The sequence below is a fragment of the Aedes albopictus genome, chromosome 1, assembly GCF_035046485.1.
Source record: "Aedes albopictus strain Foshan chromosome 1, AalbF5, whole genome shotgun sequence".
In the NCBI taxonomy this organism is placed as follows: Eukaryota; Metazoa; Arthropoda; class Insecta; order Diptera; family Culicidae; genus Aedes; species Aedes albopictus.
In genome coordinates this window covers 238,142,106-238,286,284 of record NC_085136.1, presented here as the reverse complement: position 1 = coordinate 238,286,284, position 144,179 = coordinate 238,142,106, and the positions used below count along the sequence as shown (strand labels likewise).

At 41.3% G+C, this 144,179-nt stretch overlaps 4 protein-coding genes across 11 annotated transcripts; 3 read left to right on the top strand and 1 right to left on the bottom strand.

Annotated features, from left to right (window-relative positions):
* The first annotated feature begins 19 nt into the window (after positions 1-19).
* LOC115261377 (uncharacterized) lies at positions 20-4,348 on the top strand. The gene is made up of 2 exons (XM_062846483.1): positions 20-2,456; positions 2,527-4,348. Exons 1-2 carry the CDS (start codon positions 2,307-2,309, stop codon positions 3,025-3,027), a joined length of 651 nt encoding a protein of 216 aa, XP_062702467.1. The 5' UTR covers positions 20-2,306; the 3' UTR covers positions 3,028-4,348.
* Positions 4,349-16,649: 12,301 nt separating this feature from the next.
* LOC109425341 (cystinosin homolog) lies at positions 16,650-27,479 on the top strand. Its single transcript, XM_019700590.3, has 5 exons — positions 16,650-17,100; positions 17,160-17,595; positions 26,566-26,974; positions 27,041-27,143; positions 27,205-27,479. The coding sequence occupies exons 1-5, from the start codon at positions 16,958-16,960 to the stop codon at positions 27,272-27,274; spliced, it is 1,161 nt and encodes a 386-aa protein (XP_019556135.3). The 5' UTR covers positions 16,650-16,957; the 3' UTR covers positions 27,275-27,479.
* Positions 27,480-28,948: 1,469 nt separating this feature from the next.
* LOC109428605 (uncharacterized) lies at positions 28,949-36,128 on the top strand. Of its 5 annotated transcripts, none has more exons than XM_062846478.1 (4): positions 28,949-29,197; positions 29,312-29,381; positions 29,445-29,512; positions 29,571-36,128. In XM_062846478.1, exon 4 carries the CDS (start codon positions 29,654-29,656, stop codon positions 35,966-35,968), a length of 6,315 nt encoding a protein of 2,104 aa, XP_062702462.1. In that variant the 5' UTR covers positions 28,949-29,197; positions 29,312-29,381; positions 29,445-29,512; positions 29,571-29,653; the 3' UTR covers positions 35,969-36,128. The 5 variants fall into 5 exon arrangements, with proteins under 5 accessions (XP_062702462.1, XP_062702463.1, XP_062702460.1 ...); XM_062846479.1 differs by having other exon boundaries at positions 28,949-29,208; XM_062846476.1 differs by having other exon boundaries at positions 29,312-29,512.
* Positions 36,129-40,027: 3,899 nt separating this feature from the next.
* Positions 40,028-143,208, bottom strand: LOC109425342 (Y+L amino acid transporter 2). 4 transcript variants are annotated; one of them, XR_009996453.1, is made up of 10 exons: positions 142,964-143,204; positions 83,119-83,478; positions 75,777-76,023; positions 64,636-64,761; positions 63,460-63,553; positions 63,166-63,380; positions 52,289-52,518; positions 51,583-51,835; positions 51,122-51,241; positions 40,028-41,802 (listed from the first exon to the last, which is right to left on the bottom strand). XR_009996453.1 is itself a non-coding variant. In XM_062846480.1 (9 exons), exons 2-9 carry the CDS (start codon positions 83,380-83,382, stop codon positions 41,735-41,737), a joined length of 1,497 nt encoding a protein of 498 aa, XP_062702464.1. In that variant the 5' UTR covers positions 83,383-83,478; positions 142,964-143,208; the 3' UTR covers positions 40,028-41,734. The 4 variants fall into 4 exon arrangements, 3 of the variants coding, with proteins under 3 accessions (XP_062702464.1, XP_062702465.1, XP_062702466.1); XM_062846480.1 differs by lacking the exon at positions 51,122-51,241 and having other exon boundaries at positions 142,964-143,208; XM_062846481.1 differs by lacking the exons at positions 51,122-51,241; positions 142,964-143,204 and adding an exon at positions 115,163-115,685.
* Between the last annotated feature and the right edge of the window lie 971 nt (positions 143,209-144,179).

The following is a 144,179-nucleotide window of genomic DNA, read 5'->3' as shown; positions in this document are numbered from 1 at the left end:
TCAGGGTCTGGTACGTTTGGCATAATGCCGTTTGGCATAATGCCGTTTGGCATAAGGACGTTTGGCATAAAGGACGTTTGGCATAAAGGACGTTTGGCATAAGGACGTTTGGCATAAAGGACGTTTGGCATAAAGGACGTTTGGCATAAAATATTTTTGTTCATTTTTTTTATATGACGCATTTCCGGGAATGCGGTTTCAGGTCATTAGGGTGCTGGATCATTAAAACGATTGACCTTAATGCTAAACACGGACACTAGGCCGCCTAGTTGAATGATTTGAACATGATATGTGCATATACATCGAAAGAACTGCCTATTTTCAAAAGAAGGAAAAATCTCTGATAGGAGAGTTAGTAGTGTGGCCGCCAATAGTACAGTATAGCATCGTAATTGAAGAGTTTGCTTATATATATGCAATGCATATACCTCGGAAGAACTGCCTATCTTTAAAAGAAGGAAAAATCTCTGATGGGAGAGTTCGCGGTGTTTGCATATATTACTCAAACAAATAAAAACAAATAGTATACTCCAGTTCAACTAGGCTGCTATACTGTACTATCTGCGGCCACACTAATAAACTCTCCCATCAGAGATTTTTCCTTCTTTTGAAAATAGGCTATTCTTTCGAGATTTATGCATATCATAATTAATCCATTCAACTACGCTGCTCATTGCCCGTCCTTAGCTGTGAAGTCATTCGCCTAACGTGCTTCGGTCTAATGATCAGCACCATTCTGGGAAATGTTACATTCCGGGAAATGTGATACCACCGTCTGAAAATTTCCGGATACAAAATTCCCTGCATGTATAAAGAACAGCCTATTCACGAAAGAAGGGAGAATACTCTCTGATATAAATGGCCATATGCAGAACAAATTATTTTGCCTATAAGAATTAAGAGAAAAATTTTCTGAGAAATTGCGTACAATCTTGAATAAACTAAATTTGAAACGCATTTATAAACTATATTCACCTTCTTGGCGCTATATCTGATTTTTTTCTGATTGGTATTTTTTTACGTATACCTAATACACGGCATGCAAGCAAATGAAGGACAAATTCTTCAGAGAAACAGTCTGCTACACTGATTGAAACTAGAAAGGATGCATTATTATTTATTTATTTTTAGAAAGAATGCATGTCATAGAGTATTCTCCTTCTTGGTTTCGCTAGCCGTTCTTTATTGCTCAAAATGAGTAGCAGAAACAGTTTATTCTAATCTGCAGTTAGGTTTGAACATCTGTTTATTTCTACTTGTGTTTATGCGGTGCATGCTTTTCTCTCCAACGCGATTAGCCCTTTTAACGGAAAATTCAAATGATAGCTGTAGTGCCAGATCAATAGTCATATTGTTGTCTAGATATGCGGGTAGGTGTCATGAAATGGAATAAAGTGATAAATTAGTTGCATTACAGTACTGTGAGTTAGCTGTTTACTTTAAAAAATTCAATAATTTAAAAATGCCTAGCATCTTAGAGTTGATGAGTCGAGTTTATAGATCCGATAATTATTCGTTGGATGATATCCTTTTTCGTGTGCAAGATGTCATAGGACCAGTGTACATGTGGCCAGCCTATATAAAAAAAATCCTGCTTTCGCAATCATTCAGGTACTCTGAAAGATTGAAGCTGATGGCATTTCTCTACTGCAACGGGTTTCGTGACGATATTAGTTGCCTCACATTTATAATTCGCATAAAAGGTGTTGCTTTCCGACGATATCATGCTCAAATTATTGATTTATTGAATTTTTTCAAACAACCACAGATAGAAAGCACATATTTTTCCTACTGTGTCTCACATAAACAATATGAGTATCTCAATGGAACTAAGAGAAATATTAATCGAATGTAATTAATGAAAAACAGACCAATAAACATTGAAAGAAATAAACGTTTTGTCATTTACATAATATTGTCGAAAAACAAATAATCATATTGAAATATTGTTATTGCTTCCTTTTACTCCCAAGTCCCAACTAACTACTCAGCACATGTTGCTTTTGAGGTTATGATATGAAGCAAAAAATACCTAGTGATAGAGCAGCGTCCGTGAATTATGTCATGTTTTTGAGGGGTACATAAGGTAGAGTGAATCGTGAAAAATGATAAAAGATGTTGTTATCTTCACTACGGGAAACGACATTGCTCATATATATTACGTGACTTCATTTATGGACTTGTTCTAGCTTGTCTAGATAAGCAACACTTCAAGCCATAAAGAAAATTTTTTCACCATTGTTCGTACGACATCAGCTCAGGCAAGACACGCTGCGATTATTAAAGTGCTTCTAAAATTAAATTCAATGACGAACATCATGTCTTCTGACGAAGAGGACTTTGCTGGATTTGACGATGGAGCTTTGGAACATCCAACCCCGGAAGTACTGAAATCGTCAAAGGGGAACGACGTTTTGGTCTACAGTGGGTATATATTTTACCAAAATCGAAAACCGGTAAGTAAACATCACGTGGTCGATGACATAACCTTAAAGTGGCAATTCATTTTTCGATTTGTTATTGTAGATTGATGGAAAGCACTATTGGGAGTGCAAAGGACGTTCACATGGCCCCAATGAATCGAAATGTGCAGCCCGGCTGGTCACCGAGAAAACATCAACTGGTCACAAAATCTTATCACAGACGGCTACGAAAAACCACAACCATGAGTTCGATCCCGGGCACGTCGTCCAGATGAAATATCGTACACAACTGAAACGACGTGCAATGGAGGACACGGCCGGGCCGGCAAAGGTCATACGACATGCATCATCACCATATCCAGATTCCGTCCACGAGCAATTCAACTCGGCGGCTCAACGGAAAGTCATCCAACGCGCGCGGTCTACTAATGTTCCGCAAGAAAAAGAGCCCGTAGACCTCCATACGTTCGAGGTTCCAGAAAAATTGCAAAAAAGCGTCAATGGCGATAAGTTTCTGCTTGCCGATGTACGTGATGGATCTGAAAGGGCCCTTATTTTCGGGACTACAGATAGCCTAACACGATTAGCCGGCGCCAAATATTGAGTGATGGACGGTACATTCGATAGCGTACCATGCTTATTTAAGCAGCTGTTTACCATCCACGGATCGTGCGCCCCTACTCATAACCACACTTTTCCATTGATTTATGTTTTGATGACCAACAAGAGTGAAGCGCTGTACCGAATGGTTTTTTCTTCTGTAATCGACACAGCGAATGATGCAGACATCGACCTGAATCCAACGACAATACTATCTGATTTCGAAAAAGCAATCATTAATGCCTGCCAATCGGAATTCCCGGAGGCAGCAGTCAATGGTTGCTTTTTTCATTTCAGCATGAATCTCTGGAAGCATATGCAAAGAATCGGCCTCAGCAAAACTTTTTCAGAAAATGAAAAATATTTTGAATTTTACAAGAGAACTCAAGCTCTAGCGTTTTTGCCAAGTGCACAAATTGCTCCAGCATTTGAGAAACTAAAAAAAGCTGCCCCGGTCCAAATGGCTGAATTTTTTTCCTACGTCGAAGAAATTTATGTGTGTGGCAGATCGAGGAAGGCAACCACAAATGGCCGTGTGACTCGCGTAGCTCCGCTGTATGCACCAGATCTCTGGTCAATTTATGACAGCATTCTCAATCGTATTCCGAAGACTACCAATCAAATTGAAGCGTGGCATCGCCGTTGGAGCACTCTGGTTGAAAGACACGTGGGGCTATTGAAGATTATTGAAGAATTCCGGCTAGAAGAGAAGTATACGCGAGGTCAGATCATGGCATATTTGGCGGCCACTTCAAGCAAGGAAAAGTCGAAGGCTAATCAACAGACCGAAGATAAGGTTTTAAAAATCGTTGAGAACTTTCTGAACTACACAACAGATGACTATCTTCAAGCTGTTGTGGCGCATATAAAGACGAAAGGTAAATAAGTAAGCGAAGAACGGAAAGATAAATGCCATATTTATGTTTTTCATATATAATGTTATATCAACTGTTAATATGTTAACTATTGTAAAAAGTACGGATTTTTTTTTATATGGTGATATATAAAATGTAAATATATTTATTTTTGTTCAAGTTAAATGTATTGTAATTTATGATTTCAGAAATACATAACAAATTAATGTTTGTATGAGTTTAAAAACAGACTGACATTCACTTTTGTGTTATTCTAGCTCATCGTTTAAAAAAAAATAAATTTGAGATACACACTGTACTAAAATCGTTTTTATGCCAAACGTCCTTTATGCCAAACGTCCTTTATGCCAAACGTCCTTATGCCAAATGTCCTTTATGCCAAACGTCCTTTATGCCAAACGTCCTTATGCCAAACGGCATTATGCCAAACGGCATTATGCCAAACGTACCAGACCCCATATTTCACGTTCGAGTTAAAAATTCGGATTTTGGTGCGTCGACTGATCTGCTTGTTTATCTATACATTTCTTAAACTCGCAAAAGCAGCCCTCGCCTTCTTGATCCGTGCTCCTATGTCGATCTTGGTGCCGCCATCGGCCGCCATTTGACTACCAAGATATTGCAAGCATTATCTTGATCCCACTAAGGCGACGTAAGACATCCTAGAGGAGACGGATGTCGCCGGTGTTTGCGGCTTTCTCGCCTTCGTCGGCTAGGGCCGCCCACACTCTTTTGTCCCGTCTACATGAGTATTCTCTTCCTTCTCGAGAACCGAATAGCGCTGACGGGCTACGGCTTTGGCTCCTCGTGTTTTCGCTCGCTCTATCGCGGCTTTGGCGTTCCTTCGCTCCTCTATCTTCCTCCAGTATCATCTGTGATCCACTGCTTTCTCCGGGTGCGTAACTCATCCAAATTATTCTCGCCTGTGGCGATGAAGGCGTTCTTGATGGCGCTTCATTGGTTTTCTACGCTTCCACCTTCAGGAATATTCGCAGCACGGTTCTCTAGCTCCTCGACGAAGGACCTTTTCACCGCAGCGTCTTCCAGTCGGCGTGTGTTGAACCGGCGCCTGATTTTCTTCTCCTGACGATGGATCCTAACAATGCGCAGTCGGATCTCGCCGATTAGAAGATGATGATCGGACGCAATGTCGGCGCTACATTTGTTCCGCACATCAAGAAGGCTCCGTCTCCATTTTCGGCTGATGCAGATGTGGTCAATTTGATTTTCCGTGACGCCATCACGGGAAACTCATGTCACTTTGTGCATTGGTCGATAGGAAAAGAGCGATCCCCCCAATCACAATGTCATTGTTGCCACAAAACTCTGCAAACAGCTCTCCGTTTTCGCTCATTTCTCCGAGACGATGGCGTCCCATGACGTGCTCATAGTCCGAGTTATCGGAACCAACCTTTGCGTTGAAGTCGTCCATGAGGATCTTGATATCACCTTTCGGAATCTTGTTCACGACAGAATTCAGTTGACTGTAGAAGTTCTCTTCATCTTGCAATTCGGCAGCATCGGTTGGCGCGTAACATTGGATCATGATGAGGTTTTGAACCCGTGTTCTGAATCTGGCTACAATTATTCTCTCATTGATAGGATAGGTTCCCACTTCATGAGCGCAGCGTGGGCGTGAGCGCTAAGCAGGAAACCAACTCCACGTGGCGAGGAGCGTGTTCACCTCGTAGGCCAGAGTATAGCAGAATTTGACCCGATGTTAATCTGTGTTCTCCGAAGGTCGGCCAACGGACTTCGCTCAGTCCTAGGATCTTAAGCTTCATACGGCATGCCTCATTTGCTAGTTGTGCCAGTTTACCCTGCTGGGCTAGGGTTAATACATTCCAAGTTCTACTTCTTGTCCGTTGTTTCGCGCTATAAGCCGTTGCCGTTGAATCGTTCGTAATCTTTCATTTTCGGTTTCAGTAACGGTTTCTTGGGTTTCGGAAACAGTAAGTTGTTGACCTAAGGTCCCCTATCCACCGTGGTGTGGCTGCCACCTTAGGTATAGCTGACGCGATACAGCGTTTCATATTCAGCCGCTGGATGCCAGAACAGACGCTGTTTAAGCCGCACCTCCTTGGTGAACAGACGCTCGGGACGTACCTCCTCAATCTAGCTGAAGTCAGAAGGACAACAGTGCCCAGGCTGCACTACCAGTTACACACACAACTCTTAGGGAACGTCCATAAATAACGTCACGCAAAAACCGATCATTTTCAACCCCCCCTCCCCCCTATGTCACACTTTTTGTATGGGACCTCTGAAATTTTTGTATGAGTCGTCACACTTTGCTGAACCCCCCCTCCCCCCTCAAAGCGTGACGTAATTTATGGACGTTCCCTTAGCTGGCGGTCTTTGTCATCGTTTGACCCGTGGATGCATGAGGTAGGAACTTGTGAGGACCAGAGCTATGTTGGACGCTCTCCTTATCGACTCACCGTTTTGCAGCGTTTTTGTAATTAGCAGTAACATTAAAACAAAAAAGGACATAACATTTTGATCTTGGAATATTCATAAATACGGTAAATATTAAGATCAAAAATTGATTTGGTAGATCTTACACCGCAACGCACCATTCTGGTGATCTACCCACGTTACAGGATAAATCCATACCACAATTGGAAGATGCGTCGAAATCCAAAACAAAATTCTTAACGCCTACCGAGAGAGCTGTCCAGCTACATCAACTAGTTTGAGCAGCGTCTCTCCATGGAAGATTTTAGCCTATACAGCAGAGGTTCCCAAACTTTTTGCTACCGCGGCGCCTTTCGAAATTTTCAAAATTGTCGCGGCGCACCAACAACTTTTTACAAAGAATTTTAATAATTTTTCCATACCTACATAATCTATATAAATAAAAATGGAATGGTGTTTGTATGTCACGAATAGGCTCGAGAACGGGTCAACAGATCGACATGGTTCTTTTACTGTTGCATTCCGCCAGGCCTCCGACGTGTTCGTACGAAAAAATAATTAGAAAAAGTGACCGGGAAGGCAAGAAAAACGGGGAAATCTGAAATTCCATTTTGAGGAGCTTTCTTCATGGAACCGGATGTTCGCACGAGAATACGGAGCCACCCTATCAACTAAGATCGAAAGTGATCTAATTATATTGAAACCGTCAGTTCTTTCTCTCTCTTTCTCGTATCTATTTAACCCATGCAAATTTTGTTTTAAAAGCCTTTCCTGAACTATGAATACAGTTAGTGTATGTTGAATTAGCAACAAGCGCGTTCTACACAAATCGTTATCCGAAATTCCTCGTTAGCTTATCCCGGTTTTTTCCACCACGGTATCGAAGTTTTTCCGGACCTCGTGCTATCATATGGTCCTTCGAGCCGGATATCGCGAAAACATCACCGCGATCCGTAGTTTCTGAAGTCATCGGTGCCCACGAATTGACCCCGTCGCAATCGAGCTCCGGTCAATCGGTGAAGGTGATAGAAGAAATAATAGTGTGACCCGGAATAAAGACTTTGGATAAAGGTGCGCGAAATCCATAAATATGGATAAACTCATCCGCGAACGTAAGTCACTCGAACCGCGTTTGAAACGAATTTCGGAAACTACCGCTAAGATAAAGCCGCTAGAGGCTGAAGAAGTGGATGTACAAATAGAGCTTGATGCTTTGTGTGAAGTGTGGGCTGCTTATGGGGCATTGTATATAAGGATTATAAGTGCATGTGAAAATGATGAAGAATACGATGAAGCAGTCCATCATCAAGCGCAATTTGAAGGGCATTACAGTTCTGTGAAGAATCGTCTGTTGAAGATAGCGAAAGCCATAAAGGACCGTGAAGGAAATACGGTTGTTCAACAGTCATCTCACGATGTCATCAAGCAACTCGCTGATCAACAGGCTGAATTCCTCCGCATTATGTCCGCCAATATGGCCATTGCCTCTACATCTTCAGCGAACAATAACGCTACTTCGTCACCGCTGTCCGATCTGAAGCTGCCCCGAATGAATCTACCGATATTCAGCGGGAACTACCTCGAATGGCAATCCTTTTTCGATTTGTTCGAGAGTTTGGTACACGCAAATCTTTCCTTAAAGGACAGTCAAAAACTGTACTTTTTGAAAACAAATCTAGATGGCGAGGCTGCGTCGTTAATTTCGCATCTGAAAATTGAGGACGCCAATTACCGAACTGCACTGGATAAGCTCAAGTCGAGATACGACAAGCCGAGAGAAATCGCTAACAAACACATACAACGCTTCTTAAGTCAGCAGGCAATGACGTCACCATCTGCGAGTGCTCTACGATCGTTACACGACGTCTCAGATGAAGTCATCCGAGCTCTTGAAGCAATGAATCGCGAGGATCGTGACACGTGGCTATTATTCATCCTCTCCGAAAAGGTGGACCCTGACACAAAACAGCTGTGGTGTCAAAGGATTGCTGAAATGGAGGAAGCGGACATCACGCTTCAATGTTTCCTCAAATTCATCGAAGCAAGAAGTTTTGCGCTTCAATCGGCACAACCTGCAAAGCAAAGGGCTGCTGTGTCATTTAAGCCGTTTACAAAATCTCAGCCCCGAGGGGCAATGACCTACGTCGCCACGAACGCTCCGTTTTGTGACGTTTGCTCGAACCAACAACATCACACCTACCAATGTGGAAAATTTCTCCACATGAACCCTGAAGAACGACTTGCTCAGATCAGCAGGATGGGTCTGTGCGTAAATTGTCTTAAAAGACATCCCGAAGAAAACTGTCGATCAGGTATGTGCAGGAAGTGTAACTTACCTCACCACACCTTGCTACATTCTGCCATATCACCAGTGGGTATGCAGCTCATCGAATCGTCCATGCCAGCAAGTACTTCAGGGCAACCATTCCAATCCTTGATATCGGCGCTGGATTCACCTGCTCATCTCGATGCTTCGAATGTTCTCCTCGCCACGGCTGCTATCAACGTTCTCGATAATCGCAGCCAACCGCACATTTGTCGTGCCGTTTTGGACAGTGCCTCTCAAGTCAGTTTTATTACCGAGAGGTGTTGCAACGAGCTTGGCATCAGAACTCAATCTGCGCATATGGATCTCGAGGGCATATCTTCGGTGCCCACTCGCGCACACAAGTGCGCTGAAATCGTTATTACCTCTTGCTGCTCAGATTTTCGAGCGGTGGTTCCTTGTATAGTATTGGAGAAGATTACAAATACGCTTCCTTGCAAACCCGTACACACTGGCAATTGGTCTATTCCGGAGTCTATACATCTCGCTGATCCGCTCTTTTATCGCCCAGGAAACGTTGACGTTCTACTTGGTAGTGAAATTTTCTTTCAACTACTACAACCCGGACAAATCTCTCTCGGTGTGAGCAGTGCCACTCCAATACTCCAAAACACTAAGCTCGGTTGGGTGATTGCGGGTCGGTATGATGATGTGAGTTTATTGCCTAGCCCTCCTGTGTCAACGTGCCTGTTGATATCTACGGAAGATGAGTTGTCCCGGCAGTTGCGTCGATTCTGGGAGCTGGAAGAGTATGAGGCGCCATCCAAACATCTCTCTGAAGAAGAGCTTCTCTGCGAACAGCATTTTGCTCGGCACACCGTTCGTGACGCATCGGGGAAATTCGTAGTCAGGCTACCATTTTCGCAGCATCCTAGTGATCTTGGGGACTCACGTCAAATTGCGGAGAGAAGATTGCATCACATTGAGCGGAAACTCGAGCGAAATCCATGGCTGAAATCTGAGTACCACACGTTCATGCGTGAATATCTTGACCTCGGACACATGTCTCCCGTAGATAATACCACAACTTGTAGAAAGTCCGTGTATCTACCGCACCACTGTGTGGTTAAAGACACAAGCTCAACTACAAAGTGCCGTGTCGTTTTTGATGCTTCGGCAAAAACCACAAGCGGACTTTCTTTGAATGACGTGCTCATGTGCGGGCCAACAATTCAAGATTCATTGATCAACATTTTACTACGATTTCGCATGCCGCCAATCGTGCTTGTCGGCGACGTCAAGCAGATGTATCGCATGATTTGGGTGAGTGAAGAAGAGCGTGACTTCCTCAAAGTTTTGTGGAGATGGAATAAGGAGGAGCCAATCCAGGAATACCGATTGAACACTGTCACATTTGGAACAAAATGCGCATCCTTTTTGGCCACTAGATGTGTGCAGGAATTGATGGAGTCCCACAGATCCCAATATCCGGTGGCTGTTGAAAAGATCGAAAAGGGAACCTACGTGGACGATGTTCTGACTGGTGCTGAAACAGAAGAAGAAGCGAAGGCATTGAGGGAACAGTTCACCGAAATGTTCAAGGCCGGCGGATTTCACCTGAGGAAGTGGGCATCAAACTGCCCTGCTGTATTGGAAGGAGTCTCTGAAGCAGACTTGGAAGTGAAATTCAGTTTCGAGGATAGTGAAAGCAACGTGATCAAGGCCCTCGGAATGCAATGGCAGCCGTGCAGTGACGAGTTCCACTTTTCGTACCAGCCAAACCAGATCCTTCAGCCCACAAAGCGCTTAATCCTGTCGCAGATCGCAAGCCTTTTCGACCCCCTAGGATTGCTTGCACCGGTCATCGTAAAGGCCAAGCTAGTGATGCAGCGCATGTGGGAGCTGAAGGTGGCCTGGGATGCAAATCCTCCTGGTGAGTTGGTCAATAATTGGTTGTCGTTGTTGCAAAGTTTCTCGCTTCTCAATTCCTTCCAGATTCCTCGCCGTGTGATCAGCGTGCAAAGCTGGAATCGTCTCTACCTGCACGGCTACTGCGATGCTTCCGATGTGGCAATGGGCGCGTGTGTCTACATTCGCGCCATGGACGACGAGGGCAATACTTCGTCACATCTACTGTGTGCCAAATCGAAGCTAGCACCCATTGGAAATGGTAAAACAACTACACCCCGGTTGGAACTATGCGCTGCGGTAATTCTTGCACGTTTGATGGCGAATGTTAGATCGGCTTTCTCAACGACGACGTTTCATGAAGTGCGGGCCTTCTCTGACTCCAAGGTTGTTCTGGCTTGGCTCGCTGCAGGGGTTTCAAGATGGAAGACATTCGTCGCAAATCGCATAGCCGAGATATGCTCTCATCTCCCAGCAGTAAACTGGTTCCATGTACCAACACACGATAACCCTGCTGATTTGATCTCACGTGGAGCGTTTCCAGAGCAGGTAAAGGCAAATCCACTGTGGTGGTACGGCCCGACGTGGACTCCGAAGGCAATCGAAACATCTGTCCCAGTGTGCTCTCTTAGCACCAATGAAGCACGGCAAATCGAGAGAGAACATCGTGCGACAGCTGTGACCCTAGTAGTTGTGTATGAAAACCGATTTTTGGACGATATGATGTCGAGATACTACCCCAACCTTCAACTGCTACTACGGACCACAGCTCGATTGCTTCGTTTTAATCACCCTCAGTTCCGTAAGAACGATCGTCTCTCTCCAGTGGAACTCAACTATGCGTTGCGAATCTATCTGCGCCACATACAACAACATTTCTGCAAAGATATCGCGCGTTTGCAACGCGGTCTTCCTGTTGAAAGCAGCAGTACACTCCATCAGCTTCGTCCATTTTTGGATGAGAGCGGTCTCGTCAGGGTGGGCGGTCGGCTGCGGCAGTCGGATTTGAGTTACGATAACAAGCATCCGATACTGTTACCCACACACTCAATCTTCACATCTCTAGTTCTTGTGGAGGAGCATCAGCAAAATCTACATTGTGGACCTCAGTTGTTGCTAGCGGCTTCAAGAAGGTAGTATTGGATTATACGCGGATGCAGCGCGGCACGTAAGGTGTACCGGAATTGTGTTACGTGCAGTCGAGTCAAGCCAGTGGAGTTAAACCAGCAAATGGGTCAGTTGCCTGCTGATCGCTTGAAGCCTCTTCCGCCATTCACGATCACTGGCGTCGACTACGCTGGTCCTGTGAACATTATTGGCCGAAGGACAAGAGCTGCGGTTCCATCGAAGGGATACATTGCCCTGTTTGTGTGCCTGGGAACTCGGGCAGTGCATATTGAAGCGGTTTCGGACTTGAGTGCATCTGCATTCCTAGCTGCTTTCACACGGTTTTGCTGCAGATATGGGGTACCAAGTAAAATGTACTCCGATAATGCAACCAATCTACGAGCGTCGGCAAGGATCCTGCGGGAACTCTACCAAGAGATTAGTACCACCGAGCACAGCGCAGAAGTAAGCGATTTTTTGGCCAACAAGAGAGTGCAATGGGTGTTTATTCCGGCTCGATCCCCGCATCAAGGAGGATTGTGGGAGGCAGCTATCAAGGTGGCCAAACGATTGTTGGGCCGACTTGGAAATGATCATAATTACACCTTCGAGGAACTAAGTACGATTTTATCGCATTGCATGAACACACGACCGATTTCGGCTATTTCGGATGATCCCACTGATCCACAACCGTTGACTCCAGCACACTTTTTGATCGGGCGTTCCCTGGACGCTCTCCCGGAAATCAGCCATCTCGAACTGCAAGTCGGATCATTGATCAGGTGGGCTTACGTACAACGTGTCTCGCAGGATTTCCGAGCAAGGTGGCAAAACGAATACGTGCTGTCTCTTCAACGATCATCGAAATGGAATAAAGCATCTCCAAATCTCATAGCGGGCGACTTCGTGCTTCTCGTCGATGATAATCAGAAGTCCTATCAGTGGCCAATCGGACGTGTATTGGAGCTGTTTCCTGGACCGGACGGACTAGTGAGAGTGGTTTCAGTGAAAACATCCAAAGGAGTATTTCGCCGAGACATCAGGAAGCTTCGACGGTTTCCCCTTGATAGTGACGAATTCGTAGCTGGTAGAAATGGATCCGAAATTACTATCCGTAATTTGGTGGGCGGATTATGTTCGCACGAGAATACGGAGCCACCCTATCAACTAAGATCGAAAGTGATCTAATTATATTGAAACCGTCAGTTCTTTCTCTCTCTTTCTCGTATCTATTTAACCCATGCAAATTTTGTTTTAAAAGCCTTTCTTGAACTATGAATACAGTTAGTGTATGTTGAATTAGCAACAAGCGCGTTCTACACAAATCGTTATCCGAAATTCCTCGTTAGCTTATCCCGGTTTTTTCCACCACGGTATCGAAGTTTTTCCGGACCTCGTGCTATCACCGGATGTCAAAAAACAGAGTAGGCAGGCAGGACGACGTTTGCAAAGACTGCTAGTTTCAAATATAAATCATTAAAAAGCCTTATATGTCATGCTTCCTTGTAATTCGAAAAAAAATTGCCTAAAGATTCGCAGAACTTAACACAAATTTCAGATTTCTGGAGGATTGCATTGCAAAAATTTAGAATTTGTTAAAAAAAAGTACGTAGATAATCAAATTTTAGGGAAAATAGCTATAAAAATTGATTGTTTAAAAGCTTTCAGAAAGGCTGACAGTGACGGTGAGGGGTCATGTTTTTGTATTCGAAAAAAAAAAACTCAACTCAACTCAACTTAGCAACTCAAAAAGGCAGTTTTCAGAATCATGCATGAAATCAACACATAAATTGTCGCAGGTTTTTTTTACGATGAGCAGCTAAATCAGCCTAGAGCTGGAAATCTCAATTATAGAGACAAACAAACAAGTTATGATAGTGATGTAAGTAAAGATGTCGTCTCGAAACGTTAGAGACAGCTCGAAGACCTGGAGATTGAAAGTAATTCTAGATGACAGTATTATGGAAAGAACTCAAAAAAGTTTCTTGTAATATTTACTCTGAATTACTAGCTATTGATTATTTATTTATTTTTAACTATAAATTTGGAAAGAGGGAAAACTAGCTATTGATAAAATCTAAAATTACTGAATTACTAGCTATTGATAAAATCTAAATCTAAAACTAAGCAGAATCATAAAAAGTCCAAATAACAATTTGAGAGTCTTTACAAAAATTTTAAAAATTCCGGAATTTTCAAAATTTTGTAAAAATATAAATGTTTCATGAGGATATTAGTAGTTCCGGGAAACATTCGTAGACTTTGAAACATTTACTTTTCAATTGAAAATTTAGAAGAGGAAAAACCTTTTCAATGACTTTCTTTTGAAGTCGAGTTTGAAGTCTTCCTCAAAATTCAAAACATTGGTATAGAATCTATAGAATACAAAAAAGGGATTGAGCCACTAAACAATGTAAAACAACTAGTAATATATTCTGCCTTCGTTAATAAGAGTTTGTTCTTTGCGTTTTGGCTCAAGACCCTGCGGCGCACCTGAGAGATGTTCACGGCGCACCAGGGCGCCGCGGCGCACAGTTTGGGAAGCGCTGAGTTTTTGGGTCACATTATGGATCACTGTTGAAAATCATATTATTCTAGTATTTGAATCCCAGAATGATACAAAACTTCTTTTAATAGATACATACAGGGGATAGAGAAAATGATCGGGACAGTCAAAATTTTCCCTTCTCAAAACATTTTCGAATGACTGTAACTTTTCGAAAAGTGCATCAAATATTCTCAAATTTTCACTGAAAGTTGATCAACTATTTGTGTATCAGTGTACAAAATTTGAAAAAGATCAAACTATTCTGCACGATTTTATAAATATTCTAAAAAAAAGCTATAATAATCCGAAAGCCAACTTTGAGCTGTTATGTCTCCGGATTCAATGAACCGAATGCAATGAAATTTTGCCCATTTATGACTTATATAATGAGCTATGAAAAACTTTTGACATAACTTAAAATTCTTAACACGGAAGAAAATGATAACGATTAGATTATTTTTCTTATAAAACACCAAATTTTCTTAAATTTCAACATCGTTTCAAAATTCAAGATACTAATTATAGTTTATTTAAATTCCCTCTGATTGTCTTGAATACAGATATGTTTTGAAAGAAAGTAACAACATAGGCGGCAATTCATTGAAAAAGTAATGGGATGCATATTAAAAATAGACCAATTTACAAAAAAATCATAAAGTTCATGAAATCGCTATAGCTTTTTTTCTCATTAATAATTTCAAGTTAAGTCAAAAAACGCAGTAGGCAAGACAAAGTTTGCCGGGTACAGCTAGTATTTAAATAATTATATAATCATATAATCATATGGGGTTGGGAGGGTGCATCAGGGCATCATTGAAGTTGTAACTGTACGACGGAGTGGATTGCCAGCCGGAGTGTGGTGAGAAGTAACTATAACATCCTTGTAGATGGGTTCTTCTATCCCAATAGTTGCAATGGATTTGACGCGCCCTTCTTGTGACAAACCATCCCGTAGAAAGCTTGACAAGTAATGTAAATTTCATTATTCACCCTTTTGGATCATATTGCTGGAAGGAGATTCTCTTAAACCCGCGGATTTCGCGTAAGTGTCTCTACTTACGGGTCCGCCACACCCCCTTTTGGCCCTTCATACAGTGGTATATTGAAGTCAGGGTGGTAATGAAATTGATCTTTACTGTTGAGTGGAACTGCATGCAGAGCAAGACTCAAGCTAGGATGGTGGCTACCTACATACATACACATACATACATTAATAATTTCAAGTTAAGTCAAACGTTTTTCAGAGCTCATTATATAAGTCATAAATAGACAAAATTTCATTGCATTCGGTTCACTGAATCCGGAGATATAACAGCTCAAAGTTGGCTATCGGATAATTCTACCTTTTTCTAAAAAGCTTATAAGTTCTCGGCAAGCCCTTCTTACCCGACGTCTCCACTAGACAGAAATGTCTTGCCATTTTGCTGGACAGATGTGTCATGACAGAAATGTTCTCTCGCTGTTTGCATGGAAAGCAGCGGTGTTGATCATTTCTGTTACGTTTTCTCTTTCTGGCAGCAAAATGGCAAGACATTTCTGTCTAGTGGAGACGTGGGGTTAGGACCTGCTGACATATCCCTTTCGTGACGGAGCTAAAAAAAGTGAAATTTCCATACAAATTGCTCAAATTTGGCTCTCCAGAACTCTCAGACTTTTTAATATATCAACACTTTTTCTTTGGTATTTGCTAGTACTACTCCTTGTCTGTCGATTCCTAGCCTTGTCCTCCTAGATAAATCGAAAATTAAAAATTTGCGACAGATTAAATTTTTCATGTTTTACCATTTTTGGTCACTTTTTGTTTAACTTGTTGTGGTAAATTTTACACAGAACATAAACAAAAGTTTGTTTGCACACATGCAAGTATTAATTATGGCTCAATCATCAAAATAATTTACATCAGGAAAACCAAAGACTAAACAGTTGAAAAAGTTACACAAAACAGTTGTTGCTCAACAGCACAATTGTGGTGGTTCGTCACGAAAGGGATATGGATCTTATCCCCCAAGGACGTGGTTGACTTTATAAATCTAGTCTCGCCAGAATGGGAGAATCACATACTGTAACTCATCATCTCTATTCATTAGTATTGATGATGTAGTCGAGTTCAGTCGATAACAAGATATCTCAGTGAACAACATGTTATTGAGATAACTTGCATACCTCACAGCAAAAGATTATATCACAATAGTCCTAAAATCTAGACGCAGTTCATTTTATTGTGGTTAGTTTGATTCCTGTTCCTATTTTAAGGATTTGGATTCAGTTGGAATACATTTTGCATATTGCTTATTGAGAACATATTTAACCCTTCATTGGACCCCAGGCGCCTTTCAGAGCTCGTCTTTGATGGAACACTCTCAGCGAGGTGACGAAACTGTGGCCATGAGGGTATCCCTTTTAGGGTTAAAGAGGCATTACATCCAATGCAAACAATGTGAGTTCAATTATTACAGCTGGGGTTAATTTCTATCATCTTACGAATGTGAAAGACAATCAAAAATACTCTACAGTAGATAACGGAGATGATTGTTCTTATCATCCCACAACCCACTCTTCTTGTCGCGCACAATTTATGACCAATCTTGGTGACATGCCACTTTCATCCAAAGCGACATATTGGCCTAGTGCACTGTATGTAATCTCGACTTTGATGGTTTTTGTTGTGAACGGCAGAGCTATACGCTTGGAATTGTTTTCCAATTGAGCCATTATTATCTGGAGGCTACCTGTTTGCAAATCTACTCTGAGCAACTGTGTCGTTTCTTCTCAGTTTATCTCAACAGTCGCGCCGTCGAGCACGTCTGCAGAAATGGCTCCGGCCAGTGCATTGCTAATTGTGTTGATTTGTACCGTATGTGCCGTTGAATCAGCCGATCCGTTGCGGGTTCGCTTTGATCCGCAGGATTACACCAGCACCTTCGGGGAGTCAGCTGATCTGTTTCTGTGGATTGAGTTCGTTGCGATGCGCATGTGATTCTTCAACGTTACCAATTTCAAAGTATTTCTTATAGCGGAGTTGTGGATCGGAATGCCACCGTGAAGTTCAACACCGTTGATGGAGTAAGTCCTGTTAGTGTAACGCCTGAACAGGTGTGGATCTACGAAAGTGTGAAATATACTGAAACGCCGATCATCGTGTCTGCAAAGGGTCTCCGCCAGGGGAGATTTATAGTAAAGGCCGATGTCGAGCCGGAAGGGATCGCTGATGATCGCAGGCTTTTCGCTCGGCTGAAGGTCGCCTTAAACCAGCCATTGATCTACATTTCACTGGTCATCGGATGGGCCTATACGGCATGTTGGTCACTGGGATACTATCCTCAGATAATTCCTAACCATCAACGTAAAAGCGTAGTCGGATTGAGTTTTGACTTTCTGCACATTAACATCATTGGACACGTATGCTACGCCTTCTTCAACTCCTTCATGTACTGGAATAACTTTATTGAGGTAATGAAAAAAAAATCCTACATTGATATAGCATAATTATGTCATAGGGAACTGCACGCCGCGGTTGCTAGGGAAAATTCTTTTAAGTCCTTGACGTTTCGTGGCCTTGTTGTTTACGATTTGGACTTAGAAAAATTTTGCTGGTTTTACTGAGGTGCACCCAGGTGGGCAGGGTGGCTTTGATTGAAATTATCAGCGCGTGGTTCGTGGGTGGCGGAATGCGCGCGTTCGGGCTCCTACTTGCAAGATTATGAAACCTGACTTGACTACAGTTATGAAGTTCAGCAATTTGTAAGGCATGATTAGCTGATGTCAGGATGAATCATTGACCACATGGTCACCACTGGCCACTCCGGGAACTTCCGGGATGACCCGAAACAACCTGGAGAACCGGTGATAGGGGTCAATTACGTTTATTTAGCAAAACATGATGAAAAACACCACGGCTCTTTTTTATGATTTTTCGTCAATTCACTTGTGACTGCATAGCAATACTGGCCATGGTTCCCATGTGCCACTTTCGAAACTTCCGGGATGCCCTGAAGAACCGACATTAGAGGATAATCATATTCTAACAGAAAAATGTGTCATGCGACGGATCTTCCTTCATGAATTTTCATAGATATGTTTGAGGTTGTATCGATGCTAGACATGGCCCCCATTATTGGCCACTTCTGGAACATCCAGGTACCCCGACGGAAACGACAACAAAAGCTAATTACGATCATACAACAAAACATGTAATGTGACCATCATGATTTTTAATTCCTATGTATGTGGTCGTATCAAAAGTGGCCACACTCTTGGTTGACCATTTCTGAAACTTTCTGGGGCGCCCTGAGGGAACCGATGGCCAGAATCAATTAGGTTCATTCAGCGACGGTTTTATCATGTTTTTCGAGAATATGCTTGTGGTTACTGCTAAAACTTAGAGAATGCCCTCAAGAGACTGATGGCATATTGAACAAACGCGTTCATATGACAAAATGTGGTGTGTAACGCATCTTGGCTAGGTCCAGAGAAATATCTGACAGGATAAAATAATGCCTGATGGAACTTCCGAAGGATTCCCTGGCGTAATTCCTGGAGGAATCCCTTTCAAAATGTTTGAAGGCATCCTCAACGGAATTTCTTGAGAAACGTCCGTCTGGGAATTCCTCCGGGTTCTCCTCCTCCAATTCCTCCAGGAGTTTCTCTAAGAGTTCATCCTAAATTGTTTCCTTAAGTAAGTATGAGAGTTTCTTCCAAAACTTCTCCGGGAATTTCTTCTGTAATTCCGCACAAAGTCCTTCCTGGAACTCCTCTGGGAGTTTCTTCTTAAGTTCTGTGAATACCGGGCAACTCACTGGAACAATCTGTTCCCAGCCATCTTAGCAAACTGCAGTAGAATCACTTGGCATAATACGGAACCTCACGGTGATGGCGATTGGCGACTTGCTCCGCCAACAGTCCACTCGTCAATGAGGCAGCATCACACTGACGACGACCCCGTCATGGTGCTGGCTGTCACTGATGCTTGCTAGGGGAAATACACGCATGGGAAATGCTACTCAGCTTTGTTCATACCCCACATTCTCCCTCTTCTCCGAAAAAAAAAGTTTTCTTACTCGCAGGCTTGTTATTTTTACGCTCAAACCCTCAATTTCGTTCTCTTCATCCTTATGGCACCAATGCAACAAGATACACTTCAAGATACAAGAATTAAGACGAATGGCCACATTTACTTTTTTGTTTAGTAAACGCACTTTTGTTAATATCGAACCTATATCATTTGATTGATAACTTGCAATGCTAACCAATCATCTATGGGGTTTTGCCGAGCTCCAATAAAAATAACTACAACACACGCAGTTGGGTGATGCGTCTTCTGTCCTTCAAGCGCACGACTCGTTATGTAGCCGGCCCTGTTTTTCTCTCACTCAAATCAATCATTATTCACGATTGCGAAAATTCGACGCATTCAACGAAAACGAACACATTTTGTAAGAATTATTTGTCAAAAAAGAAAAAAAATACAAAAGATTAACGAATTTGAGATTTATCAGACTAAAGATTCCGTATATCACACAACTCCATTTTCAATGCTTCAATGTGATGGTACAGATGGACCATATATAACACACAAATGTCCTTCATTATACGAAAATAGATTCTACAAAACGAGTTCGAAAGAGGTTCTACAACATATTTTCAGTAGATAAGTTTTCATTGCGTACTTCGAATTTTAAACTGTTTTACGATATGCAATTTTTATGGGCGGTTTTCATTACACGTCCCTGCATTTTCCTCACGCACAGCTTTCGGCAGTTATCATGCAATGCCAATTCCTTAGACGGGTTTCTTTACACATCGCTGCATTTTCCTGATGCAAACAATTTTCGGCAGTTTTTCAATAACGACGTTTCCTTGGACGGATTTCATTTCACGTCCCTGTATTTTCCTTATGCAGAAAAATTTTCGGCGGTTATCCAACAACGCCTTTATCTTGGACGGTTTTCACTACACGTCCCTGCATTTTCTTTATGCAGAATAATTTTCGGCGGTTATCCAAAAATGCCGTTTCCTTGGACGGTTTTCATTACACGTCCCTGCATTTTCCTTATGCAGAAAAATTGTCGGCGGTTATCCAACAACGCCTTTACCTTGGACGGTTTTCACTACACGTCCCTGCATTTTCTTTATGCAGAATAATTTTCGGCGGTTATCCAAAAATGCCGTTTCCTTGGACGGTTTTCATTACACGTCCCTGCATTTTCCTTATGCAGAAAAATTTTCGGCGGTTCGACACGCCATTAATTTGCCCAACCAAAAACCCGAGCAAAAACCAATTCAACCAACCAACGCCGCGAGTATTTTACGGCAACATTCACAATAGTCAAACACCTCTACCATCATGCACATCAACCTGTTTGCATTTACCGTTCAACCGAGCGACAACACGACCATCCATGCCGAGCAAGAACATGAAGAAACATGCATGCAATCATCGACCGACCACCTATCCACAGCGTGCTACCAGTCGACAACAAAAATCAACCACGTCACCGCGCCTTTTTTCATGTGTTTGTGCTAGAACCAAGGCTAAAACAGAACGCGGTTGGAATGACAAAAACTTTCCGCGCTCTAGCTTTCGTCAGGAACCGCAGAATTGCAACACCCACTTCACTGTGTTTGCAGCACCACCACACACTTCACACACCAAAACGATTTGTTTTCTCTCTCTGTTTTTATGCCAAGTGATTCTACCTATTTTATGATTAACTTGTTATTGATTATGATGTACTCCTGGCAGGATCGCCAATGTGAATACCGGGCAACTCACTGGAACAATCTGTTCCCAGCCATCTTAGCAAACTGCAGTAGAATCACTTGGCATAATACGGAACCTCACGGTGATGGCGATTGGCGACTTGCTCCGCCAACAGTCCACTCGTCAATGAGGCAGCATCACACTGACGACGACCCCGTCATGGTGCTGGCTGTCACTGATGCTTGCTAGGGGAAATACACGCATGGGAAATGCTACTCAGCTTTGTTCATACCCCACAAGTTCCTCTGGAATTCCCCCCGGCAGTCCCTTTTAAATTACACCAGGAGTTTCACGTAGAATTTCACTGTGAGTTTGTCATAATTTCCCCCGAGAGTTTATGCTGAAATTCTTCCACAGGCAGTTTCTCATGAAATTCCTCCGGGAATTTCCCCAGGAATTCCTACGGAAGATGCTTGTACAATTTCTTTAGTTCATTCTAGAATATCTCTGGAAGTTCCTTCTGAAATTCCTCCGAGAGTTCATCCTGGAATTCTTCCGGGAGTTCACTCTGAAGTTCACGCGGAAACTCCAACGGTAGTTCGACCTAGAATTTATCTGTGAGTTCGCCATAGTATTCCTTCAGAGTACCATCCGGGAGTTTCCTCCTAGAATTCCTCTTGAAATTCCTCATGGAACTTCCTGGATCCCAAAAATGCTTCAGGAGTTTATCACAGAATTGCTCGGATGTTCCTCTTGAAAAACGTTCGGGAGTTCCTTCAGGAAATCTTCCGGAAGTTCCTCTGGAAGTTCGCCCTGCAATTTCTCCTAAAGTTGTTTCTGGAATCCTTCTAGGAGTATCTCTGGAGTTAATCTGAGAATTCCTCCAAAAATTCCTCCTTTCTTACCGAAATTTCTCTGAAGGGTCACTTTGAAACACCTTCTGAAATTCCCACAGGAGTTGCTCGTGAAATTTCTCATTAAATTTCACAGGGGACTCTACTTTTATTTCTTAGGGGGGTTTGCCTTAGAATATCTCTAGGAGTTTCTCCTAAAACTCTGGGACTTCCTATTGAAATTCCTTCTGGAGTTCCTCCTCCTCTGAGAGTTCACGCTGGAGCCCCTACGAGAGTTCATCCTAAAATCCTCCGGGAGTAAGTCATAGTATTACTTCGGATTCTCCACTTGAATACTCTCCACGAGTATCCTCCTGGTACCTCTATGAGAGTTCCTCGAAGATCCTGGAATTTCTCTATGAGTTCGTTATATTATGTCTTCGGATGTTCCTCTTGAATACCCTCCTGGAATTCCTTCGAGAGTTCCTCATGAAATGTTACCAGGAGTCCCTTCTGAAATTTCTCTAGGAATTCCTTCTGGCAGATCCTCCTGGAAATCATCAGATAGTTCCTCCTAGAATTCCTGCGGAAATCCTTTCGGTAGTTCCTCCTGAAACTACTTCGTGAGTTCATCCTAGAATTTCACAGGGAGTTTCTCATGATATTCCTGCGAGAGTTCATGCTGGAATTTCTTCGGAAGTTCCTTCTTGAGTTTCTTAGGTTATTTTTTTGAAATTCCTTCAGGATTTCCTCGAGGAATTCCTGCGGGAGCTGCTCGTGGAATTTCTCCTAGAAAGTCAACGGAAGTTTCTCCTGAAATTCCCACGGGAGTTTGACCTGGAATTTCCGTAGAAGTTCCCCTGGGATTTCCTCCCAAAATTCCTATGGCGATTTCTCCTAGAATTCCTTCGGTAGTCCTTCCTGTAATACCATCGAGAGTTCGTAAGAGTATTTCTTCAAATGTTCCTCTGATTGTTCGGATCCTGGTGGCCGCTCTAGCTACACCAAAGTTAAGGAACTTCTTGGAGGTTCCCTGGTCTTGTTCCTGGAGAAATCCCTATCAAAAGTCGTTAAAAATAATTTGTGGCGCTAGTGATTTCTGACAGATGCTGTGCCAGTTATTTTTCCAGAAGCTCCACCATGTATCATTCCATGAGTTTCGTAAAGGATTGTGCGTAGTGTTTCACCAGGGATTTTTCTGAAGATTCACTAGTAATTTATCTTGAATTCCACCACTGACTGCTCCAGAAGTTCAGCTAGAAGTTCTTCCACAAATTTCTCCAACAGTTCCGGAGGGTATTCTTCGTGGTGTTTATCAGGGATTTTTCCTGGAAATCCATCAGGGGTTGCTCTTAGAGTGCTGCTTCATTCCCCCAACAGCGGGGGTAAAAAAAAGAGTACTGCAGGTGATTACTGCTGCAATTCCTCTCAAAATTTCTTTAGAAATTCCGCCATACAGGAACTCCTCTAAGAAATTCATACAGGAACTCCGCTAAGGACTCCTCTAAAATTTACGCAAATTACTGCTCTTGAATTCCATCTGGGTTTTTTTTTAAAGAGATTCATCTAGGAGTTCCGCAAGGGCAATGCACTGCATCTGGATTATCTCTGCCAGATATTTATTCAACAATTCCAACAGAGATTTCCTCAATATATTAGTCAGAGATTCCTCAAACATTTTGCCAGACGTTTCTCAAGAAATTCCGTTGAGGATGCCTTCAAACATTTTGAAAGGGATTCCTCCAGGAATTACGCCAGGGAATCCTCCGGAAGTTCCATCAGGCATTTCAAAGGAATGAAGGAATTTCAAAAGGATAACCTAAGAAACTCAAGAAGGAACTCCCGAAGAAATTCCAGCATAAACTCTCGCAGGAATATCATGAGAAACTCCCTGTGAAATTCTAGGATGAACTCACGAAGTAGTTTCAGGAGGAACTACCGAAAGGATTTCCGCAGGAATTCTAGGAGGAACTATCTGATGATTTCCAGGAGGATCTGCCAGAAGGAATTCCTAGAGAAATTTCAGAAGGGACTCCTGGTAACATTTCATGAGGAACTCTCGAAGGAATTCCAGGAGGGTATTCAAGAGGAACATCCGAAGACATAATATAACGAACTCATAGAGAAATTCCAGGATCTTCGAAGAACTCTCATAGAGGTACCAGGAGGATACTCGTGGAGAGTATTCAAGTGGAGAATCCAAAGTAATACTATGACTTACTCCCGGAGGATTTCAGGATGAACTCTCGTAGTTCCGGAAGTTCCATCAGGCATTTCAAAGGAATGAAGGAATTTCAAAAGGATAACCTAAGAAACTCAAGAAGGAACTCCCGAAGAAATTCCAGCATAAACTCTCGCAGGAATATCATGAGAAACTCCCTGTGAAATTCTAGGATGAACTCACGAAGTAGTTTCAGGAGGAACTACCGAAAGGATTTCCGCAGGAATTCTAGGAGGAACTATCTGATGATTTCCAGGAGGATCTGCCAGAAGGAATTCCTAGAGAAATTTCAGAAGGGACTCCTGGTAACATTTCATGAGGAACTCTCGAAGGAATTCCAGGAGGGTATTCAAGAGGAACATCCGAAGACATAATATAACGAACTCATAGAGAAATTCCAGGATCTTCGAAGAACTCTCATAGAGGTACCAGGAGGATACTCGTGGAGAGTATTCAAGTGGAGAATCCAAAGTAATACTATGACTTACTCCCGGAGGATTTCAGGATGAACTCTCGTAGGGGCTCCAGCGTGAACTCTCAGAGGAGGAGGAACTCCAGAAGGAATTTCAATAGGAAGTCCCAGAGTTTTAGGAGAAACTCCTAGAGATATTCTAAGGCAAACCCTCCTAAGAAATAAAAGTAGAGTCCCCTGTGAAATTTAATGAGAAATTTCACGAGCAACTCCTGTGGGAATTTCAGAAGGTGTTTCAAAGTGACCCTTCAGAGAAATTTCGGTAAGAAAGGAGGAATTTTGGGAGGAATTCTCAGATTAACTCCAGAGATACTCCTAGAAGGATTCCAGAAGAATTTCCAGAAAGAATTCTAGAAACAACTTTAGGAGAAATTGCAGGACGAACTTCCAGAGGAACTTCCGGAAGATTTCCTGAAGGAACTCCCGGACGTTTTTCAAGAGGAACATCCGAGCAATTCTGTGATAAACTCCTGAAGCATTTTTGGGATCCAGGAAATTCCATGAGGAATTTCAAGAGGAATTCTAGGAGGAAACTCCCGGATGGTACTCTGAAGGAATACTATGGCGAACTCACAGATAAATTCTAGGTCGAACTACCGTTGGAGTTTCCGCGTGAACTTCAGAGTGAACTCCCGGAAGAATTCCAGGATGAACTCTCGGAGGAATTTCAGAAGGAACTTCCAGAGATATTCTAGAATGAACTAAAGAAATTGTACAAGCATCTTCCGTAGGAATTCCTGGGGAAATTCCCGGAGGAATTTCATGAGAAACTGCCTGTGGAAGAATTTCAGCATAAACTCTCGGGGGAAATTATGACAAACTCACAGTGAAATTCTACGTGAAACTCCTGGTGTAATTTAAAAGGGACTGCCGGGGGGAATTCCAGAGGAACTTAAGAAGAAACTCCCAGAGGAGTTCCAGGAAGGACTTTGTGCGGAATTACAGAAGAAATTCCCGGAGAAGTTTTGGAAGAAACTCTCATACTTACTTAAGGAAACAATTTAGGATGAACTCTTAGAGAAACTCCTGGAGGAATTGGAGGAGGAGAACCCGGAGGAATTCCCAGACGGACGTTTTTCAAGAAATTCCGTTGAGGATGCCTTCAAACATTTTGAAAGGGATTCCTCCAGGAATTACGCCAGGGAATCCTTCGGAAGTTCCATCAGGCATTATTTTATCCTGTCAGATATTTCTCTGGACCTAGCCAAGATGCGTTACACACCACATTTTGTCATATGAACGCGTTTGTTCAATATGCCATCAGTCTCTTGAGGGCATTCTCTAAGTTTTAGCAGTAACCACAAGCATATTCTCGAAAAACATGATAAAACCGTCGCTGAATGAACCTAATTGATTCTGGCCATCGGTTCCCTCAGGGCGCCCCAGAAAGTTTCAGAAATGGTCAACCAAGAGTGTGGCCACTTTTGATACGACCACATACATAGGAATTAAAAATCATGATGGTCACATTACATGTTTTGTTGTATGATCGTAATTAGCTTTTGTTGTCGTTTCCGTCGGGGTACCTGGATGTTCCAGAAGTGGCCAATAATGGGGGCCATGTCTAGCATCGATACAACCTCAAACATATCTATGAAAATTCATGAAGGAAGATCCGTCGCATGACACATTTTTCTGTTAGAATATGATTATCCTCTAATGTCGGTTCTTCAGGGCATCCCGGAAGTTTCGAAAGTGGCACATGGGAACCATGGCCAGTATTGCTATGCAGTCACAAGTGAATTGACGAAAAATCATAAAAAAGAGCCGTGGTGTTTTTCATCATGTTTTGCTAAATAAACGTAATTGACCCCTATCACCGGTTCTCCAGGTTGTTTCGGGTCATCCCGGAAGTTCCCGGAGTGGCCAGTGGTGACCATGTGGTCAATGATTCATCCTGACATCAGCTAATCATGCCTTACAAATTGCTGAACTTCATAACTGTAGTCAAGTCAGGTTTCATAATCTTGCAAGTAGGAGCCCGAACGCGCGCATTCCGCCACCCACGAACCACGCGCTGATAATTTCAATCAAAGCCACCCTGCCCACCTGGGTGCACCTCAGTAAAACCAGCAAAATTTTTCTAAGTCCAAATCGTAAACAACAAGGCCACGAAACGTCAAGGACTTAAAAGAATTTTCCCTAGCAACCGCGGCGTGCAGTTCCCTATTGCTGTTGTTTTTTTTTTTTTCAGCAAGAATACTTCGATCGTCATCCACATGGTCTAAATCCAGTGATTGGTAACGACGTTGGATTCGCAGTACACGCATCGGTTGCCACTGGGTACACAATTCTGCAGTGTTACATCTATCAGAACAACGGGAATACGGTTTCTCCCACCGCCAAGGTAATCATTGGGACGTACCTGGTGATCATAGCGATATCGGCTAGTCAGGCGGTGTTTGGAGCTATCCATTGGTTAGACTTTCTGTACATCTTGAGCTATATTAAACTGTCGACGACACTGGTGAAGTATTTTCCGCAAGCCTATATGAACTTCAAGCGGAAGAGCACCGAAGGTTTCTCTATTCTGAATCGTCTGCTGGACATTGCTGGTGGGCTACTTGGAATTATTCAGATGGTGATAAACGCGTGGAATTTTGGTGGGAGTCTTATGAAATTGTTAATCAATATAGCGTCAAACTATGGTGTATGTTTGTCTGTTTCAGATGATTGGCAATCTATTTGGGGAGATCCTGTCAAGTTTGGATTGGGACTATTTTCAATACTGTTCGACGTAGTTTTCATAGTGCAACACTATGTTTTATACAGGTTTGTAGTAGAGTTTATACATCATTTCTGTGTTTAGGTCAACATTTGTTTATGATTGCAGGAAACCAGTCGTGGAGGAGCCAGTATACCAAAGTGGAAAACAAATAACCCAACAGACGACCAAACTTTGAATGTTATTGTATTTTGACAAATAGTACATTATGTCTCGTAATTTCAAGAGGATGATTTCCGGTACAACTATTTCATTGACATGTTTATATGTCTTTGAGAACCAAATAGCTGGAACTGGTATAGTACTGTATATTACTAGATGATAATTTGATTAGGAATTTTAACTAAGAAATATATTCAAATGTTTTATAAGGCCTTTTCAATACAACTGTTTGTTGACACACATGCAAACCCTTGTTTTTTGTATGAACGAGTTGCAGCTCTTGATAAAATCAGAGAAATGGCGATTTCGACTGTAATGATTACTTTCAATGAACTTGGCTGGATTGCAATCTCGAATTTATTATCTTGGCTCCAACGTTTCGATCCTTATTTAGATCTTCACCTAGAAGGAAGGATTCGAAGTAATAGATTACCAAACCAACTTGGCAACGACGAAACATAGGCAGGCTGAATGTTTTGGACAGCTACGAATAATTCTGTATCCTTGATGAAAATCCATGTATGGGATTGTAACGTTGGATACAGATAATAAATTCGTAGGCCTGCTTATTAACACTGCAAGTCCAAGTTCATTCAGAGCTCGCAGTCGCACTTAAGCAGCAGTTCGAGGTAGATGCACCAAGTGCATCGATCCGCCTACGAAAATAGGCCTACGGCACGCACGTAGATCGCCATGAACAAGCTTTCTTCAGGTAGGAGCCTAGAATTCTTTTCTAAGCGAACCAGTGCGACACATCAGTGTGGTGTGGACTTACAACTTTTGACACCAAGAGATGACCGAGCACCGGAGCATGCTCAAACGGGGGGTAGCATTGGGCTCTGATGGGTCACTTCAGAAATTCCACACATCCACACTCTGTACGAGTGATACGACACCACTTCCAAGGTAGCACAGTCCAGCTAGGAGTGCCCCGAGCACATCAGGAACGACGCCAGTAAAGTTCCTGATTACGACATACTGGCATACGGCAAACCTTGGCGTGACCTTAAAGTACGTTCCTTACCTGTCTTCTCTGTGACTGTATCCAGTTTATGCAACCACCTGGGTGGAAGTAGGTTCAGGCGAACACTCCTGTTTAGCGCTGATCCGGCTCTGAGCTCAGTCCCCATCATGACCTGTGCCAACCCTCGGGTGCTCTCCCTGCTTGCATAGATAACCACCAGGATCATGTGCGATTACTTCAATGGTAATGCAGGATAGCGGCTCCAAAAGGAACCTAAGAGCAATGAGTACTAAATCCCAAAACCAAGTGATCGAAAACGGAACGACAGAGTGAACGGCGTTAAAATCCTTAGCGCGAGGAGATCTGGAGGTCTCGCCATTACGAGGGGCTGGTGTTCCCACTGGCGAACAAACTGCAAGAAGCTTATTGGAGGAGCACGAGGTGGTGCAGCGCCGGTCGAGGAAGCGCAGATGACCGGCGCGATCCTCACGCGGGCGCTGAACCGCAAAAGGAGCGGGCTACCAAAGATGTTGGTAGTTGTCGAGCAGCTGGACTAACATCAGCAAGGACCTGAAACGCAGGTCTGGCATCGCAACGATGGCGCATGAGATCAAGCAGCTAGCCGGGGCCGTAGCAGAGAGGTCGTACCGCCCTACGGCTCGAGCTGCATGGCCGAAACCTGCCGAGGAGGAAGAAAGGGATGGCCAACGCGAGCAACCAGGCTGTTGCGGAATACGAACGATAGGCCCTTTGGATCTACTCTGCATAAAGGCGGCGTGACGTAGCGTTGAACGTCAACCGTGACTTATCGATGACAGCTCTTCAACCACGACAGCAAAAAGCAAATGAAAACATACCCAGAAGAACGTGAAGTTGATGGAAAACTTAATATCTCGATTATTGCTATTATTTCTATTATAAATTAGTTCATTTAACTAACTACAGCAAAATAACGTGAATTATTCATAGTTTGAGGTCGGTATAAGGTGAATAATTTGATCTATTCTATGAAATATCCATGCAACTTAAATCTATCAACAAACATGCACATGCCTTATGATGAACTTACATTTATTCCTAAAATTACAGTAAAACTATAGTTAGTCTTTGGTGCGAAGTTATCGTATAATCTAAATACCGATCTGATTTATATTGATAAGTAAGTACGGACAACTGAATTAGTTGGATCTGAGTTTAATTAAGATTTTGTTTTGCGTATTAGCTCACCTAACCTCAGAATCTGCCACTGGAACCGTAATTGGAGTTTTTGGATATTAAGGAAACTAATTTGTGAGTAATTATTGAATTTATTGGATCGATGAATGTTAAATAAAGTCGTTCTTTCCAGTCGAGTAGCGGGAATAACCGTACTGCGAAGCCGTTTTTTAACATCCTCGAAAATTACTGCATCCAATCAGGTTCCAGCCAGTAATGAGCAGTGCAGCGATGCAGTCTGTCAACCACTGCAAGGCATGCAATCGGCCGGACCATGCCGACGATATGGTTGCATGCGATATTTGTGGAACTTGGTTCCACTACACTTGTGCAGGACTTCAAGCCTCTATTTGCAACAAGCCATGGCATTGTGGATATTGCTCCAGCCGGGACGACGGCACTAACAGCTCAGCGATTTCGGTCAGCTCCGGAAGCTCGAATGCCCGTTTGCGGTTGAGGCAGCTAGAAGAATCTATGGCGCTGGAAGATCGCCTTCTACTGCAGCAAGCTGAACGCGAGCGAGCTTTTCTAGCCGAGAAGCATCAGCTGGAGGCTGAGATTCAGTCGGACAGGCAGCTTAGAGGCAGCACTTCTAGCTTTAGGAGCCGACACAGTGCTAGGAGCCGGCAAAGTTATAGAAGCGAGGTAAGAGCGTGGATCAATCAATCGGTAGATACTCCAGCGAAGACGGTGGATCATCAACCAGGGGCGTCAACATCGACACCTATTGTTTCCACTGGGAACGTGGTTCTAGCGGTACCAGAACAACAAACGGTATCAGCTCAGCCGGTTTCTTCTCTCGATCATCCGATGGCAACCCAGGGTCTTGCCAATCAACCTCCATTCGTGCACCCCAACGTTGGCCAGGTCACATCGATTCTCCCACCAAGTGATTTGCCGTCAGTCATCGCACCCGTCGTGTCAGTAGCTAACAGTGACCCAGCGAGAACAATGACAAACTGCACAACTATTCATCCTCCTGAGCAGTCGTGTTCAGTTCCGCTTAGCAACGTCGTCCACCAAGAACAGCAGAAACAACACCCACTGCATCAGCCTAACCGGCAACTTCCACCGACCGTTCTGTCAGGTCCGAAGCAGCCAGTGCTTTCAGGTTCGAATCCTTTGGGAAGTCACGTTTCTGCCCGTGTACGCTGTGGAAGTCAAGCTCAGCTGCCAGATGCTCAGCTACCCAGGATGCAGCACCAAATTCATCAACGATTCCAGCCGTGTGGTCAACAAACTGGTCAGCCCTTTCCTCCAACACTGAACCAGAACGCCTCTTCGTTTCCAGCACAGTGGCCGCGAAACGCAAATGTGACCTTTGTCGACAACCAGCAGCATTTTCCAGCTGCAAACCAGATTCCCGTTGTGCAGCCGATCGGCGCTTTCCACCCGATGAATGTCTACCAACCGTCGTACCCTCGATGGTCAACAGAATCGGTGCCGTTTCAGCAATCGAGTACCACTGTGGGAAATGTAGCAAGAACCTACGCATCGGAACCGCAACCGGATCCAACAGGACATTCTGATCAGCAGACACTTTCAGGTCAAGCTTCGAGCTTCCACCGAGCACAAGCTGCTGAAGGAATATTGAGCGCACAGCAGTTGGCTGCACGACAAGTGGTATCGCGTGAATTGCCTAAATTCTCAGGTGATCCTCTTGAGTGGCCAATGTTTATAAACGCGTTTGAGTCCACGACGGCCATGTGTGGGATTCAACCAGACGAGAACCTGGCCAGGCTACAAAAAAGCTTGGTTGGCGCTGCTAGGGAGAAAGTCCAGAGCATACTGACTCTGCCGACGGCGATCCCAGAGATCATTGAAACTCTTCGCGACGAATGTGGCCGACCGGAACAGCTAGTTCATTGTCTGCTGGTCAAGATTCGACACGCACCTCCGCCCAATGTCAACAAGCTTGAGACGTTAATCAGTTTCGGAAGGGAAGTAAGAAACCTGGTGACCTTCATTGACGGGGCGAATCTGCAAGACCACTTGTCGAACCCCATGCTGCTGTCAGAGTTGGTAGGGAAACTACCTCCTAGTCTTCGCCTCGATTGGGGTCTTCATACGCAAAGGGTACCGCAGGTCTCGCTGAGGATCTTCAGTGATTACGTCACATCCATCAAAACTGCTGCGTGCAAAGTGTCGCTGCCTACTGATTCGCATGTGGACGAGAACCGAAGAAGTAAGAAGGAGAAAGGGGGGTTCGTTAACGCGCACACCGTGGAGGAGAAGAGGAGCTCCCCGGTATCGAGCCCGAAAAAGGAATATCATCCAAAATCCGAATCGTATGTTCCTAAACCGTGCCCTGCGTGTAATAATAGTGACCATAAGCTCCGAACCTGCGATAAATTCATTGGCTTCGGTATGGATCAAAGGAAGCGTCTCGTTGATCAGCTTAAACTATGCCAACGTTGCCTGGGAAGCCACGGAAAGTGGCCGTGCAGATCGAAGCAAATCTGTGAAACCAACGGATGTAAGGAAGCTCATCATAGACTGCTCCATCCTGCGAACACCAAACCAAACAATGCTGAGCATGCAGGCCCGTCAGGAATTATCTCGGCTCACTGTTCTCGCCAAGCCGGCGTGTTATTCAAGGTGATTCCTGTCACCCTCTCCAGCAATGGCAAGTCCGTCTCAACCTTCGCATTCCTGGACGATGGATCGAATGTCACGCTGATGGAAGAAGCTATTGCTGATGAACTTGGGCTGAACGGGAATATCAGTTCGCTATGCATCCAGTGGACAGGGAGCGTTACCAGGAAGGAACCGTCATCTAGGCAAGTGGAGTTGCGCATTTCCGGTGTCAACGGTGGACCAGATTACGCCATATCAGGGGTCCAAACAATACCGCACCTGGACCTACCGCAACAAAGCCTGGATTATGAAGAACTCTCCAAATTATTTCCGCATTTGAAAGGTCTTCCTGTTCGAAGTTTTTCGAATGCAGTTCCTCGTATTCTCATAGGTCTGGATAACGCCGCGCTGAAGTTAACGTTGGACAAACGCGAGAGGCGTAGCAGAGAACCGATAGCAGCCAAAACGCGACTTGGGTGGACAATATTCGGAGGTGGACACCGAGGAATGCCACATACCGATCACGTGATGTTCCACATGTGCAACTGTAGCGCAGACGAGTCTCTCCACAAGCTTGTGAACGACTACTTCGCAGTGGAGTCGCTCGGTGTGAACCCTTTGCCACCTTTAGAGTCTTCCGAAGATCAACGAGCTCGGCAGATTTTGATGCAGTCCACTAAGCGGACCGAGTCTGGCAGGTTCGAATGCGGCCTCCTATGGAAGAGCGACGATTTCGAGTTCCCTTCTAGCTACAGAATGGCTGAACGTCGCTTAATCTGTTTGGAAAAGAAATTTGCCAAAAATCCAGCGCTGAAAATGAAGGTTGCAGAGCAGATCGACGAGTATCTGCAGCGCGGTTATGCTCATATTGCTACCGAGGACGAGTTACAGCAGTCTGATCCACGTCACGTCTGGTACCTTCCCCTAGGTATCGTCCAGAATCCTCGCAAACCTGAGAAACTTCGCATCGTGTGGGACGCAGCGGCCCGTGTAGGAGATGTGTCACTCAACTCCATGTTACTGGTCGGGCCAGATCTTCTAACCCCACTGCTCAAGGTCATCTGTGGATTTCGTCAACGGCAGTACGTTGCAGTTGGTGATGTCCGCCAAATGTTTCACCAACTGCTGGTCAAGGAAAGCGACCGCCAAGCCCAAAGATTCTTATTTCGAATCGATCCCGAGCAAGCGCCAACGGTGTACGTCATGGATGTCGTTATCTTCGGCGCATCGTGCTCCCCGTGTTTGGCGCAGCATGTTAAAAACACCAACGCCAAGGACTTTGAGGAAACGTTTCCAGAAGCGGCGGCGGCGATCATCAACTGTACATACGTTGACGACTTTCTGGACAGCAGAGATACGGTAGATGAAACTGTGCGGATCGTGAAAGAAGTGCGCTTGATCTTCGATAAAGCTGGATTCGAGATTCGCAACTGGCAGTCTAATTCTGATGAGGTACTTCGACGGGTTGGGGTCGACAGCAACGATACTGCAAGATGCTTTTCAGTTGAGAAGTCTACGGTTGCCGAACGTGTTTTGGGGATGACATGGGATCCCAAGGATGACATGTTCGAATTTGAAACCCAGTTCCGTGAAGATCTTCATCCGTTATTATCCGGAAGCATCGTCCCCACAAAAAGACAAGTTCTCCGGGTCGTGATGAGCCATTTTGACCCCATCGGGATCGTAGCTACGTATACAGTGCACGGAAAAATTTTGATTCAGGATGTTTGGAGATCCGGTGTTAGTTGGGACGATCCTGTGACGACAGATGTTTTTGAGAATTGGCAGCGATGGGTTCGATTGGCTCCGCATCTGAGACAGGTTCGAATTCCAAGGTGTTATTTCCCGAATTACCACCCGAACAGCTACGATTCTCTCGAACTCCATATCTTCGTTGATGCCAGCCTAATGGCATACTGTGCTGCAGCGTACTTCAGGATTTCCGACGAAGGTTCACCGCGCTGTGCCCTAGTAGCCGCGAAGACGAAAGTTACACCTCTAAAACCTCAATCGGTTCCAAGAAACGAACTGTGCGCTGCGGTGATTGGAGTGAGACTTCTAAGGAGTATCCAGGAGAATCACTCCATACCAGTCCAGAAACGCTACATGTGGACTGATTCAACGACCGTTCTCGCTTGGTTGAGGGCAGATCCTCGGAAGTTCCGGCAATTCGTTGCTTTTCGGGTTGCTGAGATTCAGTCGGAAACAAGTATCGATGAATGGCACTACGTCCCAACAAACCTGAATGTCGCCGACAAGGGTACCAAGTGGGGAACAGGTCCGTGTTTCGATCCAGAAAGTCCGTGGTTCACGGGACCAGCATTTCTACATCGAGCAGAAAAGGAGTGGCCGCGTCAACCGGCCAAATACGCAGAGCCTCAGGAAGAGACTAAAGCTGTTCAACACCACGTTGCAGTGTGTGACTCAACTAACGATTTCGGAAAGTTTTCTCGCTGGAAGGATCTAGTGAAGAACCTGAGCTACCTGCATCACTTCGTCCATCGCTGCCGAACTCCTCACCGAGAAACGACTGGCAGTAGGATTGCAGTTTTGGAGCAGCGAGATTACGTAGCAGCAGAGGCAAGTTTGTGGCGAGTTATTCAAGGCGCAGAATACCCCGAAGAGGTATCCATCCTGCGTAAGAATTCTGAGATGCCCAGTTACGAACGCAAGCCGCTGAACAAGAGCAGCTGCATTCGAAAGTTGTCACCATTTCTAGACGACAAAGGTGTGTTGCGGATGAGTAGTCGGATCAACGAAGTTTCGCTGTATTTCTCGGCAGAATTCCAAAATCCGGTGATAGTTCCTAGGGGTCATCATGTCACCAAGCTCTTGATTCTTGAACATCATCAACGCTACGGACACGCGAACGTCGACACTGTTGTCAACGAACTGCGCCAACGGTATTACATCCCCAAGATTCGTTCTGAAGTAAAGAAGGTCGTGAAACAATGTATGTGGTGCAAAGTCTACCGAGCGAAACCTGCTGAGCCAAAGATGGCTACTCTGCCACATCCAAGAGTAGCGCCTTATGTTCGTCCGTTTACCTTTACCGGCTTGGATTATTTCGGGCCTTTGATTGTGAAGCGCCGGCGATGTAATGAGAAACGGTGGGTGGCACTATTTACATGTTTAACCATACGAGCGGTACATGTTGAAGTAGTGCATACATTATCAACGGAATCGTGTAGACTGGCAATCCGCCGTTTCATATCCCGAAGAGGTGCACCGCAACAGATATTTAGTGATAACGGTACCAATTTTCGGGGAGCTGCTCGCGAGATTGCCGATGAGATCAAAACTATCAATCGGGAACTGGCCAATTCATTCACCAATGCTGAAATCGAGTGGGTTTTCAACCCGCCCTCTGCTCCCCACATGGGTGGTGTATGGGAGCGAAAGGTACGCTCAATCAAAAACGCGTTCAAATCTTTACACCATAACCAACACTTGAACGATGAGGAGCTGGCGACCTTTTTGACAGAAGCCGAAATGATTGTCAACTCCCATCCGTTGACTTTCGTGCCGCTAGAAGACTCTACAGAAGAAGCAATTACCCCCTACAACTTCCTGCTGATGAGTTCGAGTGGCGCCAACACTGCATCGAGAATACCAATATCTGAAGAGATCTCCTTAAGAGTAAATTGGAAACTGATGCAACAACTTCTAAACCAGTTTTGGAAGCGGTGGATTCAAGGCTACCTCCCTACCATAGCACGTCGGACCAAGTGGTTCAACGATGTCCGCCCGCTCCAAGTTGACGATCCGGTAATCATCGTAGACGAGACGGTTCGTAACGGATGGCTTCGAGGTCGTATTGTGAAGGTCTACACAGCGAGTGATGGTCAGGTCAGGAAGGTTGATGTCCAGACAGCATCAGGAGTATACCAGAGGCCTGCGATCAAAGTAGCTTTGTTGGACGTACTGCGGAGTGGTAAGGCCGTTCAAAGGTAAGGCATTACGGGTCGGGGTGTTGCGGAATACGAACGATAGGCCCTTTGGATCTACTCTGCATAAAGGCGGCGTGACGTAGCGTTGAACGTCAACCGTGACTTATCGATGACAGCTCTTCAACCACGACAGCAAAAAGCAAATGAAAACATACCCAGAAGAACGTGAAGTTGATGGAAAACTTAATATCTCGATTATTGCTATTATTTCTATTATAAATTAGTTCATTTAACTAACTACAGCAAAATAACGTGAATTATTCATAGTTTGAGGTCGGTATAAGGTGAATAATTTGATCTATTCTATGAAATATCCATGCAACTTAAATCTATCAACAAACATGCACATGCCTTATGATGAACTTACATTTATTCCTAAAATTACAGTAAAACTATAGTTAGTCTTTGGTGCGAAGTTATCGTATAATCTAAATACCGATCTGATTTATATTGATAAGTAAGTACGGACAACTGAATTAGTTGGATCTGAGTTTAATTAAGATTTTGTTTTGCGTATTAGCTCACCTAACCTCAGAATCTGCCACTGGAACCGTAATTGGAGTTTTTGGATATTAAGGAAACTAATTTGTGAGTAATTATTGAATTTATTGGATCGATGAATGTTAAATAAAGTCGTTCTTTCCAGTCGAGTAGCGGGAATAACCGTACTGCGAAGCCGTTTTTTAACACAGGCTCTCATGTCGGTTACGAAACGCGCAAGAGGCAGGGAAACCAAGCCCGAGGAGACAAACCCTAAGAGAAACGGGAGCCAACCACCGGACCAAGGGAAGTGTGGTAACCGACGCTTGGAATTGAATTCTACAAGAATTCAATTCCTTTTTCCCTATATAATATAGTGGTCTCGTGGTGACCATTCACCGCAAAAGTCGTTCATAAACTGATCGCTCCGTTTCGAACGAATAACCGCCAACCCAACAACGCGGGTGTACCTCACAAACACGCACCCACTCTTTCACCGATGCGATACCTTATCCCGCTTCGTATCTCTCTTCGTTCAAACAGCTGTCTCACTCTCACATTCGCCATTCATATTTCATGCTCACCTCACGGCAGCGATGCTGACGGATGATGTGCCTCTGGGCTGCGCGCGCCAACCTAAGCATGTATCTCACCAATACACAAGAGCGCCGTCGCCGTGGGCGCATATGCTCGAACTGGTTCAATCGAAGTTGACAGCAGCTTGCGGGAAAGCTTTTGCTAGACCGTCAAGTTCGTCATCAACAGACTCATTTCGAGTACATGCACGGAGGGAAATCATAAAGACTTTTTAGATTCTTATACAAATTCAATAGGCCTAACTTAATACACCACAGGAAGGAGAACCCTTAGATTATGGTTGGAGAGAAGAATGAGTTATAAAAAGTGAAATCAGTTCTCAAGCGCGAATGGAACGGCGCACTGGTCTTTAATACTGAGGCAGATGCATACGCCGAGGAGCTGTGGACCATGTAAGGTGAAATTCGTCTCACACCTCTGGGCGCGGTTGTAAAGAGCATCCGGCTCACTAGAACTGGAGAGATGATGCTAAGGCTGAAGAAGGAGGCGGTCAAGAAAGGCACCTCTTACAAGGTACTAGCTTAGGAGGTATTGGACGAAAAAGTGCAGGTGAGAGCCCTAACGGCGGACTCTCGTGCAAAAACCTGGACGAGATTACCGACGCAGAAGAGCCCGTAGCCGCACTTGACCAGCAGTTCGGTGTAGATGCACCAAGTACATTGATTCGCCTGCGAAAGTGTCCGTCAGGCACGCAGATCGCCATGGTTAACCTCTCCGTAGGGGAGATGAACAAGGCGACTACAGTCGGCAAGATCAGAGTAGACTGCTCATTGTGCCCGCTCAGTCTCTCGTGGCTCTTCAAGTGCTTCGAGCAAGGACACAGGTCGTGGGTGTGAAAAGGCACCGATAGCAGCAAATTCTGCAGAAAGTGCGGAGAGGAAGGCCACATAGCCAGGGAGTGCAGCTCGGCATCAAAATGCCTGATTTTCACGACGAACAAGGGTCACACGACGGGTGGGTCTAAATGTCCAGGCACGCGAGGAGGTCAAACCAACCGACGATAATGGAGGTTACACAGCTAAATCTGTAGCACTGAATCCGCACAACAGTTGCTGTGGCAGTCAGTCTCGGAATCAAGTACAGACATCGCCCTACTGTCGGATCCATACTGCATCCCTCCCGATAAGGAGAACTGGGTAGCGGATGAGGCCAAGCTAGCGGAGATCTGTACAACAGGTCGTTTTCTAGTCCAGGAAATAATTTCTACGTCGCAAAAGGGCTTCGCAATAGCAAAGATCAACGGGGTGTACTACTGTAATTTTTATGTCAATCAACCGGTTGCCGATACACCAGTTCTCGCCCATGCTGGATTCGCTGTCAAGCGCACTAGTGGGATTGATTTACGTGGTCATCGATGAAGACTTCAACACTTGGGCGATTGAGTGGGGTAGCTGCTCAACTAACAAGATAGGCTGGGCTCTTCTCGAAGCTTTGGCTAGACTGAACGTGAATGTAAGGGACAGAAAAACCTACAGTAGAAACGGTGCAGAGTCCATCATTGTTGTGACCTTCTGGAGCCCGGGTCTGAATTCTAGCTCGAACTGGAGGGCCGACGATGGATACACGGACAGTGACCTTATGGCGATTCGCTACTTGGTGGAGCACGGAGGAAGACGACCACAGCCGAAAGGTCATCGGCCGTCACTGGAGATGGCTGATCTCGCGCTTCGATAAGCCAGCAACGATTATCTATTCGAAGCCTTAGGTCGCGATGCCAAGACGATCCCTCCTAAGAAATGGACGCAAACCGGTATACTGGTGGTATCCATAATTCGCTCCGCGCATCCTGCCTGAGAACTAGAAGGAGCACACAAAGAGCTCGCACCGATAAGGGTAGAATGGAGAGAAGTGATGCCCACAGGACGACTAAACTGACACTGAACAAAGAGATTAAGACGCGTAAGCGGGCTTGCTTCGAAAAGGGCGAAAGGCGTGTCAGTACCCCTTGAACGCTCCCCCGAGATGCTGCAGAAGATCGTGGAAACGTTATTCCCGCGTCACGATACAAGACCATGGGCCTCCGTCCCCTACGGCCAAACCAGCCAAAGCAAGTTCGCCTTGGTTACGGACAACGATCTCATCACAATAGTGAAGTCGCTTAAGTTGAACAAGACTCCAGGTCTGGATGGTATCCCGACAGTAGCCTACAAGTCGGCAATCGAGGCTGGTTCTGGTATGTTCAGAATGGCTATGCAGATACCTAGACAGAGGCGAATTTCCGGAGAGGTGGAAAAGGCAAATAGTGGTTCTACTGCCCAAATCCGGGAGGTACCTGACGACCCGTCGCCATACTGACCTATTTGCCTTCTGGACACCGCCGGGAAACTGTTGGAACGTATCATTCTGTCGAGGCTGATAGTCTATACCGAGAAACCTGATGACTCTGGCCTCTTGGATAACCAGTTCGGCTTCCGAAAAGGTCGAACGACGGTGGACGCTATTCCCTACAGCCCTCTGTAACAGAAACGGCCGAGACAGCGCTTCAAAAGAAGCGAACAGGAATCCGCTATTGCGCGGACGTTACGCTGGACGTAAAAAATGCGCTCATCAGTGTCAGCTGGGCCGCCATAGAGTGTACCGTACACCACATAGTCCCGGATAGCCTATGCAAGATACTGGAAGCTACTTCCAGAATAGGATGCTAATCAATGACACCGTGGAAGGTGAAAGGAGCTGCAACATCACCACGGAGGTACCTCAGGGCTCCATCCTGGGCCCGGTGCTATGAAACGCGTCGTATGATGCCTCATCAAGGCTCAAACTTTCACCGGACGTAAAGCTGGTGGGCTTTGTCGATGATATTACCCTTGTGGTACACGACGAGTCGATGGAAGATGTGTAACTGACAGAAACTCACGCAATTGGCATAGTGGAGGACCGGATGAGGTCGAGACGCAGTTGAAAAGTAGCTTCTGTCTCAATTGAAATGAATGTGTAGACCCAGAAAGTTCTCAATTTTCTTAAAATTCCAAACAACACCATAGACTTCTTTTGCAATAATACATTTCATTTTATTGACTCCTCTAATGGCTAAAGTCGGCGACATACACTGTGCCAGTAGATTCCTCGCAGGCTATTCCTTGTGTTTTCAACCTTTTTAATTTTCTTTTCTAACTTTCTCGGACCAACAAGCAAAAGCATTTTCCGATTTGCTGTTTTTTTATATATACGGTTCCGTGTAAATGGCATTGTTTCCTGTGTTGGATGTTCCGTAGAGACCTGTTACTGCATCTTGATTTAAGTTACCGTTTTTGATGATTGTGTTATTTACATTGTGGGTTATTTGACTCTCTATTGATCACATAGAATATGTTTTGAGTGTGGTTAATATGATTTATATATGCTATTTAATGTGGAATGCTATTTCGCGGTCGTTATATGGGTTGTTGGTTCTGGTAAATGCGCTTGGTATATAATTACATGCATGTATGGACATTAAAATTTTTCTAAACACTAAACTTTAGATTATTGTCAACAAGTTTTTAACCCTTCTTAATGGCTCACTTAGTGATGTATTTCGCTCAGTGTACCTTCTCATTTGTTTCCTAACTTTCGTCAACATTTCTTCCTATAAGCAGGACATTCAATAAAACACATTTAAAACATTATTGTTGGCTCATTATACATATAGGTAGTTACCGAATAATATGATGGAACTCTTTGCTCAATTGATTCATTACGCATGTAATAATTTGAATGTTTTCTGTTTAGAATTCATGCACACGGCTTCACTGCTGCCAACCTTACGCAAGAGTAATCGTGAGCTGTGGGAATCAGAACCTAAAACAACGAATCGCAAATATGTACCTAGAAAGTCCAAAGAGGTTTGGTTTTGGGTTGGAAGTTTTATATCCGATGCGATATGGTGCTAATTAATACCTTTTGAGATTCATTTTTACGTTTTTACGCATGATATGTTCTCTAGCCTATTTCGGTTAGTTTTGGCACGGTATGTCCGATTTTTTTTAAATCGAAGACTATATATTGTCGGAATTTTGAACCATTTGTTGTGTGTATGTAGTCTTCGCTTAAACAAAAACAATGGAGTACAATTTGAACAAACGATACAATCTGTTTTATAGTTTTATACGGTTTTATTGTTGGTAGCGTTGCTTTGAGCATTGCTTTGTCTTACATCGAATAATCCTAACAAATACAGTTAATTTATGAGGAACGTAGGATTGTAACATTAAAATTATACACAAGCTATGACGAAATAAAACAAATACTTGTAAAACTATGCTTCACGTCGCGTGTGTTTCAATCAATGATAACACTCAAACAAACAGCCTTCTAGAACATTGTTTAAAACTTAACACTGCTGTTCACTTACCATAACCTAACTCGGAGAGGGAATGTCGAAAAACGGTCAACTGATCGACAGTCACAATTTGTTGGAAAACTAAATTTGATACACAAACAAGAATGTATGCTTGTCATAAACCTCTCCATCCGTAACGTGTCCATAAAACTCAAAAAAGTTAAACATTTCTCAGTTACCCTCCTCTTGTTCACCCCTGCTGCTAATCCCTAACATCTCTGACTGCTGTTTCCTACATGGAATGACTGGATTATGACGTGGAATGTTGAATTATTTTCGATTGATTTGTTTCGGAATGTGCTACGTGAATGATGTGTCTCTCTTTCGATGTTGACTCTGTCTTTTAAATGTTTGTCATTGTTTTTCTTCTGTCTAAACCTGAGCTGGTTTGGCCTTACCAAGGACCATGAGCATTTTCTGCAAGAACCGTGTGACGCCCACTGGAACGGGAAATAAAGATTGAAAAGAAGAAAAAAGAAAAGATTTATTAGGATTTGACGGAAATCTATTTAGGCTAAAAATTGTTGGAATGTTAGTTATTAAAAGTTGTTGATTGTTCAAACATCACTCTAGCTATTCAAACCATTGTGCAATTGTGCATTGCTATATAATAACATAGGTGCTATTTTTGTGGTGCTGAGTTCTCAGGCGATGAGTGTTTACGTTCGAACAAATAAACCTATATAGGTACCATATTTCCGCTTCAATAAAACATCAATTAAGAAGAAACGTTGCGCCAGTCAGACAAAGCCTAAAAAAATCCGCATGTGCTTTGTCAGTAATTGGATTTGATCATTATTTTAACTTGATATCATATGACGAATCGAATGAATAGGGTAATTCGCTAATTGTTGAACACTACCCAAATGTTGAACAGTTTCAGAATATATTATTATAAATCTTACTTAAGTAATTTTCATCCAACGTATTCATATGATGTAGATGCATATACATGTGCGTCACGATATTGCTCTAATTAAGTTACAAAATTATACATATTTTACGTCAAAAAAATGATTGAAAATTTTGTACCGCTGATGACACCATAACTGCTCAATTCTTAAGATTAATTTTAAGAAATTGCTGTAACGAAATAAGCTTTGCGGGAAAATCGACCAGAAATATCAAAGGCACACCATAGTTACAAGAACTGGAAGGATGCCATTATCAGTTTAACATTGTTTAAAATCACATTTTCATTGTAATTTAATTTGAAAAAATATTTTTCTAATCACACTATTATTATGCATCCATGATCCAATTGTTGAACACTGGCATAACCTACGATGTTAGCATTACTAGAATTTTTTTTTTCACTTTAACTAACCGTGCATTTCATGTGGTTTAAGGGCGTTCCAGGGATCCAAATCGAGAGAATTTGTTTACGAATTTTCAAGATTGGTGCTCTTGAAAACGTGAGTAGGGGACTAAGTCGGCCATTATGGCAGCCATGTTTGTGTTATTTGAAGTTTCTACTTAATTGAAGGGCTTTCTTTGCCTGCCATTGCATGAATTTGTACATTGTGAGGCAAGTACAATGATACACTGTGCCCAGGGATTCGAGAAAATTGTCCCAACCGGAACGGGAATCGAACCCGCCGTCTCCGGATTGGCGATCCATAGCCTTAACCACTAGGCCAACTGGATGTCTGGAATTGCCAAATTTTGGTCAACGTGGTTTATGAACAACGCCTAATGTCTCCCTAAATGTGGATAGAAGGTTTGCAATGTCTACCCGCTGGTAGTGCTCGCGATTGCGAAAACATTGAGAAACACTGATGCAACTGACTGTCACTTTTGAGCGCGCCCGTTAAGGTGAAGATATGACGAAGCCACACCTCACATTTTTAAGAGCACAAATCTGAAGAACCGATAGCCGATTTGCGCTGAAAAATTGGTCGGTGACCAACGGTCTACCAATCGATCAAGTTCAGCGCAAACCGACATTCGGTTCTTCAGAGTTGTTCTCCGTTCTCAGGAGAGCCAAATAACCTGTTAAACTGAAATCGAACCTGTTTTTTTTTCTACATTCAATGGTGAACCAAATCAGGTTGTGCTTAATCCAAGCCTTTCTGAATTTACATCCTCTTTTGTCCTCAGGTAATCCAATCCTATACTGCATTAAGGACAGACTTGTTAGAATCCCAAAATGGCCGCCACAATGGGCGACTTTGGCACCTACTCACGATTTTGAGCGCACAAATCTCTTCGTAAACAAAACCAGCGCACCTGATCTTCTTATTTGAAGCTTATTACAAGTGAGCAAGAACAGAATAATGAAATGCACTGTCGTTTAAAGCTTGCTTCTTGAGATATGTGCGTTTGAAGTTCTGATGCACTGTTGACGTGGGAATTCATGACGTTTTTCCTTGAATTCGAATCAGTTTAGTTAGTCCTTCTACCACTTCTATATTCTCGATGTCTTACTGCTTACTGAACAGCAGCTCTTCTTCGTTCACCTGTGAGTCAGATCTGACTATAGTCGGATTAGCGTGCTGAATAATGGTCCTTCTGTACCTCCCTGCTGTCTCCCAAATGATAAAAAGTGAGGAGTGAACAGTGAAAAGTTAGCAGTGCAGAATGTAGAGTGAACAGTAAAAACTCTGCACTGCTCACTCCTCATTCACCGGAGAGTGAGAAGTTGGAGAAAGCTGTGAGTAGTAACCACTGATGAGTAACGAGTTTAGGGCAGGTAAAAGTCAAAAGTGAGGGCTTTCGAGTGAATAGTGAGGAATGAGCTGTGATTAGTGATGAATGAGTAATGAATAGTAAAGAGTGAGACGTGTGAATACGTGAAGATTGAGCAATGAGGGAAGAAGAGTGAGTAGTAGGAGTAAGTAAGCAGTGCGTAATGAAGAGTGAGTAACGAGGAACGACCAATAAACAATGAGGGGTTGACAATATTGGGGATAAACAAAATGATCGGGACAGGCAAAATTATCAAAATGGTCAAATAGCTGTAACTTTTTGAAAAGTGCATCAAAAAATCTCTCTTCCGAATTAACAATTTTAAGTTATGTCATAAGTTTTTCAAAGCATATCATATAAGTCATGAACACTCAAAATTCCATTGCGTTTGGTTCATTGAATCCGGTGATATAACTACTCAAAGTTGACTATCGGATAATTATGACTTTTTCTAGCATCTTTCAACCTTCATGTAGAATAGCCCAATATTTGCCAAATTTCGACCATTGTTACACAACTAGTTTTTCACCTTACAGTAAAAAAGATTTTTTGATTCACTTTTAAAAAAGTTACAGCTATTTGAACATTTTTTGAAAAAGATAGCCTGTACCTATCATTTTGTGTATCCCCTGTAAGTAGTGTACGGTGAAGAGTAAGAAAAGGGCAGTCAAGAATATCTGACAATATCTGACGTAAAAATAATAAAGAATCAGACATAGTTTTGGACGTAATGAGAATAACTGAGCAATTATGAGTAAGCATTGAGCAGTGAAAACTTAGCAGTGGAGAATGTAAAGCAATGAGCAATGAAGACTCATATCTGACGTGAAGTCAGAAAGAGTTTTACATTGTTTTGGACGCAATGTGAATTAGTCATTGTTTTTGCAATCCAATATTGACTTAAAGGCGAAGTCTTCGGTATAACAATTCGTGTGGTTAGATAATAACGTTTTAACCTTCCTCGTGCATTAGCTTGCGCGCACCTCGCTGACCTAGTGCACGTTTAGGGGTCATAATGACCCTAATGCACGAAGAGGTTTAATGAAACTCAAGTAGGCTGACCATCCGTCCCGTATTTAACGGGACAACAAAATTTTCAAACGCTCGTCTCTGGAGCATAGTTAACGTTTTTAACTTAATTATTCGTTCTTTCTAGCTGAAATAGCATTATTTACATCATGCAGTTCTGTTTTTGGGCATTGATTTTCTTTTTGTTGAGTTTCCGGAATGTGTCCCGTATTTAAACGGGACAAATCTGGTCAGCCTAACTCAAGATATCATGAAAAGATGGATACATTATTAGTGAAATTCCGAAAAAAAATCCACAGCTCAGGTGAGATTTGAATTTACGACCTTTATTCGCTAGACAAGTGCTAAATGTAGTGTAGAAATTGCTTTTAGTTAAAATAGGGTAGAAGCTTCAGTTTTGGCCAGCCCGGAGTTTTGGCCATAGTGCGGTATTCAGCTTGTTACGATCTAAATCGGCATAAATTTATTTATTACTAGTAGATTCTAATATAATATGATGAATGCAGCTGTGAAAACCATACGTTTTGATTAAAAACTGGAAGAAAAAAATAATTTTCCTTAAAAAATCAGCTCCCATATATCTATTTTGGCCAGGGTGCTTCTAATTTGGCCACTCCCATAAGAAATACACGTGATTGGCCAAAATAGAACCAAAGCTGAGAATATGGCCAAAACTGCGGCAATGCTTCTATTTTGGCCAGTGCCACTTTTAATACAAAAATCAAGTATTAGCTTGATTTCTGTATTTTTCCAATCAAGTATAGATCGAAACCTTTCATTTGACTCATTGGTAGTTTTCATTGGATTATTGGTTATTTTTATAAAAATGATTTCCCTTAGACTGGCCAAAACCGGTGCCCGCACCCTACACATTAATAAAAACAAAAAAAAAGTGCTAAATGAAAGAGTGCAAATTACAAGTTTGATGGCCTTCCAGGTTGCAATTTTTCTTCCTCATCACAGTTAATGATAAAGAGACGCCTGTAAAATAGGCAACAGTTTCAACACTAAATAAATTGCTGTCCCTCTTCATATATAGGGTCATGAGAGATGGATATATTTGCGGAGCAAGTTAAGGTAAGGATGAAGCACTTGTCTAGCGAATAAGGGTCGTGAGTTCAAATCTCACCTGAGCTGTGGATTTTTTCGCAATATCACCAATAATCAATCCATCTTTTCATGGATATGTTGAGTTTCATTAAAACATCATTAATCCAATATTGTTGCTCCTCTATAAGAAAGCTAATTGAAATAACAAGAGTTTCAAGCTTTTGACGTAAGCTGTCTAGACACTTACAATATTCAATACAGTTTCATATTTTTAACAAGAGTTTTGTTTTAATTTCAAAAATATATCCATTGGAAAACGGCATGATTGTTTTAACACTGGTTTATTAGATTAGATGTTGAGGGAACGTTCAGTTAAATTGAGTTCGAAACAAAATGAAATAAACAATAATTTCAATAAGAGTCGACATAAAACATTGGCTTGTTAAATCAAAAAGAATTTCCATTAATTTCCAGTAAGCTTTTCAAGCTAGTATAATTTCAAAGAATTTAGAGACGAATGCTCCTTCAGGGTAAAGTCTTTCTAAACAAAAAAAAATAACAAATTCAATGTGGAAAGTTTTCTGTCCGTGTAAGAAGTGCGAAACAGTGAGAAGTGAGTAGTGAGGAAGTGAGAAGCGAAAAGTGGAAAGAGATATATGAGGAATGAGATGTTAAAAGTGAAGAGTGTGATGAAGTGGAAAGTTAGAGATAAAAAGTGATCAGTGAGAGTAAAGTAAACAGGAATGATATTAAAAAGTGACGAGTGAGGAGTGTGACTCAATCAAAGAGTGGCAAGAGGGCGTCCATAAATGACGTAGCTTGTTAAACACATCCCTCCCCTCCCCACAACAAAATTTTCTGATAGTTCTGATTTCAATTTTTACTTGTATGTTTAACGAATATTATGAGAAAAAAAAACAACAATAGCAAGAAAACATTGCCGACTGTGGAGCGGATCTGGTGTGATGCTTTAAACACGTGATCATCAAGCCGAGGACCTGGGATCGAATCCCACTCCCAACCGTCTCGTGAAATGTGATTCCTTTCTTCGGAAGGGAAGTCAAGCGTGGGTCTCGAGATGAACTAGCCTAGAAAAAATACATTGCTGACTGCCAGGTTCAGATCGCCTTCTTCGTGTATTAGCTTGCGCGCACCTCGCTGACCTAGTGCACGTTTAGGGGTCATAATGACCCTAATGCACGAAGAGGGTTATTGCCGAAGAACAGGAAGTTGATGCTCCCAATACAGTGCAATATCATTTTAGCCTAGGAGCTCTATCGGAGATATTAGTTTGCTTACTAATAAATCTTTTAAGAATATCAATTTGGTTTCATTTGAATAAAATTTACCATAACATTTGAAGAACCCTGCAGGAGTTTCTTTTAAAATTCTTTCGGGAGTTCATTCTGGAATTCCTCAAGAAGTTTCTTTTGGGATTCCCATTTTTGAGAATTCCTCCCTTTTTAATGCTTTCAGCACTTCCTTCTGGGATTTCTCCAAGAATATTTTTTTGGGATTCCATTTGAGATTTCCTCCTTTTTGTATTTCTTCAGAGATCCCTCCAAGAACTCCTTTCAAAGTTCCTTCTTAAGTTCCGCCTAAAGTTCCTTCTGAGATTGTGGAGCGGACCTGGTGTGATGGTTAGAATACTTGACTATCACGCCGAGGACCTGGGATCGAATCCCACTCCCGACAAACTCGCAAAATGTGAGTTCTTCCTTCGGAAGGGAAGTAAAGCGTGGGTCCCGAGATGAACTAGCCTAGGGCTAAAAATCTCGTTAATACAGACAAAAAAACCTTCTGAGATTTCTCTGGGAGTTTTTTGAAGGTTTTTCTAAAAGTTTATCCATGGTTTCCTTCGGGAGTTCTTTCGAGGTTGTCCTTCTCCTCCGTTCAACTAGAAGTTTCTTTGGATATCACTTCAGGGATTTTAACCGGAATATATTTTAAGATTCCTTTAGAACTTCTATCTGGGTTTCATAAAAAAGTCCTTTTCGGGATTCCTCCAGGAGTTCCTTCTTGGTTTCCTTCGAGAATTCACTCAGATATTCAATCCGAAATCTCTGCAGGAAACCCCTCCGGCATTCTTTCAAAACCCCTCCAGAAGTTGCTTCTGGGATTCCTCCTGGAGTTCTCTTCGGATTCCTTCAGGAATTCTTCTGGAATTCCTCGAGGATTTCCTAAGATTTATCCAGGTTTTTTCTTTCTTAGATTTCACCAGGAGTTCTATCTGGATATCTTCCGTGTTTTCTTCGGAAATTGAACCAGGAGTTTCTTCTGAGACTCTACAAATAACTCCTTCTGAAATTCTTCCAGAAGTTTATTCAAGATTTCTCCAAAAGTTCCATCTATAATTTCTCCAGGAACTCCTCACGGGAGTTCTTTTGGAATTCCTCTATGATTTCCTTTCAAGATTCCTCCAGCAGTTTCTTCTGAAATTCTTCTGAAAGTTCCTTGAGGGATTCCTTTTGAGATTCCTCCAAATCTTTTTGGGATGTTTTCAGAAGCTTTTTCTGAGATTCCCAGTAGGAATTCCTGTGAAAATGTTATTCTTCTCCTGATAGGGAAACCTATAAAGAACACCATGAGAAATTCTTTACAAAGCTGCTAGAGAAGCTCCTTAAGAAATTGTTGAAGGAATTCTTCGAGCAATTCCAGTACAAAGTGTTTAAGGAACTACTAGAATAATGCCATAATGCCAAAAACTTGGCAGTGCCCTATAGCAAGCAGCAAACTATTGGTCGTGAGAAGCATTTGAGCTAAATTGATTGTCATACACATGATTAATTACGAAACACCTTTTTTTCAATAGGCTCAGTAGAAAGCTACATAGCATATCATGAACCCCAACCCCCCTATCGTCACACTTCGTCACAAAATCAGAACACCCACCTCCAACACCCCCCCCCCCCCACAAAAGCTATGCCAGTTATGGACGACCCCTAAGAAATAAGAAATGAAAAATGAAGAACGAAAACTGCGAAGTATAAAGGACACATTCTACCGCGACGTTACAACGTTTTGACGCCTTTTTGGTCAGATTTTCCACTCTAACTCATGGATACGATCGGTAACCTCAAATGTTTTTGTATATTCGGATTGCTTGTAAACTTTGCAGTAAATATAGTCTGTTGAACATTTAGTTTTCATTTGAAAAGCTTATTCAAAACAAGAATTAGTAGCGTGACGTTACAACGTTGTAACAACACGCTACTAGTTCCCATTTCGAACATACTTTTCCAATGAAAACTAAATATTCAACAGCTCGTACTTATCGCAAATTTTACAAGAATTCCGAATATGCAAACATATTCGAGGTTTACGGTTAAAACGTTACAACGTCACGGTAGAATGTGTCAAAGTAAGAACTGAGCGACCAGTGACCCAGATGGTATTCGTCGGTTGGAACGTGTTCGTACACAAGTGCAAAAGCTATGAAGTTAAAATTCGTATCTGCTCCCAGTCTGCTCCCATTTAACATGGATTTAAAATTTTTACATAGATGTAATACTTAGCAGCACGTGAGTCGCTGATGATCGACAAACGCTTATTCATTCGATTCATCTTAGGAGTCGGCTAATAAAATAATGTTGACCTGGCAAATATTTAACCCGGGCGCGGTCGCGTCGCGGTGTCGCTGAGGGTCACCAAAGACGTGACTGCTTGAGGATTAATAACTTTCTCAAACTAAACGCACATCTGTGAAAATGGGGAGCGGGATATTTGGCATAAAGTCATTTAGCATAATGCCGTTTGTCATAAGGTCATTTGGTATATAGACATTTTGCATAATGGCCATTAGGCAAATGGACATTTGGCATAATCGAAATGCACTCTTCTTTGTTATGCCAAGTGTCCATTATGCCAAATGACCGTTATGCCAAACAACCTTATGCCAGATGACCTTATGTCAACTGATGTCATGCTAAATGGCACAGACCCTGTAGATGGATTAATAATGTGTGAAAACAAATGCAACTCACGTGATTGGAACTCATGACACTTGTACGCTAGACGAGTGCTTTACCAATTCAGTTGTCGAATCAATTAATGACACAGCACAGTCGTTTCATCAACGACTGTGTTGATGAAGAACCAGGAGAATATGTAAGGCGACCAAAGATGTTTCGATGAGATGTGAACTTTCTTGTAAAACTAAGATACCGAGCCAGTTTCTGTTGAATAGTTAGTCAGTGATCGCTCTTCATAAGTTGTTCTAAAAAGTACTGGCAGTGCTGCCGCTGACGAACCAAAACAGATCGAGGCTTGCGTTGTTGTTTTAAGGACAGACTTGTTAGAATCCCAATATGGCCGCCACAATGGCCGATTTTGACACCTACTCACGATTTTGGGGGCACAAATCTCTTCGTAAACAAAAGCAGCGCACCTGAGCTTCTTATTTTAAGCTTATTACAAGTGAGCAAGAACAGAATAATAAAATGCATTGTTGTTTGCAGCTTGCTTCTTGAGATTTGTGCGTCTGAAGTTTGGATGCACTGTAGAACCGGGATTTTAAGACGTTTGTCCTTAATGCATTTTCTTTTAGTTGTTAGTCAACTGTTTCTGTAGAAACAACGATCTGTAGAAAATCTGTGATCCGTAAAAGTATTCCGTGTGGTTCTTTTGCGATCGTGTAATTTGGCCAGATATCGTAGGTCGGCCAACAGTTTCATGCCTCAGTAGCTTAGTTGGTGAAGCACTCATCTAGCGTAGAAGGGTCCAGAGTTCAAATCTCACCTAAGCTGAGGATTTTTTTTGTCCTTATTTAACGCATCATTTGCCCATCTTCACGTTGAGTTAATAAGAAAATTTTTAATAACTAGGAATGTTTTCTTATGAGAGAAATACGACATCTGTTAAACTAAAAGAAAAAAAAAATATCAAGAAGGCATGCAATTAAAATATATTTTTGAGTTGACGCTTTCGTCAAGTAAAACTTATCCTAGATTAGTAAAAGCTTAATAATCATAAAATAAAAAAGAAGATAAAAACCTTTTGTTTTTCATCACTTAATCTTCATCTTTCCGAAAGAAAACCCCGCTCCTGCGGCGTTTTACTTCTGCTTCGGTCGCACCACCATCATCAACTTTTGCAAACTCTGAGTGAATCCTCCTGCACGCGTGAAGCCACAAACACAACCGCAAGGATGGTGGCAAAGTAACAAAAGAGATAGTGTATAGGTGTGTGTGGGTGGTAGCACAATTCGAACCGAGAGACGCGATGGGAATGGAACGAAAAAAGAAAAGAAATTTTGTGGGTTTTAAAAAGCGCAGTTTCCAATTGGCACTACAAGGTGGGTATGAGAGCATTTTTTTTGCTAAGGAAAATTAAAACATAAGTATTAAGATTGAAATAATTCAATAAGCTAACTGTTGTTTGCTCCCGATAGAAAACAATAATCAGAACCATGAATCTGCATCGTAAACTATGTTCAGAGTCGAACCAATACTTACCCATCGTATGGTTGAACCACTTGGGCTTATTTCGCCACGCAATGAATATGCAGTAGACGGGAATGCTGGTCAGGATCATGAGCAGTCCGTAGCCGGTTTCAACCGGGCTCGCGATCATGGGAACTACCGTGACGAACACGGTGGCGATCAGGTAGAAGATCGGGAAGATCAGGTTCACCTTAATCGGGCGGTTCAGGTTTGGTTGGGCCCATCGAAGCCATGGCAGACACAGGACGGCTACGCCGATACTTAACTGGAAAGAGAAATTAATAAGTAGTAGACAGTTGAACATTATTTTTGCTTACTTCAGAGTAGTGTAATCTTTATTAAGCTAAGAAGTAGGTTTGCCCCAGTTAAGATGTTATGACAACAAGAACACACGTTGTAGGGCATCCAACGTGTGTCTTGTCTAAAGATCCTCAAAACTTACTCAAACTGCTACCGTAAAAGTTGTACAGTAATTTTTATTACTACTAACTTTGATGGTCTTGAACTTGAACTCCAAAGTATCTAGGACAACAATATCTTTTAGCTCTTTAACTTAAAAACAAAAATGATTCATCTGAATTGGAAATTCCTAAATTATCAGCTGTTACATTCGGATCATGATTGAAGATCTATGAGTTTCCAGTCAAAACCAATCGGAGAAACTTGAATTTAGAGCTTACTAGTGCTCTAGTTTAGTCACCCCCGCCCCCTTCCTTACCCAGGTGGCAAATCCGACGTAGTTGATCAGCGCAAAGATGTCCGACACGGTCAGGTAGACCATCGAAAGTAGCGCCATAATGAGGACGGCCGGCGTTGGCGTGAGGCGTTGGATCTGAATCATGGTCAGAATCTCCGGCATTTGTCCTTCGCAGGCACCGGCGTAGAAGAGACGCGATGACGTCAGCAGAATTCCATTTACGGCTCCGAAGGTCGACAGGGCCACGAAAACTGCAAAAAAAACGGAGGAAATATTGAAAGAGTGGTGCTGGTGAAAGGAAAGTCGTGATTAACGGGTTTTGCTTTTGACTGCCGCCATTCATTGTTGTCCCGTTGTTAATGGATGTTTGCCCTAATGGGATGTGATATTGATGAATAGCGCGAATGGTAGCGCGGTTCGCGGCACGTGGCGCGCGGTAGTGCTTATCGATCTGGATTGAGCGCTGATTTGTTTACGCGGTGACACACGATTCAGACGTCATTACATGGCATTAAAGAGATAAAATCGCAACATGATGTCCAGAGTGATTAACATGTTTATATTTGTTTGATAGCGGTTGACACTGATGTAATTCAAATAGCTAGAAATCGATCTTCGTGGGATTCCAAACGGAGACAATGCTTTTAAAGCCGCACAGTACCAGTACCTATCGTGCAAAGCATATGCAACATTCTATATATTGATAAATTTTATAGGACAGTATAGAGGCTTGCAGCAAAAACCTAACCTCATCGAATTCTCATACGATTTGTAAACATTGCCCTCAAATTTTTTTTTTTAGGGTGTGGTGGGTTGGGTGTTCACTACTTGACAGTTGAACTAGAAGTGTCCTGAATCCTGTCCTTAGCCTACTTGATGACGCTCAACTACCACAATTTGTGGTGGGTTGGGTGTTCACTACTTGACAGTTGAACTAGAAGTGTCCTGAATCCTGTCCTTAGCCTACTTGATGACGCTCAACTACCACAGAGGGCAAGGACGGCTTTATGGACCGACGCCGAAGGAATGCAAGAGAAAGAGATAATGCTGACGTCACTGTGCAAGCGCTCATTGGAGCCACTTACCCTCTCCATGAAAAACTCACATCCCGAGCAGAAGGGAATAGCAACAGCATAATAAAATGTGTTATTTTGGAAAAATAACTGAGTAGTGGAAAGAGTTATTTTCATGTTATTTACATAACACATCCTGTTATAAACTTGTATGTCATAAGCGGCAAAATAACAAAAATTATAACAAAAAAAAATGTTCCTGGAAGACCTGTGTAACTCCGCTAGCAATGATGGTTCTCCGTAGTTGCATGTCCGAAAGATCGTGAAACTATTGAGAACTTGAGCTACAGGTCCTAAGCCCTGGTAAAGGAGGAAGGTTGCGATGGCTGTTATTCATGGCCATCGTGTAAAGAAAAAATGGATAAACCCCAATGCCAAGGTGTCATGCGACCCGTGCCGAGGGCTGAATGGTTGAGGGGGTTCTAAACATGCTCAACCGCGAACGGAGCCTGGGGTGCACCAGGGCGAACACCCCAGTAAGCAGCCCTTACTGCACTACGGCAAGGCACTGGTGCAGCGGACATTTATTTCCCTAGCTACTCGTGGGACCAAAAATGAGTACAAATTCTACAAACAACCTACAAGGTGACGACTGCCTCTCTCAGTCGTGTGAGAGCGAAGTGGAGAATACTCTGAGTCAGCTTGGCCTTACCGAAGACCAGCTACTCAGTAGTTCGCAGGAGAAGATGGAAATATCCTGCCCCTCAACGCCTACCTCCCGGAGCAGCACATGTTTCGACAAAGCTGATCCAGATCTACAACACCCCTCATCGACCGACTCCAACCTGCTGGACATGGAAGATAACGAAGATGATGGTATACGGATCGTCATCAACCCCCAAGAATCTTCAGCAAGTAGCAAAGGATCCGAAGATAACAAGGGTTCTACGGAAGCCAAGGGGGCTCCGAGTAAGAAATTCCCCACACTCACACGTTCGCAGAGGAAGCAGCTTAGAACTCTTCGGGAGAAGGGAAAAGACCGGAATGAGGCCTTGTCCATAATCCTGAATAAGGAGAGCGAGCCCACTTCCTCAAAACGCTCGAGAAACGACCTAGACAAATCCGCCACAGAGGACCCCAAACAAAAAAGGGTGAAGCACCATCTGGATCTGAGAGAGCGCGCCCAACAGTCCACAAACAGCGCGCCTCAGAAAAACGTGTCTGGACAACAAAACCCACCCATGAGGAAAACAGCTGGTATCAGCTACAGTGATATGGCCAAAAGCGTGAAGGTCGGGATAATACCCAAAGACTTTCCCACCGTCCAACTCACTACAGCCCAGCTAGACCTTCTACAAGAAGCACTCCTGCTCAGAGTAGTTCAACAACGAAACGAGCCAATAAAACCCAAATTCAACAACCTCATCTACAAGTCCGGTTACACAGGGTGGCCACCCAGTCGGGAATTCCGGGAAAACCGGGAAAAGCTCGGGAATTCGAAACCACCGGGAAAAAGTCGCGAAAACCTCGGGAATTGTTGCTAGCCACCGGGAATTTCCAAAATTCTAAAATTTGTACATTCTCCAGAAGCATAAGTACGTGAATCTGTGGGAAATGCAACCAACAACTGATGAACTATATAACATAATGGGTGAACTGGCGTAAAAACCATTCTTGGAAATTAATATCTTGTCGTCGAGCCATGACAACTAAAGTTTATCATAGTGATGTTACCCAACATCACAATTTGAACAATTTCAAAGATATTCTAAAGAACATTCTGGTGGAAAGACTGGTTGAGACACATTCAAATATTCATAGATTCCTGTGTCACTTATGCATTTCAGGCTGAACATGTTCCAGAAAAGCGTCTTATAAAAGTTTTATAAAACATAACAAAAATTATAACTTCTTTTTAAAAAAATATCCTTGTACAATCTCTAGGAGAATACTTGATATAGCCTTTGTCATTTGAGCGAAAAGTCTTTGGGAAATTTGGACAAGATGCTGATACAAATTTTAATGAATGAATGAATTGTCCCAACAATAAATTAAAATTAAAAATTATGAAAAACTGGATGAGTAATTCTGGTGAAAACATTCTTACAATTAAAAAATAGTTAGTGAAAAATAATTGAAAGAATATTTAAAGGAGTTTTTAGTATCTGATGGAATTCCTCAAAGCACGCCTGTTGTAGTTCATAAAAGTATTTCTAATATTTTGTTTGAAAGATTTCTGTTGTTTTTCATGAAGCTGTTGGGTGTACTCATTTAAACTATCAATTGAAATTTTCGCGGGAGTTCCAGTGAGTATTCAAAAGCATCTGGGGTAATATAGTTGTATGATTTATGGAAATAAATAATTCCCAAATAATGAATCTGCCTCTACATTTTGGGAAAAATATTTTCTCAAAAACTAATCTTTCAGAAATTCCTGGAGAAATTCCTGACATATCTGAAAATGTAATCAGAAATTAAATCTCTGAGAACTTAATATTGCAATCGCTGATGAAATAACTGAATCCTACGATTATCAGACAAAATCTAAAATTTCTTTGATCTTTCAAATTTCTCCTAGAATTTACTATTTCAGCCTAATGTTCGAGTGTAGAATTAGCATTTAAGTTAAAATACACATTAATAAAAACTAAAAAAAATATATTTCAGCCTAAGTAACTAGCCAGACATTCTGCAGTAGCCATTTGCGCTACAATAAAGTTCGCCACTGGTTTTCTATTAAAATATCTTGAATATGGCCATCAAAAGAACTACACTGAAGATACCCCTAGAAATCGTTTCCAAAATTCTTTCACGAGTAATTTTTCCAGATATTCCACCAGAAGTTCGTCCAGAATGTTTTTTTTTTTTCTGGGCATTCTGTTATTGCTTATTAGTTTTCCAAACAAACTTACCAAGCATTTTTTAGAAAATTATTGGAATATTACTAAGAAATCCACTAATAATAAGTTCGTAATCATAGTATATTCTCTCTATTCAAGTTCATATGAATACTATGTTAAATCCAAGGATTTGGAAATATTCAATATTAATTCTCTTAAATTTTTCTTAGTAAGTTACGTTCAATTTTCATTGTAAATCATTCTATTTTAGAATCGGGAAAAAATTCAAAAAGCTATCGGGAAAACCGGGAAAAACTCGGGAATTTTATTTGCCGCTCTGAGTGGCCACCCTGGGTTACATGGTTCTAATCTGTAAGGATCAAGAGACTGCTGAGTGGTTAAAGAGAATATCCCCATCCATGAAACCCTGGGAAGGTGCAGAGCTGATGGCAATGAACGAAGGGGCGATTCCACGTCCAGAGATGATCCGAGCATTCTTCCCACAAAGCTCCAGCTATGACGACGACCGAATAAAGGCTCTCATAGAAAGCCAAAATGACATCACAACAACTAATTGGCGTATTGTGAAACGATCCATTCTGAAAGACATTCATGTCGAATGGATCTTCACAGTAGAGGGTGCGTCGATGGAAAAGTTGAAGAAGTCCAAATACACCCTCAACTACCGATTTGGTGAAATCCAACTAAGGAAGATTACAGATCAACCGACTGCCGATACCGCCAATCCGACTGGAAGGCCGACCCAAGAGCAATCTGAGGAGGCCTCCTGTTCGGGCAAGGTTCGGCTAACTGGAAGGCCGACCCAAGAGAAATCTGAGGAAGCCTCCGGTTCGGGCGAGGTTAGTAAATCTCACCCCAAAAGCACCATAAAGGCTAGTCAGTCCGCCTCTAAAGGAAAAGCTCGAAGCTTACATGCGACTCCCTGCTCTAGTGGTACCAAACCAAAGGTATCTAAACAGGGCAAAGGGAGTGCAAAAAGCGACAGTTTGACCACAGAGGCGAAACTGGCGGACCAGGTCGCTACAGGGAAGAGAAACAACTCAAACTGTAACACCAAACGACACCCTGATGATCCGCAACATCCAAAGCCGGATAGTCGTCGTCCGAAAAAAAGCGGTAACCCCGGAAATGGCGACTAAAGTTCTGCAAGTGAACCTCCACCATGCTGAGAGCGCCACGGGTGTGCTCTGTCGGAGGTTCACCAAAGAGAATCTAACCGTGGCCCTCATTCAAATCCAGAATACAAGTGTTGTGAACGAGTATTCGTGTACCCCATGATCGGCTCGGCTCGTGTCTATCACAACGATGGATAGACGACGACGGCCGCCGCCGCCGACGACGACGACGACGATGACGAACATACAGCACAACAGCAGAACGCCATCATCTGCAGTAGCAGCCAGATGCGGCCCGCGCGCGCTCTCCGCGGTGTTACTTTTAATATGTTGTGATTAATTGTAATATTGTGTAATTTGTGTACATAGTCTGTAAATAAATGTGCATGTTTTTATTATCGTAATGTCCGGGTGTGAAGTGTTTTATTCGGCCACATATTACATTTCCCCGGATATGAAAACAAGGTATTCCACAACACTCATGTAAGTTGGTATATGATGACAGCCAGCTTTCTCCTAGAGCGGCTATTTTATTACATAACAACTGTAAATACTTTCCAATTTCAGAATTCATAAAAAGGGACATCGTAGCTGTCAGGATGGAGGTACCTTCCGCTAGAGGGAGTAGAGAGATCTTGATGGTCTCGGCATACTTCCCAGGTGACGTGGACGAAATCCCTCCTCCAGAAATAGCTGCGCTCGTAGCCTACAGCCACCGACACAACATCCCCTTCGTCATAGGGTGTGATGCAAATGCACATCACACCGTATGGGGAAGTACAAATATAAACACCAGAGGTGAGTACCTGTTACAGTTTCTCTCTTCCAAGAACATTGACACTTGTAATGTTGGTGACAAGCCCACGTTTGAAAACCTCATTCGTCAGGAAGTTTTGGACTTGACTCTATGTAGTCGGTCTATCTCCGATAAAATAAAAAAACTGGCATGTTTCTGAAGAAATATCAATGTCAGACCACAAACACATCATCTTCGAATGGGAAGGGGGTCTAGCGATAGAAAAAACGTATAAAGATCCTAAGAAAACTGATTGGGAATCCTACTCAGCTATCCTACAATCTGAAGAGTACATCATAGAAAGTCACATCAAGTCCATTACACAATTGGAAGATGCGTCCAAATCCATTAAAAACAAAATCCTTAATGCCTACCAAGAGAGCTGTCCAACTAAATCAATTAGTTCGAGCAGAGACGTTCCATGGTGGAATAAAACTCTTGAGAAGCTTAGGAAAACTGCGCGTAGGGAATTCAATCGTGCCAAGCGAACCGGCGATTGGAGCCTATACAGAAAGGCCCTGACGAACTACAACAAAGAAATAAGGTCAGCCAAACGGAAATCGTGGATTCTAATGTGTGAAAGCATAGAGAATACACCCGTAGTGGCCAGACTCCAAAAAACTCTTTCAAAAGACCACTCCAATGGTGTGGGTAGCCTCCGAAAGACGGATGGTTCGCTCACTGTAGAGCCTAGCGATACACTGAGCGAATTGTTAAAGATCCACTTCCCTGATTCAATTCCTGAGTCGAGCATCGGCGACCAAGACACTGGAATTGCTGTCTCAGATCCACAAGAGATCCAATCATGGGTTTCTGGATCTAAAAAAGACGCAATAAAGGTTGCAAAGGAAGCTTTCACTCGGGCCAGGGTTGAGAGGGCTGTGAGATCTTTCGAGCCATTTAAGTCTCCTGGCATGGATGGAATATTCCCAGCGTTGATCCAAAAAGAGGAGAAAACACTGGTTCCACCATTGGTTGAGATTTTTAGGGCGAGTCTGATTTTGGGGCATATACACTAACGATTGGCGTCAAAGAGGCTTCGAAGTGGTTGGATATGCTGATGACGTTGTCATTATTGTACGAGGCAAATTCGAAAGTATTATCGTGGAAAGAATGCAATCTGCCATAAATTACACTTTTTCCTGGTGTGAAAAGGAACAACTAGGCATAAATCCTACAAAAACTTCCATTATCCCTTTCACCAAACGGAGGAAGGTCCAACTGAAACCCCTTTTCTTGAATCATACACAACTAGTTTATTCAAGCGAAGTAAAATATCTAGGTGTCATACTCGACGCAAAACTGAATTGGAACTCTCATCTCCAATCAGTTGTGCAGAAAGGTCTCAATACACTTTGGGTTTGTTCAAAAACCCTGGGTAAAAGATGGGGCCTAAAACCAAGTATGATCATGTGGATATATAAAACCATTGTTCGTCCCAGGACTACTTACGCTTCCCTTGTCTGGTGGCCTAAAACTAATGAGGCTGCTGCAAGGGCGAAGCTCAACAAAATCCAACGCACCGCTTGCATAGCGATCACTGGTGCAGTTCGTAGTACACCCACTTTGGCCCTAGACGCAATGCTTCACCTGCCCCGGTTAGATCAAATCATAAAGCTGGAAGCGGAAAAAAGTTCTCTAAGGTTAAAGAGAACAAAAACGCTGCTGTCGGGAGACCTTACGGGTCACCTCAGCATATTAAATGAATTTGCCATAAATCCCGCAATAGGAATTTGTAGTGACTGGATGAAAACGGTAGTCAATTATGACTTATACCTTACGATGTGCTCATTCCTTCCCGCCAGGAGTGGGAAGGAGGTGGACCCAGCGTTCCAACAGGCTCTATAAATTTCTTCACAGATGGTTCGAAAATGAATAATCTGACAGGCTCCGGAATCTATGGCCCTAGAACAAAAATCTCTGTCCACTTAGGACAGTGGCCCACAGTATTTCAGGCGGAAATATATGCAATATTAGAATGCGTGTTATTATGCCTGAGGAGAAAGTATAGGTTTGCAAAAATATGTATTTTCTCTGACAGCCAAGCGGCACTTAAGTCGCTTAATAACTACACTTGTAACTCAAAGCTAGTGTGGGAATGCATTCTGGCTTTGAAAAACTTATCCATACGCAATCGAGCGTTCTCGTAAAACACTATTTTTTAGACATCTTATTTTTGAACTGTCATATCTCGGAAACAAGTGAACCAAATTTAATGAACTTTTGAACGTTTATCAACAATACATTCATGATTCTCATGCCATTAAAACATATGTACTTTTTGAACGTTGAAAAAAGTTGTCATGGATTGAAACTTTTTGGATCTTTCCTAAAAAAAAATGTATATTTTTTACATGAATGTTATTAAATTTTACTGTTGATATCCAAAGATTTTCTGATTCTGTTCTCAAGATATCTCTGATAAGATGTATTAGAATGCCGGGGCCCGTGGCGTAGTGGCTACACGTTTGCTTCATAAGCAGATGGTCATGGGTTCGATCCCAGCCCCGGCTCTTTCCCCCTGAGAGCAGCTGACACTGACCCTCTTCTCAGCCCATGGCTCAAATGAACCCGGATACTTGGTCATCGGCGAACGGCAACTCATAACGGACCCCTAATCGGAAGAGGTGCATCAAATCAATTTAGTGTTTTTCGACTATTTTTGAACTCCCAAAAATCATAACTATACTAAAACTTGTCAAAACTTAATTCTGTCGGCAGAAATTGAAATTTATACTTGTTTGCTACAACTTCTCCGAACAACGTGTGCCAATAAAATTTAAGAAAACATGTGTAATTATCACATTTGTGATAAGAAAAACCTTAAAAAGTTGATTTTTTGATAGATTTCGTTGATGAACACCCTAATATACGTAATATGTTTGATATTTTAAAACGGCATCATATTCTCTCATGTTTTTTGGTTATTTGCTTCTTTTACACCAATGCTGTACAGTGTAGAATTAGCATTTAAGTTAAAATACACATTAATAAAAACTAAAAAAAAACCAATGCTGTAGGAGTTGAGCAAAAAATGTTAAAATTCGGGTAAGCCAAATGTGGCCTAAAAACTAGCTTTTTGGAGGCAATCACGCTGTTGGCTATCATATCAGTGCTAACGCGATGTCACTTTTTGCGCGCCAAAGCGTGATTGCACCCGAAAAGCTAGTTTTTAGGTCACATTTGGCTGTCACGAATTTTAGTAATATTTGTACAGCTTCCAATTGGAATCGCTCACGCAGTGCCCTAGTGGACAATAGAGCTGTAAATTAGGTTAAGTGATTGAAGAATAAAAAAAATCGTGCCGTGAAAGCAAAAAAATAAGATGTATTAGATTATTTCTATTTGGATTGAAAGAATAACACATTTAGTATTTTTTGTGTGATATTGTAAATTTCCTAATTTTCTCTATATGGGTGAAAATGTCAAACCGGTATAACTTTATTCATCGTGAGAAACTATTACATTTTACAGGGGATAGACAAAATGATCGGGAAAGGCAACATTTTTACTTTTCAAAAAATGTTCGACTAGCTTTAACTTTTCGAAGCGTGCATCAAATATTCTCACATTTTCACTGTAAGTTGATCAGCTAGTTGTGTATCAGTGGACAAAATTCGGGAAAGATCGGGCTATTCTGCACGAAGTAATAAAGATTCTTGGACAAGACATAATTATCCGATAGCCAACTTTGAGCTATTATATCTCCGGATTCAATGAACCGAATGCAATGAATTTTTGACTATTTATGACTCATATTAAGAATTTTAGGTTGTGTCAAAAGTGTTTAAACTTTTGACACAACCTAAAATTCTTAATACGGAAGAAAATTATTACGATTAGATTATTTTCCTAATAAAACACCAAATTTTCTAAAACTTCAACGTCGTTTCAAAATTCAAGATGCTAATTATAGTTTATTTAAATTCCCTATAATTGTCTTTCATATAAATATGTTTTGAAGGAAAAGTAACAACGTAGCCTTCAATTAATAGAAAAAGTATTGGGATGCATATTAATAAATAAAATCGCTATTTTTTTCTCTTGTTAATTATTTAAAGTTGTGTCAAACGTTTTCAGAGCTCATTAGAAAAGTCATAAATGATCAAAATTTCATTGCATTCGGTTCATTGAATCCGGAGATATAACAGTTTATATTAAGCTATCGGATAATTATACCTATTTCTAGAATCTTTATAACTTCGTGTAGAATAGCCCGATCTTTTCCAAATTTTGTCCACTGATACACAACTAACACTTTGTCCACTGACGTACAGTAAAAATTTGAGAATATTTGATGCACTTTTCGAAAAGTTACAGTTAGTTGAACATTTTTGGAAAAGTGAAAATTTTGCCTGTCCCGATCATTTTATCTATCCCCTGTATAGCGTCGTATCAAGTATCAATATATTGTTGATAAACGTTAAAAATTTCATTCGGTTCACTGGTTTCCGAGACATGACAGTTCAAAAATTAGTTGTCTTATAAATAGTGTTTTACCAGAACGTTTCTAACTTCGCGAACGATTAACGAATCGAGCTCAAATTTATACCAATCATGCACACATAATAGGTGAACAAAGATTCAAAATTTGAGAATTTTTGATGCACTCTAGGAAAAGTTACAGTATGTTGAACATTTTTGTGAGAGAAAAAAAAAGTCGCTTATCGCGAACATTTTGGCCATCCCCTGTAGTTTCTCCGACTTTTCCAACCAATTTTCCTCAAAAGCGGAAAATTTTGTGGAAAACAATTTTTATTTTGTATTTTTTTTTTTGATTGCTGAGAAAATTTGCTTCTGATTTCACAAAATAAAATGTATCTACGATGCTTCGTTCTTGAGTTATGATTTTTCAAAGAAGGTGGTGTCTGTGGAAAATGTTTGTTTTCCACTGGAGTTTTCCGGAAAATTAGGCTACCCTGATTTTTTTCAATTTAGTTTTTGTTCACATATATATGAACCCTACCTGTGAAAAAAAATCATTAAATTGTTCGAACTTTCGTACCAATTTGTATGATTATCAAAAAAAAATCCCCATTTAGGAACAAAACTGGGATAAACGACATTTACTTATTGACTTGATTGAACGCCGAAAGAAAATCATAAAACTCACCTGGAATGGTCCAGGCGAACACGCCAAACACCCGATCGGCAAAAGTGACGGCCACGGCTTGCGACCCAAGCACCTCCTCCGGCGACAGCACAGTATAGAACGACACATTGGTGAAAACATACACGACGGTGACCAGCGTGCAAGAAATAGCGATGGCACGCGGCAGATTCTTAACCGGATCCTTCAGTTCTTCTATGATAAAGTTCAGATAGTTCCTGGAAAAGACTCAAAGAGGATTACTTTCCGTCCGCGTCCGTGCTGTCTCAGGGGGCTAATTAGGCACAGCGCGCTTACCATCCGTTGTAGGCGAATAGACCCGAGTAGAAAGACAGCGCCAGTGATGTGACCTCGGTTTTCGTATTCTCGAACGTGAAGTACTCGGTGTTGCCTACAAAGGAGAGAGAGAAAAGTGTAACTCGGGATTAGACCATGGCAACAGAGATGTTTGTTCGCGCACTAAAATTAAGTAAATTGATGCCGAGATGAAAGGCTGGTTAGACGATGAAAAGAAATCATGATGATAAACTTGAATCCAGCCAATTGAGCAGCTATGATTGTTAGTGGACTAGGATATATATTAAAGAAATACATATATCTGCTGACGAATTTGCATTGTCATAGGAGCAACTGCACAAATAACACGTTCCATCCAGACGGGTCAACCCACACTTTGATGTGGTTTGATGAATTTACTGAGGAATAAGTGGTAAAAAATACCTTAAACAAGGTGTGTCCACCGCACAAACCTTTCAGGACGCGCGCCATCAAGCAGCTGAAACTGCACCGCGCTTACGCTGTATACGACGACCGAGGTTTTTTGGTAGTTGTAATTTTTACAACGGCGCGCGTCCTGAAGGGTTAATAACATATGTACATATATAATTTACGCGATGTGTGCTTAGGGCAACAATGTAGGCACTATATTGGTGCAACCTATTTGATAATTTCCCAGACACGAATGCCACATAAGTGGTAAAGTGTTTTTAATAAATATTATTAATAATAATATTTGATAATTTTGTCTTAAAGTCATTTTGCTTGGGTAATAGATGGGAAGGATAAAGGAGTCCCGCTCCAACCTGCCCCGATGTGCCCTACCCTTTCAAGTGGGGAAGTCATAAAACATACTGTTTGTTTGCTTATTGCAAATCGATGAATAATGAACTGCAAGTATTAGCATCAATTGATTTGCCACGCGATTTACGGTATACAATGCACTGAGAAATCAACATCTGGTGTTTCTAGGGCCGATATCCCGTGTCCTCGCAACATCTGTCCACAAGCAACCTGTTCAGTTGGATACCGTTCGGAAACTGATTAGCATTTTAGCAAACTCCGATAGTTGCTTGTTACTACAAGCCCGTCATCCCAACCGAGGTGTAAAACAGATCGTAAAGTTGTAAAGTTATAGGCATTCGCTTACCTACACACAGCGCGGTTAGTAACACTCAACAAGTGCGGTTCACTTACCTTTGAACAAGTAGTACGCTCCGGCTCCAATGATGATGAACAGAGCCAACAGTTTGGCGTAGGTGAAGATGTCCTGCACGGCGGTTGCCCACTTGACGTCCCAGCAGTTAACGAATGTTAGCACCACTGCAAGAGGAAAAGTTGATAAGCGATATAATGTAATTGACTTGGTGGAACTATTTTCTCTGGTGAGTGCAAAGAATAAGTGGATAATAAGTGTAGCTCAATACTTGGCTCAATATCACAGTATCGGACGTGAAATTTGACAACAAAGAACCAAATAGTTTAGCAGCCGAGAAGTTGGAAACATACTGTTGGTTCTCGAATACGGTAACTTTTGCTTTCAGTCCGCCGCGAAAACACACATTCTGAAGCTAGAGCGTATCCAGTATCGTTGTCTTCGGATCTCGTTAGGCTGTATGAACTCGACGCACACAATGAGTTTGGAGGTACTAGCAGCAGTACTTCCTTTATCAGATCGTTTCGTGGAACTCTCGTTAAGGTTCCTCATCCGCTGTGAGGTGCTAAATCCATTAGTAATTGAAAACTTTGAGAAGCTGATCGAACGAATTTATCAAACAACATTTATGACAGTGTACTACTCGTACATGACTCTGGAGGTTCACCCTTCATTGGATGTTCCCAACCGCGATTGCTTCCCAGACTAAACCAATTCTACTATAGTTTTTGATCTGACCATGATGCAAGAAATCCGTGAAATGCCGGTTCCGCTCCGATCGGAGCACATTCACAAAATTTTTGCAAGCAAATTTGGTCATATCAGTTGTAACAGAAGGTTTTTCACTGACGGGTCCAAAACAAATGATACCACTGGATTTGGTGTATTTAATGAGCTTCATAGCGCCGCCCATAAACTTCAAAGTCCTTGCTCAGTATATGTCGCAGAATTGGTAGCTATGCACTACGCATTAAAGCGAATCGCCTCTCTTCCCTCTGATCAATATTTCATTTTCACGGATAGCCTCAGTTCAATTGAGGCTATTCGCTCAATGAGGCCGGTAAAGCACTCCACGTATTTCCTAAGCGAAATACGATCATTTTTGAGCGCTCTATCGTATCACGATCAATTCTGACTCATACATGTTAATGGTTGCTCCTCCGTGATTGATCTGAACTGGTACCAGTTGCACTGAGATCCAACTGAATAAGGGGCTGGGACATTCCACTTATTTTCAAAGTGCAATTTTAGCAGCTCATGCATATTTGATCAATAACGGCGCCGGCCAAGTCCTTATAGTCAGCTGGGAAGGGAAAGGAATGTTAGAGTGTACTGGTTGTTGCTACTAGAGACCGAGAGCACTCTGCGTCCCCACAACCCGCAGGGACTGGGGTATTTGTTAGACTGAAAGGATGGGAGATCTGGGAGTCACCGTTGGGTCGGTGATGCGATCCATGGATAGGGTTATTTATAGTGTTCGTGATAGATTGTGTGGTGAATAAGGTGAATAAGGTCAAGCGGCACAGCACGCTTTGGTTGCATAACTTATAGGCGTTATATATACACTGTGCTGTGAGTGGAAGTTGGAAGGGAGGGAAACGACTTTTTTCAATTCGTTTCTGATTCTAGCGATGGCTATGAACATATGAATATACATGAGTTGTATATGTAGAGAAGAGAGAGCGAGAGAAAGTGGATAGAAAGATACAAAGTAGGATGAAAAGGACGGGCCAGGGATTGAACCCATGACCTTCTGCATACGAATCAGAAGCGGTAGCCACTAGACCACCAAGCCCGTCTCTTTTTTGAGCGCTCTATCGTATCAAGCATATAGAATCACCTTGGTTTGGGTCCCTTCGCATTGCTCGATCCCGGGCAATGAAAAAGCAGACTCACTCGCCAAGGTGGGCGCTATGGAAGGCGATATTTATGACCGTCATATCGTCTTCAATGATTTTTTTTTCGATTGCTCGTCAGCATGCCTTGGTCAGTTGGCAACAAAAATGGGATGCAGGAGAGTTGAGCAAGTGGTTACATTCAATTCTCCCATAGGTATCGAAGACGACGTGGTTCAAGGGGTTGGATATGGGTCGAGATTTTATCAAGAAAATGTGTCGACTTATGTCCAATCACTACTCTCTGGGCTCGCATTTCTATCGAATAGGGCTCACAGATAGCAATCGTTGTAGCTGTGGTGCAGGCTATCAAGATATCAACCATGTTGTGTGGGAATGCCCCGAATACGGTATTGCCAGATCCGATTTATGTGCATCCCTCAGGGCCCAAGGGATCCAGAAAAGAAAGACATTAGAGATGTGTTGTGTAAACTTGATCTTGAGTATATGAAGCTTGTGTACCACTTCTTGAAGCAAGCTGAAGTCTTCGTTTGATATCCCTTCTTGTTGTTCCACTTGTCCACCTCGTGTCCCTTCGAAAATCGGCTGTATGTATCGTTACAGGTTGTTTGTCCACTCTACGCTTGACCAGTAGCAGTACGCCACACCATGATGTTACGTGTCAACGAAAAGCCACTAATATAGTTTATAAGTCAAAACATGAAATTGTAAAAAGTTTTAATTGAATTCGGCTCCGTTATGCCTGTTGGCGCATGAGCCTAAAATAAATGATTAAGTAAAAAAAAAGTTGGAAACGTTTTCGGAAATTCTCCAAGAGTTCAGTTTGAAATAAAGCCTGCGATTGTTTAGAGAAATCTGATTAATTTTCCTCTGGACAGACTACTCTTTTTATACTTTTGCTGAAGCTGTCTATAAAAGACTTTTCGAAACATTTTGTTAAGAACTCGATCATAGACGTGGGCGTCGCCACCAGTTAAATTGACCCGGCGCGCCGCACATAAAGATTCCTTCATGACTTACTCCGGGTATTCCTCCATGTATTTCACCAGAAATTCCTCCTGAATTTTTTAAAAGTATATCTTTTTTACTCGGATACCTTAAAAAAAATCTCAGGAAAAAATCCCCGAAAATTTTAGGTAAATTCCTTTGAAAATTTATTTTTATAAGACTTTTCTATGAAACTTTACGGAAGTTAGAGTATTTCTCCAGATATTTTTTCATGGATTCCTTTAAAAATATGTTCATGAATTGCTCCAGTTTTTCCAGAAAATCCTCCATGAATTTTGGTAAGAGATTTCACTAGGATGTTTTTTTTCTGAATATTTAATTATAAATACTTATAGGAAATTCATGAAGAGTTTCTGAGGGAGAGTTTCCAGAAATTTCTTTAGTAACTCTTTCTAGAATTGCTTCAGAAAATTTCCTGGGATTCTTTCACATAATTCTCCAGGGATTCATTAAATAATATCTCTAGAGATTTCTGCAAGAATTAGATCGACAATTTATTTTTAAAGAAATCTTCAAGGATTCTTTCAGAAATTCCAGAGATTCATTGAGAAGTTTTTGGATTTCACATGAATATCAGTAAGAGATAACCTCCAAAAAACATCCATGGATTTTTTTTTTTTTTGATTTTCAGAACATTCAGTGATTCCTTCGGAATTTCTTCCAGGGGTCCTCCAGGAATCCCATGGAAAATTTTGTCAGGGGTTACCGAAGAAATGTTCAGACAAGAAGGTTTCTTTTTGGATTTTCTTCTGCGGCGCTTTCTGAAATATCTTCTGGGATTCCTCCAGGAATTGAGATATTGCTGGACAGAAGTTTCTGATATGATCCCTGAAAGGATTTTTAGAGGACCTCCTTGAGTAATTTCTAAATTAAATCTAAAATAAGAAATTCTTGAAAAATATTCTTCGGGAATCAGTTTGGAAATGGCAGACAAAGGTACTGGAGGAATTCTAAAATATATCTCTTAAAAAATTTCTGAAAGGGTTCCTGGAGGATGATTTGGAACAAACCCTGGAAGAACTGTTAGAGGTACGTCTGGAGGAATTCATGAAAGAATTTCTTGCAAAATGCCTGAGAGGTTTTAGTACATAAAAATTCCTGAAACAATTTCCCTAGTGAAAAAGAAATGTCAATAAATAAATCCTGAAGGGATTTCTAAAAAAAAACCTTCTGGAATAATCTCTGAAGAGTTAAGGGATTCTTAAAGAGTCCTCGGAAAAATATTTCTCAAAGTTTTCCTAAATAGAGGTTTCTATAAATCCTTAGAGAAGTTTACGTTCCGACCCCTGGATGAATATCTGTGGATCTTCTAGGAAATCCCATGGAGGAACTTCCTGAATAATCTCTTGAGAATTTTCTGGAGGAATTCCTGAAGAAATGCCTGAAAGAATCCCTGGAGGAATTCCCGAAAAGAATTCTAAGAAGTATATAGAGAAAATTATTAAGGAGTCTCTCTACCAATGGAAACACAACCGCTCCTCCGAAACGTCACTGAAATCCCCTTGGGAGGCATCCATAAAGTACGTCACGCTTAGAGGGGAGAGGGGGGGTTCTGAAAATTGTGACAAGCAATGTATTCTTCTTCTTCTTCTTCTTGACATGACGTCCTCACAGGGACAAAGCTTGCTACTCAGCTTAGTGTTCTATGAGCATTTCCACAGTTATTAACTGAGAGCTTCCTCTGCCAATGATTATTTTGCATGTGTATATCGTGTGGCAGGCACGAAGATACTCTATGCCTAAGGAAGTTAAGGAAGTTTCCTTTACGAAAAGTTCCTGGACCGACCGGGAATCGAACCTGTCACCCCCAGCATGGTCATGCTGGATACCCACGCCTTTACAGCTGTGGCTATATGGGCAATGTATTAAGTATAGGAAAACTCCGTACGAACGAAAAGGGGAGGAGAGTTGAAAAATCCCATTTTTAGCGTGACATACTAAATGGATGCCCCCTTGAACGCATCTGAACCCCCTTAAACATCCCTGGAACAGCTCTGGAACGCTCCTAGAAACCTTCTTACAGTCTTTGTACCGACTTTTCGAACCCTCTAAGCAGAATACCCCCTTCGATTGAGTGCAATCAGTTTCGTACCTTTTAATTCTTCTGTATTTTGCTTATCCTTTGACAGATACGCGTATTTCGACCACCACTTGTAATCTTCCTCAGTGTCAATTATCCACTGGGGCGGAATTGAAAGGTACGAAACTGATTACACTCGTTCTTCTTAAAGTGCTTGAAACCCTTTTGAAATTATCCCGGAACGCTCTGAAGCCCTGATAACCTCTGGAAAGCTCTGAAACCCTCTGGAACATCCTCGAGGCTCACTGAAATTTCCTGGAACCGCAGATAACAGAAGTTGAAGCTCATGAAGTGCGGTTGTGTATAGCATTGCAACGGTAGATTCTAAGGGAAGTGGAGGGTGGGTTCAGGTCAAAGTCAACGCTCCATACAAATTTTCATTTTTTTTTGTATGAAAGAAAGTCTACGGAGGGGGAGGGAGGATCTGAGATGGCCAAAAACGAGTCTACGTAGGTTATGGACAGCGCCTAGCTGGGAAATTGGTCATTACGCGGCGCTGTCACATTTCGAAGCGCGGTGCAAATTCGCCGATGTTTTATCTTATGGCGCTAGTGCCGCCAAATGTGCACCGCAACATAACTCCACCGAGAGAATGTGGTGGATTTACTAAGAAAATGATAATTCCATTGTTGTTATTAGAGCAAATACAGCCTAGTTTTTAAGTGGGAAAATTTAAAGGTGCGCTTGTGAAATATTTCTTTAGTAAGCGCCATTATGGCGTCAAAACGAGCTTTTAGGTGGGAAAGTCACCATCGATGTCGCTACTGAGCTTGTTTTTTTTATTGACACAAGATTTTCAAGCAATTTTGTTCAAACATGTTCGTCTGATCTCTGTGCTGGAACGCCCCTGAAACCTCTTGAAACCCCTGTAAAGCACCCTAAAACCCTGCAACGCCATTGAAACCCCTCGAGAACCCCTATAAAGCCCTTGAAACATCCCGTAACGCCCCTGAAACACCCTGAATCATCCTTGTAAACACCCGAAACGCTCCTTAAACGCCCTAGAAAGACCGCTAGGCGGCGGATGAAGCGAGCACGATCTGAGAAAGAGCAAAAAGAACGGCGGGTGCGGCAAAGTCGCGCTGAAGACCGAGATAAGGACAAGCAAAAAGGCCTGCTTTAGGGGTCTCTGTCAGAGTGCCAATGCGATTCCGTGGGATGATGCATACAGGATCGTGATGGCTAAGACGAGAAATGTAATAGCTACTATAGTAAATGTAATAGCTACTGTATACAGAGCAATCTCCAGAGACGTTGGAGGGGACCATCGAGGGGCTTTTTCCGCGTCATGATCATAGTCCTTGGCCTTCTTTCGTAGGACAGCCGCGGACTGGGGCTGGCAATGTGGAGAGGGTCACAATGGGAGGGGATAGCATAGTCCCTTAGCGTAGGTAAGGCTTCAGGTTCGGACGAAGTTCCGAATCTAGCTTTGAAGGTTGCAATACAGAGGCTCCCAAAAAGTTCAAGTCTTCTATGCAGAAATGCCTTGACGTTGGAGTTTTCCCAGAAGTATGGAAGAGACAGAGCCTGGTTCTATTGCCATGAATGGGGAAAGTTTCCGGATACCCGTCGGCATATAGAATAATATGCTTGATCGACACGCCGGGGAAGGTGCTCGAAAAGATCAAAGCTCCTGCGTACCTGTACAAGATTCTCGGAAGTTACTTCCAGAATCGAGTACTAGTTTACGACACAGAGGTGGGTCGGAAGTGCTTTTACGTAACCTCAGGAGTCCCGCAAGGTTCCATCCTGGGGCCGGTGTTATGGAATGTCATCAGGTCCGGATCTAAGGGGGGCCGGGGAGACCAGGGCCCGGGCCCCCACATTTTAGGGGCCCCCACAAAAACCATTTTTGGTTCAAGTACTACTGAAAGTCAAAGAGAAACTGTATTGCTCATCGCATTTGTACCTCCGAGGGGCCTTCACAATCGCCCGGGCCCCGGGCCCCCACAATCCTTAATCCGGGCCTGAATGTCATGTACGACGAGGTGTTGAGGTTAGAGTTAGGGTCGATTTCTTCACCTCGGCTTAACCGGTAAGCCAGGCTTTATATGGGTTGAGCCTGGTTTAACGCTTAAGCCAGGGTGAAGAAATTGGCCATTAGAGTGGAGATTGTCGGCTTTGCTGACAATATTACGCTCGAAGTCTACGGTGAGTCGATTGAAGAAGTGGAGTGACTACCACCCACTCGATCAAGGTTTGAAGGCGTGGATGAGGTTCAGGAAACTGGAGTTGGCTCACCACAATACTGTGGTGATGGTTGTGAAGAACCGGAAGTCGGAGCAGCGATGATCAGTGAAGGCGATTGCACTATCACGTCGAAGCGCTCCGGCGTGATGATCGACGATAAGCTCACTTTCGGTAGCCACGTTTATTACGCCTGTAAAAGAGCCTCCACAGCTATAATTTCACTGACCCGGATTATGTCCAATAGCTCGGCGCGCCGGTGTACGCCAGTAAGCGTAAGCTTCTGACTAGTGTCGCTACGTCCATACTAAGGTATGGCGGCCCAGCGTGGGGCTCTGCGCTAAGTATCGAGAGCTACCGTGGTAAGCTGGAAAGTACTTACAGGCTGATGTGTCTGAGGGTTGCGAGCGCGTCCCGTACCGTGTCACACGACGCGCTCTGCGTCATCACTGGTATGGTGCCTATCGGTCTAAGAGGTATACGCAGAACTGCCAGGATAGCCCCCATGGTCAAATGGTAGCGCGCTTGGGACAGTTCTATCAAAGGAAAGTAGACCCATAGGTTGATTCCGAAGGCAGATAGTTGGATTAATAGGCGCCATGCGGGATTAACATTCCACCTGACACAGGTCCTTCCAGGCCATGATTGCTTTCGACAGTATCTGCACCGCTTCGGTCAAGCGGGTTCTCCCGAATGTTCGGGGAAACGGTGGAACACGTTTTGTTCGTGTGCCCGCGTTTTCGCACAATACGTGACCCAAGACGTGACCGCATGCTTGTCACATGCGGCGAGGGCAACTCCGGACAATTTTGTCCAGAGGATGTGTAGAGATGAGTTTGACTGGAATGTCGTTTCAACGGCTATCACCCTCATCGTCTTGGAGGTGGCGTGTAGACTTGCAGAATGGCTAGTTACAGCGATTAAGTGGCGCAGAGAGAACATCCTGGTAGCGTTGCTGTCGAGGCATCGGTCTACTGGGTGTAGTTGGAAACAGGCGTTGTGTCGACACTGCCAACCTTCCGAGGACAAACGGAATGGTGAGGTCCATTCGGGAAACTGGGTAAGCGCCAGCATGCTACCTTGGCGGACTCCTCAAAACGAGTCATAGATTGTCGTTGCTGCAGGCTGCGAAGCTAACCTTGAGAGTGCGATGTGTACTGGCCTCACAGCAATGCCTACTTGGTGGTTCAAGAGAGACGAAAGGTTTGGCGGCAACGGGAGTGTTGTTTAGGCTCTAGTCTAGTCTAGTCTAGTCTACACATACACAGCCATTCATTGAAAGAATCCTGGAAAATGATAGAATCGACTACTTCTACCATTTTTCTTGTCATTATTAAGGCTTGCAGTACATCAAGAATGCATTACAAGCATTAAAGCGGCCAGGCCTACTGTGCAGCGTTGTTGATTCTACAATAAAACCATTAAGGCGGGGACATCTCGTACCAACCGCTCAGTTTTATAGAAAAAGCTAACTACGTGAAAAATCGGTGGGGGTGACGTTGCTAAGAAAGTTAATGTCACCCCTTAGTCCTTGGAATCCTGGGTTGGAACACAGGTATTTGGTCCGTGTCCTGGCCCTTGTGCCTAGGTTTAAGCGCCTTTGCTCGCTCTCTGAAATGAAACAAGACACTGATTTCTAAAAGTTGAGGAGCTGTGACGTATCAAAAACAAGTTCCTCAAGAAGTTCCGAAAGAAGAGGAAGGAAAAGAAAATAATATGAAGCCTGAAACGATCTCACCAATTCGCCAATTCGCCAATTCCGTGGAAAATCGCTAAATGCAACATTGTCCTTCAGAAAGATTTTCAGTACAGTAACGCACGGCGCCACTGGTGCCATAGCAGCATGCCTTTCCCTACTCTGTTTTTCCCTCGGTTTTCCCCCACAGGGCTTCTTATTCCCTTTCCAAGGCAGCACAAACTAACAAAATTGAGAACACCAGCTGGACTCCGAAAACACTTTCACGACTAGTTGCTACAGGTTCGCGGCGTCTGCGTAATGGATCTGTATCCTGACCGGACACGATTCGCGTTCCTTGCACTGGAATGCGCCACACTCGCGGCGGCCACTGGACCATGAACTGTTTTTTCATTTATTTTCCGCAGCTTGAATCCACTCGCGGCACAAACTTTAGGGACGTAAATTGCTTCACTTTACACGGCTTTCCGTAAACCTCGGATCCCAATTGTTGCGATATTCACTAAACTCGTGAAAGATTTTCACCCGAATCACTTTCCGGATGGCGTAGCGCAATCGTTAGTTCATTTTTCGCTGTTCGAATTGGAGGTAACGCGGAATCGAAAAAAAAAACTTGACAGCAAATGCAAAAAGCACCTACGCGCGCGCACAGCTTGCTGCGATCTCACAACGGGAGTGTTGTTTAGGCTCTGTCCATAAACTACGTAGACTCAATTTTGCCCATCTTAGACCCTCCTCCTCCCTCGTAGACTTTTGTTCATACACAATTTTCTAAATTTGTATGGAGCGTAGAATTTGATCCCTCCCCTTTTGCCCTTAGAGACTACGTAGTTTATGGACAGACCCTTATTGGGTCGGGGCAATAGTAGTCCTGGATTCTACTTTGGTTGTCTCTGACAGTCTCTGACTAAAATCCAAATTTTCATCTCGAAGTGAAATATGTGCTGATGTACGCCAGTGAAACTTGGTGTGTATCAGTGGAGAACACTCAACGACTGCAGGTCTTCACCAATAGATGCCTGCGGTATATAATTCGTGCATGGTGGATAAGGTGGCTCACACTTATATGAAAAACAAAAATTTTGAAAAATGCCAAGTCTTACCTCCTGAATCAGTTGTTTTGAACTCCCAGAAGCTACGTTCAAAACTTGAGCAAAATCGATAAAGCTTAAGGGGCAGAAATCTTAAGTTTTCGAATTTTGCCGCTAGATGACGCTGTAAGCGTTGTATATTTAAACCCTTCGGTATTTTTGTAGGTGACTATATGCCAAACAACTTTGTCGAAGACCGCAAAGTGATCCAACGTCTGTGAAAAAAGTTAATGGTGGATCTCCAACAAGGAGCTCGAAATTATCCAAGTTTTATAACAAAAAAATTTTTTTTGCTGGATTGTTCGATGACTTCTCAAAGAGGTCCAATGTATCTCCATTACCCTATGTGCGCAAAGAAGCAACCAATCCGGAAATTGCAAAGCTATGCCTTGTCATAATCCAACCGGATCAAATACAATCGATATAGGCACATGATTTCTAACCCTTTATCAACCCGACAGGGGGACACCAGAGCGTCGTAGATTTGTAACACGTCATTTCATTCGCAACACAGTATTTTTACCGGTGGCAAAGATGCCGACTAGCACAAGGCACATAGATAAACCAATGACGATAAATGGCTATCGCATATTTTATTTGCTTTTCCGCCTTCGGAGGCTTTCCTCGGAAGCTAGAACAGATTTTACACCGCATGTGATAAGAAACGCGCGAAGGCACGCAAATCACTTGGCAAAAAAGGCACTTACTATTCAATTTATGTCGCGCAGCCCATGTGGATTTTTTGTGACGGAGTTAGAAACATTTTCATTCTATTATGTTCATAGTCAGAGTTTCTATGCCAAAATTGATTGCTCAAAAGAGCAATAAACGGGATGAAAGTGCTTGTTTAAACAACGTAGAAGATTATGTGATGCAGTAACTTTCGCTATCACGCGAGACATTGACCACTATCTCATGCAATAAGTATAGCTCTAAGTAGCTGTGGGCTGCAAGTTACGTTCGTTAGAACAAAAACCGCTGACGGTAATAGTTTAAACGACGACGAGGCAACCGACAGAAGAGCATCTACGATTGGATTATATGATTGCAGTCGGTGGGGCGGGCATCTTCATTCACCCTCCGTGAATTCGGTCCGACTCTAGGCCCACGCGTGACCGGTAGAGCAATTGAGAGCGGCAATTATATCATTTTGTTACTCGTTATGGAATTCAATGCTTTCCGACAGGTTCCGATCCGATAATACTGTACGCGATACCTAAGACTATATCTTCTAGCGAGAAGCTCAGCACGGGAAGTTACTTACGAATGCAGCAGACGGCCAGCAGCCGGGCGGCATCATCCGGGGGTTGACATTCAGGGAAGAACGGTTTCAGGACGTACACGCTGAACGTGAGGGCCACGATGGCCTGGGAGCACGGCCGCACGATCATGCATTCGATCCACAGACGGATAAACGCCAGGAAAGGACCGAAGGTTTCCATGATGTAGGCATAGTCGGCACCGGATTTCTTGATCATCGTTCCCAGCTCGGCATAGCAGTAAGCTCCGACCTATGGATGTGAAAAAAACTAGAATTCATTAAAACAGTCTTTGATTATTAGTTTCTGCAATTTAGTCAACTCCATATCTGCCCATAACAGCATATTTGTAATATTTGCATATTTTGCTGATATTGAGTTGATATCGGGGATCAACATCAAATCAGAAGTACTTTCGACTACCTCAAATTTCAAGTTTGTTCTAGGATTAATGTAAAAAATACCAAGTAATTTTGTCTCATTGACCCATGTAATCGCATAATAGTCACACTGGGAGAATAGACTGGCTTTAAAGCGTGCCATCAATCATATTCCGGCCTGATTTATTTTCTGGCAACTCTTGTAGCATACAAGAAGTGCTTTAGAAAATTTTATTGGTAAACGATTGATTTTGAATTTATGGGAAATTTTTAAAATTTAGTTTCATTCCCAAGCTATCAAAAGATGCAACTCTCCAATTTTGACCATTGCGCTATAAACAAACGTTCATCTTCTCGACAAACAGCTTTCTTGATATCTCCTTGTACGTGCCCTAGTTTTCAACCAGACTACATTGTGAAGTACATAGCAAACTCATGTCATTATCCAGCGATACTGTCGCACATATAGACAGACATGTAAACATAGGTACAGGCAACTTATGAAGTGGAAATTCCCCATCGACAAGCTAGTGAGCTCCGAAAAGAAACTTGCTTTTTTGGAGTTTATTGCTCTTATTGCTCGATGAGACAGTGTAATAAAATATGCTCATACGTCTTCGTCGCATTCCATCAGAAGATTTTAACGCGTCAGATAAAACGTACAAAAATCCCTACACTCATTAAGAACCCCATTCCAAAAGGTTTGACACTTCGCGAAATCAGATTCGAAGATTAATTAAGTACCTACGTTGATCTGAACGACGCTAGTTGTTCAAAATACATGAGCAACTTTTTCTACTTCTTGGTGTCTGAAAGTCTCATAAATAAGGTGAATTGAATTACTTCTTGGCGTAACATGCTCACAGGGACAGATCCCACTCTTCGTTTAAAGGGTGTCCACGATGAAATTGACACACAGAAAATATTGTATAACTTTTGATTGCGTTCGCCAAAATAGCTATTTTTTTTACCATGAATAGTATATTATGTGTAGCTAATACCATAAAGTTTTCATTAAAATCGGTTTAGTATTGGCGCAGATATTGTCGATATCATAAAATGAGATTTTAGAAAATTTGGGCACCCATTTCAAAAAATTGCTTAGGCTATAACTTTTTTGTTACCTCATCAAAACGTTTGAAAATTTCACTCGATAATCTTAACATAGTATCAATTAAGTGGTAAAAATTTGATCGAAATCGGTTCAGTACTATTTCTAGTAAATATCCAAAGCTCAAATCGCCTCAAGGTAAATTTTAGGCACTTTTTGACCATTTTTAGTTCCGCGTGCACTATTTTGACTGTAGAACTGGTAACACTGTCCCGATTTTTATAAAACTTTGACAGTGTAAAATTGTTGTGTTAAACTGTTTACAGTGAAAATTTCAGCCATTTTTGTTGAGTACTTCCAAAATAAGAGCAGCTTGAATTTCACTATACCAAAAACCACATCTGCTTATTGTGATATAGTGCGACATATATGGCTATAACTTTTTAACGGTATGACCAAATTAAATGAAATTTTGACAAACTACTTCTACAGACATACTTTACATACATACAAATTTTCATTGAAATTGGTTCAGTATTTTTGGCGCCAGAGTTGAAACGGCAAAAAAGTGATATTATCTAATTTGTTTGTTTGCACAAGATTCTGGCAATTCCCTTGTTTCAACGATATCTCCGCCAATACTCAACCGATTTTAATGAAAATTTTATGGTATTAGCTACACATTCATTCAAAAAATTTGCTATTTTGGCGAATAATTCCTGCTGTGATTCCATCAGGAATTTATTCAGGAATTCCTCTAAAGGTATTTTTCTAGGAATTCCTCCAGAAATTACAATCGAGATTCTTCCAGTCATGTTTCCCTGTTTGTATTCCTGCAGGCCTTTTAGCAATTTCTTCACGAAATAAGAAGTTTTCCTAAAAGAATTTCTAGAGGAATTCTCGGATAATTCTCTGGATGGGACCACAGTAATAATTTGTGTAAAAATTCTTGGAGAAATCCAAAGAGAAAATCATTGGAGAAATTCCGGGAGGAATCTCGGTATTTCTTTGATAAGTGTTGCTAGGAATCCTGCAGGTGGTCCCCCAATGATTATTCCAAAATTTGCTGCTGCCAGGAATTTTCCAAGAGATTGTTTCCATGGACATTACTCTTCGGGTTCCTCCAAGATTTTCTATGTCTTGTTCCGGGTCTCCCTGGGGTCCCTGTAGTACTTCCCCCTGGACTATTTTCTTCCTGGAATGCTGCCCTTATTCCTCTAGAAATTCCTGGAAATCCAGCAAAAAAAATCCAGCAAGAGCCCATGAGGAATTTCTGAAGAAATCCTTGAAGAAATCTATGGAAGAATCGCAGGAGGAGTTTCTGGGGGTATCCCAGCAGGCAATCCTTGGAGAAATTGAATAAAAAATTTCTGGAGGAATCCTTGGACAAATCGTTGCAGGAATCATGGTTGGAATTCCTGGAGGAATTCCTAGATGACATTCTGAAAACTCCCTTTATGTAGAAGGAGGAATCCGTGCTAAAATTATATGCAGGGATGCACCAGAAATTCTTTCGAAAACTCCTCCTAAAATTCCTGGTGCTATTCTTTAGAAATCGCTACAGATTTTTTTCCTTTGATTCCTTCAGGAATTCCTTTCAGGATTACTGCAAAACCTCCGTTTGAGCTTCCATCTGGGTTTTTTCAGGAATTGTACTAGGATTCCTTGTGTAATTTATCATGTAACTCCAGCAAGAAGTCTGTAAGTGTATTATAATTTGTGTCGTAAGATAAGTTTGTGTTATTTTGTTTTTACCAGCTAAGCTCCCGACAGCGGTAAGGTTAGTTAGGTTCCGGCTCCATCACCCTACGAGAAGATCACCATCATCCACCCACCATAGTTCCAAAACCCACCACCAGGTTTACGACTACCATCCGTGGGCGGCCATGAGGGTGGCGTAAAGGGGTTTGGAGCATTCCCAGAATTAAGTTCAATAAAATTCCAGAAGGAACCTCTGGAAAACTCAGAAAGAACTCTTACAAGAATCCCAGAAGCAACTCCTGGAACATTCTTAAAAGCAGCTCTTGTAGGATTTTTATAGTCCCAGCGAATTTCCAGAAGGAACTGTAGGAAGCGTAGTGTAAAATCCTGGAGCAATCCCAAAGACTAGAGAGAATCCAGCAAAAGCACTTGGAAGAATTAAAGGTCAAAGTTCCAGAAAGAGCTCCTGCACAAATAGCAAAAATAACTCTTGCAAGAATCCCAGAAGGAACCCCTAGAGAAATTCTTGGACGAGCCCAAAAATGGTTTCCTGGATAACTGCTTGCTAGAAGTAGCTCTGGGTAATCCCAGAAGGAACTTCCGATGAAATACTATCGAAACTTTTGGGAAAATCTCAGAAGAAATTTCTGAGTTTTGAAATTTTCAAGAAAACTTTGGAGAAAACTCTTATCCCAGAAGGAACTTCTGCAGGAATTTCAGCAGGAACTACCACTTGGTTAAGTCTTGGAAGTCAATGAGATGTTTTCGAAGAATGTGTTTCCGATCCTGTGAATGTCTCCATGAGTGTATGGTGTCGTAATCGCTTGTTTTCGATTAGGATGAATTTGGGAGCGTAAGATTATTATTGGAACACATACCATATAGCAACAGCTCGCTGACGTAGTGTACGGGTTGAGTAAAAAATGATCATAATGCCAAAGGAGGGTAAAATTTAATGAAGAATTTTTCAGTTTTTTTTTATTTAGGGTCTTGCACCACTTGGGCAGGTGTACCTACTTCGAGCACTTTCCGCTACAACTAAGTCAATTTCACACCAATCCATAATAGAAAAATAACGTGCTTAACAATTCTTTCGGGCTATCATCTTCATCATACAGGAAATGATACAATCATTCACCCTATCAGTTGTGTATAATACATTTTTATTAGGGATTGCAAAAATATATAGGGTTAGATACCGTAAACCGGGGTCAAATTGATCAGCGGGGTGAAATTGATCATTCGGGTACTACATTGTAATTCCATACTAGGAACTCTTAAGCTTCGTGTTGATCTTAAACTTTTTACGTCATCTGGTTCGTAGCTATCAAGAGATGAGCGTAGAATTTAATTTATTAGAAAAAAAGTTAGTTTATTTTTTGACGAATTTGCAATGTATTTCTCATTTAGCTGGAATCATTGCTACTAAACAAACGATTGCTAATAGGACTTCTCGTAAATTCTCTGTTTTAACATTTTTGTGCCTTGATTGGGAAGTTATGTAGCTAATCAGAACATGAAATAGTTATAAAAAAGTTCATTTTATGATGAAATCTAGACCAACATGTGAAAAGGGCGGATATCCAAAATGTTAGAATCGAGAAAAACGCTTGCAAAGTTTCACAATCTAAAACTAATTCCTATTTAACACTTTGTGCGTGTGCACTCAATCTTTTTCGTTGTTTTAGAAGAAAACACTATCCTCTTGGTGATTTTATGTCAAAAAGTACAAACAAGCGTTTTTCCTTGAAGAAAATGAATGAAATGAAAATTACGCCCAAATAAAAACTCATTGGTCATTACGCCCGACATGCTACGCCGCTTGGTCGCCAGCACTGGAATTACGCCTGGTCGATATTACCTAGAATCGATCGCTTTTGTTGTTACGCCCGAAGAAATTTTGTATCGAAATTAGTGGAATGCAATAGATTTTGAACCTAATCCACTGCAATTAATTGATTTTGAAGCTTTCTTAACTAAAAGTAACTAACTGAAGTTTATCTGACATTGGGCAATGGAGGAGGAAGGAAATTTTCTCTTGACGTTGCCTACGATGAGTGGTAAAAAAACAATGAGTAAAACGCAATGGAAATCAGATTTCGATTGAAATCTATATTCTAGCTCTTATCTATGAACAACAACTCTTTACAGTTTATGCGACACGAATGCACAATTGTGTAAAGTGTCGTTAATAAATAAACAAACAAACTTTACAGTTTATCTAGTATCGTACAGCAAAGGAGGGAGTTGCCCCTGCCATTGTCCATAATGCGCGTTGAAAAAAAAATATATATATCTACAGTACCGATGGGGAAGCGCAGGCAGCATATTATGTTCCCAACAAGCCCGTGCACAACGGATGGGTTTTGGGGGGTTAAACTCCTCCCATTGCATTGCCGATACTCTATACACAAGGCCTCCTTCACCCTTTGCTAAAATTGGGTAAAACCCCTCCCTTGTCGCCTTTTCTGTGCACGGGCCTGGTTCCCAATATCACCTTTTGCTGAATCTACCTGCTGTGACCTATGCCGGTCAATAGATTAGAGACCATTCGCTAACATTTTTATCACTGAAGCTTTACCAGCTGCATATCATCCAAATCTGGGTCCTTTGGAGAAAATATATCCTGAATAGACATTGAAGCCATAATATCGCCACTTATTGCAGTCAGTCAGCGACTTTATTGAATTTTACGATGAAAAACGCACGATTTGATCTTGGGCGTAGGAACCATCCGTGTGCAACAAGAGCAATAAGTGCGCGGCGGATTTCCACTCAGACATTTTGATGGGCGCCGAAGCACGACGTAATGACGAAGGCTTTTCAATAACGGTGTAAGTAGTTAGGGGCGACTTTAATCAAAAGTGGGAGTAAAAGTTTTGTGTAAATTTGATAAATATGAATGGCGAGATGCTGTTCTCGACTGTTTATTCAACAGTGTTAACAATTTTGTGCATTTTTGTGCTTTTTTTTTAAAGGCGCAAGATCATTGGCGGAACAATCAAATGAAGTGATCAAAATCAGATGTGGAAATCCGCCTTTATTTAAATTATTGTTTTCCAGAAGTGGAAACTCATTTTTGAGCTAAAGTCAGGAAAAATCATATGTTTATGAGTTGTTTCAATAAATTATGCTGAAAAGTGATTTGTTTACATTTTGGCTCTTCCGCCCTTTTCAAATGTTGGTCTAGAAATAGTCAATTATTGTGATAGACATTACTTATTTCATATGAAATTGCCTACCTTTAGGCGTTTAAGGGAAAATTTCAAAATTTAATTTTGCATTTCAAGTATTAAATTCACTAGTTGTAAGATTTTAGACGCGTCATTCGGTTTAAGAAGGGCAAAATTAAGCGGAGAAGGAAATTTTCCTTTCCAATCAATGCTTAATTGTATACTGATCAATTTCGCCCCAAAGTGGCATTTATAATTTTTTGATATTTGGAGCTATTTAACTTAAAGTATAAATTTGTTGAACAAAATTCTGTCACTTGATTCCATGGAGATCCACAGGGTACTGGTTTTACAGAAATTCTTTCGGCAATATTTGAATTGGCACTGATGTTATTCGCAAAAGTTGTTTTAAAGTGATCAATCTGACCCCGGATTAAAGTACTGCGCGTTGCGTATCTCATCGTGTGCCGAAAATTAAGGTATTATTATTATTATTATCTTTATTAAAGAGATTTGCAGTCCTAGGCTGGCTAGTCATGAAATGTCAAAATTTCGTTGCATTCAGTTCATTAAATCCGGAGATATAAAAGCTCAAAGTTAGCTATCGGATGATTATACCTTTTTCTAGACGCTTTATAACTTCGTGCAGAATAGCTTGATTTTTTTTCCAAATATTTACCACTGATACACAACTAGTTGATTAACTTACAGTGAAAATTTGAGAATACTTGATGCATTTTTCGAAAAGTTGAAAATTTTTGAGGAAGTAAAAATGTTGCCTGTTCCGATCATTTTGTCTTTTCCCTGTATATGTCAAACAACTTTGTCGAAGACCACAAAGTGATACGACGTTTGTGAAAAAAATATACCCTAGGCAAAGTGAGGAGAAGTATTGAGATTTCATTATTGATATTATTCCTTTACATGTACTGGAAAATTAACAATAATGGTTCGCCTCACTTTACAAGTTGATCACCAGTTCGAGAACCACTGCCTCTCAATAGTTTAATACACTTCCCCCCACGTATCAGTAGGTACTCACCATCGAGAACAGCCCTGACAGCACCCAAACGATCAGCGACATGTTGACACTGCCGGTGTTGATTAGGACCCCCGTCGGCGACACGAAGATACCGGACCCAATGATCGACCCGACAATCACCGTCACTCCATTGACCAGAGTCATCTTTGGTTTGAGCGTAATTTCCCCATCGCCACCGCCGCCGCCACCGGCTGCCGTCCCATTGCTGGTGGCGCTTTTCACCGAATCCTTTCGGTTGTCCTTCTTGAGCGAATCGTCCTCCATCTTTTTGGCTTGTATTTGGTTGTTACTTAAGTCTTTGAAATGTTTATTTTTCTTTCGTGGGAGGACTGACCCTTAATAACTCAGGAATGGAAAGATCTGAAATAAGATAGAGAAAAAAATAAACATTAGTTTAGCGCCCATACGCTATGCTGGAAATCAATCCACTTGCAACAACATGCGTTGACCTGTAATCCGCTTAATGGGTTGCAGCCTTAGAGATGGATGCCAAATCGATTATCAGAGCAATCAATCAGAGCAAGATTGGACCAAGCATCTTAGAGCGCAGTGTTGTTGCCCGTGGGTTTATGTATTATTAGTATAAAAATAGTAACAAATAATCGAGTTGAACGATTCACGGCAGCAACCACGAGGCCTACCCTTTTTTGCAGACAATTAGTTGGCACTTACCTCTTGAGATCTCGAGGGACTATTTTGCAAACTTTTCTGTATCACCGACTCATGTTTTTTTTTATTGTTGCGTCAAAGATAAAAATGATAACAAATTATCAAACTTAAAACAGCATTCAGTACACTTAACAATATAAAACACACTGAAGGGTACAATAGAATCTCCTGCGTCGATCAACGGCGCGGAGTAGACACATAGGAACCCAGCGACTCAACACGGGGTGAACCTGAAGATAAGTGACGTGGTAGCGATCGGAGTAATCGGATAAAGTCCAAGTGGAAGAGCTTGAACGACACACGAAATGTATTGTTCGATAAATGGCATTGTTTGGGTTCTCAATTTTGACTCTTTAATGTTGGTAGTCAGGTGTAACCCTCTAGAATCCGTTAGTTTTTGTATTATCATTGCTTTCATAAAAAATGCATATAACACTTTCGAAGAAACAATTTACTTATAAGGTTATACACCCAAACCTTATTTTACGTCCACTATTGGCTTAGCGAAATAAAATTCTACTGCCAAAATAATAATCGAAATAGACATTTTTATATTCTTGTACACTTCTCCTAATCACGGAGATGTTTTAAAAATATAAAAATGTTGAGTTTGCTTATGGTCTTGGCGGTAGAATTTTTTGTCGCTTAGCCAAGCATGGACGTAAAAAAAGAACGAGGTGTAACACAAGTTACGAGTAAATTAGAAAAAAAAATGATATTAACGAAGCTTCCAGCTAAAGGCTGGTTCACCTCGGTCACAAACATATAAAAACCCAGAATATTTCATTTCATAAAAAAATCAATGCATGGGGCTGTCCATTAATTGGGTTGTTTAGTGAATAAAATATTGCTATTTTCTATTGCCTAATCGAAAGAGCTCATTTTTCTGAGTATAACGTGATTTTATTGGATTCCAATACCTTTGTTTAGATGGTTCAATTAACAAAACAGTTTTCATTTTTGTGGATAGAATGACAGTGAAGCCGGGGCCTGTGGCGTAGTTGGTCACACGTTCGCTTCATATGCGGATGGTCATGGGTTTGATTCCCAGCCCCGGCACTTGCAATTTTTCGTCAGTTGCTTTTCCCCCGAGAGCAACTGACACTGACCCTCTTCTGAGCCCCATGGCTCAAACGGACCCGGATACCTGGACATCGGCGAACTGCTACTCATAACGGACCCCCAATCGGACTGGAAAGGAATAACGGCCATCCATCACCATCCTTGTGCTCATCATTCTACTAGGTATAAAGTAGAAAAAGTGAAAGCAGCAGAAAGGCAACCAGTTCGATAAAGTAGAATAGAATCTAGGCACTGTACAAAAATGTAAGTGCAGCTGTCAATTGAAATTGCTCACGTAGTGCCCCAGTGGACAATAGAGCTGTAAATTAGGTTAAGTGATTGAGAATAAAAAAAAAAAGAATGACAGTTCAATCGATAAAGTGACAGTTCGGTCCGAACAAAAAAAAATTCTCATACAAACTTTAAATGCATTTTAAAAATAGTTCCCGGACTCTGAAAATTATAAAATTTTGGATTTCGACTAATTTTAGGGCGGAGAATCCGATTTTGAAATAATCCAGATGCCCCTAAAGAACCCAATTACGTAACGGCCTGTCCATAAACTACGTAAACTCGGAGGGGGAGGGGGTTCTGGCCTAAGTCTACGGTCCATACAAATTTCGAAAATTGCATTTATTTATTTGTCGTCAATCAAGAGTAGAAAAATTTGTTACAATGAATATTATATATTTTTTCCTAAAAATTAGATGTATGCTTAGAGCTTAGCTTAGCTTAGACTGACTGCACATATCTATGGTTGCTACTCCGTGATTGACCCGAACCAATGACAGTTGCACAATGAATCAACTGAATAATTGACTGGGAGTGGTCAACATTCTCACTGTGCACGCTTCAGAGGCTCTCTTTAACAGTACAATAACGGCGCCGGCCACGTCCTTGCAGTCAGGTTGGAAGAGTGAAGGAATGTTAATAGCAACCTTTGTTATGTGAAAGTTGGCGTTTACCGCACGTCTCCACCAGAGGCTGCAGGAAGGAGTGATTGTTAGTAGGGCAGGTATCGTTGGGTCAGGATTCACTTCGATAAGTAATATGACCTTTTGGAGTTGCAGTATGCTGTGCAAACTGCAGTGATGTTGTTCGCTTCACGCGAAAAGCAAACAACGAACCACCCTCGTCAGGTGGTTGCTCAATATTTACTACAAATGAAGCAACAAAGTGCTATTGTTCGCATCACGCGGAAAGCAAACAATCGACCACCCACGTCAGGTGATCGTTTAATATTTACTATTGAAGACGCGACAACACATACAAACTTAAGCGCTATTGCTCACTCCGCGCAGAAAGTAAACAATCAGCCACCAGCGTCAGGTGGACACTCAAGATTTACAACAAAAGACGTGTCAAAACATGCAATCTGATGCGCTATTGCTCGCTTCACGCGGAAAGCAAACAATCAACCACCCAAGTAAGGTGATCGCTCAATATCTATATATATAAAAATGCAGTGGCATACGTGGGACCGCGCATAACTTGCGAACGGATGGTCCGATTTGGGTCGTCTAAGTTTTGTTCTGTTAGTTTTCACCCAAGGAAGGTTTATGAGGCCTGAAACATGGGAAAATTGAGAGTTTTTGGAAATCGGGGTTTCATACATTTTGAACGGGGATTTGGACGCTTGGCTAGGGACTTCAAACGTCAAAAAACGCAGTAGGCAAGACAAAGTTTGTCGGGTACAGCTAGTTTATTCATAAAAATACATACAATAAATATACATGGACAGATACATAGAAAAACAGTATGTCGTTAAGAGATTGCACAAAAAAATGAAATTCAATAAAAAGAAGAGATAGTTTGTAAAATGCCATCCCGGACAGTGACAAAATGGAACAAAAATCCAAGTCGACACTCCTGGTGACGAACTATACAAAGTCAATGGAAAAATATTTGAAAAGAGGATATTATAAATATATTGTATAAAATTGTATTAATATAATAATTGATGTAGAATCCATAGAAAGAGAATAACAAGGAACAAACTCACCGGATAATCGCCTGCCATCAATTGAACCAAAAATGCGAAACGAGAAAAAAAAATCGGAGCACCGAAGGCAACGCGCGCACAAATCTGGCCTCCAGTTGCCGAGCCGTTACTACACACACTCTATATATTTTTTCCTAAAAATTAGATGTATGATATACAAATTAGTACATTTATTCAAAACAGATATAAAGAGTAGAAGGTTTGTTGAAACAGTTTCTTATTGGTTATAGCTTCAAACAGTTCGGGAATACAAGAAATGATAGCAATCCCACGATAATTACTTATGTCCGAGTTTCTTCCGCCTTTGAAAATCTATATCTATATCTATCTATATATATATATATATATATATATATATATATATATATATATATATATATATATATATATAAATGAGTTTGAAGTTCCTTTGAGGCAACAAAACTCAAGAACGGATGAACCGATCAGCATGACTCTTGCACGGTTCGGTTCGTATTCGTGGTGGCTGTGTTTATATGTACAAAAAGTTACGAAAATCAACTAGAAAAGCAAGAAAATTGATAAAGTACTGATTTTGCATGAGCTGGGAAGAAAACCAACACGATCGAAATAAAACCAATCTAGAGTGCGGCGCTATTTTGAGCTCAACAGTTGTCAACCCACCACAAGACGGCAAGACAAAGTTTGCCGGGACAGGTAATAAAAACGATTTGTTTCATAGTTTAGGAAAGTTCCCAAGGATGGAAATCTAGTGATCATGATCAGATCTCGAATGTGTCGTGGTTGAAAGGCATCGCGCGATCATAGCAACAACGATAACATTTTGTCGTCAAGCATCCTAACAAACTACGGCCCGAGAAGAATGATTCGCGCGGCATGTGCGAGCGCGATGCGATCGTTATCAAGAAGTCGAAATGATAAATCCGTAATTGTATTCACTTTTTTGAGCATTCTTGCTCTTTAACTTCCAGATATGCTTATGAATGTATTATTTCTAATCATGAATGCGGTTTACGGGTGCATAAGTGGCATAACTTCTGATGAATAAAATTTATCACGAGTTGTAACATGATCCGATAACGGATCATCACGCGATAAAGCGTGCATCGGATGCTTTGATTGTCTCTGTGATACGAGCACGGTGTGAGGCGTCGGGATCATGCTACTGCAAGAACAAGGCTATCTTGGATTATTCGTATCCTGTATCATTTATCGCTTGGGGTGATTTTCTTCCGTCCTGAAAGTTTCCAGATTTTAATGACATATCGAAAAGCCAGAACAATGATGCTGTTAGTTCAACTGCTAAGTTTTTCAAAAATACAGGTGGAGTTCCGTTACAGGTATGTTCCGTTTTTGTCACTATCCGTTATTATCACTATCCGTTTTTGTCACTATCCGATTTCGTCAACATTTCATTCCGTTTTTGTCAACACTAAAGTTTTTGTCAAATTTGTTCCCTCGAGCACGAGTTATTTATAGTTTAACATTAATCTTGAGGCAATGCATCCATGAGTGAATTTGAAGCAACCACCAATGATGACATAGAAGACGTATACGATACAATAGCATTGAACACATTTCAAATTCAGCTGTAGATAATGTTAATTCATGCTTTCTCTCACGCATAATTTTACTTCTTATTTTAACATGAGAGAAATTAAACCAATAGTCCAATAGAAAAATTACTCTAGCTCTACGTACCAACTGGAACTCGGCCTGCCTCTTCAAGTGTTCTTCGAGAACTTAACCAGTTCAGCGTTTTGCCCATCGTTGGCAGAATTTTTACACTATCATCTTTTTTATAAGATTTTTTTTTAGTGCAATAAATTCCACGCGGTTTTTTACACGATTTTCTTGAAATTACGCGATGTGCTGAATTCTTCTCTTCTGGTCGTTATTTCTTTTCGACGGGGCGCAAATTACAACCAGAGATCTCTCTTGTCATCCTCGATACCCTGTCCAAATTTTCCCGTCCGAAACTGCTATATCCAGTAGGTAAACTGAAGACTCCTATAGAATTTTATCCGGGATGTCATCTTTCGATTGCTCTAAAAATGCAATCTTGGTCAAGGGGCCAGACACGTATAATTCTTGGCTTAGTATATTATAGTATACTATAATAGATTAGTGCATCGTAGCAAACTCTGCGACCAATTTTTCCGATAAACAATGTTTGTTTTTTGATTTATCTGTCACAGCCTTGATTTTACCCAGTACGATTATTTTGATGGTAATACATTAATATACAATAATATATATTAATACATTAATATACCGCAAATATACTAATATACTTCTAATACACTCATTATGCTAATACGTGTCTAGCCCCTTGATCTTGGTTTCCTTCAGTAATTTCTACTAGCGATTCTACCTTGTATTCCTTCAGATTATTTAATGGATTTCTTCTGAGATATCGTTAGGAAATAATTCAGAAGTTTCTTCAGGTGAACTAGGAGATAAGTCTTCCAGAAATAAATCTATCTAGGACAGAGGAGATTAGAAACTTGACAAACCATTAGGGGATTTCTCCAGCAACTACTGAAGGGTTCCCAAAAATTCCTAAAGAAATCCCATTAATTCTGAACTCATACAGGATTCCTAGAAGGAATTTCTCGAGGTTTTCCATTAGGAAATTCTGGAGGATTGTCAGGAATAACTCCCCGGAGATTTCTACACAGAACTTCAGGAGGACTCCCTGAAGAAATTTCTGGAGAGTTTGAGGAAAGAATTCCTGGAAGATTACTAGACTAAACTACTGGGATATTCCCAGGAAACGCCGTAAGAAGTCGGGGAGAATTATTATTATATTATCTTTTTTAACGAAATTGTCAGCCCAAGGCTGGTTCATCTACTACTAATCATGGGGAAACAACAAAGATAAAAGATAGAATCCTCTTGGAAGTATTCATAATAAAAGTTCCAGTAGGTGTAGGTGTTTCTACTGCGCATAAATACCAAAACAAAGTCCTGTAGGAATCCTTATAAGAAATTTTTGAATGGATTACATTCCAGGGAAAAATATCATAAGAAACTCTTTAAAAAACCCGAAAGGACTACTGATGAAATTCTAGAAAAATGTTGAAGGAATCCCAGAAATAAAAATTGGAGGATCCCCAGAATGAACCCCTGGAGAAATATCAGAAAAAGTTCTGGAGGGATTTCAAAAAGTAATCTTGGAAGAATTCCCGCAGGAAATTCTGAAGAAACGGAGATACTCCTATATTTCAAAAGTAAAGTCTTGGTGAATCTTCAACTCGAGTTGGATAAATTTCAACAGGATGTCTAGGCTAAATCCCAAAATGATTTTCTTAGCCCACCTTGTGCATTAGGGCCATTCTAGACCCAAACTGTACACTCCGTCAGCGAGCTGTTCCCATTATAATGCATAAGGTGGAATACTTGAAGGGATCCCCAAAAAAACTCCAGGAGATATTAAAAAAAAAGACATATTGGTTGATCCGAGAAGGAATTTCTGAAGAAATCATAATGGCAAAACTTCTTTTCTCTAAAAATTCTTATCGAATTCCAAAAGATAAACAAGCGGCATGGTACAAGGTAACCTAGAAGAATTCTGGAGGAACTTCTTAGGGAATCCAATATTCTGGAGAAGTTACAAGTGCTTGCTTAGAACAATTCCTGGAGATTTCTTAAAAGTATCCTAGACGAAACTTTTATAGGAATCTGTGAAGATGATACTCGTGGAGAAATACCTTTCGGAAGGAAGTAAACATATCCTTTTTTGTTAGAATATCGAAACTCTGTTCCTGGAGATTAATAATTCCTGGAAGTATGCCATATTTTGAATCGTCGATCAGGGTACTGGAACTGTAATATGCGTCATACTTGCGTTCAACGAAAATAAATTTCCTAAAATGTGATGAAAACCTCTTGTCGGCGTCACATTCAGAAAACTGTAATTTAAACTGGTTGCAGATGTGCTAAAATTAATGTCTTTAACAATTAAATTTCATAGTAAACAGCATATTTTTACTTTTCAAATGCGTTCTACACTAAAACTTCCAATTCATATTAAAATGTTGCAAACTATTTTGTCAAAGAAAATTATTCCGTTTTTATCACTATTCCGTTTTTGTCAACTGAAAATCGCGGACCGTGTTGATAAAAACGGAACATACCTGTATGTCCTGAACTTTTTAAAACATCTAAATTTGTTTATCCTTCCAAGATTTCCTGTACTTTAACATGGTTAACTCCAATATTTCTCTGGTGTTCTGGAATGAAACCAAAATCAAAAATCAAAATCATGATCTCGATCTTTTTCAGAAAAAGTAGTATGGGTCTGTTGAAAGAAATTAGAAAACAAATTGCAGATCTCGTCTGCGTTATTGCCAACATTTTCATTAAAATACATTGTTGATGGATAATTATCTGATTTAAGTTTGGAATTTACGTAGTTAAAGAAGTTTTTTGGGTTGGTTTTTATATCAAGATCAGTGTTTGTGTTGTACTCCTCAAAAGCAACATTGATAGCCAGATTTAACTCATCGCAAAAGCGTACATATTTTATCATATTTTCAGTATTACTGTTGTTTTTGCATGTTTTGTGAGCTTTTGTGGGCTCACGATTTTTTAAGTTTTTTTTTATTTGCGCGTTAAACCAGACAGGGGTTTTTGTATTATTAAGCCGCCTTATTTTTTCAATGACACTTCTTCTGATACAATTTGAAACAGCACCTTATAAAAAACGTCCACAGAAATCTCCACATTCTCTTCATTATTGAGAATAGTTTGCCAATCTATAGCGTTTAGCTTAAGCTTTATATCCCTTTCGGGGCGGAGAGCAAAAAAGTGAAATTTCCAAATTGCTCAACTTTTGCTATCCAGAACTCTTATATATCCCAAAACAGCAACAATTATTTTTTCTCATTTGAAAGAACTACTCTTCATCTTTAGATTTCTAGCTTTGACACAAAATATGCGACAGTTAAAACTTTTTCATGTTTTACAGTTTTTGCCCATTTTTTTGTTTACCTGGTTGTGGTAAATTTCACAGACAATGTAAACAAAAGTTTGTTTACACACAAACAAGTATAAGTAATGGCTGTATACTATCACCGCTACTTTTCCTCATCGTTATCGACGAGATCCCGGTAGGTGCGATTGACCGTGAACCAAATCGTGGATTGCTGTGGCAGCTTATTACCATGGAGCACCTAAATGACTTCGAACTAGCTGATGACGTTCCTCTCCTAGCTCAACGGCGCTCTGATATGCAGAATAAGCTCGATGATCTTGTCAATCGCTTCTCAGCGGCAGGTCTTACCAACAATTTCAACAAGACCAAATCGTTGGATATAAACGCGGTCAACCCTTCCAGTTTTACGGTAGCTGAACAAGCAGCAGAGCATGTTGAAAGCTTCCAATATCTTGGTAGCCTAATGGTGGCCCATGACGGCACCAAGATCGACATAGGTGCACGGATCAAGAAGGCGAGGGAAACAACCAGATTAGTTGACGCATCAAAATCCGATTTTTCAACTCAAACGTATATAATTCGTGCATGGTGGTCTCACAATTGGATCTCCAACGTGGAGCTCCATCGTCGATGTCATCAAAAGCCGATAGCGACTAAAATTCGGGAGCGACAGCGAAAGTGGAGGTGGGTCGGCCATACTCTACGGAGGGGCGGAAACGAAATCTGCAAGCAAGCGTTAGATTGGAACCCAACAGGACATTGCAGCGGAAGCAGACCCAGAGGCTCATGGCGGCGCAGCCTCAACAACGAAATAAAGCAAATCGACAGAAATTTGACCTGGCCACAGGTCAAGCCGATGGCGGGAAATTGCCCAGAATGGAGATCATTCAATTCGGTCCTTTACCGTGAATGCTCAGGATTGAAAGTAAGTAAGTATGAAATCTTATGAAATGCTCCTTTTTATCCTCCTACTATTCAAGTGGATCATTTCACAACAACCACGCATTCAACTCCGATTCCCCTACATTATATCTAAAAACGATTAGCGTCGTGTTTACGCTCTAGTGGACGTCTCGTGAACACGAGAGTTCTCCAAAATTGACCAGCCGAGTCGAAAACAAATCACGTTCGATTGTGGTGTTAAGCGTGTTCGAGGCGAGAGAGCCAGTGAGTGAAAAGAGCTTTAAATTTCAATTGGATACAATGTGATGTGGTGGCTCTGTGTGACGTCAGTCAGCCTGCTTTTCGATACGACGACGACAACGACGACGACGGTAGATCGGACGAACTACGCAACGTGTGGAGTAACGCTGCTGACCGGCTGGGCTGGCTGACGTGCCTCCAAGATATGAAGGTCAGCATGTTAAGTTTTTTGCGCTTCCGCACGAGAAGGTTGTTTTCGGATTGATTTGTGTGGTACACTGGGGGAAGGGAGAGAAATCTGACCAATTGTAGAGTGGACAAGTTGGTACATATTTAAGTCATAGGCAATGATTGATGGAATCGGTTTCAACTATGTTTATTATAAGGACAGTTTGATGAATTTACGTAACTTTACTACTATTTACGTCATTTATTTGACAGCTGAATCCATAGAATAATACATACTTTCTCACAGACTTCAAGTAAGATCTACAGCATAACGAGCTGCGTAATCACATTTTGTAGTAGTGACGCAGTTAAGATCCACGCGAAGCGTAGTTTTGGACAAACGACCACATTGTGTTTATGTATTTTAAACAACAGCCGCAATTCAACCATTTTTTGTACGATTACAAATAGGTCTCAGGGTCACATAATGGAATACAGTTTTGCTGACTTAACCTTGGATTTCTGTATGAGTGACATTGCACTGCAATTCAAAAGTTTCTGTTGGTATTCAATCAACAGTCTGTTTAATAATGCATTAGAGAGTACTGAGATCTGACGACGACTACAAGTCATTATCCAATGGGAATTTAGCGCCAGAATGAAGAAGAACCTGTTCTTGATAGGGAAGGGAACTGCTGAACAGGGGCAGTCAAAACAACCGGAATTTATCAGACGCTCACTCATGCTCGGTGGCAATATTTCGTTTTGTTTCTAAGCAGACAATCATGTAAACAAATATTGTTGTTGCTCGTTCGTTTCTCAGAAAAAAATGCTGCCTGATCGGTAAAAATTACCATCAGCACATCAGAATGGTTTACTCAGCAAAGTTTTCTACATGTAGACATTTTTGAGATGTTATTGAAATTAAGCTTGATAGAACAGTAGTGCATGCGGAAGCTTTTCGTTAATAAACGATTAGCTGGTAATTACAATACACCGATAGTGGTCCTTGCTGGCCTTCAAATATTTTTAGTCATGAACTAGAGGGCCAGAGTATTGATTTTTATGAAATAAAAATCTCAATAACATGAAATGAGCTCACCAGCTAGGCTACCCATTACACCAACAGAAGAAAATGAAGGAGATGCTCAACTCAACAAACGTCTTTAGAATGTTTTGTGTCAATTCCATCACATAGCAGCCGTCATTCCAGCCGCCATCGTGCAAACAAAGTTTACTGCAGATCAAACAGGCAACAACCAACCATTACCGCCGGACACAAACAGTGCAAATTGTGATTCCAATCTCGACATTTATTTTAGCACAACCAACTTTCAATCATCCGCTCTGGGCATTGAACAAATGGGATGTAGTGATAAGATCGAACACGTCGAAGGTCGTGATAACGAGACAAGTTTAATTATTGCGTAGACATGCTTGAAGCCACCGGCAAACGTGTAATATTATTTGATCAGTTTCCAATAATTGAGGCAAAAACAATTTTAACAAAAAATGAAAAGAAATCCAACAACAACTTATATCTTCTTCTTTCATTGTAATACTTGGAACTGAGACTAGCTGGAACGAAAGTGTCAGAAGTGAAGAAGTTTTTGGAAATCACTTTAACGTATTCAGAGATGACCGTGATTTTCGAGAGTCTCAGAAAAAGCCAGGAGGCGGAGTTTTAATTGCAACTTCGTCAAATTTCAATTCCGAATTACACAAAAAAAATCAAAACTTTTGAACATGTGTGAAATCACACATAGCTGATGAAACCCATGTATTTGCATCGGTGTATCTCACACCAGACCACACACATAGCTCGTTAAGATATTACAAGATCAAAACAACAACAGACAAGATTTATCGACCATTTTCTCATAAAAAAAAAATAAATAAAAAATTCAACATCGAACCTACGACCATAAGATTCACAAGCGGCAATGCTTACCACTCAACTGTGGCTCACTGTTATGAATATAATGGGAATAAGAGCATGACGTTCTTCGTTTCCACAGCTCAGAAAGGGGCACATGGCATTTCACTAACATTGAGCCATCTCTGTGAGTGTATGTTTTCCGTTTCGTGTCGGAGAGCAAAATTTGTTCTTATGTAGAAATTTTCAGATATTTCGGCAAGAACAAAAACCGATACCATACCACTTTGAGTTATTCGTGCGATATTCATTCAATTTTTGAATAATACATCAAAATCACATCGAGCTATGGCAGCAAAAAAAAAATGTTCGTTTTGAGCTATGATTTAGATATTCTCGTCTGCTCGGGTTACGTCAAAACCCAATTAAAGTCTTAAAATTTTCCTGTGGTGATGCATCTGTAGGAACTGTAGGAAATAACCCAACCGCTTCCCAAGAAATCTATACAACGTTTTCTGAAGACGAACGTGACCTTGAATTCTTTAATTTTTGCCCAGAATTTTCAAGTGATGTTGGTGTGAACCACCTTCAGGAGCAGGATATTTTACAAGCACTAAAAGATTTAGATGCCTCAAAAGGTCCTGGTCCTGATGGACTTCTCCCAGCTTTTATGAAAGAATTGGCTAAAGAACTTACAGCTCCTCTATTCTGGATTTTTAATATGTCAGTGAAACTTGGAAGTTTCACAAAAATATGGAAAAGTTTATTTCTGGTGTTGAAAGTGCGTTGACATCTATGTGTACAACAGAAACATGTGCTCGATGAACAAATTAAAATCTGAATTATGAAAAGAAATCCACGTACTCCGGTGAGACTCAAGCTCACGACTCCCAATTCGCTAGACGGGCGCTTCTATTCCTTCAAGCTACAGAGTCACTCGACTATCTCCGTCGCCAGTAGGCATAGAACTGAACTCGATTCCACAGTCGCACATTGTTATCTTCTTATCCTTCGGATGAGATTAGATGAACATCTAACACATACACTGGATTCAAGGAATAATAAAACTTGCTCCTCCTAACAGTTTATATGATACAGAATAATCCGGAACTATAAAACAATGCTTATTGTTCTTTGAAAAGATAAATCCGTTAAAGCCCAAAGTGTCTCACAATTTTAATCTTCATAAAAAAAGTTATCATCGGTCAAGTTCCAATAAAATAAACATGGTTTAAAGAAAAAAAAAATTGAAGTCTATGGTGTAGTTACAATAAAATTCTTCAATGTGGCACCTCTACATCCTACATTTTATAACCTCTGTTCTAGCACAACTTTCATACTATCGTTGTATTCTGATTCGTATATACATATACAATGCATCTACATTTAATGAAAGAGAGGATAAATACTCAAGAAGAATAAGAAATTGACTGTCCGATTCCATCACGGTATACTAGAGATATCTACATACGTGCATCACAAAGCATATTTTTCTCTGTTTTTCTTATTCTCCCACTCTCACGCTGGAGGAAGTTCTCATGTAGAAATCCCTGAAAGTCACAAAAGAAATCCCGATAGAAATCCCATTCCGAATCCTCCATGGGAACCTCAAAGAAATCACGAACGAAATTTCGGTTAGTAGCTCGGCAGGACTCCCAGGAAAAGTAGTTGAAAAAATCCCGGGTGGAATCATAGGAGAAATCCCTTGAGGAATGTCAAAAAACGAGAAGAATCTTTGAAGGGATCACAGCAAGAATCCTGACATGCATACCTGAAAGACTCCCGCAAGATTCCCTGAATAAATCTTTGAAAAAATGCAAGGAGAAATCCCTGGAGCAATCCTAGCAGGAACTCCTGAAAGGATCAAACAAAATCCCGGAAAGGATATTTGAAGGAATTGCAGCAGTAATCCTTGAAGGAATGTCCACTAGAGCATTTGTCAGCTCAAGATTTTCTAAAGAAATTCCGGCAGAAACCCCTTAAGGAATCCCGGGAGGATTCCCTTAAGGAATTCTCGGAATCATCTGGTAGAATCCTGAGAGGAATCTCAGATGAAAGCTCGACTGAAAGAATCGCAGAAGAAACCCCGGGAGGAATTACTGGAGAAATCCCAGTAGATTTCCCCAGAGAAATCCCTGAAAAATCCCGAGAAGAATCTATCAAGGAATACCAGCAGGAATCCCGGTACGTATACCCGGACGAATTACACTTGGATCCTCTGAACAGGGATGTTTTCGATCACCTGCCAATCGTTTGACTCATTTGTCCATAACTTAGTTCAGGAGCCTAATATTGAAACGTGATGTTCGGCAAAGTTGTAGATTAGAGTTTTTGCTGCAAATATCATCAAGGACGTCATATTCTACCTCTTATATATACAGCGCTAGAGCGCTAGTACCACCTACTCATACTAAACGATTGAAAAATCCGATCGTTTAGTATAAGTAGGTGGTACTAACACTTTTACGATGTAAATATTAGAGTTAAAATATGGCGTCCTTGGTTAAAATTGTAGGAAAAACTCTAATCTACAACTTTGCCGAACATAACTTTTTAATATTAGGCTTCTGAACTGAGTTATGGACAAATGAGTAAAACGATTGGCAGGTGATCGAAAACATCCTTGCCTCTGAATATAATAGAAATCTTTAAAATACCAGGAGAAATTTGTGAAGTAAATTCAGAAGGAATCTTGGAAGAAATGTCGGTTAGAATTTCTGAAAGAATCCCGTAGAGAATATTTGATGGAATCCTTACAGGAATCTCGGTTGGAAGCTCAACAGGAATCTTTGAAAGAACCACACAAGAAATCCCGGAAGGAATTATTAAAGAAATCCCTGAAAATTAAACCCGGACGAATTTTTGAAGGGATGCCATAGAAAATTGCGGCACGAATACGTAAAAACATTTAAGGTTGCTTGAAGAAATCTCCGCAGATATCTATATTTTTTCAATGTCTTAAGGAATCCCGGAAAGAATTCCTGAAGGTATCTCGAGAAGATCTAATCTTACCGTTTCACTGTCCACCTAACCGTCTTCTCTGCCCTCTATCCCAAACCTCTATCCTATGCTCTATTCTGACCCTACCCATCTACCATAACATCTACTCTATCATCCACTCTACTTTCTACCGTTTCATCCACTCTAATCCTTCACCATATGCTCTACACCAGTCGTGAAAATTCAACCATCGCACAACAATAATGTCAATGTCGCAACCTGTATTTGTTGCGACAATCCACCCAATGCGACATAAGTTTGTCCCAGCTTGGAAATAATAAAATTAACATTGTACACCACGAGTTTAGAGATTTTTAGGCCTTGCGTTGCGATTTTCAAACGGTAACTTCGAGTCGGTAAACACTGCAACTCTGGTGAAGCTCTATCATCAAACAGTTTTGACTTACGTAATAATTGTTATTCACTATTTGAAAAGTACGCAACAAATTCAGCTTCCGTTTTGTCTGCAACAAAAAATTTCGAGATCATGTCTGTTACCAGTAGGGATAAAGAGTAATCGTCGCGCCTTCTTTGTTGCTTGTTTTGTGCCTGTTTTGTCTGACAATTCTCTTCATTGCTCTACACTCTTCTCATTCCTACCATTTACCCTAACCCTCTACCCTACCATCTACTCAGCCTTCACCCTTTTACTGATCAAACCCGACCAATAGATACCCATATTGCTTGGTATCGTAGCTCAAATTACCTTTCCGTGGCCGCCATCTTGGATTATGGTCTGCCATCTTGGATTTCAAAATGGCATCAAATATCGATTTTTGACTTCTACTCATAGAGCCCGATCGATAGATATCCAATCCATATTGCATGGTATCATATCTTAAACTACCTTTCCGTGGCCGCCAACTTGGATTTCATAATAACGTTGGATATACAGTAAGGACCCGATTTTGTCAGCCCCATTTTGCGACAAACTTTTTGCTCTCGTTATCTTACGGTCAAACTTTATCCAATTCATTCATGTTTATCATCAAACTACAGCTTAAGAACAGAACATAAAGGGATAAAAAGTTTGAAAAGTTTTTTAGGTTTTCGAGGAGAGTAAAAAATGTGTTCCGAAAAGGGGCTGACAAAATCGGGTCACTTAATATTTTTGAGTTATACTCATCAAACCCGATAGATATCTGAAGCCGCATGAAGTTAACCCTCGAGCAGTCGCGTCTTTAACTACCTGCAGCGGCGCCCCGCTCACGCTGTGTACCGCATACGAGCATTTTTCATGGTGCGTGTACTCAGTACACGACGCGACCGCTCCCGGGTTAAATAGCATACATTCTATCTTAGCCATATTAGAACCTAAACCACCATCTTGAATTTCAATATAGCACTCTCAACACCCTAAGGAATGTGTAAGCCCAATTTGATTGAAATTGCGTGACGTATTTTTCTTGTGTGATGACAAATAAATTTGTCAACATGATTTGACTTCAGAATTTTATGCTACAAAATGTTTAGTCTAGGTGCATGTTGGCGCAGCACATGAACGGCGTTATCTAGGCGCCCTCAGTAGCAGCAGCAGCGCAGCGATACGTTCAATTCTGTTAGTTTTGCGTCCCTTTCATTATACTGCTACACTGAAATAAATTTTGTTGTTGTTTATACTAGAATTAAGAACTGTACCAACAATTTTCAACCGAATGCAAAATTCTGTTAATTGTACTGAAACATTGTCAATATTACCATGCGTAAAGTACCATTGACTAAAAACATTCTTGATGTTACTATTTTGACATTGTATTTTTGACCATGTTTATCTAAGACGCGCAACATTCAAGTCTACATGGTCGAAATAACAATGCCCAAATAGTAGAATCAAGAATGTTTTTAGTCAACAGTAATACACGCATGGTAATATTGACAATATTTCAGTACAATTAACAGAATTTTGCATTCGGTTGAAAATTGTTGGTACAGTTCTTAATTCTACCATGCACGGAGCCGCCAAACTACCCAAAATTGAGTTCTTTTGACGCAATCCCATAGTTCGGCCCAATAAGCCAAATTTGAGTAAATCGATTAAACTCACACTAGGTAAATTGCCTTCACCTCTAGCAAAAACATTTACTTAACCCTCTAATACCCAAATTTTTGATTTTGATCTAAATGTCATTTTTCGTCATCTAAAATCGATTTAAACATGTTTTTGAAGATGATTCTTTTTAATTCTCAATTTCGTGAATTTTAGTTTTTGATTTTTCAAATTTTTATTTTTGAACATCCCCAAAGTTTTATATTTTTCCTGGAAGCCTATTTGGGGTACGGATTTTTTGAGATGAAAATAATTTGAGATATTATGATTGTTGTTGAAATATTTTTATTTTAATTTTTTTCCATAGAAAATTTTATTTTCCGTGTAATTTTAAGGACAATAATTTTAGAGTGTATTCGATTCCCTTAAACTATAAAACTAGGACAGAATGATTTGGGAAAAATTTAAAATATGTTAATTGCAGTGATTAAATGCAAAATAAACAATGACTTCTAGAAGGTGACTAGAACATCAATTTTTCAATGATTTTTCAAAAATGTAAATACGCTTTAAAATACACCAAAAACCATTTTGAGATATACAAAACAGTCCTAGATATCAGCCAAAAATATAAAAATTTTGATTTTCCACAAAACAAAAATTACAAAAATGCTCAAACTATACCCCGTCTGAAGGCGGTATTGGGTATTAGCACATAACATAAGTGGAACTCTGGCTCAAAAAGTTGATGCCTTTCCGAGTTCGTACGCTGTTATACAGGGCATCGAAATGTCAAATGCATTATAACATTATTGCCATACTATTTTTCTGCATGTATACCATTTTTCATAGATGTAAAGTAAAGCAAAGACCTCATAGATCTAGACTGGCAGCACGTGGAGATCTAAAATAGGACATAAATTGTAATAAAACTTTGTAAACTCAAGTAGAAAGTACGTTTTATGGCTTTGAATATAAAGTAAGATCGATATGTGGAACGTGGATGTGTTATTTCGAAGATTTCAATGAATTTATGACAACATGAATAAGTGGATTTCCAGCAGCTAGTTTTGCGGATATCTTTGATGCCAATCTTCGTTCCTGTATTCTTTGCCAAAACTGGAATACTGGTTGGATCAGATGTTTTTTGTTTACCAAAATAAGTGACAGTTCGATGCCTTTTATAAAAGATATAACAGTTTCGCGTGCTGGAAAAGGACACAACTTTTTCCTTCGCTCTGACCATGGAGTTCCACTTATGTTATGTGGTATTAGAGGGTTAAGAGTAGGTAAATTCAACCCAAGACCCTCCCTCATTCAACCCAAATTTGAGTAAACATGCATTTACCCAAAATTGGCTTATTGGGCTCAAGGACCCCCGTTGGGTAGATGCATCTCTGTTTGTTTTTGACAACATCGGTGAGGGAAAGGGGGAAAACAACCTAATTTTGGGTAACTAGTTTATTCGATATACTCAGCTTTGAGTAAAATCGACCCAAAAATTAGGTAGTTTGATTTCTCCGTGTGGATTCGGTGGAAACGACAACAAAATTTATTTCAGTGTAGCAGCAAGCAGCCAGATGACTATTGTAGCAGTCAAACTGGGCTCCGTGTTGCTAGCCTTTAGCGCATTACACTTTTGTGCACACATTGATCAATTGTCCGTACTATCGCTGCCGCCTATAAAAGCGGCAGCTGATTTCATGTCATGTTAGTTGTAAGCAATAGAACCACCACAGAGCAGGAGCACTGCCTCTTTGTGGTGCGCCAATAAAACGTGAGATTGTAGTTCGAAGTCATTCGTCTTCTCCTTGTCCTCCGGGAGGAAAATACACAACGTGGGGCCCAGTCAACCGCTGGACGAAACAGTGCATTTTTATTGTCAAAATTCAACCTATCTGTAAATTTTGTATCAATAGTTACCTATGAACTTTTTCAATAGTTTTTAAAATTTTAAATGTTTTTAGAGGAATTCCACGGAGTCATGTCAGTCGATCCTGAGCGACCATTTCAAAAATATCTGAAACTTTGCACAGTTTTTCAATTTCATCTAAATCGCCATTTTTCGATATCAAACCTTCATATTCACTCACGACTAACTTTTCAAAAGGGTGTATGCGAAAATAGTTCAAAAATATTCTAAAAGCTGTACAGCAAAAACGGATTGTTCGATTGTTATGAATTTTTCAGCAACGTTAGATAACTAAATGATGATTCCTTAGAAAATATACACTGTAAAAAATTTCTTTTTTTACTATAAAAAAATATGATCTTTGTCACAAAAACTCAAATATCGCAGAACCCTATCTTTTTACCAACGTCAATTTTTTAGGGAAAATGGCCCATTATATCAGCTATCTACCATAAAATTTTGGTGATGGTAAACTGATAAACAAAAAAGTTATGACATTTCAAACATTTCACAATTTTTACATTTAGTAACAAAAAAAAATTTTTTTCTGTGTAAATTATTTCGAGAACTATATTTTGATGCAACTCAACGCTCTCTTGTAGACCGCTTGTGAAAAAAAAATGTTCAAAAGAGTTACGAAATCTCATAGATAAACTGAAAGAGACTGGTTATGCCCAAATTGAATACAAATTTACGCATTTGCACGTCCTGCCGTCTAGACTTTGACAACCGAGCCATCTGTATATCATCGGTAAAGCAGGGCGCAGGAAGTTCGAAAACGACAACAACTGAGAAATTGCCAGAAGTGCTAAGTGCAGAGAGTCATGCCACCGTACCATCAGCGACATCTGTTTAAACAATTTAATCACGCCTCTTTTCAAAAATGCTTTGAAATATACTTCAACATTTATACCCATTTCAATATTTTTAACGTTGCAAAACACGCTTTCAACATTCATCTTGAAGAAGAGGGAAAACACTTGTCCTCAAATGTAACAGCAAATTAATCAATAAACGACTAATGCGCGGAGGGCGTGATAAAATCGGAACAGTACTGTACATATAATATACATAATACATAATAAAAACAGATTGTTTTACTTACGCAAGGCCATTAACAATAAAATCAGCATCAAACTGCGCTTTCCGGCCGAAATAATTTACACTAAAAAAAATTATTACTAAATGTGAAAATTGTGGAATGTTTGAATTGTCATAACTTTTTTGTTTATTAGTTTATTATCACCAATTTTTTATGGTAGATTGCTAATACAATGGACCGTTTTTCCTAAAAAATTACATTGGTAAAAAGATAGGGTTTTGAGATATTTGAGTTTTTGTGACAAAAATGATATTTTTTAATGTAAAAAAAAGATTTTTTTTCACAGTGTACATTTTCTTAGGAATCACCATTTAGTTATCTAACTTTGCTGAACAATAAAATCTGCATCTAACTGCGATTTCTGATCGAAATAATTTACACAGAAAAAAATATTTACCAAATGTGAAAATTGTGAAATGTTTGAAATGTTATAACTTTTTTGTTTATTAGTTTACCATCACCAAATTTTTATGGTAGATTGCTAATACAATGGACCGTCTTCCCTAAAAAAATTACGTTGGTAAAAAGATAGGGTTTTGAGATATTTGAGTTTTTGTGACAAAAATGATATTTTTTAATGTTAAAAAAGATGTTTTTTCACAGTGTATATTTTCTTAGGAATCACCATTTAGTTATCTAACTTTGCTGAAAAATTTATTGCAATCGAACGAACCATTTTGGCTGTGCAGATTTTTGAATATTTTTGAACCATTTTCACATACACCCTTTTGAAAAGTTAGTCGTGATTCAAAATAAAAATTTGATATCGGAAAATGACGATTTAGATGGAACTTAAAAACTGTGCAAAGTTTCAGTTCAATAGAAAATCATGAATTAAAAAATTTCCTTAATTTTGATGCTGTTGCTTGGAATCGCTCTTTAAGTTTATCACAGAAAAATGAAAACAGTCGCTTGAGAAATAATCTAAAGTTGGCAATCTAAAGTTGTGGGAAAACGGCTTTGGTGCATTATACACATACATCTATCTATATATATATATATATATATATATATATATATATATAAATGCAGTGGCATACGTGGGACCACGCATAACTTGCGAACGGAGGGTCCGATTTGGGTCGTCTTAATTTTTTTCTGTTAGTTTTCACCGAAGGAAGGTTTATGATCCGTAAAACCTGGATAAATCGAGAGTTTTTGAAAATCCATTCTTCATACATTTTGAACGGGGACTTGGACTTGGCTAAAGACTTGAAACGTCAAAAAACGCAGTAGGCAAGACAAAGTTTGCCGGGTACAGCTAGTATAAACCTGTATAAACATACAAACAGACAAACATATGAGCATACAAGTATATAAGCGTACAAACATACATACACATAACATAAGTGGAACTCCATGGTCAGAGCGAAGGAAAAAGTTGTGTCCTTTTCCAGCACGCGAAACTGTTATATCTTTTATAAAAGGCATCGAACTGTCACTTATTTTGGTAAACAAAAAACATCTGATCCAACCAGTATTCCAGTTTTGGCAAAGAATACAGGAACGAAGATTGGCATCAAAGATATCCGCAAAACTAGCTGCTGGAAATCCACTTATTCATGTTGTCATAAATTCATTGAAATCTTCGAAATAACACATCCACGTTCCACATATCGATCTTACTTTATATTCAAAGCCATAAAACGTACTTTCTACTTGAGTTTACAAAGTTTTATTACAATTTATGTCCTATTTTAGATCTCCATGTGCTGCCAGTCTAGATCTATGAGGTCTTTGCTTTACTTTACATCTATGAAAAATGGTATACATGCAGAAAAATAGTATGGCAATAATGTTATAATGCATTTGACATTTCGATGCCCTGTATAACAGCGTACGAACTCGGAAAGGCATCAACTTTTTGAGCCAGAGTTCCACTTATGTTATGTGATACATATATTGACTTTTGTATGTATTGATTAACAACTCTGCCGAAGAAATGGACATTAAACTATTAATCATTGTCAAGATTCCAGGGAAATGAGTTTCTTTCGCATTGGAAATGAAGCTCATAGATCGTGACAACATGTAATCTTTGCAGCATCGTTTGAGCCACCTAGTGAACCAGTCATAAACTATATAGTCAACTATGAACAAGGTATGGATGTGGAGAACATTTTCTCTGAATAAAATATTCTAAAATTTTGCTCAATTCTGGAGATATTTACATCAAAAGGACTGTTTTTTTATAGGACGCTGGGCGGGTATGGGTTAAATGAACATAGTTGGTTATGGATAATAATTTAGTAGATTAGTGGAATATTATACTGTCACATATGTAGCTCTTAAGAACTGATCTTTGAAGTTAGTTTAGTTTGTCTGGACTATCCCTGGACTATCTGGACAACATCACAGTTTATAGTGCAAATAACCACTGTAACGGCTGTAGATATCAAGGACCTCAGGACAGTTTGGACGACTCCGGATATTCCTGAATGATAAAGTAATATCTATCAGTCTTCGATAGATCCACCAAGTATAGTTTATTAGACGACGTTACTATGTATAAAGGATATGACTACTGCTACAAGTGTAGATCTCTGAAATTCTGCTCTTCTGAGTAGTTTGGTTGATCCGGAATATCACAATAAAATTTTCGAATAATTTCTACAAATCTATGGGCTTTAGATAATAGTTAGATATGTGAAGTTATAGCTCATAGCGAAAATCACCTATATGACAACAACTGTAAATATTAAGGACAAAACTCATGGATAGTTTGACCAACGCTGAATATCCCAAAAGTATATAAAAATTCATACCAGTCTTTAAAAAGGTTCAGTAGTTTTTGTTAACTATATAACGCCACTCTGTATAGCGGGTGTGACAATTGTTTTGAGTATACATCTGACATTCAAAACTCTAAACTAGTTTGGATGACCTACATTTTCCTTATGATTTCTAGGATGTCAATGATGTCTCAAGCCCAATTACTCATTTTTTTCAATGGAGGAGAGGTTTTGCAATAACTGTACTAAAGCCAAAGCTTACTTTTATCGAATAAGTGATTTTATACAGCTATTATTTTTTATTAATGCAACCTACACGAAACCAAACCCGAGATATATTTAGTTTTTTTTTTGAGACGATCTCATATTGATACTCATTCACTTATGACCAAGGGGACGGCATCCTATTTTTTCACTATGGAGTTTGACAGGTTGGATTGTGCTTCCTTACGTGGAGCATAAATTTATGCTCCAGCCAAAATATTCACCAACACAGTCGTGAAATTTGAATGTTTACCTTTTTTACGAGGGATATCGGTGCAAAACGCTCACATCACATTAGATCTCATAAAAGTGTTGACCATGAAAAAGCTGCATTATTTGATAATTTTCAATTTGAGAGTGTCGATCTTTAGGTAAAGTTTCTACAGAGAGTGAAAATTCTTTGTGAAAAGTCACACAATACCTCTTTTTGCAAACTTTGTTCGCCAAAGTGCGTTTTTCCTTACTTTCTCCCGCTGCTGTATTGAGTGAATGTTGGTATTAGTGTGCTCTGGTAGCGCATGATAATGGCTAGTTTCCACTTCGTACGTACTGTGCAAAAAGATAGGACAAGTAATGGTCAAGTAATGATTCCGCTTCAAAATTACTTGAGCGGTTCGCAGATGGCAAGTAAGGATAAAAGTGTAACACTCATAACGCCTCCCGTGCGAATCAAATGGAACTGTCACTTTACCTTGCGGAAAAATTGTCCGCGCTATTATTCTGTAAGGAAAAGTAACGTTTCTCCCCATACTGGATCAGTTGTCAAAATTACTTGCGGAAAAAGAGGGAATTTTACTTGAGCGCTCTACTTGGCAACACGAAACTTAGCTTAAGCGGCAACAAAATCAGATCATCGTAGCATCCCCGTGCTTATGACCGAACCAATCCGTCTATTAGCATCAGGCTTCAACATAACCGTAAAATTTTCTTCAGTCCGCGAATCGAGTGGGATTGATGTTTCGAAAAATACGAAATTGAAAAAAACCGGATTGCGATTAAACAAAGCTTGTTTGGAAACTGCTTAGAACTAGATACGAACGAGCGAGCGAGAAAGTTCAAAGCCCCTGAAGCACGTTTCGCATTATAAGTCGTCGCATAAAGTGCGTGGCCCTGTGCCTGTGCGATCGTCACTCGGAAGTTTCTACGCAGTCCGGTGAAGCCTAAGTCCTATAGCCGGACGGCGTTTTCTTTTTTCGAGCGTAAAATAAGACACAAACAATCATGGCTAGGCTGTGTTGAATCCAGGAGATAAATATGCCACATAACCTTTCCCAACAATCTACCACTGTCAGCTTCCCGACAGTTGTTATTGTTTTCTGTTTACTATGGTTGAGAGTGCGTGCTTATTTGTGAATGTTTTGGTTTCTTATCACACTGCACGGTAAAAATTCTGCACGCTAGATGTAAGGGGAAAATCCCTTAACTATTCAATGTCGTAATCAACATGATCAGAAGTGCTTTTCCTTTGAGATCGCAATGCTGTCAGTGTTGATTTGAGGACCAAAACAAACCCACCAGAGAAATCAACAGAAAATCCCTTCGATTTGCACTACTGTAAAAAGCAATACGATCCAAAGTGAAAAGTTGTTGATTTGGTAATGACTGTTTTGGGCATGAAAGTAAATATAGATGACAGGCGGTAGAAAGTGCTTCGCTTCGATTCGCACCTCTCTAACAGATGTGAAGCAGTGTAGTGGTAACATAGTTGATCGTGACTCTAAAGGTCCTGGTATAGACTCTGGGTGCGGCTGTACACATTTTTTTTTTAAATTTTAGTTTTGAAATCAAAACATTGTCAACAACGAATTGATGTGAAATTACATTAAAATTGAAGAGGCATTGGATGTTCTTTGTCAAATGATATGTAACTGATAACAAACTGATTGAACAGTAGTGCGAATTCAAGTGCCAATCAGTTTATATCACAGTGCAGATTTTTTACCGTGTGGTATTTCGACACTGCAGCGAAAACAAAGTGCCGCAGTTGTTGTGTACCCTGTGTACCTTAGATTAGGCGGGTAAAAATTCTGGTGCAATTGCAGTCTAAACTAGATCTGGCCTTACGCCACTCGTTTTAGCACGCTGTGTATGGAATTATCACAAGATGCTAACGCATCAAAAGATGCTAACGTGCGAAGTGAGGTTGCTGCGCGAGATAAAACTGCTAGATTCTCTGAATACGCAGTTTTCTGAATAAATATAGGTAAGCAGATGAATTCATTATGATCGACGAAACGACACAATCCAACTTTTTGTTTTCTATCAATCCATCAGTTGATACAGATAGACCCTTTATCATTATCAATTGATAGAAGTTTTTCTGATAGTATTATAATCTTCGAAAGAGATACTATTTTTCTCTATCCCTGATAGAAGGAATTATATCATTGATATTATCACTGTTAGAAAAGAGCTGATACTATCAGTTGCCCAAAATGGTAGTATTAATGATCACTATGATTGATTCACTATAATTGATAGTATCCTCTTTATATCTGATCAGTTTGGTGCCTGTTAGGAAGCAATGCTATAACAGACAGAGATATTCTCGGAGGAATTCATTAAGCTCTTGCTCTTATCGTTGCTAGCGGCTAGCAACAGCATAAGTCGTTAAATACGAATTTGCATGATCGTACATGTGCTTTACTCCTAATTCTGAACTCATAGGAGTCGAGTTGACTACACTCTTTACGAAACGAAGAATCGCTTCTTATGTGTACCGGTATACTACCAAATTTGCAGCATGTGCTCCGGTTGCCAAGCTTGGACCCGAATTTAACCTTTCAAAAGGTGCCCTCTGTTGAATGTCATGCTTGGCAAAAAATAAGCTTGCCATAGAGCCTCAGTTAAGGTTCGTTCCACTAACGGTGACGAGATGATCTCCGCAACAACAGACACGGCGAGATTTTTTTTTCTTCCGTCGTGAATGGATAATTTCGGCAATCAAAGCAAATTATGCGCGATCATTCTGCCGGTCGGCGTTGGTGTGGACAACGACAATAAGATAAGCTGGAGCAATTGGCTAAAGAATTGGACGGAATTGGAGCTCAACGATCACCACGCACCACCAGGTCGTTGAAAGTGAAAACGGGATTTGCGTATTCAAAAGAGCTTTATGGGAGACCATGTTGCGTGCCGTGCATGTAGTAAGGGTTAGTTGCACTAGGGGAAACCCCATAAACCGAGATCTAACTGGATTTGTTGTTCATTAGCACATGGCTAACCAAGCAGCTCAGCTGTGGGCTTTTTTTTTAGGATTACACCATCAGCAAAAAACCCAAGCGGTGTGTTAGTAAAACGTCTGACTGCATATGCTATAAAAGGAAGGGATGGCGGGGCATAATGCGGTTCTTAGGAATAGGAACATAAGGTTTCTTTTGGAGTCATAAATCAACACAATAATTACTTTTTATCACTGGTTTCGACACTATGCCATACGATTTGACTGAGTCCCCTAGAAGGTTGTAATAAATCCAAATTTTAGTTCAAAACTACAAAAAATCTCTTTACGTACAGTAATTACTGGTGAGTTACTGGTGAGGGGGGGGGGGGGGTTTGCTTCGGCAAACCTGAGCGTCTGTTCTCCAGGAGGAGCGGCTCACAACAGCGTCTGATCCCCATGTTAGGGGCGGCTGATCTACGTCCGAGTGCCAGAAAAGGGCTCTAAGCTCAACTGTGCACTATGGTCCTCCGGAAAGTAGGGGGTTGGTGTCAGGCCCTACGAGCCAGCCGTAAAAAACCATTGTAGCGGAAAATCAGCAACAGAATAATACGAACCGAGACCAACGGCAACGACCCCAGCGAAAAAAAAGAACTTGCGATTGGAAACTCGGTACGTGGAACTGCCGATCTCTCAACTTCATTGGGAGCACCCGCATACTCGCCGATCTACTGAAGGACCGCGGGTTCGGCATCGTAGCGCTGCAGGAGGTGTGTTGGACAGGATCCATGGTGCGAACGTTTAGAGGTAATCATACCATCTACCAGAGATGCGGCAACACACGCGAGCTGGGAACAGCTTTCATCGTGATGGGTGATATGCAGAGGCGCGTGATCGGTTGGTGGCCGATCGACGAAAGAATGTGCAGGTTGAGGATCAAGGGCCGATTCTTCAATTTCAGTATAATAAACGTGCACAGCCCACACTCCGGAAGTACTGATGATGACAAGGACGCATTTTACGCGCAGCTCGAACGAGAGTACGATCGCTGCCCAAGCCACGACGTCAAGATCATCATAGGAGATTTGAACGCTCAGGTAGGCCAGGAGGAGGAATTCAGACCGACGATTGGTAAGTTCAGCGCCCACCAGCAAACGAACGAAAACGGCCTACGACTCATTGATTTCGCCGCCTCCAAAAATATGGCCATACGTAGCACCTTTTTCCAACACAGCCTCCCTTTTCGTTACACCTGGAGATCGCCACAGCAGACGGAATCTCAAATCGACCACGTTCTGATTGACGGACGGCACTTCTCCGACATTATCGACGTCAGGACCTATCGTGGCGCCAACATCGACTCCGACCACTATCTGGTGATGGTTAAACTGCGCCCAAAACTCTCCGTCATCAACAATGTACGGTACCGGCGTCCGCCACGGTACAATCTAGAGCGACTGAAGCAATCGGATGTCGCCGCAGCATACGCGCAGAATCTCGAAGCCGCGTTGCCAGACGAGGGCGAGCTCGATGAGGCCCCTCTAGAAGACTGCTGGAGTACAGTGAAAGCAGCCAACAATGACGCAGCAGAGAGCACCATCGGGTACGTGGAACGGAATCGACGGAACGAATGGTTCGACGAGGAGTGCAGAACGGTTTTGGAGGAGAAAAACGCAGCGAGGGCGGTAATGCTGCAGCAAGGGACTCTACAGAACGTGGAACGTTACAAACAGAAGCGGAAACAGACCCGCCTCTTTCGGGAGAAAAAGCGCCGCCTGGAAGAAGCGAGGTGTGAAGAAGTGGAACTGCTGTGCCGTTCCCAAGAAACACGGAAGTTCTATCAGAAGCTCAACGCATCCCGCAAGAGCTTCGTGCCGCGAGCCAAAATATGCTGGGATAAAGACGGAGGCCTCTTGACGGACGGACGTGAGGAGATCGAAAGGTGGAAGCAGCACTTCGATCAGCACCTGAACGGCGTGGAGAACGTAGGCACTGGAGCCCACGGCAACGGAAGAAACAACGACGCCAGTGCAGCGGAGGACGGGAACGAACCAACTCCCACGCTGAGAGAAGTTAAGGATGCCATCCACCAGCTCAAAAACAACAAAGCGGCTGGTAAGGACGGTATCGCAAAAGAACTCATCAAGATGGGCCCAGAAAAGTTGGCCACCTGTCTGCATCGTCTGATAGTCAGCATCTGGGAAACCTAACAGCTACCGGAGGAGTGGAAGGAAGGGATAATTTGTCCCATCCACAAGAAAGGCGACAAGTTAATGTGTGAGAACTTTCGAGCGATCATCATTTTGAATGCCGCCTACAAAGTGCTATCCCAGATCATCTTCCGTCGTCTTTCACCTAAAGTAAATGAGTTCGTGGGAAGTTACCAAGCTGGTTTCATCGACGGCCGGTCGACAACGGACCAGATCTTCACCGTACGGCAAATCCTCCAGAAATGTCGTGAATACCAGGTCCCAACACATCACCTGTACATCGACTTCAAAGCGGCATACGACAGTATCGACCGCACAGAGCTACACGCTATGTCCAAAGGGAAGTGAAAAAAAGTGCTAGAGCCATGTTTTTGGACTTCTAGATTCAGAAAATGTATGGTTTAAAATTATCCATCTTGGGTTTTTTCCCCATACATTTTTATATGGGACGAAATTGACCTAAAAATGACTTTTTTCGATATTTGTATGGGAAAATAGTGAAAAAAATAACAATATAAAAAAACCCAATATGAAATATTTTAAACCGCACAGATTCTGAAACTAGAGGTCCAAAGCTACGATCCTAGGGAATAACATTTGAGGTACATTCGATTTTCATAAAACTTCCCTTTGGACATAGCGTGAGCTATGGAAAATTATGGACGAGAACAGCTTTCCCGGGAAGCTGACTAGACTGATGGACTTTCCTGCCTACTATTCAACATCGCCCTGGAAGGTGTTATGCGACGAGCCGGGCTCAACAGCCGGGGTACGACCTTCACGAAATCCAGCCAATTTGTCTGTTTTGCGGATGACATGGATATTATTGCCAGAACATTTGGAACGGTGGCAGAACAGTACACCCGCCTGAAACGTGAAGCAGCAAAGGTCGGACTGGTGGTGAATGCGGCTAAGACAAAGTACATGCTGGTAGGTGGGCTTGGGGGAGACAGGGCAATCCTTGGCAGCAATGTTACGATAGACGGGGATACTTTCGAGGTGGTAGAAGAATTCGTCTACCTCGGTTCCTTGCTAACGGAGGAGAACGGTGTGTGGCGGAGAAGGATGAACCACGAGCTCGCTGCACTTTACGGCGAACCCAGCATCCAGAAAGTGGCCAAAGCCGGAAGGATATGGTGGGCAGGGCATGTTACAAGAATGCCGGACAACAACCCTGAAAAGTTGATTGATTGATTGATTTATCTTTATTTGAGAGACTTTCAGCCCTTGGCTGGTTCGTCTCTTCCCTGCAAAGTTGGTGTTTGCTAACCATCCGGTTGGTTCAAGAAGGCGTGGAGCGCAGAGAGCACGATTGGCGGACCAGATGGAGCGTGATCTGACGAGTGTTGGGCGTGACCGACGTTGGAGAGCTGCAGCTGCAAATCGACTATTATGGCGGCAAATTGTTGATTCAGTATTAGGGTGCTAGTACCAGTTATCGCACTACCTAAGAAAAACTATTTCTACAAAAATAAGAAGGAGACCGACGAATGTAAACAATAAGTCAAATGATTGATTAGTTTTCATACTTTACAGGAAAAATATAAAAACGGAACCAAAACTACTTTTAGTATGTATTACGGCGTGTGCCAATGATAGGAACCCTGTACCAGTTATGGACACATTTGTCAATTTGGGTTCCACTTCGCACTATTTACATGCATTCCTTATGGGATTTGCCATAACTGGTACACTATGGCGAAATAGGGTGCAAGGAGGCCGAAAAGATAAGGAAAATGTATTTCTACCATAATATGAGCAAATTGTGAAGTTTCAATGATTGCAATCATCTTTTGTGATCGTAATCTGTTGTTCACAAAATTTTTCTTGTTGATTTGTATCTTTAAAGGTTGAAAATAGTTGGTATTTGTAAGGTATTCCCGTATGCTCGGGAATCGCTGAATTCTTCCACATTTTTTAACAAAACTCCTCCGAAAATGAAATAAATAGGATTTCAGCAGGATTTTTTTCATATGGGGTCTTTGCAGGAGTACTATCCGGGATATCAAGCAGAGATTTTCTCGACATGCTTCCCGAGTTTCTCGCTGGATTTCTCCCGAAATTTATCCAAAGTTCCTCCAGAAAATGTCTCTTAACCTTTCAGGACGCGCGCCATCAAGCAGCTGAAACTGCACCGCGCTCGCGCTGTATACGACGAGCGAGGTTTTTTGGTAGTGTTGTACTTTTTACAACGGCGCGCGTCCTGAAGAGTTAATGTTTTTTTTTGGTGATAGCTTTCCAACAGTTTCTCTCGGGTTTTTTTGTGATGTTCTTGCCTTCCGAAGTGCCTCTCGAGATTTTTCCAACAGGTCTTGATGGAATTTCCTTCAAGATTTTACCTGGATTTATCCCGACATGTCTTGAAAAGTTTTAACAAAGTGCTTCGTAAGTTATCTCAGTGAGATATTAATGGAAATAAGTCTTGGAAAATCCCTGCAAGAACTTCGGCAGCAACTACTAAAGAAATTCCTAAAGGGGCCCCCAATTACGGGATGATTTCCTTTAGGGATTTCGGAAAGAACTCTAGGAATTATCCCGAAAACAACTACAAGGAAAACTTAAAAAAAAAACTCTGAAAGAAATCACGGGATGAACTCTATGAGACATATAATAAATAGCTCTTGTGGAAATCAAATACCCAAAGGTTGATCTAAAGACTTCCAGGAGAAAATGTTAGAAGAAAGTCCAGGATAGAACTATGAAAACCTCTGGAAGACATCACAGCACAAACACAGAAATGAATACACTGAGACAAGTCCTGGAAGAGATTCCGAGAGAAATCTCAAATAAAACTTGAAAAGAAATCCTTCGAGAAACTGTAGAAAATATGTCAGCTGAAATATCTGTAAAAAATCCAGGGATGAGCTCACTAGCATTTTTTGAAGAAATTACAGGAGATACTTCAAAAGAAATCACGGAAAAATCTCCAGCTAAAATTTGTGAAAATTCGCTGAAGAAATCTTTGGAGTAGCTCTATTAGAATTCCCAAGAAAAACTCCTGCTGAAACTCTGGGAGAAATCCCGACAAGATCCTGCGGTCTTCTCAAGAGGAACACCAGAAGGAATTGAGGAAAATCTTCAACAGGATTACTTTTGGGATTCCATCTAGGAGAAATTTCACCATATCATTTGAGTTAAATTCTGAGAGAAACCCTTGTAGACATCTTGGGATAAACTCTGGAAGAAATCTCACGACAATTACTTTGGGTAAAACGCGGGAAGAACTCCGGGAAAAATACAAGAGAGATACTGAAGGTAATAACGGGAAAACCTCTAGAAAAAAATCTGTAGGATCCCCGTGAGAAACTCTAGGAAAAATGTTAGAATTCAGGAATCCTGGAAGCTTCTCATGGTAAAATCCCAGATAGAATTGTTTGAATCTTCAAAATTCTGTCAAAGTGCAATGAGCTAACTGAATGTGCAAAACATGGTGATATCGTTTCCTAATACCTACTTAAAACAAATTAAACTAAAATTAGAGATTGATTCTCGCACTTCTCGTACTGTAAACTTGTACAACGTACAGTAAACCAACATTTAACATTCCATTCAATCCAACGATCTTCAAACCAGACATCCATCTCATCAAATGTGCAAAAATTTACCCCTTCTTCTCCAAACTTATTCATTCGAGATGGACCTCACGTCGTCGTCGTCGTTGTCGTCATCGCGACTAGACAAAAGAAGCCACATGATTGCTTTCAAGATTTCGTTTTCTCAAAAAACAGGGGTTCGCTTCAAATCGCGATGCGCGATTGCTCGGTGCTTGGCTTCGTCCTTCGCACTGAACCCTTTCGTTTAGACAGAGCAAACAAACGTAAAAAAAATCGCCAACATACCGTTCTTCTGCTGGTGGTTGCCGTATGTGTAGTTGCTGGTTCAGCCGAAGAAGAACGAACGATTTATCCTCGAGCGATGTAAATTAGGGGTCACTGTTTGGTCGAGTTTTCCTGGTTGGCGTTATAACTGTTTGACTGCTGTTTTGAAGCTCTCTGGCAGTTTGTTTAACACTAAATTGGATACTTTTTTTTATCACAAACACTTTCCGTATCAGCTCAGCTTCCCAGTTTTTGGATACCGCACCGCTATTTTGATCACAAAATTCCGGCGAGATGATTCTCGGAAGATTACATCACATTCACTATCTTCACTTCACACCCCGTTGTTGGAATTCCAAATTCCAAACCGATATCCATTCAAGCACAAATCAATTTGAATTCGCACGAAATTACACACGCGCTTCAGGGAACTTCGCGCGCGCGCCAAACGAAGGCAACGTCGACAACGACCGGATCGAATTGACCAACAAGCAACGCGCGGTTTGTTGCTCACTCAACGAGCGACCGTTTTCGAATGGATTCAACGATCGCAACGGGCAAACCAGCAGGCTCCTTCCGCCGCCGCCGTCGTCGTCGGCGTCCTCATTGATGTCGGCGCCCGGCGGCGCGGTGGCGTCGTTATTCGCTTCCGAATGAATGGGCGTCTCCGGTAAAAGGGAACTCACCATCGCGACGCATTGGTTATTTGATATTCGAGCAGTTTCATGCTTCGTTCTGCCGCCCGCCGTGTGGAGGCAATCGAGGCAAATCAGCAAAAGAGCTCTTTTGATTCCGTTCATCCAAACGACGACGACGGACGCGGCGCCACCGATTCCGACGCATTCATTTTGCGTTATCAATGCTGGAACCGGGTTAGACAGGTGTGTGCGAATGCATGCCGGCTTTGGCTTTATTCAGTCGCTTCAGCTCACGTGCTTTGTTATAGGGTATGTGTTCCATCATTAATCTCACGCTCCCATATTCATCCTATTCGAAAACAAGCGATTACGGCACCGATTGATTCCGTTCTTTTTGTTTTCATGGGTGCTCACTTCTAACAAAAAATACAAAAATAAGAAACAAAACAAACAGCGCTTCAATCCTCTGATTTTCGTAGGATGAAAATGGGAGCCACATACTTAAGAAGGGAACCAATACCCTACTATGTACTGGACTGGCGGAGTAAATTTACATATTTCAATCGAAAGACTAGATCTAGCAGCCGATGCTGGGTGGATAATAGTTACACTAGTTTACAAAATAAAACGAAAGTCGTGAACTTCTGTCAACGACCAAAATTTTTGAAGCACAATTTAGCACTGATTTCGAAACCGTGCTTCAAAAAATTTCAAGTAGAGCAGTTTTTGAGTTTTAATTCAATATCGTGTTATACAACTTTTAAAAATATGGAATTTATTAAAATTCAAGTATCTTGCGTTTTGTTCAACCAATTTCAAATCTTTTTCCATGAATTAAAAGCTGAATACAATACCATTCGATCATCTGAATGCAGGTTTTGCGTCAGATTGCGTCAGATTGATGAAATTTTAGCCAAATTTTCAAAAATATATGAAGAAATGTATTTTTTACAATAAGAAAAAAAAACAATCTAAAAATTCTCTCTCAACGTTTATTTGACATATCATATGTAGGCGAGTTACAGTAAAAAATTCAGCTCAATCGGAGCATTTATTACGGAGAATGAGATGTGTGAAGTGAGCGACGTTGCTTAAAAATAGAACAAAAATCGATTTCAAATCATCAACCTTGTATGGGAAGTCGAAAAAATTTCTGCTCTACTGGAATTTTTTTCCTTCGCGTTTTCGAACTCAGGGCATGATTCTACTCCAAAAATGATCATCAGCTTACCGAGTTCAAAAATGCTGTAAACTAGTGTTATTTATGTAACGAGTTGCAAAAAGTTGATTTTTTCAGCACGAGTCATACATTTATCCAACGAGCAATGTTCCCTGATATCGTCCAACGAAGCTTGCCGAGTTGAAAAAATATGAAGAGTGCTGAAAAAATCGAGCTTTGCAACGGACTCCATACACAATTTTTTGTAATTGCGTTGCGTTTTCCCCTAGGTTTTCCCCTACTTTTCACTCGCGATTTCAATGATAAAACGGTCTACTTTTCTTCACTAAAACAAAAGTGCCGAAAAGTACTACTTTTCGGCACTCTTAAGAGTGCTGAAAAGTAGCACATTTGGGCACCCTTGCCAGAACCCACTTTTCGACAACTTTCGCGGCTACCATAGACCTGGACACAGCTGCTGCTTCTACATCCTCAGAGCAGATCAAATCCGAATTAGGACTATTCAGATTCTGATAAGGATCTTTTAGGACTATAGCAGATCAGGCGCAGAAACAGCAGCTGAAACTTCTTTTGCTGTTGTCCATGCTGCGGTATGACGACGGGAGCTTGCAAATTTCTGACACCTACCCTAGCATAGCCTACCTGATCGAACAAAAGCACCACGCTGACGCGCATGAATGGTGGCACGTGGTCCCTCTTGATACAAGTTCGTGTAGCAAGGAAAGATTATACTGGGTATTTTTGCAATTACAAAAAACTTTGTATGCAACTCGTTGCAAAACTCGATTTTTTCAGCACTCGTCGTATGTACGTCTCGTGCTGAAAAAATCATCATTTTGCAACTTGTTGCATAAATAACTATTATGCTATGATTTTTTCATAATCCAGCTCATTTCAGTTGCATTATAAACTAGCTCGTAAAAGTTGGCCATTATGATACCAAAATGAGTTAAAGAAATTATGATACTGAATTGCATAAACGTTCTTTTTATAATATCATTGGTGATATTTTGATTATTTGATGCATTATTTTTTTTTATCTGTATTAACGAGATTTTTAGCCCAAGGCTAGTTCATCTCGGGACCCACGCTTTATTTCCCTTCCGAAGGAAGAACTTACATTTTGTGAGTTTGTCGGAAATGGGATTCGATCCCAGGTCCTCAGCGTGATAGTCAAGTGTTCTAACCATCACACCAGGTCTGCTCCACAAATTATTTAGCTAGACCAATCTGAGAGGGGGTATTTAGATTCGATTCTCGGTACTATGTCCCATGTAGAAATGTTCTTGACTTTCCTGAACAAAGAATTGCCAAAGATAGCTCTTAGTTACCCGTACAGAAGAAGAAAAAAAAATGAAGAAAACCAAACAATATCAAATAAATTCGAGTCCATTTTTCAAGCTGATATTTATAAGATGATCAATTAACCCGTTGCTACTCAAGGTGTCTCATAATTTGAATCTTCAATTTTGTTTTTATCATAGTCAAGTTCCAATAAAACAAATATGATTAGTTGTCTATGGTGTAGTTTAAAAACAATCTTCACTATAGGTCCTCCACATTTAATAATTTACTCCAGCATAATTTCAGCACAATTTTTATACTATCGTTTCAATCTGATCCTAATAGTTACTAGACAACTTTAAACGCGTGAAAGAGATACTAGGGTGACGATGGGTATTATCGGCAGGTTTGTTCCCTTCGTCATGTTTTTGTCGGCCAAACTTCCTGAAACTTGGTTTGAGGCCAACTCTAAGTTCAACTGCATTCAAAAAAAAAAAAAAAAAACATGACGAAGAATCTTGTACCGACTTTTTCGAACCCTCTAAGCAGAATACCCTCTTCGAATGAGTGTCATCAGTTTCGTACCTTTTAATTCCGCCCTAATTGCTTATCCTTTGACAGATACGCGTATTTCGACTACCATTTGTAATCTTACAAGTGGTAGTCGAAATACGCGTATCTCTCTAAGGATAAGCAATTAGGGCGGAATTAAAAGGTACGAAACTGATTACACTCATTCGATGACGAAGAAAACAAAATTGTCGAAAATAGACCATTTCCCCTACATAGGGTTTTATGTAATTCCCGCCTATCTCAGCACCTACCAATAATGATCGGATTAATTCTTGCGCCTTATCTAACACCTCATGGCCAATCTGGTATCAATTACTATTCCATAAAATAGCTTTAATTTCATATAAGAAAGATTGTAAAATAACTAAAATTTTCTTAAAATAATAAGACTGAATAATTGTCCCTCGAATTCTATTTCCGTCTAGTTCACGTCTACTTTGGGCACAATCTGAGTTCAACTCCCGGCATACCTTCTGCGTGATAATATGTTAATAGGATGTTTAAAAATTATGAATTATGATTTCACCGTATGTGTTTATCAGAAAAGTCGGTCAAATGCTATCGTTGTATACCAAATAAAATCATGTATTCAAAGTTCGATTGAGCAGAAAGCTTTAACTAGAGATAGATGAAGTTTTATGATAACTGCTAGGATATTTCAATTAATAGTGTTGCCACCATAATACCACATCACAGTGCAACGAAGAAATCTTCATCCGTGGTTGTGAAATACGATGTTTCATATGCAGAAAATCCACGCGCACATTTGCTTGCATCCTCCCTAGGCGAAGACAAATTATTTTTACAGTTCACCGACGGGAAAAAAAAATATTTATTCAGCTGGAGCGCTTTTGCTGCATTCTCCAGAAATGAAATCGAACTTTTAAGTGCCATATAGCTTTTGTGGGCAGACAAAGTAACAACTGAACGGTGATGAAGAACAATTCGGCTAGTTGTTGTTTCGGTACGGTTGACTTCGTCGTACGCAAAACTAGAAAAATTTTCAATTCGTTGGTAAAGTGAAATTTAAACTTGACATTTCACGTAATTATTCGATTTCAAGCACATCGGAAGGAATTCTGGGAAGAATCCCTGAAGGAATCCCGTAAGGGCGAATAAAAGAAAGAAAAGAGAAAATCCAGGAAGAATTCGGAAAAAATCCCCAAAAATTCCGATAGAAATCTATGAAGGAATCTAAAAAGGAATTACTTTCAATATCCTGGAGTAATCCCTGAACAAATCCCGGCAGAGATCACTGATGGAAGTATCCAGTTGGTCTATGTGTTAAGGCTATGGATCGCCAATCCGAAGACGGTGGATTCAATTCCCGTTTCGGTCGGGAAAATTTTCTCGACTTCCTGGCCATGACAGTGTATCATTGTCCTTGCCTCACAATATACAAACTCAGGCAATGGCCAGTAAATTAAGCTGCCTTCAATTAATAACTGTTGTAGAAGTACTCAAAGAACACTACAGCATGCGGCAGGAAAAAATGCGAAAGTGTTTTTCAACTTCAAACCTCGTTTTCGTCCATTTGACGTCCATTTGATTATAATCAATCTATGTTTCAACGTTCCATGATCTCTAATAGGTTAGTTTTCTGAAAAGTTAATTGAAAATTTTCCCATCTTGGTCACTAACCTTAACAGGGCGGCGCCTGGAGCTGAAGACAATCAGAACTGTCAAACCGCAGAAAAGCACACAGGTCGCTAAATTTCGTATCTGATAAAACAAAATTGTTAATTTTCTCTACAATATCATCAAATATATGTACTTATTTCATCTAGTATGTGAAACTACATGACTCTGGATCAGTGTGGTCTGGTTGTTCATCGAATTCAAGCTAATTTTGTTACTGTTATAGTCATTTTGTTTAATAGCCATTGGGCGCGCAGTTTAGAGTTTGCTAGAATATAGACATTGACTGATACACTGTCATGAAAAAATAGTCATATATATCCCATATTTGGCGTGTAACAGTGCCTTGAACTTTTCGCATTTTTTCCTGCCGCACCCTGTAAGTTGAAGAGAGGCAAGCCAAGTTCCAGTGGGAACGTAAAGCCTTCTATATGGCTATGTAAAGATCACTGAAACAACCCCAGAATACATCCCTAAAGGTATGCCAGGATAACTCCCACAAGAAATCCCCAATGGAATCCTTGGAAGAATTCCGGAAATAAAGGAATTATGGTAGACTTTCTGACAGAATATATGAAGGAGTCAGTCAGTTCCAGATGGAATCCCTGAAAAGATCCGGAATGAATACCTAAATAAATTTCTGAAGGGGTACCTAAACGAGTGCCGGAAGGAATTCCAGCAGAAATCAATGAAGGAATCTCAGAAGAAAACTCAGGATAAATCTCTAAGGAATTCATAAAAACATCTTGGAATGATTTTTGAATGAATCTCCAGGTGAATTTCCACAGAAACTCTGGATAAAATCAATAGAAAAGACATGGGAGGAATAAATTAAGTCATACTGGCAGGAATTTCTGAAGGAATCACGGAAGAAATCCCTGAAGCCAATGTTGTTATTTTCACCGATTGAATGCTCGTAACAGCTCATCATTGTATTATAATCGCGCGTGATTATGCTGTGTTCCAATCATCGATGATCAGGAGAAAAGATATGGAAGTAGACCTGTGCGCCGCCGCGCCACGCCGCCGCCGCCGACACTTTTTGTCCCACGCCGACGCCGATCGAGGTATCGGCGGCGCGCCATACGCCGCTGTTTGTCACGCCGCCGATTTTCATTTTTCGCGCCGGTGATCAGTGCACGAACAAAATTAAGTTTATATAAAGTTAAGATAAAAAAATCTCACGATCACTATCATAAGAGTTTGATTACAATTACTGATTTCCCAACTCTTAGAACACACATTCACATCTCTTCAGAAGTTTCTTCAGAGAATCTTCCAGAAGGATTCAGTGATGCCTTCTGGAGATCCACCTAGGATTCCTCCAGAAAAATCTTCAGGGATGCCTCCAGGATGTTTTTTTTTTCTGAAGATCTCTCAGGAAGATCTCGGCAGGAGTACTTTCAAACATTATTTCAGGAGAATTTAGGGATGCCTGCTAGAGTCACATCAGAGATTCATCCAGAAGATCCTTCAGGAATTCTCACGGGAGGTCCTTCAGAGATTAGTCTGAGAGTAACTTCAGGAATTCCTACAGGAGTGTTTCTAGGATCTAGTCCAGGAGTTTCCTCAGAGATTCCTCCAGGAGATCCATCAGAAATTCCTGGAATTTGTTCAAGAATCCCTCCTGAAAATCCTTCGGGGATTCCTCTTGGAATTACTTCGGGATGCCTCAAGAATAATTTGCAGAGATTCTTTCAGGAGTTCTTCAAGGATTGCTCCAGAATTTCCTTCGGTGATCTCTCCAGGAGTTCGCTCAGGTGTTTCCCTAATAGCTCCAGGAGGATTCAGGGATGCCTCCATGTGTTCATTAGGATGTCCTTCAGAAGTTCCCTAAGCTATTTCAACGGGAGTTCGTTCAGGTATTCTTCTACCTTTAAATATTCTTTCAGGAGGATTCATAAATGCCACCTGAAGATCCACCAAGAATCCCGCGAGAAGTTTTTTCAGGAATTCCCGCAGGAGGTCTCTAGAAATTAGATAAGGAGTTCCTGCAGGGATTCCTTCTGAAGTACCATTAGAAATTCCTACAGCAGTTCTTTCCAGGGATCGCTCCTGGGGTTCTTTCAAATTTTACTATTACTTTAGAGCTTTTAGTAGAACTTGTTACTTCAGACTCTAGTTTAATTTAAAAACACTTCACCAATACTTCACTTTTGCAAAAGAAAATAAAAAATGAATAACTCTTTTAAAGAAAACTAGAAAGGACGAGCAAATTCCTTTTAATTCTACTACTGTGCTTATCTTCGGACAGATAGGCCTATTTCGTCTGTGACTTACAGACTTCTTCAGTGTCAAGTGCTCTCAAATTGAAGATTGAGATTGAGATTTTTTCAGAAAGACTCACGGATGCTTTCAGGAGTTACATCAGAGATTTCTCCAGAAGCTCATTCAGGAATTCCTACAGGAGTTCCTTCAGGGAATCTTGTAAAGACTGGACTCGAAAAAAATGAGACACAAAGAATAATGTATAACTTTTGATTGCGTGCACAAAAATAGCTGATTTTTTTTTACCAGGAATAGTAAATTATGTGTAGCTAATACCATAAAAATTTCATCAAAATCGGTTAAGTGTTGGCGGAGATATCGTCGAAACAAGAGACTTACCATTTCAGAATCTTGGGCAAAATAAATACTTTAAAAAATATCACATTTTTTACCTAAAACTGTAGAGCCAAAAATACCGATTTTAATCAAAATTTTTCTGTACAAAAAGTACGTATGTAGATGTATTGTGACAAAATTTCATTCAATTTGGTTTGACCTTTAAAAAGCTATATGAAGCACTATGTCACAATAAGCAGATATGGTTTTTGGTATAGTGACATTCAAACTGCTCTAACTTTTAAAATGTTCAATCAAAATGGCTGAAATTTTCACTGAGAACAGATTAACACAACGATTTTACACTGTCGAAGCTTCAAAAAAAAAAAAATCGGGACAGTGACGCCAATACTACAGTCAAAATAATGCACACTAATTTTAAAATGTTAAAAAGTGCCCAAAATTTGAAAACCCCGTTTTTTTGTTTGAATTGTTAAAATAAAAGTACTGAACCGATTATAATGAAATTTTCACCACTTACTATGACTTGCTTGAAGAACTTACAGTCAAATTTTGCAGACGTTTTGATGAGCTAACAACCAAAGTTATACCCCAAACAATTTTTAAAATGGAAGCCCAAAATTTCCAAAATCACATTTTATTGTATCGACAATATTTACGCCAATACTGAACCGATTTTGATGAATTTTTTAGGGTATTAGCTACACATAGCATGCTATTCCTGGTTAAAAAATCAGCTGTTTTTGTGAACGCAATCAAAAGTTACACATTATTTTGAGTGTCTCATTTTTTCGAATCCAGTCTTTAGGAGTTCCTTCGGTAATTCCCTTAGGATTACAATCAGGCATATCTCCAGGATACTCTGAGTGATCTTTCATGGAGTTTCTACAAAAAATTTTCAAGGATTTCCTTCTAAAATTCTTTAGAGAATACCTCCTGCAAATCCTTAGTAAATTATGTGTAGCTAATACCATAAAAATTTCATCAAAATCGGTTAAGTGTTGGCGGAGATATCGTCGAAACAAGAGACTTACCATTTCAGAATCTTGGGCAAAATAAATACTTTAAAAAATATCACATTTTTTACCTAAAACTGTAGAGCCAAAAATACCGATTTTAATCAAAATTTTTCTGTACAAAAAGTACGTATGTAGATGTATTGTGACAAAATTTCATTCAATTTGGTTTGACCTTTAAAAAGCTATATGAAGCACTATGTCACAATAAGCAGATATGGTTTTTGGTATAGTGACATTCAAACTGCTCTAACTTTTAAAATGTTCAATCAAAATGGCTGAAATTTTCACTGAGAACAGATTAACACAACGATTTTACACTGTCGAAGCTTCAAAAAAAAAAATCGGGACAGTGACGCCAATACTACAGTCAAAATAATGCACACTAATTTTAAAATGTTAAAAAGTGCCCAAAATTTGAAAACCCCGTTTTTTTGTTTGAATTGTTAAAATAAAAGTACTGAACCGATTATAATGAAATTTTCACCACTTACTATGACTTGCTTGAAGAACTTACAGTCAAATTTTGCAGACGTTTTGATGAGCTAACAACCAAAGTTATACCCCAAACAATTTTTAAAATGGAAGCCCAAAATTTCCAAAATCACATTTTATTGTATCGACAATATTTACGCCAATACTGAACCGATTTTGATGAATTTTTTAGGGTATTAGCTACACATAGCATGCTATTCCTGGTTAAAAAATCAGCTGTTTTTGTGAACGCAATCATAAGTTACACATTATTTTGAGTGTCTCATTTTTTCGAATCCAGTCTTTAGGAGTTCCTTCGGTAATTCCCTTAGGATTACAATCAGGCATATCTCCAGGATACTCTGAGTGATCTTTCATGGAGTTTCTACAAAAAATTTTCAAGGATTTCCTTCTAAAATTCTTTAGAGAATACCTCCTGCAAATCCTTTCCCCTACCCAGAAAGATCCGCTGAAAATCCTTCGAGGAATCCGCCTGGAAATCCTGTGGATATTCCTACCGGAATTGCTTCGAGCCTTCTCCTGGAATCCCTGCAGGAATTTCTCCTGTAATTTCTTCGGGGATTCCTCCTAGACTGCCTTCGAGGATTCCTTCTAATCTTCCATCAAATCCCTTTGGTTAGAATTCTTTCGAAGAATCCACCAGGATTCCTCATTGAATTCCTCCAGGGATTTCTTCTGCACTTCATTTAGGGATTCCCCTTGGATTTCCTGGGATTCCTCCTAGATTTCATTCAGGAATGTCTTCTGGAATTCCTTTGGGCATTCTTTTTGGAATTTCTTCGGGTATTCCTCCGAGACATCCTTCATGGATTCCTCCTTAAATTCTTTCGGGGATTTCTCCTGATATTTTAACGTGGATTTCTCCTGAAATTCCTTCGGGGGTTCCTCCTGGAATTACTTTGATGATTAGAATTTCTTAGAATTTCTTCGGAGATTCTTCCTGGATTTGCTTCATTGATTCCTTATGGAATTCCTTCGGGAGTCCTTCTACAATTCCTTTGGGATTTCTTTCTGGAATTGCTTCAGTGATTTCTCTTAGAATTCCTTCGGGGTTTCCTCCTGGAATTCCTTGGGAGTTTTTTTCTGAACTTCCTATGGGAATTCCTCTTGGTAATCCTTCGAGCATCCCGCTTGGAAATCCTTCGGAGATTCCTTCCAGTTTTCCTGTATGAGTTCCCTCCCGGGATTACTGCAGGGATTTCTCCTTTCATTTCTTCGGGGATTCCTCCAGGAATTCTCCCAGAAATCCCGTCGCATATTTCTGCTGAACCTCCTTCAGGGATTTCTCCTGGACTTCCTTCGGGGATTCTTCCAGGAGTTAATTCGGAGATTTCTCCTGGACTTCTTTCGGGGTTTCCTCTTTTTCTTCCTGCGGGAACTCCTCCTAGAATTATTTCAGGGTTTTCTCATGGAATTTCTACGAGGATCCCTCCTGAATATTTTTCGATGCTTCCTCCTAGAAATACTTTGAGGATTTCTTCTCGAATTCCTTAAAAAATAAAAATCTGGAATTTCTGGGATTCCTCCTGGACTTCCTTCATCAAATCCTCCTGGGATTTTTTCGGGGATTCCTCTTGATATTCCGTCGTGGATTCCTCCTGGAATTCCTTCGGGGATTCGTGATTCCTCCTAGATTTCCTTCGGAGATTCTGCCCTTCATTCTTTCAAAAAATCCTCATGGAATCAGTCCTCATGGAATCAGTCCTCCTGGAGTTCCTTCAGGATTCCCTTCTTGAATTTCTTCGGTGATTTCCAGAATTCCTTTGTCAATTTCTCCTGGTATTATAAGATTCTTTCTAGAGTTCCTTCGAGGATTCCTTTTTAAATTTCTTTGGAGATTCCTCTTCCACTTCCTATGGGGATTCGTGTTATTATTCCTTCGGGATTTTCTTTTTGAGGAATCCGCTTGTAATTCCTTGGGAGATTCCTCCCGGAATTCCTTCTGAGGTGACTTGTGGGATTCCTGCAGGGATTTCTCCTGTAATTTCTTCGCGGATTCCTCTTAAAATTGGTTCAGGGATTTCTCCTGATCGGGGATTACTCCTGGAATTCCATTGGTGATTTCTCTTTTCTGGAATTCCTTCGGTGATTCGTCATAGAATTCTTTCGAGAATTTCTCATGCAATTCTGTTGGGGATTTCTCTTGGAATTCCTTCGAGGATTCCTCCTGGAGTAATTTCTGGGATTCCTCTTAGAATTTCTTCGGGGGTTTCTTTTGAGCGGTTCTTCCTTCGAGGATTCTTCCTTCGCAGATTTCTCCTGATATTTTGTAGGGGATTCCTTCTGGATTTCCTTCGGGATTCCATCTTGAAATTCCTAAAAGGTGATTTCTATTCGAATTTCTTCGAAGATTCCTTCTAGAATTCCTTCGGAGGTCCCTCACGAAATCCCTCCGGGGATTCCGCTTAGAATTCCTCCGGGGATTCGTCTAACAATTCCTCCGGGGGTTCGTCTTAGAATTCCTCCGGGGATTCTTCCTACAATTCCTTCGGAATTTCCTGCTGGAATACCTTATGGGATTCCTCCTGAAATTCCTTTAAGGATTCCTCATGGAATTCCTTCGGAAATTCCTCCTAGTATTCTCTCAGGAATTTCTGCTGAAATTCATTCAGAGATTCCTTCTCAATATTTTTCGTTGATTCCTACTTGAAATCATTTGGAGATTCCTTCTCGAAATTCTTTAGAAATTTCCTCTAGAATTGCGTCGGGGATTCCTCCTGGAATTCTTTTGAAAATTCCTGCTGTGTAGTTCCCTTGGGATTCCTGCTTGAATTCATTTGGGGAATCCTCCCGGAATTTCTTTCAAAATTTCGTCCTGGATTTCCTTCGGAAATTTCTCGAAAACTTCAATCAAGGATTTCTTCAGAATTGTCTGCAGAGATCTTTAAAAGAGAATGTTGAACCGCCAGAGATTCCTGCAGAAGTTTCTGCAGAGTTTCATACAGCAGTTCTTGCAGAGAATAGTCCAGAATTTTCTTCATGGATTTCTTCATGAGTTTCTCTCAGCCTCCTAAGATTCCTTCTGAGATTCCTCCCTGAAATCATTCGAGAATTGCCTAGTGTAAATAGTGTGACTTCATTATCCAATTTGATAGCTTCTGAAGATTCTGAGAAAACGAAAGAATAAACTGTAGCAAAATCAATATTTCATTGCCCTTCATTTGCAATAATGTTTACCCTAAACTCGAAACAGTCGCAAGTATTTCGGCTTCCCAAACTAATAAAGTATTAAGGCAGTTAAAAATTTGAAAAATGTAAACAACGTAAAAATAAAAATGTACAAATTATTTCGGCTCATTTATGTCCTTCCCAAAAAACATTTTTGCTGTACAAGAGTGGAACAAAAATAACTCTTGATCAAACTTTAGTTTAAGAAACTGTTATTCAGCTAGTTCTGTTTCTTGGGATGTGGCGTCCTATTGGCGTCCTATTGCGATTTTTTTACTTATTCGTTTATCCAAGCCTTCCAATAAACGAATAAGTAAAAAAATCGCAATAGGTCTAATCACACAGTGACGAACCCGAACAGAAATAAAAAGGTACACTGAAGTTTTTTTTTACGACGGTAATGGTCCCGCGTAAAAACAAAACCGCGTAAAAAAACCGCGTTATTTCAAGACCCGTCGTAAAAAAAACCGCGTTTTTCAAGACCCGTCGTAAACGTCGTAAAAAAAGTCAAGTCACGTTAGATGTGGTGCTGACTATTTTACGCGTGTTTTTGAAAAAACGCGGATTTTTTTACGACGGTTTTTGAAATAACGCGGTTTTTTTTTTACGACGGGTCTTGAAATAACGCGGTTTTTTTTAGGATGGACCGCGTAAAAAAACCGCGTAAAAAAAAACTTCAGTGTATTCATTTCAACGTAATAAACACGTAATAACGTGATGACATAATCAATGGTCATGAAAAAGCTCAGACTACAAATTCAAGAGCGTAATGGCAACTTTTTCGCTTTGCCAATATTTAAATCATGGTCAAATTTTGGTCACGCCGATTCACGCCGCCGCCGCCGCCGCCGAAAGCTGCCAACGGCGTCACGCCGATGACGCCGCCGCCGCCGGTCAAAAATGGCCCTCACGCCGCCGCCGAGCAAAATATAGTCGGCGCACAGGTCTATATGGAAGGACAGATATAATGAAAAGCGCAAACGATTGTGTTCACATCTGCTTGCGTCGCAACGCGATTGTTTATTCGGCTCAGCAATACCGAATGGAACAATAGATAGTGCAGTAAACATAGATACGCGGACATCACTGAGTCAAATATTTCAAGCGTGTGAATTTTTCAAGAGTGTGACTGTTGAGTATGATGTCATTCACTCCAATAGAGTTAAAAAACTATAGAGGACGAATGTCGCTGCTGTTCCCTTTGTTCTCTTTCGCAAACATCCCGGGTATCTACCTGTCAAACTGCATACTTTTTCGCTTTGACATTTATATCCCTGCCTATCCCCGCCAGCAAAAGATGTTCCGGCAGCGACGCCAGCGACATTCTTCCTCTATAGTTTATTACCTCTATTTTCACTCCATTGTTGTAGTAGAAATCGTGACGTCATGCTCGGTTGGATACAGATTGTGACAGTTCATTTGGATACAACGGATTCATCTATGCGGATCTATGTTTACTCTACTATCTATAATAGAAACGATGCGGCCCGAGCGCTTGCGGTGCACTGTGCACACAGAAAAAGCATCCGAATATACCGACACAAACGTGCACACATACCAAGTCAACTATGTCTCGTGATGAGCTCATCAAGCGATGAAAAGAACGGCTTGACTACAAGGCATCTGCTCAACGGCAAAAGATAATCACCGACACCGCTGATCGGTTTCGAACCTAATCGTATGCTACCCGAGCAGAGGAAAAAAGCTCAATAATAGCATATTTTGATATGGAGAACGAAAAGTGAAGTGATATTTATTTGTTTGAGATAAGAGGTATTCATTCGGGCGATTGCACCGATGAAGTTGTAATATTTCGCTCCCTGTTGACAACGACTCAAGGCTAATCGCCAATTTTTTCTCGAAATAGTAAGGTTGCCTGAAGCAAACCCGTAAGAGATCTCTATTGGTATCAGGGAGAAAATCCAGGATGTGATCCTTGGAATAATCCACGAAAGAATCCTGGAAGAAATTCCGAGAGAAATTCCTAAATGAATCCCAGGAAGAATCAATAAAGGAATTCTGGGAGGAATCTCCGATGAAATAAAAGTATTCTGTAAAGGAATTCTAGTATAAACCAATGGAAGAATTTCGGGAGGAACCAATGGAGGTATCCTCCAGAAAATCCTAAAAGAATTCCTGAAATCATTTCTGATGGAATGCTTGACAGAATCCTGAAGAACTCCTGAATGAATCCCAGGAAAGATTCCCAAAAGGAAATTAAAGATAATTTGCATCAGGATAATCCTGAGAAAACTGCAAAAAAAAAAAATAATCATAAAATAGTTTTGGTACACACCAATAAATAAATTCCGGGAGGGATCTCTGATGGAATCCAGGATGAAATCCCTGATGGTTTTCCATCATGTGGAGAAAACCTTGACGGTAACCTGGGAGCGGAGAAGGCATTGCGCACTGAAAATGAACACAGTGCAGCTCATTTTCATATTAAAACCGCTCATCCTTGTTGATGCACTGAGGAGCATGTCATCCATGCATGGGAGAAATTACGAGAACTCGGATGAAATCTCCAAAGAAATCCCGTGAAAAATCAATGAATGAATCCCGTGAAAAACCCATGAAGGAATCTCGGGAGAAATCCCTAAAAACAAATCAGGAAGGACTCAGAAAAAAATCAATAAGAATCTCGAGAAAAAATATCTGAAAGAATACCAGGAGGATGCACGAGAATAAGTCTTAATCGAATCTCAGTAGAAAGTAATCAAGGATATCTGAGAGAAAAAAAGAATCCTTGAATCCCTAAGGGAAACATGGAAAAACTGATGAAGAAATTCAGGGAGACATCAATAAAGACATTCCGGCAAAAACTGCACAAACATCCTGGAGGAATTCCTGATGGATCCTCTGGAATAATTTGTGTAAAAACCAGAAGTAATCCCGGGAGAAATCTTAGGAAGAATTTCTGAATGAATGCTCAGAAGAAAACATGAAGAATGCTTACAGAATTCCCTCAAGGAATCCCGGAAGGAATCAACAAAGGAATGCCGAGAATAAATAATAAAGGAATACATATAACGGGGCAGGTGAGGTGATAGGTACTGCTCAAAGACGACCTAGAAACGGGTGGTTCGACGAGTAGTGCCAGAGGGTAACGGACGAGAAGAATGTTGCCAGAAGCCGGATGTTGGTGTCGGGGACCCGGCAGAGCAGGGAGCGATATAGGGAAGCAAGAATAGCCGAAAAACGAATCCACCGCAAAACGAAAAAAGAACACGAGGAAAATGTGATTGCTCAGGCGTAAGAGAGTATGGAACAGAATGATATGCGGAGATTTTACGAAACTGTCAATGGCGTGCGGAGAAAACCAGCGCCTTTTCCCGTCATGTGCAACGATCGTAATGGAAACTTGCTAACATACAAGACAATGGTGGCTGCCAGGTGGAGAGAGCACTTCGAGGTATTGTTGAACGGTGGGAGTGGAAGAGCGACGGACAGAATTTGAATCGACGACGATGGACAAGCTGTGGAACCTCCAACGCTAGACGAGGTCAAGACAGCCATCAGGGGACTGAAGAACAACAAGGCTGCTGGGACGGACAAACTCCCGGCCGAGCTTCTCAAGCACGGTAGTGAGCAGCTGTATCAACTCTTACACCGTATAATATTGAAGATATGGGAGGAGGAAGAACTGCCTGCTAGTTGGTTGGATGGTCTCATTTGCCCTCTTTTCAAGAAAGGGCATCGACTGGAGTGCGCGAATTACAGAGGAATAACACTCCTCAATTCAGCGTACAAAATTTTAGGCCGATTGAGGAGTCCCTCGTCGGCGAATATCAGGCAGGATTTCGTGAGGGCCGATCAACGATGGACCAGATGTTTATCCTGCGGCAGGTTCTCGATAAATTTCGGGAGTACAACTTGCAGACCCATCATCTGTTTATTGATTTCAAGATTGATTTCAAGGCGGCGTACGATTTAGTGAAGAGAAACGAGTTATGGCAGATTATGATCGAACATGGTTTTCCGGCGAAGCAGATCAGACTGATTCGTGCGACGCTTGACGGATCGAAATCAAGTGTACGGGATACGGATGAAATTTCGTCATTGTTCGTAACCTTTGACGGACTGAAGCAGGGCGATGCTCTTTCGAACTTACTGTTCAACATAGCATTGGAAGGAGCGATAAGGAGAGCTGGTGTGCACAGGAGCGGAACCATTGTCACGAAGTCGCATATGCTCCTGGGCTTCGCGGACGATATCGACATCATCGGAATCGACCGTCGGGCCGTGGAAGAGGCGTTCGTACCTTTTAAGAGGGAGACTGCGAGGATTGGACTTACGATCAACACCACAAAGACTAAGTACATGATTGCTGGTGTTCAACGTCGGTCCGGCCGTGGTAGTGGTGCTACGTGGGGAAAAGTTTGAAGTTGTGGATGAATTTGTTTATCTTGGTACTCTATTGACGTACGTGCGATAATGATGTTACCCGCGAGGTGAAAAAACGGATTGCGGCTGCAAATCGGGCCTTTTTCGGTCTGCGAAACCAGCTGAGGTCCCGCAGGCTGCAAACGAAGACAAAACTCGCCTTGTACAAGTCTCTGATTCTCCCGGTCGCTTCATACGGTCATGAAACGTGGACGTTAAAAGAAGTTGATCGGAGAGCCTTTGGAGTCTTCGAGCGTGAAGTGCTGTGAACAATACTCGGCGGTAAACTGGAGGACGGCATCTGGCGGCGTCGCATGAACTACGAATTGTACCAGGTATATAAAGAGATGGATATAGTGAAGCGAATACAACACGGCAGGCTGCGGTGGGCTGGACACGTAGCTCGTATGCCGGAGGAACGACAAGCTAAAATTATATTCAGCAGAGAACCAGGAAGGGGTCGTCGGCTTCGTGGAAGGCCGCGCACACGTTGGCTTTTTGCAGTTGAGGAGGACCTAAGGACTCTAAACGTTCAGGGCGACTGGAAGCGATTGGCCCAGGACCGAGGCGTAGACTCACCGCTACGAGTTGTAGCCCATCAAGTATCAATTAAGTATATATAACGGGGAGAATCTCTAATGGAAATCAAGAAGCTATGAAGAGATATGAAAGTATCCCGGGAGAAATCAGTGAAAAAATCCTTGGAGGAATTCGTGGAGAAACTATTAAGAATACGTGAATAATGCTTGAAGAATTCCCTGATGAAATTCCGGGAGAAGCAAGAACTCCTGGAGGAATCATTAACAAAATCTTGGAGAAATGTCAGGAGAAATCCCCAATAAAACCCGGATGAAATCCCTTCGGGAATCTTTGAAGGAATCCCGCGAGGATCTCTGATTTCCCGGAGGAATCCTTTGTGGAAGCTCCAGAGACATTTTTTGACAAATTTGGGTAGAAATCTTTATGCAGGCAACCTGTGAGAACTCCCTGGAGGAATTGTGGAGGAATCACTGAAAGTATCTCGGAAGAAATCCCTCTAGAAATACCGGGAGCAACCCCTGGAAGGAATTCTTAATGGAATCCTTAGAAAAATACTTGAAAGAATCCCAGGAAGAATGCTTAGTAGAATTCCGGAAGGAATTCCAAGAGAATTCCTGGGACGAAGCATCACAAGGGATTTCAAGTCATTTCCAAAGATTTTGGGGAGTTTCGCATGCATTTATGGGAGTTTCTGAGAGTTTTAGGAGGTTTAAAGGAACTGACAAGGGGCTTTTAGATGTATTTCATGGTGTTTCTGGGGGTTTCATAGGGGTCCCCGTGGTATTCATGGGGTTAAATGGTTTTCAACGGAATTTAAGGAGTTCCATGGGGCAAGCCATGGAGATTCCGACAAATTTATGGGTTTCGCAGGAGTTTTTGGAACGAACCTCCAGGGGACCTCATGATTTTCTGAGGGGGTTGTCAAAAGAGTCACAGGGACTTACAAGGCGAATTTTAGAGTGTTTCGGTTGGGATTCAGGTGGTTTGGGCTTGTTTCCGAGGGTATCAATAGCTTTCAATTGAGTTTCAGGCATGCTTCAAGGCATTTCATGGGTGATCCAGAGGGTTTCAACGGGCTTTCAATGGAGTGGCAGGGATGTTTTAGAGGAGCTTCAGGGCGTTTCAAAGGGTTTCAGGTAGTCTCAAGTAGAAGGTGTCGAAGGCAATTCTAAGGGGTTAGCAAGGTTTCAGAGGGTTTTCAAGTGACTATCAGAGGAGATTATAGAGGAGTTTAGATTATGCACGAGTACAAATTCCCTTATAAACTGTAGTTCGAGTATCAGTGACACCCCGAGGATATTGATATTATAACTCACAAATTTGAGACAATCTGCCATGGGGCATGGGAGGAATTAACGCGCCCGTCATCCCGAATGTCTATCGGTGATAAAAACGACGGTGATGAGATCGAGGCGGTTGAGGAATTCGTGTACTTAGGCTTACTGGTGGGCACCAACAGCGACACCAGCAGAGAAATTCAGAGGCGCATTGTGGCAGGAAATCGTGCTTACTTTGGACTCCGCACAACTCTACGATGGAACGAAGCTCGCCGAAACACAAAACTAACAATCTACAAAACCCTGATTAGACCGTTAGTCATCATGGGCATGTTTTGATTATACCTGCTGAGGACCTATGCACCCTCGGAGTTTTCGAACGGAAGCTTTGTCGTACCATCTACGGCTTAGAGCCGACCTACTGATACGGCTTAGTGCAGATGGCAGACGGGGCTTGGAGAAGGCGAATGAACCACGAGCTGCATCACCTGCTGAGAGAACCAACCGTCGTCAACACCGCGAAAATCGTGAGGCTACAGTGGGCGGAGTACGTCATCAGGATGTCGGATGGCAACTCGATAAAAATGTTTCTCGAGAACAATCCGACCGGTGCAAGAAGACGTGGTGCCCAGCGAGCTAAGTGGGGCGATCAAGTGGAGGACAGTTTGTGGACTCTTAGCAGAGTGCGTTACTCGAGATGCACAGCTATGGGCCGAGTCAAATGAAGACGACTCCTACGTACAGCAGAGGACACTCAGGCCTTACTTTGACCGATACATCGCAATGCATTGTAGCAGTTAGTTGTGCTTTGTTCTAACTTTACCGTTAGCGGCCGTTCAATATAATACTAATCTTGATATTTTTACTTCGCCACCACTGACTAATGCAATATGGTGTTCGGAGGCGCTAGTGTTTTCAACGAATTTTTATTTGGATTCCTGCACAGATTTCGAGAGAAAATTTGTTCTATCTTGAATGTCTGATCTCTCTGATTTTGTATTATATTTGTACGGTGTTTTTTGTCCGGGATGTGCAACAACGCATGCCAATGACAGGACAAACACCGAGTGCGGTGGGTGCAACCCCGGCAATGACGCACATGGAACTGCAAGGACATCAACTGGAAAATTGCGTTACAATGTAGAGCTAATTGTATGATGTGTTTGCACGCTTTACCACCCCAGTAGTAAACAAGCCTCGGAAGTAAAGAGGATGAGATCACGTGACGCAAATCGCTGCACGCTTGCTGCCTTTCTTCGGCACAAACAAATCGCACCAAATTAGTCATCCCGGTTTGTGGATGCTGCCGCCTATATTCGAAGATTATATTCGCATTAAACTAATTGTTCCTTCTTATGGTTGGAACTTCACACAGTCTTCATACTATGTTCAATCTCTTCACGAGCGCCATTATTTACACTTGTTGCTTCATCGTCCGAGTCGAGGATGCTGAACTGATTACTGATAAGTGAGGAATGACAATGCCCTGCCTTTCTCCGCTGTCAGGTCAGGGATTCTCCATCAGCATGGTTTATTCCAATATAATATGCTATGGAAGGCGGTAATGATGTCGCACTGCAGCTACAATCTACACTATAGCTTTGTACGAATGTCGCCGCAGTTTGTGAGATGAAACGAGCTAATGAGGTGGTTGAACCGTGTAATCATTGGATGCCCTGGATTTGGAGCAAAACATCATTCAATTCGGGTTAACGGTGCATATAGTTGATAATCTGAGCAGATGGTGGAAGCATCAAACTATAGTAAGTAACTGGTCGTTATCGGTGAACCTTGATGAGTGGGAATTTTTAAAGTTTTTATGTAGGTATAGTTTTCTAGAAAATGATAAGCTCAATTCGTTTTGGTTGTTCATTCATTATTATTTCAAAAGCTGAACACTGGAGTAATAATCGTCAAATAAAAAGTATTAAAACATTTTATTGGTTTATTACATAACATATTTTACATATCCCTTTCGGGACGGAGCACAAAAAAGGCAAATTTCCATGAAAATGGCTCATCTTTGGTTCTCCAGAAATCTTAGATTTTCCAACAAAACAACAATTATTTTTCCTCATTTGAAAGAACTACTTTTTATCTTTCGATTTCTAGCTTCGACTACCTTGTTACCGAACGGTAACTTTGCGCTTATGGTGCCCCCCCCCCCCCTCAAAATGTTTAATTCTGACAAAAATTTACCGAGAGGGGGGGGGGGTGACATAAGAAAAAATTGAAATTTGGGTGAGCCTAAATAAATATAATAAATGTTTGCGAAAACACTTACGAACATTTTACACTCAAACCTCCATTTAGGTCGAATCCATTTAGGTAATATCTATTTAGGTCCCTCCATTTAAGTGACGTTACCTAAATGGAATCTGATTGTGTACAGAGCAGTTGGAGTGGTTTAGATTAGGGCCCATATAGCCGAGGAGGTAAATGCACGGGTATTCAGCATGACCATGCTGAGGGTGACGGGTTCGATTCCCGGTCGGTCCAGGATCTTTTCGTAAAGAAAATTCCCTTGACTTCCTTAGGCATAGAGTATCTTCGTGCCTGCCACACGATATACACATGCAAAATGGTCATTGGCAGAGGAAGCTCTTAGTTAAAAACTGTGGAAGTGCTCATAGAACACTAAGCTGAGAAGCAGGCTTTGTACCAGTGAGGACGTTACGCCAAGAAGAGAGAAGTGGTTTAGATTAGGTATAAGGTTGGTTTAAGGAAATTAAGTGGAGCTAAGGGGAGTTCAGGGCGTGCTCAGGGGGGAGCAATGAGGGGGGATGAGATTAGTTTGGGACTGTATACGGTTTCCTAAGGTCTTTCTTGAGCATAAGTCATCGAATCTACATGCATAACTTGTGTGCTTACATGATTGAATAAAAGTTATGCTTACACAGCCTCATGCAATTTTGTGCTGACAAGTGGTAAGTGTAGTGTATGTGATGAGCTTAATTAGTAAATTATTTGAAAATACTTGAAGTGTTTAATTTGGTTTTTAGTATAGAGGCTTGCATCAAAAACATAACCTCATCGAATTCTCATACGATTTGTAAACATTGCCCTCAAATTTTTTTTGAGGGCAAGGACGGCTTTATGGACCGACGCCGAAAGAAAGAAAGAGAAGGAGACAGTGATGACGTCAGCGTGCAAGCGCTCATACATTTTAAACGTTGCATCAAATACTTTGAGAGTGCATCAGAACTGTCACATTTGTTTTTGAGCTTTTCGAACATGAAGCTTTCCACTTTCGAACATGGAAGCAGCGGCAGGACAGTCGTGTGAATGTATGCGTGCGATGCATGCTCGCTAGACTGATGGTCGATGGCACTAGAGAATGATGGGGAAGAAAGAATATGTGAGAGTGAATGAGAAAGAGAATGCGAATCGGGCTAGGCGGTGGCTCAGCCTTCAGGTTGAGCGTGGACGTGGACTACGGCATTCTGTTGGCTAAACTTGAAACGGACGGATGCGTGTTGTGCGTCGTCTGGTGGAGTTTTGGCTCGTGACTTTTCGCGGTTACGACAGTAAGTTCAATGTTTGTTTAAGAATCTCTAAGCGCTCCCTTGAGCATCATCGGATCTACAATCGTAAACAGTCTGAAACGCTTAAAGCGCCGCTGAAACGTCTGAAACGTTTTAAAGCGCCGCTGAAATCTCCCTGAAGCTTACTTAGCAGCTGTGTCCAAAATGTATTTTCTTTTCAGAAACTGTAGGCCCCCTTAACCCCCCTCATAATCTTCTGTAAAACCCCTGAGACCCTCAGAAACCCCCGAAAATGCCTGCGAAACGCCTCTGAGCCTCTGAAACCCGTCAAAAATCTTCTGAAGCTTCCTAAAACGCCCTGAAATCCCCCAAAAGCCCCCAAAACTCGTACGTTTCGCCTGAGTGACGCCTCTGAAACTCGCCAAAAACCATCTGAAGCTCTCTGAAATGCCTTCAAAATCTCCCTATGTACATAACGCCCTCGGACCCCATGTAACGGACTTGAGACCCTCAGAAGCCCCCGAAAACGCCTACGTAACGCCTGAGTAACGCCACTGAAACTCGTCAGAAATCATCTGAAGCTATCAGGAATGCCTTTGGAATCCCCCCAAAACCCCCTCGGACCCCATGTAACGCACCTGAGACCCTCAGAAATCCCCGAAAACACCTTCGTAACGCCTCTGAAACTCGACAAAAATCCTCTGAGGTTTTCAGAAATGCACTCGTAATCCCCTTAAAACCCAATCGGATCCCATGTAACGCAACTGAGACCCTTCGAAACTCCTCGAAAATACCCCTGGAGAACCCCCCTTGAAATACCAATGAAATCACTCTGAAACCCAGCATGGCCCCCTTTGCCCTTCTTATTGCTTTGCTATCTTCAAATCACTTTTAGGAAAAATTTCTATTTAGGCAGTCCTAACTCGTTACCTAAATCATAAGTCATACGTCCCCAACCCCCATTTCGACGAAAATTTCAAAATTCAAATGGCTGGTACTCAGTCATTTTTCAACGGATTTTAAAATTTTTTGCACCAATCGATCACAAATTCCTTCTAGTTTTAGGAACCGAAGTCCACTTTACGGAAGCGGTCATGGTTCCGGAATTATTCCGGGGAGTCGTGGGGTAACCTCCTTATCGCTCATGGTGGCCACATTGTAACGTTAGCTAAAACCTCACATGCAGCATACCAATCTTCATGATTTTGCAAAACAGGAACTCTAGAAGGTATTTCGAGACTTTCTGGAGATAATGGCCACTATCGGAGATACTCCGGGAACCTGGTACCCCCGGGGAAGTGGCCAGTTCGTGATTTTTTTTCTGAACCCTATCTTGCGACATATCATTCTTCATTATTTTGCGGAACAAGAACTTTAGAATGCGTTTCGAGACTTTTGGACATATTGGCCACTATCGGAGATATTCCGGGAACCTGGTGCCCCCGGGATAGTGGCCAGTTCATGATTTTTTTCTGAAACCTATCTTGCGACACATCGCTCTTCATGATTTTGCAAAAGAAGAACTCTTGAAGATATTTTGAGACTTTCTGGAAATATTGGCCACTATCAGACGGACTCCGGGGGTGCCCCCGGGGAAATGGTCAGTTCGTGTTGTTTTCTGAACTCTGTCTCGCGACATATCATTCTTCATGATTTTGCAAAACAAGAACTCTAGAATGCATTTCGAGACTTTCTGGAGATAATGGCCGCTATCGGAGATACTCCGGGAACCTGGTACCCCCGGGGAAGAGGCCAGTTCGTGATTTTTTTTCTGAACCCTATCTTGCGACATATCATTCTTCATTATTTTGCGGAACAAGAACTTTAGAATGCGTTTCGAGACTTTTGGACATATTGGCCACTATCGGAGATATTCCGGGAACCTGGTGCCCCCGGGATAGTGGCCAGTTCATGATTTTTTTTACTAGATCCTGTCTTGCGACACATCATTCTTCATGATTTTGCAAAACATGAACTCTAGAATGCATTTCTAGACTTTCTAGAAATATTGGCCACAATTGAATGTACTGCGGGAACCTGGTACCCCCGGTGAAGTGGCTAGTTTGTGTGTTTTTTTCTGAATACTGGCTTCTGACATATCATTCTTCATGATTTTGCAAAACAAGAACTCTAGGATGTATTTCTAGACTTTCTGGACATATTGGCCACTATCGGAGGTACTCCGGGAGCCTGGTGCCCCCGAGGAAGTGGTCAGGGATTTATTTTCTGAATACTGTCTTGCGAGGTATCACTCTTCATGATTTTGCAAAATAAGAACTCTGGGAGATATTTCAAGACTTTCTGGACATATTGGCAACTAACAGAGGTACTTTTTCCGGAACGTGGTTTCCCCTGACCAGAAGTGGACTGTTTTTATTTTTTTTGAACAAATATAGGGTCAGGGATTCTCGTATGAGTTTCCCGGAAATACGTCCAGGAGAAATCCATGGATAAATCTCAGAAGGATTCCTTGGAAGAATACCAAAAGGACCTCTTCTATGAATCGCAGATGGAACTTCAAAATGGATAGAATTTCACTTTTTTATGAAAAAATCCCAAGCAGAAATTCTGTGGGAACTCATGTAGAAGTTTCAAAAGGAACTATTGAAGAAAAAAAATCCTGGAACAATTATCATAGGAGCTTTTGAAGAAAACGCCGGGGAACTCTTACAGGAATATCCAAATAATAATCTGGGTGAATTTCAGAAGGAACTCCTGGAGCAATTTCAGAAAGTAAAACCCAGAGTTCGTTCTTCGAAAAAATATATCAATTCCTGGCGGAGGAATTTAAAAATTGGCACCTGGGTCAATCCTAGAAGCAGTTCCTGGAAAATTCACAGACGCCAAACATTATTTTAGGTGTCCAAATAAGAACTTCAGACCGAAATCCAAAAGATAACCTAATCCTTGGAGGAATCCCAGAGAGAAACTCAGTAGGGAGAACAAAAAAGTAATTTTGGATAATATCTGGAAATCTGGATATCTGGAAATGTATATCTGGATATGGATATCTGGAAATATCAAGAAACTACATGTATATATCCCATTCGTCGACATATCCTGAAAGTACTTTTGGAGGTAATCTGAGGAACTGTTTGGAAGAATTTCATAAGAATTCCTAAAGATAAACTCTTTGAAGAACCTCTAAAAAATACTTCCTTCAAATTCAGAACATAATCGAGCGAAATCCAACGAGATATCCCACAAACCTTTTCCCTAAGAAATTATTTGTGTTAACTGTAAACCGCTTGAGGAGGAAAAATTATGAATATTGATGTGTCGAAAAACAAGGATTAGAAAATTTTCACAATTTGGCCTCTTATCAGAAAACAGGTTCCTGAAGGACTGGCCAATATGTCCAAAGTTGTTGTATTGATATGTCATAAAACGGGGGTCAAAAAAGTATCTAGAAGTATCTCCTGATTGTGGCTAACATGACAAAAATACCTTAAATATCTTCTAGAGATCTTGTTTTGCATTATTATGACGGTTGAAATGTTGCAAGACCGTGTTCAAAATAACGAACTGGTGGCTCCCTTGGAATAATCAGGTTCTCTGAGCTCCTCTGATAGTGGCCTGTATATCTAAAAATTCTCCAAAAGTTTCCTACAGTTCTTGTTTTGCAAAATCAAGAAGTTTGATATGTATGTGGCAAAACAGGCTTCAGAGGGAATCAAAAATTGGCCACTTCCTCGGGGAACCAAGTTCCAGAAGTAGCTCTAATAGTGGCCAATATTTCCAAAAAGTCTTGAAATGTCTTCTAGAGTTCCTATTATGCGAAATGATGAAGATTGAAATGTTGCAAGACCGGGTTCTGAAAAAAAATCACGAACTGGCGGTTTCCACGGGGGAGCCAAGTTCCTCTGCTGCTGGCCAGTATATCCAAAAAGTCTCCAAATGTCTTCTATTGATATGTCGCCAGACTGGCTTCAGAAATAATCACAAACAGGCCACTTCCCCGGGGGCACCAGGTTCCTGGAATACCTTTGATAGTGGTCAAGATATGCAAAAATCAATTCTGTGGCAAGACATACAAAAAATACGAACTGGTCACTTCCCCGGGGGCACCAGGTTCCCGGAGTCCCTCTGATAGTGGCCAATATGTCCAGAAAGTCTCTAATTACATTCTAGAGTTCTTGTTTTGCAAAATCATGAAGAATGATATGTCGCAATACAGGATTCAGAATAAGTCACGAACTGGCCACTTCCCTGGGGACACCAGGTTCCCGGTGTATCTCCGATAGTGGCCAATATGTCCAGAAAGTCGAGAAATACCTTCTAGAGTTCTGTTTTTGCAAAATCATGAAGAATGATATGTCGCAATACAGGGTTCAGAAAACAAACACGAACTGGTCACTTCCCCGGGAGCACCAGGTTCCCGGAGTCCCTCTGATAGTGGCCAATATTTCCAGAAAATCTCATAATATCTTCAAGAGTTCTTGTTTTGCAAAATCATGAAGAATGATATGTCGTAAGATAGGGTTCAGAAAAAAATCACGAACTGGTCACTTCCCCGGGGGCACCAAGTTCCCGGAGTATCTCCGATAGTGGCCAATATGTCCAGAAAGTCTAGAAATGCATCCTAGAGTTCTTGTTTTGCAAAATCATGAAGAATGATATGTCAGAAGACAGTATTCAGAAAAAAACACGAACTGACCACTTCACCGGGGAAACCAGGTTCCCGGAGTATCTCCGATAGTGGCCATTATCTCCAGAAAGTCTCGAAATGCATTCTAGAGTTCTTGTTTTGCAAAATCATGAAGAATGATATGTCAGAAGACAGTATTCAAAAAAAAAAAACACGAACTGGCCATTTCCCAGATTTTGGTGTGCACTATTTTTCGAGGATCGGAAAACACATGCTAGGTATAAGATAAATCACAGATGCATCATGGTCATATAATCGAACTTTTTTCCGTCATTCTGCGTGGAACTCGTGATTCTTCCTTAGGGATGCGTTGTCCAGAAAGATATAATATGATGAAACAAATAAGAGATCTGACTGGCTTACCAACTGAATTTTAAAGACGCGATAGCGATTTAACACCTCTTTTCCGGCGACCCAGTAAAGCAAGGATAAACCACCCCATCACCATCCAATACATTCCATTCGAGTGAACTGCGTGGGAAAGGACATCATCCCACACACAAAGCCAGCAAATCGAACTTCTATCATCACTTCATTGTGCCGCCTGCACCGACGACGACAAGCGCAGCATTCCTTTCGCGTAAAGTGTGAAATGCGTAGCACTGGTACTGGCTCCCACTTGAGAAGATGATGGAATGATAATTAAATTTTCATCATTCTCTGCGGTATTTTCTCCATAGAAGGCACTGCGAACGAACGGGGAAAACGGGGGTTCCTATATGAACGTCCTAACACTAGCATCTGTAGTGAAGGGAGGGGTCTCCCGGTTGATTGAGAAGAAAATTCTTCGAAACGAGAAAAAAACACGCGGTAAATGCGCATCAAAAGTGGTGTCGGTCAATCGATATGAGAACTCTTGAGGTTGTAATTGAGACTTTAATTGGGTCGATTACTTTAAGGTGGCTGCAAATAGATAAGAGAAAACTTACTTTGGGGTTGAGGTAATCTGGTAATCCTTGGTTTTCCCTTCAGGAGGTTAATATCCAAGAGAGCAAGAAGATTCTAATACTGCTACGGTATCTCAGACACAGTTTTCCACTTAGAACGCAATTTTCACTTTCAGTTTCGCACTGCAATCACGTCGGAGGAAGAACGGTGCTTCCGTCCTGCACGCGAATCAGCAAACGATTGCGACGAGACGATGAACCAACCTTTGAAGGATGCTGTGTCCTTCGCTGCCATGGTACCAACACCACCCAACGAGTGGTGTGGGATACACTTCGGTTTAACACTTTTCCCACGCTTTCCCGGCGTTTTTCTTCGTTGGAGTGTGTGTGTGTTTTGAGTTTATCTGAATACGAAGCATGATGGGTCAATTTTCCGGCTGGTCATGTGAGGAGATGAAGGGTGTTTGTAGATAAAATTTACGTTTTCTGAATAAAAATATGGTTTGTTTTGATTTTCAAAATTATTTTTGAGAATTTTGGATATGTATGGTTTTTACGTGAAGTGAAGGACAAATTCATCAAACCTTGATTGCAGAACATCTTCAAGGTCTTTCAAAAGTCATATCAACTATCATTAACATTCACGGTAGCCTGACGTCAATGTTTTATTAGATATCTGTTTATCCAGTAAGTTGCTACTGGTATTCGATTTGATGTGTGAAACTGTTTTTTTTTTCTGGAAAGCATGTGACGCCTTATGGGATACGACTCCCATTGCGCATGACCGATGGATGCTGGATAATGTTGACGTTTTGATACTTATGCGTATGAAAGTTGTCATTTCAAATTTCCATAACATACCGGTACACATGTTTTGACTGTTTTCAACGAATATCGTATTACAAAACCATGGTTCGTTTTTCTTACTTTCCTATACCGAAAGCTGTTTTATAATAAGTTCGTTATAGTCTCCTAAAAGCAAGGTCTTTGCTTTCGATGCAAGAAAAAAAAAAATGGAGGAGTTGTGCACTATCGGGAGGTTGTCAGGCCATTCGGCGGAAGGCCATTCGGCCGAAGGTCATTAGGCCGAATGGTCATTGGGTCTAATTTTTGCTCACTTGGACAAAACCTGCTTCTTAGCTTACTGTTCTATGAGCACCTCCACAGATATTCACTGAGAACTTCCCCTGCTAATGACCATGTGACATGTCTATATCGCGTGGCAGGTACAAAAATACACTATAACCAAGGAAGTCAG

Bases quoted from the DNA above. Each gene is read 5' to 3' on its own strand.
- LOC109425341 (XM_019700590.3), top strand. From the start codon at position 16,958: ATGGCTCCGGCCAGTGCATTGCTAATTGTGTTGATTTGTACCGTATGT. The intron at 26,975-27,040 runs GTGGGAGTCTTA...TGTCTGTTTCAG, and splicing joins GATAAACGCGTGGAATTTTG to ATGATTGGCAATCTATTTGG. The intron at 27,144-27,204 runs GTTTGTAGTAGA...TTATGATTGCAG, and splicing joins CAACACTATGTTTTATACAG to GAAACCAGTCGTGGAGGAGC.
- LOC115261377 (XM_062846483.1), top strand. From the start codon at position 2,307: ATGACGAACATCATGTCTTCTGACGAAGAGGACTTTGCTGGATTTGAC. The intron at 2,457-2,526 runs GTAAGTAAACAT...TTGTTATTGTAG, and splicing joins TTTACCAAAATCGAAAACCG to ATTGATGGAAAGCACTATTG.
- LOC109428605 (XM_062846478.1), top strand. From the start codon at position 29,654: ATGAGCAGTGCAGCGATGCAGTCTGTCAACCACTGCAAGGCATGCAAT.
- LOC109425342 (XM_062846480.1), bottom strand. From the start codon at position 83,382: ATGGAGGACGATTCGCTCAAGAAGGACAACCGAAAGGATTCGGTGAAA. The intron at 76,024-83,118 runs GTGAGTACCTAC...TCACATCCATAG, and splicing joins TGTCAGGGCTGTTCTCGATG to GTCGGAGCTTACTGCTATGC. The intron at 41,803-51,582 runs GTAAGTATTGGT...TTCCCGTTCCAG, and splicing joins GTGGTTCAACCATACGATGG to TGGGCGTCACACGGTTCTTG.